The sequence below is a fragment of the Piliocolobus tephrosceles genome, chromosome 13 (genome assembly GCF_002776525.5).
Source record: "Piliocolobus tephrosceles isolate RC106 chromosome 13, ASM277652v3, whole genome shotgun sequence".
Classification (NCBI taxonomy): domain Eukaryota; kingdom Metazoa; phylum Chordata; class Mammalia; order Primates; family Cercopithecidae; genus Piliocolobus; species Piliocolobus tephrosceles.
In genome coordinates this window covers 12,735,565-12,851,674 of record NC_045446.1, presented here as the reverse complement: position 1 = coordinate 12,851,674, position 116,110 = coordinate 12,735,565, and the positions used below count along the sequence as shown (strand labels likewise).

At 49.7% G+C, this 116,110-nt stretch overlaps 6 protein-coding genes and 1 non-coding gene across 9 annotated transcripts in view; 4 read left to right on the top strand and 3 right to left on the bottom strand.

Moving 5' to 3' along the window:
- The window catches only part of ZP1 (zona pellucida glycoprotein 1), a 10,187-nt gene extending 9,211 nt beyond the window's left edge, over window positions 1-976 (top strand). Inside the window, exons 11-13 of the mRNA XM_023215489.2 lie at window positions 224-305; window positions 420-539; window positions 805-976. Of these exons, the coding sequence (XP_023071257.1) occupies window positions 224-305; window positions 420-539; window positions 805-974 (372 nt within the window). The 3' untranslated portion in view covers window positions 975-976. The remainder of the gene's footprint in view (window positions 1-223; window positions 306-419; window positions 540-804) is intronic.
- A 10,501-nt stretch (window positions 977-11,477) lies between these two features.
- Window positions 11,478-27,295, bottom strand: PRPF19 (pre-mRNA processing factor 19). Its single transcript, XM_023215488.3, has 16 exons — window positions 27,052-27,295; window positions 24,444-24,593; window positions 24,191-24,267; window positions 23,472-23,613; window positions 23,315-23,388; window positions 23,135-23,197; window positions 22,238-22,279; window positions 22,034-22,108; window positions 21,594-21,669; window positions 21,322-21,431; window positions 19,909-20,064; window positions 19,599-19,668; window positions 19,281-19,366; window positions 18,842-19,012; window positions 18,585-18,690; window positions 11,478-11,997 (listed from the first exon to the last, which is right to left on the bottom strand). The coding sequence occupies exons 1-16, from the start codon at window positions 27,068-27,070 to the stop codon at window positions 11,900-11,902; spliced, it is 1,515 nt and encodes a 504-aa protein (XP_023071256.1). The 5' UTR covers window positions 27,071-27,295; the 3' UTR covers window positions 11,478-11,899.
- Window positions 27,296-34,620: 7,325 nt separating this feature from the next.
- On the top strand, window positions 34,621-44,512 carry TMEM109 (transmembrane protein 109). The gene is made up of 4 exons (XM_023215487.2): window positions 34,621-35,017; window positions 40,761-41,005; window positions 41,957-42,059; window positions 42,842-44,512. Exons 2-4 carry the CDS (start codon window positions 40,769-40,771, stop codon window positions 43,231-43,233), a joined length of 732 nt encoding a protein of 243 aa, XP_023071255.2. The 5' UTR covers window positions 34,621-35,017; window positions 40,761-40,768; the 3' UTR covers window positions 43,234-44,512.
- A 786-nt stretch (window positions 44,513-45,298) lies between these two features.
- Window positions 45,299-58,305, top strand: TMEM132A (transmembrane protein 132A). The gene is made up of 11 exons (XM_023215485.2): window positions 45,299-45,766; window positions 48,244-48,458; window positions 48,657-48,875; window positions 49,832-50,163; window positions 51,748-51,897; window positions 52,927-53,122; window positions 53,221-53,364; window positions 54,781-54,983; window positions 55,716-55,992; window positions 56,397-56,588; window positions 57,008-58,305. Exons 1-11 carry the CDS (start codon window positions 45,667-45,669, stop codon window positions 58,049-58,051), a joined length of 3,072 nt encoding a protein of 1,023 aa, XP_023071253.2. The 5' UTR covers window positions 45,299-45,666; the 3' UTR covers window positions 58,052-58,305.
- On the bottom strand, window positions 58,230-72,974 carry SLC15A3 (solute carrier family 15 member 3). The gene is made up of 8 exons (XM_023215486.3): window positions 71,835-72,974; window positions 67,885-68,174; window positions 65,068-65,215; window positions 63,151-63,261; window positions 62,255-62,423; window positions 60,610-60,768; window positions 59,014-59,169; window positions 58,230-58,519 (listed from the first exon to the last, which is right to left on the bottom strand). The coding sequence occupies exons 1-8, from the start codon at window positions 72,390-72,392 to the stop codon at window positions 58,365-58,367; spliced, it is 1,746 nt and encodes a 581-aa protein (XP_023071254.1). The 5' UTR covers window positions 72,393-72,974; the 3' UTR covers window positions 58,230-58,364.
- A 19,996-nt stretch (window positions 72,975-92,970) lies between these two features.
- Window positions 92,971-116,110, top strand: part of CD6 (CD6 molecule) — a 49,805-nt gene continuing 26,665 nt past the window's right edge. For all 3 annotated transcript variants that reach the window (XM_023215484.2, XM_023215483.2, XM_023215481.2), the window contains exon 1: window positions 92,971-93,242. In XM_023215484.2, the coding sequence (XP_023071252.1) occupies window positions 93,194-93,242 (49 nt within the window). In that variant the 5' untranslated portion in view covers window positions 92,971-93,193. The remainder of the gene's footprint in view (window positions 93,243-116,110) is intronic.
- On the bottom strand, window positions 106,741-106,845 carry LOC111544994. Its single transcript, XR_002732307.2, has one exon. It is a non-coding gene; the product is annotated as a U6 spliceosomal RNA (small nuclear RNA).

The following is a 116,110-nucleotide window of genomic DNA, read 5'->3' as shown; positions in this document are numbered from 1 at the left end:
AGGCGGAGCTTGCGGTGAGCCGAGATGGGGCCACTACACTCCAGCCTCGGCAACAGAGCAAGACTCTGTCTCGAGAAAAAAAAAAAAAACAGTTCAGATTTTTCCCTGCCTGACCAGCAGCAGCCTAGACTTGGCCCAGCTTGGGGATCCCATGTCCCTGCCTCTGTGCTTCCTGCCCGGTGGCACCAAGCCAGCCACTTTGATGTTCTTCTCTTCCCACTAGGTTTACTTGTTCTGCAGCGCCTCTGCCTGCCACACCTCAGGGCTGGAGACTTGCTCCAGTGCGTGCAGCGCTGGGACTGCAAGTGAGTCTGGGGTGCGAGTGGCATTTGTTCCTTCATACATCTTCAGGCCTGTGCCTGGCTTTTGGGCCACAGGGGCAGGAGACAAGCCCAAGATTTCATTCTTCCCCTGGGCAGGACAGCGACGATCCTCAGGTCCCCGTAATGACACTGCCAGGCCCCAGGACATCGTGAGCTCTCCGGGGCCAGTGGGCTTTGAGGATTCTGATGGGCAGGAGCCCACACTTGGGCCCACAGGTATGAGGGCTTCTGGATGGGCCCCTCAGGCCTTACCCACTCCCAGCCCTCAAGACTGTGCTGACAAAACGGGGATGCTCTGGCCATAGCTGAGGGCAAGAGATGGTGTCACTGCAGTCAGTGGGGAACTAAGTGAAGACGGACATAGTCCACCTCATCTGCAGAAAGGCAGCTTCAGCTCTGCCCAGTGTGATACAAAGTTCTGGGGTGGAGGGGAGGGCTGGAGGGGCCTCACCCAGTCCTGCCAATCCCTTCTCTCTGACAGACTCCAATGGGAACTCCAGCCTGAGGCCTCTCCTTTGGATGGTCCTTTTGCTGCCAGCTGTTGCCCTGGTCCTTGGGTTTGGTGTCTTTGTGGGCCTGAGCCAGACCTGGGTCAAGCAGCTCTGGGAAACAGTGAATGGGTTCAATAAACGATCATTTCAAACCTACTGAAACCAGGTGTGAAGTTATTTGTGACCACTAGAACAGAACGATTTCTTACGTGAGAAACGTCCTCCAAGTCAGCTCTGTCCCTCCAGAACTGTGATGTCAATTACAAATACTTCATATGTGCCACACCCTGCACAGAGGCCAACGTCCCCCAAGGCTTAACTCGGGAGCCTCTCCCTCTTCACAAGGAATGGTGGCATTTCAGGCAGAGCAAACAGGACAAAGATACTGGAGGTTAAGATGTTGGCAGTCAAAGAACAGCAACAGCTAGGACCCGGGCCCCTGGCAGGAATGAATGGCTTGTGAAGGCTTGTCAACTCCTCACAGACACAGGGGTTCTGGCCAGGGCATCCTCAAAGCACCCTGAGCAGCTGCTGTCGTGGATACGGGGAACTCTAGGGCTGAGTTGAAGGAGAACTTCACAGACCCCGAGCCTGCCAGCCTACTGTAAAAGCTGCATTTCTGACCATAGCCTCCCGTACCCTCCCCTGGCCTCCCAAGACTAGTCCATGTGGGAAGGGCTGGTACAGGAGGAATGGCAGCCTGCTGGCCCTGACACTGCCTGCCACGGTGGGCATGGCCACCAGACAGGTCCGTACCAGTGCTGGCTATGCCGCTGAGCCCAGTTTGCCCATACACGGCATGGGCCTTCATCTCTGACTTGGCAGCAAAGCCTTTTCCAGACATGTGGATCCTCTAGGTGGAGAAGGGGGCAGAACGCTAGGGTTTGGCCTCAAGGGGACAGGGAGAGGAATCTGGTAGGGAAGGCTGAACTTGGATTCAGACACCTCTCTGGACTTCAGGTAGAGCACGAGCTTAGAGAGCTGTTACAAGGGAAGCTAACGTGCTCAAGTCATGCCTGTGGTCTTGATACTACATGAACCCTCTACTCACTTGGCTCTGGCCTACTCAGCCTTTCCTGTCTTCAGAATACTGGTCAAGCGTGTGGACCCCAGAGGTGACTTCTTACTAGCTGTGTGATATTCAGTAAGTTACTCAACTTCCCTGGGCCTCAGATTTCTCATCTGTAAAATGAGGTTAATGTCTATTCTAATAGAAGTATTGGATAAAATGAGTTAATAAGAATGCTTAGAATAGTACATAACAGCCAACAGTAACTGGGTGCTATTAACTACTGACTAGAATTTCATTTCCTCTTGCTGCAAGCCTAATGCTTACCTAGTTTTTGTTGTCAATGTTTTGGTTTGGTTTTGTATGTACAAGTTTACAGGCCAGTACGAAGAGGGGCTGGGGAAACTGCTGTCTTTTGACTCTTCTAGCTAGAGGGAGAACATGAGAGGCAGGAAGCCCCAAACATTTGCTATGGAAGCTAAGTGACTTCCCTTCTCTGGGCCTGTCTTCCCATCTATGGCTAGCAACGGCCAGTCTTGCCCTGCCCAGCTTCCTGGCGTGTACAGGGGGACATAGGATATATCCTGCAGGGTCAGTGTGGCATAGGTGAGGATTCTTAGCTTGGCTGGTTGGAGGAGCTAGGCTGACTTGGTCTTAGGGGCCTGGGTTCTGGTTCCTTCCACCATTAACTCTGCCTTCTTCCCCTCCCTCCATCATACAAGCTCATGCAAGGATTTCAAAATTTCAGAGGTACCAATTGGAATAACGCTGTGTAACTGAATTTGCTTTGTTTAACACAAGGGTAGACGTCTTGTATCATTTCCTATCATTTCAAATAGATGTATTTTCTGAACTGTGGTTGAGCTATGACATTTGATCTGTTGATAGAGACCAAGTGGGTTAAGGATGACAAGTGTTGCCGGGCGCAATGGCTCAAGCCTGTAATCCCAGCACTTTGGGAGGCCGAGACGGGTGGATCACGAGGTCAGGAGATCGAGACCATCCTGGCTAACACGGTGAAACCCCGTCTCTACTAAAAAATACAAAAAACTAGCCGGGCGAGGTGGCGGGCGCCTGTAGTCCCAGCTACTCGGGAGGCTGAGGCAGGAGAATGGCATGAACCCGGGAGGCAGAGCTTGCAGTGAGCGGAGATCCGGCCACTGCACTGCACTCCAGCCTGGGCGACAGAGTGAGACTCTGTCTCAAAAAAAAAAAAAAAAAAGGATGACAAGTGTTGAACACAATTACTTAAGCATATAGTTCTTTGCATACTATTTTCTTGAAAGACAGTCTTAGAACTGCTGGGTCAAGACCACACCTCTTATGACCATGGGGCTCGGGACTGTCCGTCTCCCCGCCCAACCCCACTGTGCGGGCTTGCCACCACAGGCCAGTAACACTCTAAATCTTTGCCTATCTGAGCATCATAAGGCAAATGGCATTGGCTGTTTTGAAGGGACTCTCTTTGATTAGAAGTCAAGCATCTTTCTAGCCACTCGTGTCACATAAGTTACCCTTCATGTCTTTATCTACTCTCCACTATTTCTCTCCTCATCTGTAAAGAACTTTCCCAAATCAAGGGAGCGGCATCCTCATTTTATAAATTTTCCATCTAATTGGCCATTGGCTTTTCTCTGCCAGGTTATCTCAGAAAGGATTATGTAACAATGAATTTTTCCCTCTCATATTTGTATTTTTGAGTATAGCAAAGACTTTCCCCTATCCTATATAATCATCGAAGTATCCATTTGCTTTATTGTGATACTCCAGTAACAATGCAATTGTTTATCTCCTACTTCCAAGTGTATATAGGGACATGATTTTGGCAACTGATAAATTGTTCATAGATTTTGTCAACAATTCCATGTCAAAGGAGTCTGTTTACTGAAACAAACATACAAACTATATGAACGATGAAGTTCATTGCAGCACTACCTTTCTCTCGGGGGAAGCAATCTAAACTTTGGCTTTCCTAGATAACAAAATCTAGTCTAAATGTTGCCCAATTTAAAGCTCTCTTCCTCCCTTCTTACTGCCTTCTGATGTGAGCAGGCCCCTGCTGGGCCTTGAGAACAATTCTGCAGACCTGATGGGGACAATAACCACTGTCTCCGACCTGTGGCAAGAAGCAGAGTTGCTCAGGGCCTGTCAGGTTTTGTCTCTTCCTGCCTTTTTGGGGAGGTGGGGACCGGGGCAGAGGCTGTGGCTGTATCTATATAAGACCTAAGGGAATCCCCTGCCTTTCTATTCCCCACGCCCCCACCAGCTCCCACAGATTTATATTACACATTGAGAGCAAATTACCTTCATGCTGCTTTGTTTTTAATAAAGGGAACAGAATACTTCACTGCCTGTTAGTTCAGCTGAATTCAGCTCCCTGTCTGGACCCTTACGTGAGAGTATTTCTTGGAAAAGTGCCACTTCTGTTCCAGCAGTAGCAACACTCGACACTCGGATCAACCTGAAGTAAACAACTAAAATGCCAGATGATAAATATTTTAAAATACCCTTAGACTACTGCTGAATTAATATGGGGAATGAGGCATGCAGATAGGCCAAAAATAAAAAGCAAAAACTCTGGGAAGTAAAATCAGCTTCTATTCTGGGAAGTACTGCAGGACCCTGGAGACCTTGGCCTTCTGCTTTGATGAGTAAAGGGGACTGCAGATCCAGCCTGGAGACTGCAAAGGCAACAAGTCCAGATGCGGGGCCTCCTCTAAAGCTGGAACTCCAGAGGGCCCAGTCCTCAGTGTAATGAAGGAGAAACAAGCCTCTGACATGAGTGAGCAGCAAGGAATCCTGCCTATTTTTATCTTGGGGCTGGATGTATTGAAAAAAAAAAATCACCCTGAAAATGCAAAGTGTAATACCCTCTTCTCTGGGGTGTGCAGTCAAATCCTCAGACTGAAGGAGAGAAGAGAAAGGAGAACCCCTCAGGTTCAATCTAGGAACAAACCTCAAGGGCTGAATTTAATTTAAAGTGATCCCAGGTGGGGCGATAAAGAAAGTGATTCCCAGGCTTCAGGAAGAAGCTAACGCAGGTCCTGTCTGAAAGGTGATTTCAGCCAAAGCCTCAGAGAATTCTGACAGATCAAGTTACAAACAAGATGAGCACCTCACAAGAAGTCACAAGATACAATAAATAGGGAAAAGTCAGCATACAAAGTGAGAAGACAGTTGCAATACATTCTTGACAAAGGATTACTATCCAAAAAAGCAAGTTTAAAACTGCTACGAATCAAGAAAAAGATAACACAAATAGAAAATTAGGCAAAGGACACTAACAGGCATTTCACAAGAGGAAAAACTCAAATGGTCTGTAAGTGGCTGAAAAGATGTTCAACTTCAACAGTCATCATTGGCCGTGCGCGGTGGCTCAAGCCTGTAATCCCAGCACTTTGGGAGGCCGAGACGGGCAGATCACGAGGTCAGGAGATCGAGACCATCCTGGCTAACATGGTGAAACCCTGTCTCTACTAAAAAATACAAAAAAACTAGCTGGGTGAGGTGGAGAGCACCTGTAGTCCCAGCTACTCGGGAGGCTGAGGCAGGAGAATGGCATAAACCCGGGAGGCGGAGCTTGCAGTGAGCTGAGATCCGGCCACTGCACTCCAGCCCGGGCAACAGAGCGAGACTCCGTCTCACAAAAGAAAAAAAAAAAAACAGTAATCATTAATGTGATAATATTATACACCCACTAGAGTGGCAAAAATTAAAAAGCCAGAAAATACTAAGCATTGGTGAGGGTATGAAGACAGGAACATTCTACCAATGTTAATTAGAATATAAACTGGTATACCTATGTTGAAAAATTGTCATTCCCTAATACATAAGTCCTCTCCTAACCTAGAAAAATCCTTGCACCAGAATGTTCACAGAAACACTATAATAGCAAAAGAAAGATAAAAAACTAGAAACAACCCATATGTCCATCATGAACACTGGAACATATACATACATTCTGCAATATTCCTACAATCCTATTCTACAATGAATGAGAAGTAAGAGTTAACCTGTTTGTCCCTTGCAGGCTGGCCTCCCAGGAAAGGAGTTGGCCCCTTACAAGGCTCCATGGAATCTAGCCATTGCTAAGTGCCTAAGACACTGATCAGTTACAAGGTTTGGACCCCAGCCCTTTAATCATGTCAGAGGAAGGGCTGATGCTCCTCTAGCCACAAACACACTGCAGTAAATCCTGCTGCTGGCTGACCACATCAAATAACTGCAACAGCAAAACTCAGACCCTAGAGCCCTGATCACAGCAGGAGGAGGAGCTGAGCTTCCTAATCATGCAGCTTAACAGCTCCATAGCCCAATGGCCAGGATCCCTCTCCTGGCGTGCAGTCCTAGAATGAATGCACCACGCAGGACCGGCATATCTGCAGCTGCTCCTACCTTCAGTAAATGCTGTCACAGTACCCTGGTGTGAGTTCTGCTTGGCTATTTTCCTTTGTTTTCCCAGTAGTGAATGAACTAGAGCTACATGTGTAAATACAGGTAATTCTCAAGGACGATGCTGAGAAGATGAAATCAAATAAACTAGATTGAATGACTTCATTTATGTAAATTTCAAAAATCAGTTCCCAAAACCCCAATGTAGTAGTCAAATTGTATAGAAAACCAAAGGAATGATTAGCACCAATTTCAGGGTAGTGGTTTTCTCTGCAGGGGCAGGGAGGGATGCATTCATTGAGGAACACACCGATGGCCCCTTATGTTTTCTTCAGCTGGCGGGTGGATACAAAGATGTTTACTATTCTTTAAACTGTACAGGTACACTTTTAGACACTTTGGGGTGAATATTTCAGAAAACTTTTAATCTCCTGGCCTACCTTACTACAATCTGCTGGGCCTGTCTCCAACCACGGTGCTGCTCCTCCTTCCCCAGCTGCCTGTTCCCTCAAACCTGCTTTCTCACCGAGGCAGCAGTCAGTAGTCCCAGGTGTCCGAAGGGAAATTGTTTGGTGGTGTAATCAGTGCTTACTGCATCCTTTGTGCACTTGACCCTCTGAGGATCAAACCCTGCCTAGGCGTGGGGGTGGGGTTGCCAGCGCCTTTGCTCACACCAGACACCCCTACTCTGTTCCTCTGTCCTGTGTCCACCTAGGGAACTTCCACTTCAAAATGTGGCTGTGTCACCTCCCCCAGGTCCACCTGACGTCCTAAACTGTTGCACACCCTGTCCTCTGTGCTGGCACCTCTATCAGAACTCTAGCGTCATGTCTGTATTGCTCTGTTGACTCCTGTCTCCGTGCCTGGATTATGTTCCAGCCACTTTGTGTCAACAGAGCCTTAGTTTATTAACGCAGCAGAGAGGGCAGTCAGACCATGCCTTTATACGATAGGTGTCAGGTGTCAAGTGTCAAGGACCACCATGACCTTGGCTATGTGTGTCAATACAGTTAAATCTCAAGGGTAATGCCAGTGCACGCAGAGCAGGGAAAACGTAGTCAACATTTACTGAGCGCCTCGTCTCTACATGAATCAGTTCACTTAATTTTCAAGAGCCCTACGAGGTCTGTCTCTTTCTTGGGTAAGTAAACACAGGGCTTGACAGAATGTTAGTTATAACAGCCAAAATGAATGAGCCCTTTGTAGGGCTCTTAATTCTCAAGAGCCCTACGAAGAACTTATTTTTCAGATGAAGAGCCCGAGACATAAAGATGCACATCACAGAAAGGTGCACAGCTGGGATTCAAACCTGGGCTGCTGGCTCCAGAGCCTGCATTTAACCATGACACTACCTCCTGGAAAGGCGTGCAGTGGGTCATCAGCTGCCTGTGCCTGTCTTCATCAGCTTGGTCTCGGAAATTACATGGCTCAAAAACCCTGGCTGCATTATTTACTGGGTGGCCGAAACAAGGCACTTCTCTGAGCTTGTCTTCTCATCTGTAGAACGGGGGCAGCACCACCTGTCTGGCAGGGTCACTCTGTGGTACTCACTGTGAGGAGCTCCATCACAGCACCAGCGTTACTGGGGAGACGGGTGTGACTACACTGCCCCCAGGTGACCTCCTTGATTAGTGCTCCAAGCTCAGGAACAATACAGATGCTTCCTCACCTTCAACAGTGGAGGCTAGGCAGGGCTTGATCCCCAAAGGCTCAAGCACACAAAGGATGCAGTAAGCGCTGATTACACCACTAAACAATTTCCCCTCAGACACCTGGGACTACTGACTGCTGCTGGGTCCCAAACACAAAACTCACTAGCTAGACAATGTGGGCGGGTCCTTTAGAATCCACCACCCCCCAACCAAGTCTACTTCCAAAAGGTTCACCTACAAGGCAGCTGTGCCAACATCTGGTGAGCTGTGGCAGGAGGTAACAGCTCTTCATTCATTTTGGTTGATAAAACTAACATTGTGTCAAGCCCTCTGTGTTTACTTACCAAAGAAAGAGACAGATGTTGTCTGGGCTTTGGACTGAGCCCCAAAGTTGAACCTCTCAATCTGCTACTTAGCAGCAGTGTGACATGAGCTGAAGAGAGAAATGACAGCAACGGATACATGGTCCTGCCCTTAAGATTAAAATCTAGTTAAGAAAGACAAATGCGCAAACACCTTCCAGGTAACGCAGCACTATGCTAAAGGCATGAACCATGGGCTCCAAGAAAACTTACTCACCTGGCAGGGCAGCAATGGGCTCCAGGGGCTTCCTGAAGGACTTGGCCTGTCTCTGGGGAGGGCAGACTCCAGGGACAGGGAACAGTAGGGTGGTAATAGTAATAGTAGCAGCAGCAAGTTTAAAAACATATATTATTTATGATGTGCAGTCCCTATTCTAAGCACTTGTCACATTCACTTCATCCTTACTATCTCTAGTAAGTACACTACCCCCATCTTCTGGATGAAGAAACTCCAACAGAAAAAAAGTTAAATAATCTGTCCAAGGTCTTGCAGCTACTAAGTGCCAGAACTGGGATTCAAAGCCAGAGAGGCCAGTGCCAGGACTCTGCTCCCACCTTCTGCTCCGTTCTGCAAAGGAAGAGAGGTATGAAGTCCACATGGTATGCAGGGACCAAGAGTCTGCTGAATTGCTGGACAGCAAAGGGCAAGGTGTTTTCTCTTTTTTTGAGATGGAGTCTCGTTCTGTCGCTAGGCTGGAGTGTAGTGGCGCAATCTCAGCTCACGGCAACCTCTGCCTCGTGGGTTCGATTCTCCTGCCTCAGCCTCCTGAGTAGCTGGGACTACAGGCGTGCACCACCACACCCAGCTAATTTTTTGTATTTTTAGTAGAGACGGGATTTCACCATGTTGGCCAGGATGGTCTCCATCTCCTGACCTCAGACAATCCACCCACCTCGACCTCGCAAAGTGCTGGGATTACAGGCATGAGCCACCACACCCGGCCAAGGGCAAGGTTGTTTTAAGAATTAAATGAGTGGTTGGGTGTGGTGGCTCACACCTGTAATCTCAGGACTTTGGGAGGCTGAGGCTGGCAGATCACCTGAGGTCGGGAGTTCGAGACCAGCCTGTAATTCCTGGTGGTGGTGGTACATGCCTGTAATCCGTGCTACTCGGGAGGCTGAGGCAAGAGAATTGCTTGAACCTGGGAGGCAGAGGTTGCAATGAGCCGAGATCGCGCCACTGCACTCCAGCCTGGGCAACGAGAGCAAAACTCAGTCTCAGAAAAAAAAAAAAAAGAATTAAATGAGCAAACGTAGGTAGTGGGCATGGAGCTCTTCTGCTGATGCGACTGCACAGATGGAAGGCCAGATGAGATGCACTGTGGAGCCTTAGGACCCAGACATTAGGCTCCCGGACGCCAGGACAGCACCAGATGTCAGTTCTAGGGCAATGGTTCGGAACTGGTGAGGGACAGATTAGTCTGAGACACATACTAGGGCTCCCCTTCTCTAGAAAAATGTACGTATGCACAGACATGCACCATGCTTCACAAAATTTTAGTGTAACTATAGCGTCCCCCCAACCAACAGATCCCCCAAGAACCTTTGTCCTTCAGTATCTCCTGCTTAGTTTTCCTGGAAAGGCAGGCAGCTCTGAAATATGCACATTATAGTTCCCTTGGCTCAGCCTCTCCTAACCAGAAACTGTTGACTTTAGTGCTGTACCAGCCCTGAGGTCCAACTTAGCCCAGCACGTCCCCCAGTCGTGCCCTCAATCCTCTCCCACTCAAGTAACTCACTCTACCACCTGCAAACCGTAGCTGTTGTTAGCCCACCTTGTACTAGGCAGTTGTCCTAATCTTTTTTTAAGTATGTCCTGCCTTGGAAGAAAAGTATGATTGGTCTTTTTTTCCTCCCACCCTAAGATGGCGTCTTGCTCTATCACCCAGGCAGTACAGTGGCAGAATCTCGGCTCACTGCAACCTCCACTTCCCAGGTTCAAACGATTCTCCTGCCTTAGCAGGAGTAGCTGGGATTACAGGCACCTGCCACCACACTCGGCTAATTTTTGTATTCTTAGTAGAGATGGGGATTTCACCATGTTGGCCAGGCTGGTCTCTCTTGACCTCGTGATCTGCCCACCTTGACCTCCCGAAGTGCTGGGATTACAGGTTTGAGCCACCAGACCTGGCCCAGGTCTTTTCTTAATAATAAACACTTGTGTAAGTTAAGTGGTTTATATTCAACTTGTAAAAGTTAAGTGGTGTCTTTACTGTGGGGTTTTTCAAGTTTCCCTAGCTAGTAGACATCGTGACCCTCCCAGGCAGATACGGCATGCCCAAGCTTCCCTGACAACAGAACACTGCCCCAGCAAAACATGCCCGGAGGTCTCCTGTTACGTCCACAATATGGCCTACCATACTTTGCCCCTAAAGCTCCCCACCTCGTAACACCCCATTTCTCAGCTCCCCTTCTCAGCACTATCTTTTGTCTGTAATCACTGACTCCCACACTTCCTCACCTCATATCCTCTTACCCTACTCCAGGCAGGCGGCCAGCCCCAACCTTCCATTGGGATGGCCCTTGTCAGGGACCTGTCAATCACCCCAGCCTGCACACCATGGTCTCCCCCTCTTAGCCACCATGACCTCCTTCCTGTTCCTTCATATATCTGGTTCAGTCCAGCCCTAAACCTGCTCTCTGCCTGCAACACTCCTCCCCTCTTAGGTCCCTGTCATTCCAGCTTCAGCTTCATCATCACCACTTCAGAGGCCTTTCCTGACCTGCAATCTACAGCAGTCACATGACCCTACAGGAATTTCCTATAAGGCACATTCATTATTGGATCTTTGTCCCGAAACCAGTACTACCTCAGCTTTTCAATCGCCAGTCAATAAAATAAAAAAATCTCCTTTTTGACTTATGCCAGCTGAGGACAGGCTTTCTAGCACCCACAACTAAAGAACCCTGACGGAGATGCTCAGACCTCTCCACCAGCAAGATCCAGCTAACCTTCCCTGCAGGTCTCCCTCCCTTCCAGGCATGTGGAGGAAACCAAGTCCACAAGGCAAGTGGCAGGACTACTGACTTGAGGCCTTGAAACTCAGTCAAGAACCGCAGGGACATGGCAGATTTCAACTGCAGACTTGTTTTTATCTCTGCTGTGCAATTAAAAAAAAAAAAAAGGGTAAGAGCTGTGAAAGGAAAGGAAGATGGGCTTCCCGGAAGGCAGTGCCCCAGTGTGTGCTCCCTCCCCTTGACCTTCCCAGCCCTGGGTGCTCCTGGTGCAGACAGACACAGGGAGGTGGTTATGTTCATTGTTTTCTTTTTTTAATGAAACTAGATCACTGCTTACAAAACCCTGCACAGCCCTCCTGCCCATCCCCTTCACAGTTCCCTTGGCTCAGCCTTTCGTCTCACAGGAACTGCAACAAAATGGGTGTGGAACAGCCACCACCGCGTCCATTGGACGACAGGAAGGGAGAGGCCCTGGGCCTTTAGAGGGTGACAGTACTTCCTTCCACATCCGTTCCCATGGGGCCTGGAGGTGCATGGATGAAGGTGGTCCATGCCACCATGGTTCTCAGGCCACCACTCAGACCAGAGTGAAATGATGTGAATGTCCCACCCCACAGAACCCCCTCCCCCCACAGATTCCCCCCACCCCCCCAACCCCTAATTCTACCCCTCTACTGAGATGAGGCCCAGCTTCCATCAGAAGGGCCAGGGCCTACAGGCTGTAGAACTTGAGGCTTCTGTCCATGCCTGTTGAAGCGATGAACTTGGCGTGATGCCCGAAGGCCACCCCTGTGGTCAGGCCGCTATGCTCTGAGAAGAAAGAAAGAGGCAACTGTGAGAAGGATTTTCCTCCTTTACCCTCCTTAGTCTGAACACTGATCCCTAATAACATGTTCCCAAACAATCAGGCCTTCCCTAACTAGTATTTATCACACCGCAGGCTCCTGTTTGTTTTCCCTAGGCTGACCTGCACACTACTCCCAGTGCCTCCCTCAGGGCCTGTCATTTTTCACCGGTAGGATGAATGAATAAAGTAATGCCAGCCCCCTTCTCACCTGGGCTTTCTGGGCAACTGCAATTCAGCTAGGTTTAGCTGAAAACCTCAGAGCTCAGCTTGTTTATGCCTAGGGCTCACTCCTTGCTCGAAAGTGGAACAGTCCATCGGCATGTTCTAGCTCATGGGGTTCCAACCCCAGGGCGCTCAGGCCCCTAACACAGAGCAGGACCAGATAAGGGGCAGATGGGGCTGGGCAACATTCCTCATGGGACTCAGGAAATTCATGAACATCTGGCCAAATTCCTTCTAGATTTAGGATCACACCTGGAGTCAAAGAACTCCCCATTAAAAAGTTCACGCTGTATTTTCAGCTACCTAACTCAGCTCCAGATCAAAACACCAGGTACAGTACGGGGTGGAAACTGGTGTCATACTGTTAGGATGGACACCTCTGTTACACACACACACCGAGCAGGGCTCGGGAGAATACGGGGCAAGAAGAAGTATCTTGTATCCTGCTCACAACCTGCTACTGAGGACGAGAATGTCATCAACAAACACAGCAGTAGCTCCCATTCACGCAGCATCTTAAGTGAGCATCAGGCACCCTGTTAACCAGCATATTAGCATGCCACCTCCACAACACCAGCTGCCACACTCTAAAAGCTGTGCCAATATTCCCATTTTCTAGATGAAGGAGCTAAAGCTCTGAAAGGGAAAGTCACGTACCCAGGGCCACGTAACTGTTAGGTTAGAAACCCTGTTATCCATTCTCTCACCATCTCATACTTTTCTTCTCTAGCACTTATAATTGCAATTAAATGTGTATGTGTGAAATTAATCTACATTTGCCTTTCTAACCCGACTATAAATTACATCAGTGCCCAAATCGGATCTGTCTTACTCACTGCTCTGTCCCACAACAGACTAAGACCCAATGCTGAGTAAGAACAACTGCAAATCCTGACTATGTGCCAGACACTGTTCTGACCTATGTATTCACAGACAGTCCCCAATTTACCATGGTTCGACTTGCAGTATTTTCAGCTTATGATGGATTTATCAGGATGTGGCTCCATCGTATGTCAAGGAGCACCTGTATGTATTTTCATCTAAACTTTAACAACCCCACTGAGTCTGTACTGTTACCATTCCCACTTTTCGAGGCTCCAGAGAGGTTAAGTAATGTTGGATCTCAGAAAACAATACCCCAAAGTATGGTGGTTTGGCATGCTGAGGGCTTTGAAGCAAGGTCTCTCCGACCACGTCCTGCCCTCCTGTTTCTTGACCCTCTTTCTCTATCCGACTAAGGGCAGATCATCGGAAAGGAACATCATGAATCCCTTCCCTGGGAATCTCAACCCGGGAACATGAACTGGTCTCACAAGAGAGAAGACTAGATGCCAGTCTTTGTCACATACTATCATGCATTATTTATCTAAGGTCTGCTCTGAGACAACTTTTATTACCTGAGAGACTCTGTAGTGCGCTTCCTCCCCATCCCCCTACACAACTTGTGTCACCACCACCCCCTAGAAGCCTTAGGCCCCTACTCCCTTCTGCAGCTCAGGATGCCACAGAGTCATGTGTCACATAATGACATGTTGGCGATGGACCACACAAACAATGGTCCCATAAGATTACAATGGAGCTGAAAAATTCCTATCACCAAGTGATGTCATAAACATCATCATGTCACCGTGTAATGCATTACTCACGTTTGTGGGGATACAGGTCTAAACAAAACTATTACACTTGCAGTTGTATAAAAGTATAACAGCTGGGCGCGGTGGCTCACGCCTGTAATCCCAGCACTTTGGGAGGCCAAGGCAGGCAGATCATGAGGTCAGGAGTTTGAGACCAGCCTGGCCAACATAGAGAAACCTTGTCTCTACTACAAATACAAAAAAAAAAAAAAAATATCAGCCAAATGTGGTGGCACACGCCTGTAGTCCCAGCTACTAGGGAGGCTGAGGCAGGAGAATCACTTGAACCCAGGAGGCGGAGGTTGCAGTGAGCCAAGATCGAGCCATTGCACTCTAGCCTGGGTGACAGAGCAAGACTCAATATCAAAAAAAAAAAAAAAAATTATAACACAATTAGGTACAGTACAAATAACTACGTTACTGGCTTATGTATAGGCATATTTCAGGGATATTGCTGGTTCAGCTCCAGGCCACCAATAAAGCAAATATTGCAATAAGGCAAGGCACACAAAGTTTTTTGGTTTCTCAGTACATAAAAGTTATGTTGGCCAGGCATGGTGGCTCATGCCTATAATCCCAGCACTCTGGGAGGCCGAGGCAGGTGGATCACTTGAGGTCAGGAGTTCAAAACCAGCCTGGCCAACATGGGGAAACCCCGTCTCTACTAAAAATACAAAAATTAGCCAGGTGTGATGGTGCACGCCTGTGCTAGAACCCAGGAGGTGGAGGTTGCAGTGAACTGAGATCGTGCCACTGCACTCCAGCCTGGGCGACAGAGTGAGACTCCATCTAAAAAAAAGTTATGTTTACACTATACTGTAGTCTATTAAGTGTGTAATAACATTATGTCTAATAAACAATGTACATACCTTAATCAAAAATACTTTATTGCTAAAACATGCTAACAACCATCAGACACTTCAGTGAGTTGTAATCTTTTTCCAAGACCCACCAGCGGGGTCTTGCCTTGATGCTCATGGCTGCTAACTGACAAGGGTGGTGTCTGCCGAAGGCTGAAGTGGCTGTGGCAGTTTCTCAAAATAAGACAACAATGAAGTTTGCCACATCATTTCATTCTTCCTTTGACAAAAGATTTCTCTGTGATGGATGCTGTTTGATAGCATTTTACCCACAGCAGAACCTTCAGACTGGAACCAATCCTCTCAAATTCTGCACCTGCTTTATCAATTAAGTTTATGTAATATTCTAAATCGTTCATTACCATTTCACCAATGTTCACGGCATCTTCACCAGGAGTAGATTCCATCAAGAAACCACTTTCTTTGGGCATCCCTAACATCTCCTCATCCATTAAAGTTTTAACATGAGACTGCAGCAATTCAGTCACAGCTGTAGACTCCATTTGGATTCTAGTTCTGTTACCATTTCCTCCACATCTGTAGTTACTGCCTCCGCTGAAGTCTTCAATCCCTCAAAGTCATCCACGAGGGTTGAAGGGTTGGAATCAATTTCTTCCAAACTCCTCTTTATGTTAATAGTTTAACCTCCTCCCATGAATCACAAATGCTCTTAAGGGCATGCAGAATGGTGAACCCTTTCCAGATTTTCAATTTACTTTGTCCGGATCCATCAAAGGAATCACTATCCATGGCAGCTATAGCTTTATAAAACATATTTCATATTTCAAGTCTTATTACTTAAGACTTGAAAGTCAGAATTACTCCTCGATCCATAAGCTGAAGATTGGATGTTAGCAGGCATGAAACATCTCCATCTGAGCTTTAGGGTAATGAGGTGCTTTGTAATATTTTGAAAGGAATCTATTTTTCTGAACAGTACCTCTTAATGGTGGGCTTAAAAAACATTCAGTAAACCATGCTGTAAACAGATGTGTTGTCATCCAGACTTTGTTGTTCTATTTACAGAGCACGGGCAGAGTAGATTTAGCCCTGCATTCTTAAGGGCCCTACAATTTTCAGAATGCTAAATGAGTTTTGGCTTCAATGTAAAATCACCAACTGCATTAGTCCCTAACAAGGGAATCACTCTGATATTTGCGGCCTGGAAACCAGGCACTGACTTCTCTCTAGCTGTGGAAGTTCTAGATATCACCTTCTTCCAACAGAAGGCTATTCCATCTACACTGAAAATCTGTTGAGTGTAGCCACCGTCAATGATCTTAGCTAGGTCTTCTGAATAACTTGCTGCAGCTTCTACATCAGCATCTGCTGCTTTACCGTGTACTTTTCTGTTATGGAGATGGCTTCTTTCCTTAAACCTCAGGAACCAACCTCTCTGCTAGCTTCAGACTTTTCTTTCAGCCTTCATAGAATTCAAGAGTTAGGATCTTGGTCTGGATTACAGTTTGGCTTAAGAGAATGTTGTGGCTGGTTTGATCTTCTATCCAGACCACTGAAACTTTCTCCGTATCAGCAATAAGGTTGTTCTGCTTTCTTATCATTCATGTGTTCACTGGAGTAGCACTCTTAATTTCCTTCAAGAATTTCCCTTTGCTTTCATAACTTGACTAATATTTGGTGTTAAGAGGCCTAGCTTTTGGCCTATTTGGCTTTTTGTATGCCTTCCTCACTAAGCTCAATCATTTCTAGCTTTGAATTTTAAGTAAGCAACATGGGACACTTTCTATCACTTGAACACAGAGAGACCATAATACGGTTATTAACTGGCCTAGTTTCAATACTGTTGTGTCTAAGAGAATAGGGAGGTCTGAGAGGGAGAGAGATGGGGAACGGCTGGTGGGTGGAGTGGTCAGAACACACACACCACTTCATTTATCGATTAAATTTAGTATCTTACACAGGCACATTTCATGGTGCCCCTCCAACAATTACAATAGCGACATCAAAGATCTCTAATCAGAGATCACCATAACAGACACAATAAATCATGAAGTTTGAAATACTGTGAGAATTACCAAAATTTGACACACAGACACAAAGTGAACACATGTTGTTGGAAAAACGGCACTGACAGACTGCTCGGGGCAAGGTTGCCAAAAACCTTCAATTTATAAAAAGCAAAGTATCCACAAAGTACAATAAAGCTAAGGGCAATAAGACGAGGTATGCCTATCCTATACTTTTTTTGGTATTATTTTAAGTATACTCTTTCCACTTATAAAAGAAAGCTAATTGTAAAACAGCACCAAGCAGGCCCTTTCAGGAGGTATCCGAGAAGAAGGCATGATCATCCACAGGAGATGACAGGTTTACGTGTGTTAGTGCCCCTGAAGACCTTCCGGTGGGACAAGATGTGGAGGTAGAAGACAGTGATGTTGGTGCTATCGTTAGGCTTTGTGCCCCCCTCAAATCTCATCTTGAATTGTGGTGCCCATAATCCCCACGTGTTGTGGGAGGGAGCCAGTGGGAAGTAATTGAATCATGGGGGTGGCTACCCCCATGCTGTTCTCATGATAGTGAGTTCTCACGAGATCTGATGGTTTTATGAGGGACTTTACCCCCTTTGCTCAGCATTTGTCTCTCCTGTCACCATGTGAAGAAAGACATGTTTGCTTTTCCTTCTGCTATGACTGTAAGTTTCCTGAGGCCTCCCCAGTCACTGGGAGTCAATAAAACCTCTTTCCCTTATAAATTACCCAGGCAGCTCTTCACAGCAGTGTGAGAACAGACTAACACAGTTGGTGATCCTGATCCTGTGTAGGTCTAGGGTAATGTGTGCTTGTGTCTTAGTTTTTAACAAGAAAAGTTTAAAAAGTAAAAAATAAAAATAAAAAAATTAGAAAACAGAAAAAAGCTTCTAGAATAAGGATGTAAAGAAAGACAATATTTTCGTACAGCTGTACAATGTGTTTTTGTTTTAAGCTAAATGTTATTACAAAATAATCCATTTTTTTAAGTTTATAAAGTAAAAGTCAATTAAGGCTTATGACTGAAGAAAACGCTGTTTATGAATTTAGTAAAACCTAAATGAACTGTGTTTATAAAGTCTACAGCAGTGTACAGTAATGTCCTAGGCCCTCACATTCACTCACAACTCACTCACTGAAAGCAACTTCCAGTCCTGCAAGCTCCATTCATGGCAAGCAATATACCAGTGTACCATTTTAAAAATCTCTTCTACCTTATTTTTACTGAATCTTTTCTATGTTTAGATTTGTTTAGATACACAAATACTCACCACTGCGTTATAACTGTATTCACTACATGTAATATGCTGTAGCGGTTTGCAGCCTAGGAGCAGTAATAGACTACACCAAGGTTATAGCAACAGCCTTGGTGTGTAGCAGGCTACACCATTCAGATACGTGTGAGTTCACCCTACAATGGTCACACATGACGAAATCGCCTAACGAGACATTTCTCAGAACAGACCCCATTATTAAGGGATATACAGACCATATAAGCTTCAATCATCCGACCCTTCTGCAGGTCCGGTGTAACGTGGGCCTCCCGTGCATACGCACGTAATTCAAAGGGCTTTCCTCCTGCCACTCTGGCTAACGTTCATTGATTTTAGATTCAGTTACCAAACCTTCAGAGGGAGGAGTTTTCTCTCCCTTCAGTAACCTGCCTAATGCCACAGGGCATGGAAGTGGCAGAGCGAGTACTAGCATCCACTGCCATGCAGTCTGACTCAGTCTGCTTCCTTAGCCATAAAGCTCTGCCTCAGGTGGTAACCAAATTCCTAACCCAGTGAGGCTTCCCTCCAGGCCTGGGCACTAGAGACCCCAGGAGCCCAGGACCAGCCTCTACCTGTGAAGTGAAGAATCTCCGTCCATTGTTTGCAGATGTAGATCTGGACATCCGTGCCCCCAAGGGCTAGGTAGGTACCACTCTGGTCGAAGATCAGTGACTTTACCTGCCAGAAACAGAAAGAGAGAAGGTCACACAAGGGGAACAGAAACTATGGGGCAATTGCGGATAAGCAGAAGCCATTAGATTAATTCAATAAATAATCGACAAACAAGGAGACACAATGGAAAGCTGGGTGGGGCGGGGGAAGGGCATACCTCGAAGTTGTTATCCAGCTGCAATGTCTTAAAGTTCTTAAGCTTACGCAGATCCCATAGCTTGACAGAGGAGTCATCAGCCGCTGTAGCCAGGTAGTAACCATTCTCAGAGAAGGCGATGCTAGTGATGGGGCCCGAGTGGCCAGGGAAGTTGGCCACATTAGTACGTTCCTACAGTGGCGGTGGGTAGTAAAATACGTCACCCACAGATCATGAGAGGAAGAAAATGGAGCTCACCAAACCCCTACCTGAGATGTCTCTCACTGTCCTTCCAGGAAGGACAGCCAGCGGGACCCCCCAGACCACACCATCATATCACACAGGCACAGCCAGTGATGGCACCTTCAGTGCCAGGTGCCACAAGGGCCTAATCAGCACCACATTGTCACAAACACTCCCTCTGGCCCTGGGCCTCAGATGGAGGCCCACCGTGTCCTACCTTCAAGTCCCAGATCTTGATCTGAGAGTCCATGGTTCCTGTGCCAAAGATGAGTCCATCAGGGTGGAACTGTGCACAGGTGAGAGCTGTGGAGGAGGAAGACGGACCTGTGGTCAGAGCCCACCAGGGAGAGACTAAGAGCAGCAAAGTTAGGTTCCTTGTTCTTCACGGTCCTCAGTGCACCCAGCACAAAGCCTGCACTAGGCAGGTGCTGATGGCAAATGTATCTTTAGAACAAATAAGCAAACAACTAAATAAAATGTAAAAGTAAATAATAAATAGCAAACAAAAAGGCTGAGTGCCTACGAGGCAACTTACAGCAGCCTGAGGTCTCATCTGTGACCTTGGTGAGCACACGCCCTGTCTGGATGTCAGAGAAAGCCCAGTACTGTGGGGCAGGAAAAACGAGAGAGAGAGAGAGACAATGGAGTCAGTGAGAAAGTGGGTCCCAGGCTTTGGTGGCCTTTCAAGTAGACGGAGCCCCTGGTTTGGTAAACCCTGGCAAACCCAGCACCTCCCAGCAGAGAGCAAACATTCTCCTTTGAGGTTCTGGGGAACCAGCTGGGGTGGGAAGATGTTCAAGCTTGGGGACCAGCAGGCCTCTCCAGGGCACTGGCTGGGACCGCACCTGATCATCGGAGGAGCTCAGGAGATAGTCACCAGTGGCGTGGAGGCTGAGGCCTGTCACAGCACTCTCATGGGCCCGAACCACCTGTACACAAGAGGCATTGGGGACCGACCAAATCCTGATAGTGGCATCGGGGGAAGCAGAAAACACCAGGTCCTACAAGGAAAACAAAGACAGAATATCAGAGAAGAGACACAGATCAAAACAATGTTATAAAAGGGGGCAGGGGATGCCCACAACTACCAACAATTGCTTCACTTTTCAGCCCTGCCCTCCCTGGAACCACCTACCCACCCAATGGTGCCCACGACAGCCAATGGTAAACTGCTATTAAAGTCATAACTCATACAGCATCAGGGCTTGGGGAGGCATCCTCGCCATCTAGTGGTAAAAAGGCTAACTGCAACAGAGAGCAATTTTCCCATTTCCAGGACCAAAGGAAGAATGTAGCTAGTACAATTGAGGGACTGAATTTTTCATTCTATTTCATTGAAATTTAAGTAGCCACATGTAGCTAATTGCTACTCTACTGTATGGCACAGGTCTGGGCAGTACTGGGACTGGAAGGGGCTACATGGCTGTATTTCAGTGCATCCCACATTTATGGATTTCCAGGGTAAGTTAGTTTTCCAAAAGATTTGGGGCAGGGAGAGAATATCGTGTCACTCACCAATTTTTTGTTTAGTTAGGATATTAAAAGCCACGAGGCAAAAATAACTACCATCTTTTTTATCAGTACAATTTCATGAGACCTAACTATTAATACCCCATAAGCAAGAAAACAGTGCTCTCGATTTGAGTATTTTAGTCATGAAAAATTCACCATGTCATTCTTGTATTTCTCATTTCCCTAAGGTCCAAGGGAAAGCTTGACTGGGAAGCACTAAACCAACCACTGTCCTGCAGCCCCAAACCCAAACTGTCTTAGGCTTGAAATTCGAATCCCATAATATCATTGATCCAGTCCCATGAGTTACCTTTACCCTGTAAACCAAAGGTTCTGCTTACAACCCACACACTTTCAATAGTCAATATGACTTTTACCCATCTTGGAGGGTCATGGGAAAGAAAATATATCTATCTTCCTCATACCTGTGAGTTGAGATTGAGTTGAGCTTTGTTTTCTGTAGTTTATATGCCGAACACTGTAAGATTTTTTCTTTCCCTAATATAAAACATTTGAATGAATATGCTTGTCAAACTACACATTCCCTTTCTCTCCCTGGCTGGAAGGTCTTTAGAAGGTCTCACGCAGAGTGAAGGGCAATCTCCACAACTTCAAAGTGAAGCCCTTCCAAGTGTCCACTCAGGAGTCAGCGCTCTTTCTCAGCCCCACTTCACAGAGACAGCAGGGTGGTAAGGGACAAACAACAGCCAAGGAAAGAAGAACCAAGGGTGGCAAGAACCCCTTACCTGGGAAGGGTGAAACACCACGCTGGTGACCTTCTTGGTATGGCCTTTGAGGGTAGCCAGGATTTGTTCTGAACTTTTGTCAAACACAACGACATTTTTATCTGCCCCACCTGGAGAAGACCCAAAGAGACCACACAATGAGTCAGGCCCACCCAGGCCCTTTTGCTGAAGGAAATGCTTTTGTCCCCATGCCCATGAAGAGGACAAGGAGCATGCAAATTCCCCGCTGCCCCTCCCCACCTTGGCCTGCTGGGCTAGGCCCAGACTCTCACCAGTGAGGATCTTGTTGGTGTCAGACGGGCAGAGGTCCAGGGCCAGGATCCCAGGAATGCTGGCACTGTGCAACCCCTTTGCAGAGAGACACACCAAACCCCGTCACAGCCAAATCACAGCAGGCCACAAAGCCACAGGTCTCCCCACTGCCATCCCCAGTCACTCATGTTCTCAGGGGAGCAAGAGTTACTTCTACTCCTTATCCATACCTCTTGGCTATCTGCCTGGTGCGGTAACTCCCTCACTGCATCACTGGGAAACCCACAGCTGGGCAGGAAGGGGAGCCCTGACAGCTCAGCAGCCCAGGCAAGAAACAGCGCCAGGAACAGCACCAGGAGCCCGGGACAGCTCTGTACTCAGCACTCCCCATGCTGGCCCGCCCACCCCAGAAACAAAACAGGAGGGCTGTCTCCAAGACAGTGAAGACCCAGACACTCACCACGTGGGACGCCACCTGCCGGTATTTGCTGAGCTCTTCTGGCTTCACCAGCTCCTCAGGCACAGTCTTCCCTCTCTGAGAAAACGAAAAAGCCCCCAAAGTAGAGCAGCAATAAATCCAAGATCAGCCAGCTCCCTTTCTCCTAAGGGGTCAACTGCCTCCCACCAGGCCAGCTCTTTCTCCCAGCTTCAAAAGAGAACTCACCTTCTTGCGCTCCGTGGTTAGCACAGTGGCTTTGTCTTGAAGCTGGGGAAGAATAGGCTCAATGTGAGACAAATTATCTTGCAAGGAAAAAAGCACACTGGATGCTGGTCACATCTGTGCTTTCACAAGCAACACCCAGAACTTGCTATCTGCCAATTTCTACATTACAGGCTTAAAGGCATTCTCTCTTCTTACTTTCATCCCAGCTTTATAAGGGGGGTGTTGATGACCTTATTTTACAGCTGAGGACACTGAGCTTCAGAGAAGTGAAGTCAATTGCCCAAGGTCGCAGAGGTGATAAACAGCAGAGCAAGAACAGAGGCCAGGACTGTAGAGCTCCCATAGGTCTACACGCCACTAAGCCAAGGGCTCAGACACAGGCTGACAATTTGAACTGCTCAGAAAGACACTAAGAAGCCCTGCAAATGAGAATCGAACTGGACTTGCAACCAGGAGCCCAGCTCTGCCTCTCAGATGTGTCTTTCATCTGTAAAGTAAGGATTATAATTCCTGTCCTATTACCCTCACAGAAAAAAAGCAAGAAAACACATAAAAGTAGTTTACTATCTGCAAATAATCCCAAAGACAATAAGAGCTAAAAGGTGCACTTATCAGTAATTAAATCGTTTAGATTCCCACATCAAGCCTATAAAGTGGGTATTATTATATTCTCAGTTTAGAAGCTACAGAAATGAGACTCGGAAATTGGCTAAGGAAGCCAAGGTCATATAGCTTACAAGTCGTGGCATCAAAATACAAACCCAGGCAATCTGGGCCCAGACTCCATGCTCTGCACCACTCAACCCCCAAAAGCATAGCGATTTTAGTCACGATGGACTCCAGACAGATGGTGAAAAGGGCCCATCAGCACTCCCACCGGGTGAGAGCAGGACTTACCTTCTGAATAATCTCTGGGGTCATTCCCACCAGCTCACCCAAATCCATCGGCTCGCCCGCACCCTGAAGAGAAGAAAGGTGAGGGTGAGGGGCGCAGAGCACTAAAGACACCTGCATAAGGACAGCTCTGTGGGCCACTGCACACAAATGGGCTGCTGGTAAGGGAAGGGGGACACTTACTACAACACTTGGTTGGGAACTTGGCACAGCCTGGGGCACAATGAGACCAGCCTGTGGTTTCAGGGTAGCCAGAGCTGAGAGAAAAGATGATGTTAGAAATGGGATATTACAAAGCAGAACCAGCCCAAGGTGGGGGATGGCAGGGGACAGGCTGCACCTTCTCGGGCAGCAGTGACTTCCTTGGTGAGACGGGCAATGACACGGCAGGCGGCATCGTGCTGGTACAGAGCGTGCGACAACTCTTGGCGGGTTGTCTGCAGCTGCTGGCGCAGAGTGAAGCTGTGCAGCATGACTGCATCCTGGGAGAGGCAAATATTACTGTGAGCTGAAGCGGGGGGGCGCAGGGAGCACCCAGTGGAGTCAGCTCTTGGGGAGGGGATGTTGCTTCCTATCCCACAGCCTAGACCAGTATCAGTGACCCAAACAATATCCGAGCACCATGAATGTGCCAGCAGACACTCTTGAGCTCCTACCCCAAGCCGAACACTGGGCACACAGACAGGAGTGGGAGTCAGCTCTTTCCCATCCCCACCTTCCCTAATTTACTGGCAAATTCCAGCTGTCATGCCGTCACCTCTCTAAAAGAGGATAACAACGCTGCTGCTGCTGCTATTTATTGATTGCCCTCTTTGTGTCAGGCACTGTGCCAGACAGTCCTGCAGGATGTATTCACTCATTCAATTCATAATTCTAGAGCACCTACTACGTACCAGGCGCTGCTCTCAGTGCTGGGGATACAACAAAGAATAAAACAAATCCCTGACGTCACAAAGTTTACCCTCTAAATGATGCTCCATCCTTCCCACCCCCAAGTCCTAACTCAGCGATGCACTCTCTTCAAGTGGGGACGATGCTGATTCTCTTGCAGGAACTCACCCACTCATCCTGCAAGGCTTTCAGAATGGCCGGGATGCTGGTGGCTGAGGGAGGCTTGGGCCGGATTGGGTGAGCAACTGCCGAAAGGGAAAGCAGGTATGAAGAGCATAACCCAGGGACCTCCCCTGCCGTCACATCTTTTCCTTTTAGCCATAAACAGCCCACCATCTCCTCCTCCAGTGCATTGGCACCACCTCCCATCCTCTCAGGCTTTGAGCTAAGATGGCCCTAGACTAAGGCAGCCAATAGGCACCTTTGATGTCGATGAGCTGCTCCTCGGAGAGAGGCTGGTTGTTGATGGGGTCGGTACCATTCTCTGCAATGTACTTCTCAATGAGCCGCCGCTCATAAACATGATTAGAGACAGGGGACACACATGGGTGCTCCGGCACTTCATTAGAGACTGTAGAGAAAAGGCCGGCAGTGAGCTTGGAGTGAAGGCAATCTTGAGCCTAGAGGATTCCTCATCTGCTATTAGCCCCAACAAGACTAGGCATCCTCACAATCAACTAGCAGAAAGCAAGACATCTGACCCTAAACCAGTTCTGTACTGGCCTCAGAATGCTTTCCAGCTGTGGAACTAGCTTTTCCTTTACTCTCCTGACAATCAGATAGTCAACGAATAATTATTAATAACTACTATGTGCCAAGTACCTAGAGAACAGCAGTCCATTATCACCACCTCATATCTGAACAATGATTGTGTATTCTATGAATACAGTTTACTCCATGACATGGAGACACACATGAAGCCATTCAAATCCCTTCCTTCCATCTTAGTCTATAGCTCCAGAGGGATTATCAAAGAAATTATAAAGTCTGAGAATACAGGAATAACAAACTCAGTTTCTCCTATTCTCTCAAAAAACAAAATACTTCTGTGACCTCAGATGTGACCATCCGGGTGTCCTCCAATTCAGTTCTGACACCAGGTACCTGGAGATAGGAGTGTCAGATCACACAGGTTGAGGTCTCAGTTCCACCAGACTCCCCTGCCCCTTCAGATGCCAGTAGCAAGCTCCAGGTTGTTTGACCTGTTCTTCTGATCTACCAGCTGTAAATCAGGGTTCCCATGACCCCCTTTTTGGGTTCAATTAATTTGCAACAGTGACTCACAGAATTGTGGGAAACACTTATGTTGACCAATTTATTATAAAGGATATTACAAAGGGTATAGATGAAGAGGTGCATAGGATGAGGTATGGGAGAAGGAGTACAGAGCTTCCCATGCCCTCCCTGGGCACCCCACCCTCCAGGAACGCCCACATGTTCTGCTATACAGAAGCTCTTTGAATCCTGCCCTTTTGTATTTTTATGAAAACTTCATTACAAAGGCATAATTCAATAAATCACTGGTCACTAGTGACAACTTCAGCTCCTTTCGTTCCCCAGGTAAGTGGGGGGTAGGACTGAAAATCCCAACCTTCTAATACCCTTTAGTCTTTCTAGGTGACCAGTCCCCAACTTGAAGCTATTGAGGTCTGCCAGCTACCAGTCAACTGATTAGCATACAGACAGACACTTATCACCTGGAACATTCCAAGGAGCAAAGTGACAATCATTACAATAAAAATATTTACATGGCACATGTCTATGTGCCTAGCACAATTCTAGGCATACAGTACAGTAATTCATCTTCACAACAACCCGCAATAGAGGTATCATTTACACTCTTGCCTGCGTAGACTGTGCGCCCCTTGAGGATAAGGATTACAGCTGGTCTCTCACTTCCAGTACAATGCAGATGCCCCCGGGGCACTCGGTAAACATCTAACGAATGAGTGAACCCTGCCAGGAAAGATGGTGCTGGGGAACGTAAAAGAGAGCTTTCCCAAGACTGGAAGGAAACAATGAATGTGAAGGTACTTTGCGAGCTGTAATTTCTTCAATGTGAGGGATTCCTTTTCCATCATTTCCCTTCCTTCTTCCCCCTCTCTGGATCAATGTACAGGTTCTGAGAAGAGAAGGAGGTGAATAGCAAAAGGGAGGAGAAACGAGTAATCTGATGAAACAACGAAAAGGGAAAGGAAAACGTCTGGACGTCATGATAAAATATCAAAGGGAAAGACAGTGGAAGGTACGGAAAAAGCATGGATTCAGGGTCCAAACTCCGTGTCACCTAACTACGTCACCCAGCTCTGCCACTGACTAGCTACGCATCCTTAGATAAGCCCCGCTCTTCCTGAGCCCTGCATCCTCATTTGCAACACCAGGATCTTTTCTCCTTTAGGGAATTCTTGTGAGGATAAAATGAGATCATAGACTTGGAAGCGCGTTGTAAACCAATAAGGGCTTTACAAACGTGCGCTGTTTTTAATTAGTCATACACTATAAGGCTGGGAGCCATATACCTAGCTGCCAGCCTTGCCTACCTCTAACTCATCATGTGACCTTTGCAAATTGCAAAAGCTGCGACTATCCGGGCGAGGCCTCACAAAATATCCAGTGCAATGCTCTCAATTTTGCAGATGGGGAAACCGAGGCACAGAGCCTTAAGCCAATTCACAAAGCCAATAGGAGGCGGACCCTGGACAAGACCTCGGATTTCCTGACTCTTACATCAAGGCTGTTTCCCCTGCACCAATTCCCTCTGTTCAGGCCTGTTTCCACTCGGTAGAATGAGGCGACCTGCCTCAGTAATGCCTGCGACAATAAACCTCTGGCACTATGTAAACTGCGGAGCACTGCGCAAATGCACCCCGCTCCGAAGGGAGGGCGCCGGGGCTGACAGGCCGCCGCTCAGCCTCTGGAGCGCCCCATTCCCGCCGCCACCCCGGCCCCAGCGCCGCAGTGGCCCGCACACGCTCCCGCGCCGCTCTCCGGCCTCCTGCGACCTGCGCTCGGCCGCAGCCAACACTCACTGGAGCAGATTAGGGACATGGCGCCGTCGCCGCGCTCCGAGGCGCCACACGCCGGACTCTGGGACTAGCTTCTGAGCCTCCGCGAGCCACTTCCGGTCCCCCGCTGCTGCCGGGACTGCTCCGCTGCGAGCTGGAAGCCACCAGTCGAGCGATGCTCGCGCAGCGCTTCACGTGGGAATGCGGACAGCCGCGCGCCACTGCCTCCAGCACCTAACGGAAATAGACCTTTCCCAGAATGCAGCCGGACAGGAAAGGGCCCGCCACGAACACTCGGTTATTTCCGGATTGACTCGGCTCGTTCCGTAAAGCGCCCGGGGATTGGCGGGGGCGTCGGGAGAGAGGAGACTCGAAACTACATTTCCCATGACGCAGTAAGAACTTAAAACCAAAGCAATTGGACAGCACTTGTTTTGACAACTGTGCGGCACTGTGTCACGGGACCCTGGTCTTTGAAACCTTGGTGTGCGCGAGAATTTCCCAATGAGTTTGTTAAAATGCAGATTCCTCGGGTCTGCGTAGACAGAGTGTGCCCCACGCTATTCTAAGTCAGGTGTTTCTCGGGCCACCCTTTAAGAGACACTGCTGGATGGCCTGGTGTTAAAAATACAGAGGCAGATGGGCAGAGGAACTAAGAAAACGGCTAAGACAGCGTTTTGGTCCTGACTACTGCCGTTTCGCTCTGTGATTTGGGGGCAATTCACGTTGGCTTCCCTGCCCTTTCTTCTTTGTCAAAAGACAAAATCACAACAAATTTAGTTTAAAGGTTTTTTTTGTTTGTTTTTGTTTGTCTTTTGTTTTTGTTTTTAAGAGACGGACTCTGGCATTGTTGCCCAGGCTGGAACGCAGTGGCTATTCACAGGTGCAATCGTAGCAATCATGGCTATCACAGGTGCATCCTGGAACTCCTGGGCTCAAGTGATCCTTCTGCCTCAGCCTCCAGAGTAGCTGGGACTTAGGGTGCAATTCTATAAAATTGGGCAGCGCCTCACACTATAAAATATAATGGTTGTTCCAATGAGCTGAACAGGGGAGCTTCGTTTTATAGACAGAAAAGGACTGAGGAAAACAGAAACAGAGAAGAAAAAGGGGATTGGTCATTTGGTAATCTCAAAATTACTTTTCTTGTAAAGGTTAAAGTGGAGGGTACTTCTTTATCATGCCATGTAAAACTTGCCTGTTTGGGAATTTAGCTCTTCCCACCAACACATGCATGCACACACACACACTCTCTCTCTCTCTCTCTCTCAGAAGGTCATAAAGATCTTAGTTTAAGCTCATTGGTGTGGAACTTCAGTAGGACTAACTCTTTTTAGCTTGGTCTAGTAGGCCTAGCGCAAGAGCTCAGTCCAAACCAATGGCCTCCTATAAATTTATTTTGTATTTTCTATTTCTCTTCCAGCTCAGATAGTGTATGATTCTTTGTGGATATCTGTAAGATAAGATACTCTCAGGAATCATGCAAAAGACATGTGGTGTGGACTATAAGGTATCAAGACGAACGGGCAGGATGAACAGGATGTGTGAGTGAGAGGGACTTTGACAGGTGGGCAGTATTCAGAGGAGAAGGAGAACGAAAGGCATTCCAGAAGGAGAAACAATGTAAGCAAAAGCTTGGAGAGAAAAATAAAAGTTACAGGTACAAAAGGTAGTATGGCATAGTGGCCAAGAGCATGGACTCTGAAGTCAGACTGTGTGATCAAATCCTAGCACCACCCAGGTGGTTGACTGTATGAACTTCTCTATGCCTTAGTTTCCTCATCTGTAAAACAGAGGGAGTGATGACGGGGGTAGAACTAACTCACTGAACTCTTATGAGGAGTTAATATGCAAAAGGGCATTTCATCTCTCTCTTGCACCAACAAAGTAGCTTGCCACTTGTTCCTTGCTTCCAGCCTGGACTGCTCCTCCTAATCTACTTTCCACAGAGCAGCCAGTGATCCGCTTTGAACGAAATATTGATTCATGTTATTCCGCAGGCATTTCATTCATCCAACAAATATTGATTGGGGACTTCCTATGTGCCAAGCCCTATTCTAAAAACTGGAGATAGAAAAGGTCAACAAGAAAGACACAGTTTCTGCTCTTTTGGAGCTTACACTGTACTGGGGGTGGTGGGAGCACAGAGACAATCAACACTTAAGAAGAAAATTCCAGAGTAGTAGTGCTATGAATGCAACAAATCAGAGCAAGGTAGACAGAGGTGCTGGGGATTGGAGGAACGGCTACTTTAGACAGGGCACTTAGAGAGTGCATCTCTGAGGAGCTGATTTTTTTTGCTGAGAACTGAATGAGGGTATGGAGCAAAAAAGTTTCTCCTCTGCCCTCTAAAGATTTGCTGAAATTAACTGACAAACGACAGAATAACAGGAGAAACGACATACAAGTGTATTAGTGTGCAAGTGTGCACAGGAGTCATACAAAATATGAGGCTCAAAGAAGGAACAGGTGGCTGATGCTTACTTAAATGGCACCCAGGAAAGAGGGAGATGGGGGCAGTGTAGGCAATTTTGAGGGCTAGCAAATAATTTTTAGGGGAAATGAATGAGCCCCAAGAACAGACAATGCCTTGGGACAAAGTTCTTATGAGCTCTGAAGGAGGTGGCAACAAATTGTGGGAAGGTGAGGGGCAGAACTCCATTGTGAACAAAGGTTGTCTTATGCACATAAAGTCTCCCAGGTAATCTGTTAGAGCTCCCCTCAGAAGAATAGATTAAAAGTCTCTCTAGGTGTAGTGGTGACTTGATGACTTTTAGTTTTTATTCTTCTCCAGTGGTTAATCTTTCTTGGTTATTTGATGAGTTTCCTGTGAAGGCGGATTTGAGACAATTGCATTTCTTTTGAAAGAAATTTTCTGAGATAAGGGAACTTCTAGAGAGAGCTTCTACCTGCACTTAGGGTGGGGGTCAGTGGGCAAGAGAAGGTTAGAAAGTCCTTGGTTCTAAGGCAGCTTCTAAGACCATCCCATTTCCTTTCATTGAAAAGTGCTCAGCATGCTGTAACCTCAGGACCTATCCAAACTGGGCCTACTCTTTTGATAATAGAATGTCATGTTCTCTTGTAGGTATGACAGAGCCAAAACTCCAAGTCATGTCAGCAGGACATGCACAATAGAAAATGCTTTGACATCTAACAACACCCAGAACCAATGATTCCTCCCTGTAGTACCAAGAAGACCTAGACATGACCAGAACCTAAATGCTAGAACTCTTTCAGGAGCAAAGGGTCTGTTGACCAGAAAGATCCAGGGCAAAAATCCACCTCAACATACCTGTGTAGTCAAATTTGAAGCCCTCCAATCACACCCTGCCAAGCAAAAATTCCTAATTCTCTTCCTTGCCCTCTGTATTAGTCTGTTTTCACGCTGCTGATAAAGACATACCTGAGACTGGGCAATTTACAAAAGAAAGAAGTTTAATTGGACTTACAGTTCCACGTGGCTGGGGAAGCCTCACAATCATGGCAGAAGGCAAGGAGGAGCAAATCACGTCTTACATGGATGGCAGCAGGCAAAAACAAAAAGCTTGTACAGGGAAACACCTGTTTCTCAAAACCACCAGATCTCATGAGACTCATTCACTAATACAAGAACAGCACAAGAAAGACCTGCCCCTGTGATTCAGTTACCTCCCTCTGGGTCCCTCCCTTAACATGTAGGAATTCAAGATGAGATTTGGGTTGGGATGCAGCCAAACCATATCACCCTCTGACCCCTTAAAACTTGCCCCAGTTAGGGAAAATTAGGGAGACAGATTTGAGCCATGCCTCCAGTCTCCTTGCTGGGTGGCCTTGCAATAAAGCCTTTCTGTACTCAAAAGCTGGTACCATAGTATTGGCTTCTATGTGCATCAGGCAGTAAGCCTATTTGCTCAGAAACAATACTAAAGCACCATACTTTGGGGTATCATTCTCTGAGCCCCAACCAGGGGTCATTCCTGAGGCCATGAATGAGGGAGAGAGTTTCTGGATGAGGAAACTTGACCCCAAGTCTTGTACCGTCTGGCCCATGCTGACCATCATGGTCTCACTTTATCTTCTCTCCAACCACATTGGCCTTTCAATTCCTCAAACATACCCGCTCTGGCTGGTTTCAGAACTTCTGCCCGGACCACTTTCCTCTCCCCCCTCCCTCTTCCCCCTCCTGTCTCAAACCCTCAAATGTAAACTCTTCCCCCTCCTGTCTCAAACCCTCCAAGGTAAACTTCAGTTTCACCTTAAATGTCACTTCCTCTGGAGCCCTTTTCATGGTCCCTGGTTTAAATTTAGCCCACACAGCAAACTATAATTGTCCTCCAAACCACTTCAAAGAACAGTAATCATTTAATTATCTATTTATAAGTATCTTATGTCTGGGTTCTCCACTAGACTGTAAACTTCATGATGGTAGGAACCATAATTGTTCTCGTTATTTTTGCTCTCAGAGTGTAAGAGTGCCACATTGTGCCTGGCACATAGCAGGAACTTTGATTGTTGGTTGAAAGACAGGTTGCCTGACAGGCCACACATCTCAAGTACTGTACTTGGATATGCGGTAGGAAATAAAATGGATCCGTTTAGGAGAGGCCTTGAACCCAAGGTGGTTAAACTTGGGTGGTGATTGGGCTGGCAGCACAATAGCATGTGTTTACATTTGAACTATAGAGTGATAACCATACTTTTAGAGGTTTCCTCTGGAAGACACTTACTGGATGGGTTGGAGTGGGACAGACTAGAAGGAGGGAGACTCAGTAATTAATTGTTGAACCAGTCTTTATTGAGTACCCATAGTGTGTCAGCCAGGCATGGTACTAGGTGTTGGTAATATCACAATGAGCAAAACCAGAGGTGCCCCTCTACTGGGGAGTTTATGGCTATGACAGCAGGATGCAGGAAAAAGGAAGTCCCTTCAAGGCTTTTCTGTTTCATAAGCCAGTCCACAGGGAATAGAAAAAATTCAGGGCACTTGATTTAGGAGAAACAGGGAGACTTAAGGGAAAAGAGATACATGCATTGGTGCTGGTGGGTCCCTGAGGAAGGAACTCTATGCCTTGTTCCCCCAGACCAACGCTGCTGTTGCTGCCTGGGGAGCATGGGGACACATTGGCCAAAGACCCAGAAGAAGCTCGATTTCCCAGGTATCTTCAGTGGCAATCTGTGTGGACAAGTGACAGAAGATTAGGCAGGGAGAATTTGCCAGCTTAAACGACTGACAGTGATAATTAGATGAATTTTCTTTTTTTCTTTTTCTTTTCTTTTCTTTTTTTTTTTTTTATTTTTAATTTTTTTTTTTTTTTTTTGAGTCTCACTCACTGTCACCCAGGCTGGAGAGCAGTGGTGTGATCTTGGCTCACTGCAACCTCTGCCTTCTGGATTCATGTGATTCTCCTGCCTCAGCCTCCTGAGTAGTTGGGAATACAGCACACACCACCACACCCGGCTAGTTTTGTTTAGTATTTTTAGAGACAGAAGGTTTCATCGTTTTGGCCAGGCTGGACTTGAACTCCTTCACCTCAAGTGATCCATCAGCCTCAGCCTCCCAAAGTGCTGGGATTACAGGCGTGAACCACTGCCCCCGGCCAGGATTAGATAAATGTTCTCTCCCAATTTTGGCCCTATGTTCATTTTCCAAAAGGTGTATACAACCTGAAAATCAAGGATGGGAATAACCCTGAACTGCCTGAGATTGTTTCTGCTACCCACATGGAAAACAGAGTTGAAAAGACATTAATTTGTCATAGAAAAAAAAAGTTTAAATTTCTTTCCCAGGAAAGTCTGTGACCTGAGATTGGTAATCCTGCACATCAGAAAGGACCTAACAAGCAAATGTAAAATTGAAACTGTTGGAAAAGCTGGAAGGTGAGGTTCAGGATGCTACCAGAGCCTGTTCTGGAGAAGGACTCTTAGCTGAGGGGCAGGAAGTGATGAGAGCTCAGATGAAGATGGATGTGTCTGAGGAACATTTGATGGAAAGAAACAACTGGGTGAGGTGACAGATTGGGAGCCTACAGAGTGTGTATTCTGGGAGGAAGGCAGAATTGGAAGGCTGAATGATTGGGGGTGGGAGGGAAGAGTTACGTTTTAGAGGGCTGAGTTTGAGAAACAAGTTTTAACATCAAAAGGAAGCTCTCCTATGACAGCTCTTGATGGTTATAAAAACATTCAGTCAGCAACGTGGATTTTTTTTTTTTTTTAATGTTCATGATTGTTGCTTCCTTGAAACTTCACACCTACTGTGAAGTGGTATTTTTAGGTCCTTTATAGTTCTTGAACGTCAAGCAGTGAAGGCCCAGAGAAATGAAGCTGTGTGCTCAGGATCACACGACAGGCAAGGGATCACCTCATTCGGAAGCCCTGTTCATTCCCCTTCACGGTGCTGCTGAAGCAGGATATTGCCCTGACCCTTTCACAGGACTCACAACAGGGGTGCCCCGTTTACTCAGCCCGCTGCTCTCAACTTCTCGTGGGAGGGAGTACGCAAGTGAAGGAGGCGGGAACTGGAGTGCACAAGCGCTGGAACAAGCCAGCCGTTTTTCGGCACCGGTAGGATCACACTCCATTCACTCAAGATTCACTGCGTTCCATCCCTCATGGGAGGGAGCATGCAGGTGAGTGGGTGCAGGAGCCAGAGTGTGTGCTTTGGGCACCGGCAGGAACGAATTCCGTGCAGGCCCCGTGGCAGCGTCCAGGCAGGGTGCCTGAGGCTCCCGAAACCCCAGAGGGCATGTTACAGTGCTCTTTCGGCTCTGCCGTCCGTGGACAGCTTAAGTGTTAACAGCTCAGTGGGCCCGCGGTTGCCCTCCACCAGCGAGGGCAAAGGGCCAGCGTGACAGCCTTTGTATCCGCACTGGTGGCTCCCGAGCTCTTGTCCAGCATCCAAGAAAAATAAAGTTGCACGAACAAATTAAAGGACAAATGCCTGGGATTTTATTGCTGATGAAAGTGGATTTCAGAGGGAAGGGGAGCTGAAAAGAGGGGGGTGGGACAGGCGGGTATGTAGTCTTCCCTTGAAGTCCAGCTGTCTCCGGCCAGATTCGCCTCCGAAGTTATGCCTCGGGCTGTCCCTCTGAAGACAAGCTGCTTCTCTCTGACATCCAGCCATGGTCGTCCTCTCATCCAGCTGCTTCTCCTCTCTGCCAGATGAGTCTGGGGTCTTTCCAGGCACAGGATGAGGCAGGGCAGAGACATGGGTGGCTTAGGAAAAGAGAACATTCAACTGGGAAAACATGAATAGAAGTTCTCACTGTGGACCACAGTTTCAGGCTTTGCGGGTGGGGTTTCACTAGGGACTCGCCCTTTTCTACCTAGCATTTATCTGCCCCCTGTCCCTATCACTGCCTTTGTGGCAGAAAAAGGAGAGTGGGAGTTGGTTTCTCTCCTCTAAAATTCTGAACTAGCATTTGGGAGCCGTCTACAGTATTCAGGTACGAATTTTCTCTCTGGGGGAGCGCATGCGTTTTCCTAGCGCAGTGTGCCTTTAATTGCTCCTTTAATACCTTTCTCTTTCGTGCCTTTTTAGCGCGAAGCTTCTAGGAAGACCAGGTGCTCGTTAGCGGCCAGGTTAGAACGACATTGCCCACAATGCCCCAGGGAACAGTTGTAGCTCAAGAACTACATTACCCAAAATGCCGAGCGGTGGCAAGCGGGGCATTAGCTTCCACTCCGATTTTAAAGATCCAGTTTACCCACTCTGCAGCCCAGATATAGTCATTTATTTCCCCTTTCTAGCCAGAGACTTCCGTTCTCTGCTGGAACTTCCGATCCCATTCTTCTCTCGGTGGGAACGCTTGTGGGAAAAAAAGAAACGCAATAGATAATGCGGGGCGCATGCGCTCCCGGCGTGGGTTTCCATTGTGAGGAAGGCCGGCTAGTTTCCGGGCTCATCCCGCCTTGCGCATGCGGAGAAGGTAAACCAACGCCCGGAGTTGAGGCGCGGGTTTGGTGGCGCGTTTCACCGAAGTCGCACGTGAAGGATAGCAGTGGCCTGAGAAAGGTGAGTGCGGGCCGAGGCCGGAATGCGGGGCAGCGTACGGGAAGGGGAGACAGCAGCCGCTGCAGGCGGCACCAGGCAGAGCGGCGAGGCCTGGAGAGTCCGAGTCGGGAGGGGTCCACGCGCCCAACGGGCGAAACAAACAGGGGACCCGGATCCTCGTTGCTATGCAACCGGGGGCGTCGTTTCCAGGCAACCCGGGAGGCGCATGTTTCCGGGGAGAAGAGGGTTGCAGCAAGGTACCGAGGTTCCGCGGAGGTGGAGCGGCTCCCGGGCGTGGGGACCAGGCTAGCGCCAAGCCCGACCCCCGAGTCCCGACCCACGGCCCAGCCTCCTGCAGCCTCGGCTCGAGCCCCTCGGGGGCCCCCAACTCATGGGTCGCGCCACGTCCCTTGCCAGCGACGCCACCCCTCAGCGCTTGGCAGGGGACGCGCCGTTCGAAATAGCACATGCCACTGACACCCTGTCTCCGGGAGGCTGGGCCCTGGGGAGGGCGCGGAGCGGCCGGGAAGCTGCCCCTTTGCCGTCGCCCTGCCCCCAAACAGTTGCTGGGCAGCAGCTGTCAGGGTTTTAGTGGGAGCTGCCCCCAACCTGCCAGGGCGCTGACTTCATTCTCTGCAGTGGCGGCTTCGCCCTGTTCAGGACCTTCCTCTAGACTCAGCAGTGCTTTTCGTGTGGCTGCTGTATATTTGGATCTACTATTAAAATAACCTCCCTCTTCACCTCTCCATGGCTTCTCTTTCTACCCTCACGGTTTTTTAGCGGGTTGCTAATATTCATTTAACAAGCATTTATTAGTCATCTTTCCTACTAGGCGCTCTGGATTCCAAGATGTCAAGTCTAACCGGGAGGCGCTTGGTGTAATGGGGAAGGCAGGTTGATAAACTGCTAAATTATGCTACAATATATAGTCAGTGGTAATGTGTGTGCTGCAACATTTCTATAGATGTTTAGTTTACAAAGCGCTTGCTGCAGAAATATCTTAACTCTTTACAGCAACTCTTCACCCGGCTTCACTCACTTTTACGTTTGAGGAGACTGCAACTCAGGCAGGTTAAGTAACAGGTGTAAAGGTAGTGACTTCTAGTCTGTGGCACACTTGAGCCTGGGACGGAAGTCTGGGGTCCTTTGTACACTGCTGCACTTTGGAAGCTTTGCTTAGACTTTTCCCTGAGCTGCTGGCTATGCATCAGAAATTCCTAGGGAGCTTTGCAAAACAAAGGGCTGAGTCCCTCTCTGGAAGAGTCTGAGTGAGTAGCCCTGGGTGGGGCAGACATCCTTGTTTAATAGGCTGCACAGGCAGTTCTGATGGGCAACCAAAGTTGAGAACCGCAGCTCCTTAGGGGCAGCTATGAGCAGCAGCGGGATAGTCAGAGCCGGTAGAGGGCACTTTTTGCCGCCCCTCCTGCCACCTGGTGATTCATAGCATGAAATGAAACTAACAAAAGGAAAGAGAAGAGGAGGAAGGAGCCTTGATTGGGAGGAGGGGTGTGAAATGCCCCATCCTACCCTTGTAGCAAACCACAGCTAAACATAAGCAGTGGCGCCCCCTCACTAACACAGTAAGTAAAGCTGTTTCCCCAGCCCGGCTGGGCTCTCCACACCCACCTGAGCCATATTGCAGCTGCCGAACAGAAGTGGCAGGTTTTGTCCCCCACCTTTTGCTGTCCTCTCATACCTCTTGGTACAAAACCATGGCCTATAAGCCCAGAAGGCAGATGATCTGGTATGTGTTCCCTCGGAGGAGTCTGGATGTCCTTCACTTTGAGCTTGTTGATGAACTTTAGCTCCATAAGGGCAGGGGGTATGTCCTATCAAGGCAGCATGTGGCAGTGGGAGAAGCAAAAAGGCAAGATGGAGATCCTAGGTACTGGAGTCAAGTCCCAGCTCTGCTGTGTGATCTTGGATAAGTCACTCAACCTCTCTAAGCCATACTTTTCTGAGTAAAATGAAGAGGGTAATAATATCTTAAAAGATTGTTGTTAGAGTTGAATGAAGTGATGAAAAAACAAGCACTTTGTGAATTATAAAGCACCGCACAAAAATTATATTATAACATATGTGTACATATAGATATGTATAAACTTTGTATTATTATGAGTTGCTATTGAGTGCCTATTATTTGTCTGACGCCAGGCCTTGCAGAAGGTGAAGAAGTTTTAAGACATGTTTCCTCCTCACAGAGGCTGAGACTGTTTCCACGCCTTTAGTAAAACTATTTGATTAGGCCAAAGTGAGGAGGCCTGATAGCAGTGATCCATACTGCCTGAGATTCACCTGGAAAAAAATGAGGAGTCCTGTTAAAGAAAACAATTTGAAAAAGCAGACCAGCCAGCCAATCTCTGCACTCATTATCTCCGAAGGGTACACTACACAATCCTATTAGATTTGGTTTCTGGTGCACTTCAGAACATCAGCTGGCATGACAATGCCAGCCTCACTGTAGAGGGCTTATTTCAAGGTCTCCTAGCTCCCCTTGACTGGGGCAGATGGCCACTGGAAAGTTGGGGCTGGCACAGAACAAGACAGGCTGCTGTGGGAGGAGCTGCTCATGCCACCCTGACCTCCTAGGGCTGAGGAAACGACATTTGATCCCTCCTGGTGGAGGTCCTTGGATAAAGGATCCAACCCAAGATAGCAACCCTGCTCTTTAAGTCCCCAACATGGTCATGACCTAGATAACTCAGGAACTGACCTGTGCTTTCCTCATCTCTGACCACTGGCAGGCAGGAACCATCTGGTTCTTGATTTGTGCCAAAGAGAGTAGAAGGCTTTCCCAGCTTGAGGGCCTTCTACATGAATTGCGTGTTTTTCAGCCCTGCTTGACCCTCCAGGCTTCAGGAAGGGCTTAGAGCAGCTGTTTCTGGACCAAAAAGTACCCTAAATGTAGTACTTTTAGAACCCTTTCCTAGACTCCTCCTTCCCACTAAGCAAGACTGGGACATCCTTCTCTTCCCTCTCGTCCATCCTCATGGCTCTGGATTTATGGTCAACTCACTGAGTGCCTGCGTAACTGCAAAATCTTCAAAAACCTGACTGCTCCTACCTCAGGGGCATGGATTAGCCTCTGAACATCGGGTCTGAATCATGACAACTCCTGGAGCTACAGGTTCATTTCTGAGCCTGAAGGAGAACAGGGAATTTGCTGGCACTGTCTGACATTTCTCAAGCACAGTGGCAAATAGAAGTTGAACTTGCATACTTTTTTCTTGGCTGATCTTTACCTGCTTCAGTGAGTTGGCACTTGCTGGATCTTAACTTGTCTGTGGCATTCTGTTACAAGACCAGAGCACAAAGCACAAAATTGTTAGGTAATTTTCACCAGTAATTCACTGAGATGATTGGTAGATGCCATGTTCATTTTAACTCATGAATAATCTGTTGTGTGACTTTTTTTTTTTTAAGAGTCTTGCTGTCTCGGCCAGGATAGGGTACAGTGGCATGATCACAGCTCACTGCAGCCGTGACCTCTTGGGCTGAAGTGATCCTCCCCCCTCAGCCTCCCAAATAGCTGGGAATACAGGCATGCACCACCACACCTGACTAATGAATTTATTTATATTTTTGTAGAGACAGGGTCTCCCTATGTTTCCCAGGCTGCTCCCAAACTCCTGGGCTCAAGCAGTCCTCCTACTTTGGCCTCCCAAAGTGTTGGGATTACAGGAGTGAGCCACCGTGCCTAGCCTGTATGACTTTCGAAATCACTTCTGAGACTTAGTTGGAGACAATGCAGCAGAGTTGTTGTGTGTGAGGAGTCCAATGTCAGAAGTACCTGGATTCAAATGCTGCTTTCCCCACTTACTACTTAACCTGCCTCAATTACTTCATCAGTAAAATGGGGGATAATAGCAATACCCAGCTGATGGGCTGTTGTGACAGTTAAATGAGCGAGGTGGTGCATGGCAAGACCTAGCTGAATGTTAGCTTTTGATTAATAGTATCTTTCTTTAAAGGTTGTTTATTATACCCTTGCCCACTGTCCTGGTTCCTTGTCTGCTTGCTATAACAGAATACCACTGACGGCGTAGTTTATAATGAGCAGAAATTCATTAGGGTCACAGTTCCAGAGGCTGGGAAGTCTAAGGGCATGGAGCTGGCATCTGGCAAGGGGCATCCTATGGCAGAAGGCAGAACCCAGCACATGAGACAGAGAGGAAATCAGACCAAAGTCATCCTTTTTATCAGGAGCTCCATTCCTGGGATAACTAATCCACTCCTAAGAAAACGGCATTAATCCATTGGTGAGGGCTGAACCCTCATAACCCAATCACCTCTTAAAGGTCCTGCCTTTTAATACCATCATCATGACAGTTAAATGTCTTTTTTTTTTTTTTTTCATGTTGGAATTCATTTATTTGGAAAGGAAATTCAATTGATATTTAATCGAATTCATAAAATCACAGAAAATGTTTAGACATGAAAAGTGAATCTAGTACAATCTACTTATTTTACAAAATGGAATTTTTTTTCCAAACTATGGAGAGTCTAATATAATTTTTTTTAAATTATACTTTAAGTTCTAGGGTACATGTGCACAACGTGCAGGTTTGTTACATATGTATACATGTGCCATGTTGGTGTGCTGCACCCATTAACTCATCATTTACATTAGGTTTGTCTCCTAATGCTATCCCTCACCCCTAAATTTCTTTTTTTTTTTTTTTTTTTTTTTGGCGGGGAAGAGGTCACACTATTTTACTGAGGGGAATGGGGTGTCAAAAAAGTACTGAGGACCATGAGATCCAACATCCTTGGCTGGGCCGGGAGCTCCCAGGCTCTGCAGGTGGTGCAAGGACAGTTAAATCTCAACATGAGTTTTGCTCTTCAAACCACAGTACCTCCATTGGGGGTGGGGAGGTGAGATCACTCTGTATCAGTGGTTCTCAGCTTCATACAGGGGAACTGCCTAGGGAGCTCTTGCAGGTCTAAGGCTAGGCCACACCCAGACAATGATATCAGAGCCTCTGGGCTTGGGACACAGACATCAGTACTTGTGAAGCTTCCAGGTGATTCCAGTGAGCAGCCATGGTTGAGACCCGGGATATAACTTGACTCCTAATGAAGATGGGTGGAAGCAGAAGCTTGGGTTCAAATCCTGGCCTTTCCGTGTAGCCCCATGACCATGGGAAAATGCTTAACTCCTGAGTCGCAGTTTCTTTCACCTGTACCTGTAGGGGTGAGGAGGATAAAAGCCACCTCACATGATGGTCCTGCAGAGAACTTGACATATGTGCCGTTAATCTTGTTTGAGCACATAACTGAGCACTTTTCTTTATACCATTATATGGCAGTAATCCTACTTGTGTGCTATTTTTAAGTTGTTTTTTATACCAGCTTTATCTTAAGTAGATTATAAGCTCCTTGGGACAGAGCCTGTATAGAATCTTATAATTCTTTTATGCCTATAGCACCTAAGATACAGGGACAGGCCCTCAGATTTTTAGAACTGGCACAAACCTTAGACAGATCTTCTCACCCACTCTAAAGTGTTGAATAATACTTGCTGGTTAATTAACATGCAAGTGGTAAAGAATGTGAAAGAGGAACCTGTGAGTCAGATGGTTGTACCCAGCTCCAGTTGGAAGTCCCAGTCTTTCCTCTCCCAGATAACAGCACTTTGTTTCCAGGGTTAGCTTGGTGCTTGCTGGAGGTAGGGGTGGAGAAGGATGTTGGGATAATGAGAGCTGGGAGGGTGAGTGTGTCTACCATGGCACTCAAAGCTCACGCTTTGCTTCTCTCCTGGCAGACCAAGTCATGGCAGCCTCCAGCATCAGTTCACCATGGGGAAAGCATCTGTTCAAAGCCATCCTGATGGTCCTACTGGCCCTCATCCTTCTCCACTCAGCATTGGCCCAGTCCCATCAAGACTCTGCACCACCAGGCCAGCAGAAGAGAGAGGCCCCAGTTGATCTCTTGACCCAGATAGGTCGATCTGTGCGGGGGACACTGGATGCCTGGATTGGGCCAGAGACCATGCACCTGGTGTCAGAGGTAAGGAAGGTAGTCCCTGTGTGACTACACACATTAAGGAAAAATAAAAGAGAGGTTGGTAATGGCCAACTCATCTTAGTTCCACATCTTCTCTGGTGCAGAGAACCCCAAATTCCACAAAAAGAAGCCACACAGCACTTGTCTTTGAATTCCTCATTATTTGATTCCTGTCCTAGGGCCTTTTAGCTCCACCCCTATCTTTTCCTGGCTCCTGCCCTTTCCTTGCCAGAAAGGCTGGGAAATGAGCCATCTTTATACACCCATGTTACTGGGTGACTGTAGAGTCTCACTTTGGTCTAAATCTGACCTAGAATCTCGAAATGGCAAAATACCAAGCCCTGAATCCATTCCTTCACCTGTAGAAGTGGGTTGGGCTTATTGGGAGCCTAAGGCAGGGTTATCGTTTTTACCTAGTAGCATCCCAAGCGTGGTATCACATAATTTTGATGGGCTGGACTGAAGGGCTAAGACAATCATTTTTTAAATCCATAATATAGTATAGCTGATAGACTCCTTTTTCAATGAAACATCCTATCCCTTTACAGATGTTCTCCACACACCTTCATGACTCCCTGGAAGGCTAGCAGGGCTCCACTTTTATAGGGTGACTACTAAAAGTATTTAATTGTCTCCGTCATTCACACACAAGTACACCTACTACTCCCTCCAGAGTATCCCAGCAAAGCAGTTAAATTATGTCCCAGATGCCCTGGTTTCCGGTTCAGGAAGGAGAGATGGCCTGTTGGCCATCCCTGTACACTAGAACGTGGGTGTGGAAGGGACCCCTTAGCCAGGCCCAAGGTGCCTACCCTCTGACCCAGGCCTGTCACCACTGGGTGAGAAACAGGTCTGAGACATTCCTGCAGTCCTTGCCTGGGCAGTGGTGATCAGGCTTGAAGGCGAGGACCATTGTTATTTATGAACTCATCTCACTCCGTGCTTTTTCCACAGTCTTCGTCCCAAGTGTTGTGGGCCATCTCATCAGCCATTTCTGTGGCCTTCTTTGCTCTGTCTGGGATCTCCGCACAGCTGCTAAATGCCTTGGGGCTGGCTGGTGAGTGTTGGAGCACTGGGTAGTCAGCCAGAGCTTTGCCTGTACTTTCCTACTTGGGGGAGTTCATCTTTGTCAGGGTCTAGCCTTTTCCCCAAGCTGCTTAACCGTTCCCAGGATCCTGCAGAGACACGGCCAAAGAGCAAGCCAAGAACTACCATGGCCGGGTGTGTTGGCTCCCGCCTGTAATCCCAGCACTTTGGGAGGTCAATCAGGAGGGTCACTTGAGGCCAGAAGTTTGAGACCAGCCTGGGCAATATAATGAGACCTCATCTCTATAAAAGATTAGCCAAGCGTGGTGGCGTGTGTCTGTGGTCCCAGCTACTTGGGAGCTGAGGTGGGAGGATCGCTTGAACCGAGGAGGTGGAGGTTGCAGTGAGCCGGAATCATGCCACTGCACTCCAGCCTGGGCATCAGAGCAAAACCCTGTCCCAGCTGGACCCCCTAAAAAATAGCTTCCACCCCCACATGCCAGTTGTTCACTTCCTATCAGGCATCGTGCTGAGCTGTAGTATCTCATTTAATTGCCAGCCACAGTACAGGGAGGCGGTAGAATTGTTCCCATTTAGTAAATGAAACTGCAGCTTAACAGAAGCAAGTAATCTACTCCAGGCCTCACAGCCAGCAAGAAACAGAGCTGAGATTCCAACCCATATCACTCTGAGTCTACGAGAACACCTTATTCCTTTGCAATGTGGCTAGCACCTCTCACCCTTTTAGCTCTTGCCCCGCTCTCCCCTCACCACTTCTCCAGGTTGGCTGACTCTGACTCTTTTGGCTTCCAGGTGATTACCTCACCCAGGGCCTGAAGCTGAGCCCTGGCCAAGTCCAGACCTTCCTGCTGTGGGGAGCAGGGGCCCTGGTCGCCTACTGGCTGCTGTCCTTGCTCCTCGGCTTGGTCTTGGCCTTGCTGGGGCGGATCCTGTGGGGCCTGAAGCTTGTCATCTTCCTGGCCGGCTTTGTGGCCCTGGTGAGGTCGGTGCCCGACCCTTCCACCCGGGCCCTGCTACTCCTGGCCTTGCTGATCCTCTACGCCCTGCTGAGCCGGCTCACTGGCTCCCGAGCCTCTGGGGCCCAACTCGAGGCCAAGGTGCGAGGGCTGGAGCGCCAGGTGGAGGAGCTGCGCTGGCGCCAGAGGCGAGCGGCCAAGGGGGCCCGCAGTGTGGAGGAGGAGTGAGCAGGATGCCCCACGCACCGCCAGTGTCATACCAAAGAGCTGAGCTGCTTCGGGGCAACACAGCCCTCCTGCCAGCCCCCTGCCCTTTTCTTGCCCTGTCTCAGCCTTCAGAACCTTGATCCCTGCCCCAGCCCCACCAGCCAAGAGAAACAGAGAAAGGCCATTCCCCCTGCCAGTCCTTGCGGCCCTGTCTTCTGAGGTTCTCTGTCTGGAGTTGCTCTCTTAACCCTTTCTCTGCTCCCAGCCTGCCTCACCAGGGAAGGTTGGAGGGGCCTCCCTCTGGCTTCTGCATCTGCACCAGCAAACATCACTGCCATTGGTCTTTCATGACTTAACTGGCTTCCCTCTGCTGCTGCCTTGGCTTCCTCCTGATGCTCTTGCTCTTCTGTCCTTCTGAAGTTGCTCCTTGGTGAAAGCTCCAGCTCCCTTCTTGTTTTCCTCATCCTCCTACCCTGTAGTCCCACCAAACCATGGTCCTGTAAGGCACGCTGCTGTCCTCTTCATTGCCCAGCAGTGGGGAGGGGCAGGGGTAATGGGACCTGAGGATAAAGGGTGGGGAAACAGGGTCCCCTGAGGCCTGTGGGGGCTGGAGGAGAGGAGGATGTACCTTGTGTCTGTTTCAAGTGCCTTAATCCGAGCCAGCAGGGCCCTCTGCTTGCCCGCTCCCATACTGTATGTAGGAAAGTGCTCTGTGGCTGCTTTGTGTCAAGAGAAGAGCAGTCACTCTCAGAATCTTGATTCCCCATCAGCCAAAACAAAAGATGGCTGCTGCTTTGTAGGCATGTGCTTGCAAGTGGGACCTTGCTGGGCATTATATGCCCTATGGGGGTTTCAGAGACCCTGAAGGAGGAAGGAGGACCCGCCTCCTTGTTTGCACAACTGCATGCACTTCTGTCCCCATCGCTCCACTCCCTGAAACCAAGAAGGAGTTGCTGACCAGCGTCCACCCCGGCAGCCCGGGAGGAACACAGGCAGCTCCTTTCCCTTCGCGTGGTCTGCGAAGAGCAGGATGAGCTGCCAGCTGCCCCTGTCCACCAGGCTGCCCCATCTTGGTGGTTAGGGGCCACTTTTCCTTTGAGGCTCTGGTGGAGGTGGGTGTCCTTCTCTGCCAGGCCTGGCACATGATGTGAAGAAAAAATGCCCAATTCTTACTGTTCAGGTTTGATGTGGAATCACAGCTGCAGTGATATATATATATTTTTTATCAGCGCTTGGTTGGTTTTAAATAAAATGCACGCTATTTTATTACCTTGTTCTGAATAAAATGTATTTACGCCAAGTCTGGATTGCTTCGATGTCTCCTCTACTGCTAAACCCATTTCTGTAGTGCAGCTCCGCCTCCCGACTTCTCCCTGTGGGGACAGTGTGAAGCTGGCAGAGGGGAGAGCTGAAAAGGCAGGCTGGTACCAGGTACCCTTCCCTCCAAGGGCACGAGGAATGAGGAAGGCGTGCCTCCATTCCAAATGTAGGAACGACCAGCACTGCTGGAAATGTGTGTGCTTGCTGGGTGGAGACCCCTTCCCTGCGGTGTGCTGAGGTGGGTGGGCAGCCTGGAGAAGACTTGCCTGCCCTCCCCTTCACCACCCACCTGAGGACTTTCCTGTGCCAGGGTTTCCAGTTGGCCCACAGGCTGGACCAATTTTGCGGAGGGCCTCAGACATATTTTTCTTTGTCAGCTGCCCAGGACATGAGAGTGTGCAGCTAGGGCTCCTGCTCTGGGCCTCTCCCCAAACTGCCTGGTAGGCAACGCTGGGTCAGGACACTTGAGGCCGGCACTTCCCTCGGGAGTGCTGAGCAACCCTCATCCCTCCTAGGCTCTGCAGGGTGCTCCCCAGGTGGAGCTGGTCAAGAGACTAAAGCTGCCGGCACCTAGAGCCCTTCCCCTACGGCGGTGGCCTAGGGCTGTGTCAGGGCAGGCTCAGGTGGTTGGCATCTGGCCCCGTTTGACTCCCTCACTCTTTTGCTGTCCCTGCAGCTCCCATCCCATATGTCCTGAATTCAGGTGTCAGATGCCTTCACAGGTGAGCTGCTTGTGGGGGTGGGTGAGGCAGAGGAAGTGGCTTTTTCTTCCCTGGTCAGAAGCTTCCGAGAGGGAGAAACACAGAGGCGGCCGTCCTCTGTTGCTCCCTGGGACGTGGCCCTCTTCCCGACCTCGGTCGCCGGAGCGCGCGGGGGTTGGGAATCCGTAGGGCACTAGGACCCGGCGGGGCGGAGGGGGCAGCCCATGTGCTGCGATTCGCTCCCTCCCACCCCACTGCTCCCGCTCCATTGTCTGGGAACTGCAGCCGCGGGGCGGGCGGCGGCGGCGGCGGCGGCGGCGGCGGCGGGGACCCTGAGGGCCAGGTGTGGCCGGCGCGGAGCGGGTGCGGGAGATGCCGGGTGGGACCAGGTCCACCTGAGCCGCCCGCCTGGTCCCCGCCTTCTGTGGGAAGGATGTGCGCGCTGATGGCCGGGCGCGCGGCAGCGGCCCCCCGGGGGCCCTACGGCCCCTTGCTCTGCCTCCTGGTGGCCCTCGCCGTGGACGTCGTGAGAGGTCAGCGGGAGGGGAGGGCCGGGCCGGGGCGAGTGGGAGCGAGTGATGCTCGGGAGCCACGAACCTTCGGGTTCTCGGACTGAACCCTGAGCGGGGTCGCCCCGCAGCGCCCTGAAGGTCGGAGAGGTCTTGCCCTCGGGAACCTTTCCCCAGCCGCTCGCCCCTAAAGTTTCCTTCACCTTGCACGACCCGGCAACTCCTTCCTGACCCGCGGCGACCGGGGCAGCCCGGCGCAGGGGCTTCCCCGTCCCGCACCTTCTGCGAGGGGCCCCTCAGCCCGGGCATCAAACCCAGCGGCCCCGGTCCCGGGCGCACTAACGTCATCCCCACTCCCTCATCTGTGGTGTGTAGCGCTGCACCCTCCTAGCCTCCTTCCGCCAACACCACCCCCCCCCCCCCCCCCCCGCCCCGGGAGTGGAAAGCAGCCCCTTTGCCTGGGACCTGCAACATACGCAAGCCCTCCCTCCACCTTCCTCCAGGGGCTCCCTGACTTTGGCGTCTCCAGGGATGGCCGCATCCTTGCCTTCCAGAGCCCTTGGGAAGATTCCTGTCACTGGAGGAAAGGGCAGCAACTTCCCTGTTCTTCGGGGTGGGGGTCGGACTCCCTTGACCTGAGCTAGCTGGGCTGTGGCTGCAAGGCAAAGGATGCCACAGAAGACAGGGGGACAGTGAAACGTTCTCTGCCCTCCTCCCCACCGAGCAGAGCCCAGCGCTGGGTGATGGGAGTCCGTGGGAGTCAGGCTAAGAGCATCTTGTAATTATGGAGGCAATGGAGTAGGAGGCAAACCTGAAGCCAGTGGCTGCCCCTAGGGAGCAGTAGTCACCTGTTACGCTTGGGGCAGGGGGCAGGGAGAGCCTCTCAGTCATATGCTCCTTGGTGGGGAGGGCCAGGAAGAAGGTTGAAACCAATTCCCCCACCCCCACCCACAGTCCAGCGGTGGGGCTGAGGGAGCTAGCTGTGGGGTTGCTTTCAGCCACCTGCTCCCCAGCCCGAGGGACCCGGTGGGAGTCCTACTAGAGAGAGGAGGAAAACCTTGTCAAATCCATTACGCAGCAGCAATAATGCCTCCCCTCTCCAGACAGCACTCCACAGTTTACACAGCCCTGTCCTGTCCACAGTGTCACCTAATGCATCTGCCCGTTTTACAAGTGAGGAAACAGGCTTCAAAATGTTAATGCCTGACCCAAGGTTCATCAATTTAAGTTCAGGTCTCCAGGCTCCCAGGAAATCCTCTCTAGGGAGAGCTTCCTAGTTTGGGGGAATTCCAGGATGAGCACGACAAGGTCCCTGGTTGATAGGAAGATTACTAATTCAGAGGAGGCACCCAGGGTTGCAAAAGACAGGAGACTGGTGGGAAGGCGAGTAACCAAGGAGGGCTTCCTTCAGAAGGAGGCCGTATTCACTCATGGCCCTGAATGAGGAGGGAGGTGCCACCAGGCAGAGCAGAGGAGAGGAGGTGCGCTCCAGGGCATGAAGCCTGCAGGGTGCACCGTGGCAGTGAAGAGTGGAGAGAGAGGTGGCAGGTGGAGAGGCCGGATGGTCTAGTGGCTAATGCCTGCGATGAACTGCTAGCTCCTTCACTCTCCAGCTGTGGAACCACAGGCAAGTTCCTTAACCTCTCCGCCTCATTTTCTACATCCACAAAATGGGATTCATCATAATAGAACCTGGTTCACAGAATTATTACAAAGACTCAAATAGTTCATACACGTATAGTATTTAAATTCTCACCTGCATATAGCATTCACAAAATGCTAATTATTATTAGTAGTGCTCATAGTTAGGGCAAACCAGTATGGCCTTAGTGGTTCTTTGTCCTTCTGATGATTGACTATTTTGACAGTCGCCCCAGGCTCATGGTCTCCACCCCACCCCCAGGGCAAGCAAGTGCCTTCACAGATCTCTTCAGCACGTTCCGCACCTGCCCAACCCACACTTGCACTCGATACCAGTCGGTTCAGGGAAGAAGGGAGCAAGCTTGGAAAGATGCTTCAGGTTGCCATGGCAATGATGGGGGAGGAGGGGTGGATGCCCAGCAAAGCCTGGCCAAGGATTCAGGGCAGAGAAAGCTCACTTCATTACCATCTTTTACCACACTGGCCCAGTCTGGGGACAGTTGTACCCCGGAAGTGCCTTGGTATCAGAGGCGAGTAGATAGAGGGCAGGAGCTGGAGAAAAGCAGACATTGAGAAGGCTGTTGGAGAGAAGAAAGCCAAGGTCTGTGGAAAGTAGAAGGAATGGCTGGGAAGTGTCCAGTCCTGGACTCAGATTCGAATCCTGGCTTTGCTACATACTACCTGCGTGAGGCTCTTTAAGCCTCAGTGACGTCATCTGTGAAATGGTGATGAGAGGGGAAGGGACATTTACCGCCCTTTTCTCCCTCCCCTGCCCACAACTACTGTGCCCAGCATGGCGCTCAGGTCAGCCCCTGCCAGCTCTGAAGCTGTTGCCATCCCTCCCTCTTATCCCTCTTCAGTGGACTGTGGCCAGGCTCCCCTGGACCCTGTCTACCTGCCGGCAGCCCTGGAGCTCCTAGACGCCCCTGAGTACTTCCGTGTGCAGCAGGTGGGCCACTACCCACCTGCCAACTCCTCTCTGAGCTCCCGATCTGAGACTTTTCTGCTCCTGCAGCCCTGGCCCAGGGCCCAGCCACTTCTCCGGGCCTCCTACCCGCCTTTTGCCACTCAGCAGGTAAGGAGGGGGCACCAGGGACTCTCAGGCTAACAGGACTCAGGGCCTGAGCCTTCCCCAGCCCCTGCTGTGCTCCTCATATTCCAGAGGGGGAAACTGAAGCCCACAAAGGTTCTCTTCTGCCAAGCTGGGATCCCATCTTCCTAGATCTTCCCCCGCAACCTCCTCTTTTGTTAAGCCCTCTCATTCTCCCTCCAGGTGGTCCCTCCTCGAGTCACTGAGCACCATCAACGGCCAGTCCCGTGGGACGTGCGGGCCGTGTCAGTGGAAGCGGCTGTGACTCCAGCGGAGCCCCACGCCCGGGTTCTCTTCCACCTCAAAGGGCAGGATTGGCCACCAGGGTCTGGCAGCCTGCCCTGTGCCCGGCTCCATGCCACACACCCTGCAGGCACTGCTCACCAAGCCTGCCGCTTCCAGGTGAGTAGACAGGCCCCACCTAGGCTGGTCCTGCTGCAGCTGCATCAGCCAGGCGGTGGGCCCACTGCAGAGAGGAAGCCCCCATTCCTGGGAAGCGTGGGGGTCGTGGACCACCCGACTCCATGTCTGCCCCCACTGCTTTCAGTGCTGTGAAAAGGTTATTTAGGGCCCCAGAGGGAGTTCAGTCCTTGGTGTGACTTTGAGCAAGTAACTTAATCTCTCTGAGATTCAGTTTCCTCATCTGAAGAATGGGGTGATAACAATTCCTACCTCATCTGGAGTTAGAGGAAGGAATAAGTGAGATGAATGTAAGGATAGCTTATGGCAGAGTAATCACTCAGCCAGTATGTTTGCGTTATTAGTAGTATTACTTTTATAATTGCTATTTCCGCTATTTTGGAGTCTAGCACAGGACTCCATGGGAGAGGCGTCTCTTGGGCTTTAGGATTCCGAGAAGAAGACTAGATTCTAGGCAGGACAGTCCTGGGCTTGGTTAGGGTGAGGCACTGGGATTGGCTTCCTTTGTAATGAGACCTTTCCCAAGGTAATGGGCTCTTGCTCCAGTGCTCCAGAGAGGGATATTTGCCCCAATCACGTTCACCTACATGCTCTCCCTCCTTGCCACCCTCGCCGTAGGTCCCTAACCTTTGGATGGAGCCCGCTCTTCCCCATAGGAAGGCCCTCATTCTTTGTGTCCTTTTCTGTACTAAGTTCCCGCAAAGGTCTTTCCCAAGGTCTGAAGAGTGGTCTGCGGACATGCTCTGAAACCTAGACCTGGTTTGAAGGCCCAGCCATGTCGCCGGCTTGCTGGGTCACCCAGGCTATGTCTCCGGCCCATGCTGGGCCTCCCTTCCGTGAGCCCCCCCAGCTCTGCGTTGCCTGCCATGGGTGCTGAGAATCCTGTTCCTCGCCCTGCGCCCACCCGCATGCCAATTACTGCTGTCGTGTCTTCACAGCCATCCCTGGGCGCCTGCGTGGTGGAGCTGCAGCTTCCCTCGCACTGGTTCTCCCAGGCCTCCACCACACGGGCCGAGCTGGCCTACACGCTTGAGCCTGCGGCCGAGGGCCCCGGGGGCTGTGGCTCCGGTGAGGAGAACGACCCGGGGGAGCAGGCCCTCCCAGTGGGGGGTGTGGAGCTGCGCCCAGCAGACCCCCCGCAGTACCAGGAGGTACCTCTGGACGAGGCTGTGACTCTGCGGGTGCCTGACGTGCCAGTGCGGCCTGGCCAGCTCTTTAGTGCTACCCTCCTGCTTCGGCACAACTTCACAGCCAGCCTCCTGACCCTGCGGTGAGCACCAGGCCGTGGGGATGGGTGAGGGTGGGAACCTCTGCGGGAAGACTAGGGACAGGTACCTGCTCCTCTTGGGGTCCTTGCTGGAATCCTTGACCTCTGCAAAACATGAGGTCATGTTTTTTACCTGGAAGGAGTTTGCTCCACCAAACTCCTTCCAGGTAAAAAGCCATGATTGTGCTGGTAGGAGCCCACCATGGGCACAACCCTGGAATTAGAGTCAGAAGTAGGAAGCTGCCCCTCTCCCTGGCACCTCCCTGAGATTCCTTTATCCAATGGGGCTAACATGGTCCAGCTTCAGGGCAGCTTCAAGGCTCTAGGGAGGGAAACCCGCAAAGGGCTTAGAGACTGGAAAATGCAGTACCTAAGCGTGGGCTCTTGCTCCAGTGCTCCAGAGAGGGATATTTGCCCCAATCACGTTCACCTACATGCTCTCCCTCCTTGCCACGCTCGCCGTAGGTCCCTAGGCTTTGGACAGAGCCTGCTCTTCCCCATAAGAAGGCCCTCATTCTTTGTGTCCTTTTCTGTAATAAGTTCCCCCAAAGCAGCCCCCACCCACCTACCCAGTTCACCGGGCAAGGGCTTGCAGAGTATGACTCGCTTTTGGAGTCTACTGCAGGAATTCATGGGTGAGACATCTCTTAGGCTTTAGGATTCTGAGAAGCCTGAGTTCTAGGCAGGATAGTCCTGGGCTTGGTTACGGTGAGGCACTGGGACTGGTTCACTTTGTAATGAGACCTTTCCTGAGGATTGAAGAGTGGTCTACAGACATGCTTTGAAACCTAGACCTCGTTTCAAGCCCTGCCTGGGTTTGTGCATGTCCTGTCTCTGTGTCTCCCCGTCTCCTACGCCCTCCTATTCTCACTCTTATTAAGCAGATCTTTCCTAGACACTTGCGGCCTGCCAAGCCCTGTGTCTTCACTCTGCAGATCCAAGCACGAGCAAGGGCCAGTCCCTCCCTGGCAGAAAGGGGCCCCCAGTGGTAGGGAAGGGAGCTGGATGGGCATGAATTGGATTAGGAGGCGTGTGGGTGTGTAAGCACTGAGGGAGGTTCAAAGTGCTGTGGGAGCTTGGGTCACTGGGTGCAGTAAGGGGGAAATTCATCCCACCACTGGAAAAGCGTTCTAAAGGAGATGGTCTGTGAGTTGTTGGTGGCTTGAAGCATCAGCAGGTAAAGTAAGAAAGGGCAGAGCAGACTGAAGGCACAAACTGGGCAGACTTGGAGCCACGAATGGGTGCTGTGTGTGGGGGGAAGAACTTGTGTGTAGCTGAAGCAGAGAGTGCATGGAGAGATGTCACAGCCAAAGGTAAGGCTGAACCAGACCCTGGAAGGCCCCCGAATGCCAGGCTAAGGTTTGACCTTATGGGAAGCGGGGAGGCGTAAGTGGTCTTTGGGTGGGGGAGAGCTGGAAGGTGTGAGCTGCACTGAGGCGGGGTCCTTCTGGGTTGGAAGATGGTGAAGAGGAGATTTAGACTGGAGCCGGGGAGGTCAGAGGGCTTTGGCCCCTTGCCTTTCCCCTTCAATCCAGCCCACACTTCAGCATCCACCTTGCCAAACTGAGCCTATACCCTCTTCCCCAGGATCAAGGTGAAGAAGGGGCTGCATGTGACAGCCGCCCGCCCAGCCCAGCCCACACTGTGGACTGCCAAGCTGGACCGCTTCAAGGGTTCCAAGCACCACACCACCCTCATCACCTGCCACCGTGCTGGGCTCACAGAGCCAGATTCCAGGTGGGCAGTTTCCCTCCACCCAGGGGGCATGGGAGGGAGGGCTGGTTATAGAGTGCAGGTGGGCAGACTTGGGAGCTGCCGTGCTGCCTCTAGATTCCCAGGTCAGCAGACACAAGGACAGACTTTTTCAAGGAGGCAGCACAAAGCAGGCATAATTCATTCATTCGGCCACTATCTTCCCAGCCCCAGCCATGTGCCAGGCATAACAAGTGTCTGTGAGTGTTATTCTAAGTGATGCCAACCAATCCTGTCCCCCAGGTATAGCCCTCATAGCCACTACTCCATCCCTCTGCTGCCACCAAATGGTTCTTTCTCTGGGCCATTCACATTTCCCCAGAAAGCCCAGCTGCAGTTCTGAACTGCAGTTCTGCAGTTGGGCTTTCTGGGGCTTCTTATTCATGCCCTGAGCCTGGGTCAGGGCCATGGACTCGGTAGCCCCAGTTTGAATTCTGGTTCTGATGCTTTTGGGGTGGGCAAAACCTGGGGCAAGCCAGTGAACATTCCCCTAACCAAGCCTCAGTTTCTTCACTTGTGAAATGGGAATAATAATGCATCCCTTAGCATTTTTGAAAATAAAGTACTGCCTATCAAGCACCCAGGACGGTTCCCAGCACATAGATGTTTGTTTGATCAGAGGAAGCTTATCATTCAGAGGGTCAAGTGTCTGGTCCTGGGACCTGGAAGTGAATCTCCCGCATGCCACCTCAGTGGCTGTGGAAAGCAGAAGTCTGGGGGAAGCGGGCCCAGGCAGGCAGGGGAGCAAGCCACCTTGCTGGGTGGAAGGTAGTTAAGTGGCTTCAAGGATCTTAGAGAGGCCAAGAGTGGGTCAGAGTTTGGGCTGGAGCGAGGATGCTTGGGTTTAGATCCCAGCCCTGCTACTTTTTGCTGTGTGGTCTTATGTGAGCTGTATAACCTCTGTGCCTCAGTTTTCTCCTGTGTAAAATTGGGATAATCATGAATGTAGGAACAGCTGAGGTCATACCTGGCAGCTAGCAAGCACTTGGCTTCTCTCTCTCTTTTGGTCGGCAGTCCCCTTGAACTGTTTGAGTTCCTGTGGGTGGACTTCGTGGTGGAGAATAGCACTGGTGGGGGCGTAGCGGTCACTCGCCCCGTCACGTGGCAGCTGGAGTACCCCGGCCAGGCCCCTGAAGCAGAGAAGGACAAAATGGTGTGGGAAATCCTGGTGTCAGAGCGAGACATCAGAGCCCTTATCCCACTGGCCAAGGTAAGGAGACCGCCATCTCTGCCGGGGAAGGCTGGAGGCCAAGTCCCAGGAGCCCATGAGCTGAGGGACCTGGGGCTGAGCCCCTTCTCCACCCCCAGGCTGAGGAGCTGGTGAATACAGCACCACTGACTGGAGTGCCCCAGCATGTCCCCGTGCGCCTTGTCACTGTGGACGGCGGGGGGGCCTTGGTGGAGGTGACAGAGCATGTCGGCTGCGAGTCGGCCAACACGCAGGTCCTGCAGGTGAGTGGCAGGTACCCAGCTCATGTGAGTCTGCATTTGTGTGGGCGCAGTTACACACGCACCCCTTTCCTCCTTCCTCATGTGGGTCCCCAAGAGAACAGCTTCTTCTTGAGACCAGAAACCTCATGGAAGGAACCACAGCTTCAACTTCTTTTGTTCCAGCCACCTCTCTCCCAAATCAAGCGGGAGCCAAGTAACCCGAACAGTCCCCAACCTTAGACACTTTCATGCCCATTATTGCATGGGCAGGTGAGCTGGCCTGAGAGTTGAGAGCACATCCTTTGTGATCAGAAAGTTTTAGTTTGAAACACATCCTTGTTGTCAACCAGCTGTGTGATCATGGGCTGATCTCCTAACCTCTCTGAGCCTCGTTCCCTAAACTTTAAAATGGGAACATATCTTTGGGTTGTTGTAAGAATTAAAAGCACCTTAAGACAGTATTCGGCAGACAGCAGGGGCCGAAACAATGGCGCCTATTGCTGTTATAATATGATGTAATAATTATACAATGGTAAAAATTATTATTGTTATTACTGGTGATTGTGAAGCAAAAAAAAAAGGGGGGTGGGTAGAGCAACTTTCTTACCTTGAAGTTCTAAGAGGGGAAGCATGGAGCCTGCAGGTATGCAAATCGCAGCCACCTGAAGGGAGAAGGTGCCTTTCCCAACTTGTGGCGCCCTTTGCTCAAATGTGTGTGGTTCCTGCTGGAGGGCCTTGGTGGGGAGATCTGCTTTGCCCCACCTCTGCCTGCCTGGCTGTAGCTGGCTGCCAGGTGGCTCCAGGAGCAATGTCAAAGGCCAGCACGAATAAGGAGCCAAAGTTTTGGGTTCACACCCCTGCTCTGCCAGGAGGAAGACTGGTATGCAATGGCCAGTTCCCCTGACTGAGCCCCAGGGAAACACAAGGAATGGCCCCTGCAGTAAAATCTTAAACAAAGAACAGGGCTTAACCAACAATCCTGGTGCAACATGCATTCCCGTGAGAGACAGAGCCAAACTCAGTGGGAACCCATCCTATGGCCTGAGGTCAGGGCTGCTCTTTTTTTTTTTCTTTTTTAATCTATTTATTTATTTATTTGAGACAGAGTCTCACTCTGTCCCCAGACTAGAGTGCAATGATACAGTCCGGCTCATTGTAGTCTCAGCTTCCCAGGCTCAAGGGATCCTCCCACCTCAGCCTCCCCAGTAACTAGGACTATAGGCACGTGCCACCACCCCTGGCTGATGTATTGTATTTTTTGTAGAGAGGGGGTTTTGCCATGTTGCCCAGGCTGGCGTCAAACTCCTGGACTCAAGCAATCCACCCACCTCGGCCTCTCAGAGTGCTGGGACTACAGGCATGAGCCACCCACCGGGCCCAACCTCACACCTATCTTTAGTGGCTTAGCGCGCCCGCCTGCCCTTTGCCCTTCCACAGGTGTCTGAGGCCTGTGATGCCGTGTTCGTGGCTGGCAAGGAGAGCCGGGGCGCTCGGGGGGTGCGGGTGGACTTCTGGTGGCGCCGGCTCCGTGCCTCACTGCGGCTGACAGTGTGGGCCCCACTGCTACCACTGCGCATCGAGCTCACCGACACCACCCTGGAGCAGGTCCGCGGCTGGAGGGTACCTAGCCCTGCCGAAGGGTGAGTGGAGGCCTGAGGAAGCTGCCAGGCCTTGGCGAGTCACACTGGGACGGAGAGGCGCAGGGGACACAGCCATGGGCCCAAGTCGGGGTCTGAAGAACTGCTGCAGTTGCTTGCAGTTCTTTCTGCCCACCTCCACCCTGGACCGCCCAACCAATGACAGCTTTCTGTGAAATTGCTGACGTCGGCATCCCTCTCCTTCCCTGCCTCATTTTTCCCCTAGCACCCTCCACTTCCTAATCTACATCAGTACTGGTTAATGTTGCCTGTCCATCCTTTCCACACTCCTCCCTGGAGAATGTCAGCCCCGTGAAGCCGGGGTCTGTCTATGCTGGTCACTGCTGTACCCTCAGAGCCTAAGATGACACAGAGCTCAGGAAACGAACACCCTTGGAGGGGGCTCCCCAAAACCCAGGGCGAGGTGGGCCACGCCTCTGGAATCTAGCTTCCAGGCCCTTCAGAGAGTGAGCGCCCCCAGGGTCCCCGTAAGAGAGCATCTCCCCTGGGGTCCACTTGGGAGCAAGAGCGGTGATCCAGGCACAGCGCCGGTCCTGAGTGGGCTGGGGGTCGAAGGGCCTGACCCCAAGAGGGGCGGATGTCTTCCTTTGAGAAACAGGAGCCGCTGGCGATTAGGAGCCGCCGGGGAGGAGCTGGGGATCTTCAGCAGCTGGGCTCTGGGCAGGCTGGGGCCGGGCAGCGCTGACAGCCAGTTCCGGCCTCCCCGCCTTGCAGGCCTGCGGAACCCGCCACAGAGGCGGCAGATGAGATCGAGCGGCGCGCCCGTGGCTGCCACCTGCAGTACCAGCGCGCCGGTGTGCGCTTCCTCGCCCCCTTTGCTGCCCACCCGCTGGACGGCGGCCGCCGCCTCACGCACCTGCTCGGCCCCAACTGGCTGCTGGACGTGTCCCACCTTGTGGCGCCACATGCCCGCGTGCTGGACCCGCGTGTAGCCTCGCTGGAGGGCGGCCGCGTCCTGGTGGGCCGGGAGCCCGGTGTCACCTCCATTGAGGTAAGCAGCCGGGGACCAGGAGGGCAGACCCCCTGAGAAGGGTGGAGGGGCCCCCAAAATGCTTGCGGGTGGGAGTGAAGAGTGTGCCAGGAGCCCAGAGTGTGTGGGGGAGTTGAGGTCTAGGTCTGAGAGCAGTGGGATTGGGGATGGGTTCAGAATGGGGTGGCCGCATAAGCGGGGAAGCCCTCTAGCTGTGAAGGGCTGAGGTGTGGGTAATGTGGGGATCAGGTCTTGAGGGAAAAGGGAACTGTCCCCTAGGTGTGGGATTGGGGTCCACGTATGCACTGGGGTGCAAAGAGTAGAGGGAGAGTAGCCAGTGAGGCTGCTGGGAGCTCCTTTTTCCCTCTGGGTGGGGGCTGTCTGTATGGAAGGCTCCCCCACCTCCAGCTCCTTCCCACCCTCAGGTGCGTTCCCCGCTGTCTGACTCCATCCTGGGGGAGCAGGCCCTGGCTGTGACGGACGACAAGGTCTCAGTGCTGGAACTGAGGGTGCAGGCAGTGACGGGCATCTCGCTGACCTTGAGCCGGGGCACTGCCCACCCCGGGGAGGTCACAGCCACATGCTGGGCACAGTCAGCCCTTCCCGCCCCAAAGCAGGTGACAGTTGGGGGGTCAGGGGGATGAGGTCAACATGTCCAGATGGGGGCTCATGGTAGAGGGGGATGGGAGGAAGGGGAACCTGGCACCTTGACCCTTTAGGGTTTTCAGAGTGAGAACTGACTCTGAGGTAGTGAGCTCTCTGCAGCTGGAGGTGATCAAGCAGTGGCTGGAGTATGGCAGTGGGAGGTTGGTTAGATGGCTCTAACTGAGGACCCTCCCAATAACTCAGACCCTAGGACTGAGTGGCAGACAGGTGATTGACACGCGTCCCCTCTCTCCCTGTGTTTTGTCTATCTGCCTGTGTCTCTGTTTTCTCTCTGGTCTCTCTTCCATGTGGCCTGTCTCTGTGGGAGTGGTTTCTCTGTGCATGCGTGCGTGCCCTCGCGTGTCTCTGCCTGTGTCTGTGTGCCCCACAGGAGGTGGCCCTCTCCCTGTGGCTGTCCTTCTCTGATCACACTGTGGCCCCGGCTGAGCTCTATGACCGCCGTGACCTGGGACTGTCCGTCTCAGCCGAGGAGCCTGGTGCCATCCTGCCAGCTGAGGAGCAGGGCGCCCAGCTCGGGGTGGTGGTGAGTGGGGCAGGCGCCGAGGGGCTGCCGCTGCATGTGGCTCTGCACCCGCCCGAGCCCTGCCGCCGGGGCCGCCACCGAGTGCCTCTGGCCTCTGGCACCGCCTGGCTGGGGCTGCCCCCTGCCTCCACTCCAGCCCCTGCCCTCCCATCCAGCCCTGCTTGGAGCCCACCAGCCACAGAAGCCACCATGGGTGGTGAACGGCAGGCGGCAGGCAGTGTCGGGGACAATATTGGTGTGAGGGGCAAGTTTGAGCGGGCAGAGGAGGAGGCCAGGAAGGAGGACACCAAAGCCAGGGAGGAGGAGGAGGAAGAGGAGGAGGAGATGGTCCCTGCCCCTCAGCGTGTCACCGACCTAGAGCTGGGCATGTACGCCCTGCTGGGAATCTTCTGCGTGGCCATCTTCGTCTTCTTGGTCAATGGTGTGGTCTTCGTCCTGCGCTATCAGCGCAAAGAGCCTCCCGACAGTGCCACTGACCCCACCTCCCCCCAGCCCCACAACTGGGTCTGGCTGGGCACTGACCAGGAGGAACTGAGCCGCCAGCTGGACCGGCAGTCCCCTGGCCTGCCCAAGGGGGAGGGGGGCTGCCCCTGTGAGAGTGGGGGAGGAGGGGAGGCCCCTACCCTGGCCCCTGGCCCTCCTGGGGGCACCACCAGCTCCTTAAGCACCCTGGCCCGAAAGGAGGCTGGGGGGCGGCGGAAGCGAGTAGAGTTCGTGACATTTGCGCCAGCCCCTCCAGCCCAGCCACCTGAGGAGCCTGTAGGGGCCCCTGCTGTGCAGTCCATCCTTGTGGCAGGCGAGGAGGACATCCGCTGGGTGTGTGAGGACATGGGGCTGAAGGACCCTGAGGAGCTTCGCAACTACATGGAGAGGATCCGGGGCAGCTCCTGACCCTCCACAGCCACCTGGTCAGCCACCAGCTGGGGCAACAACGGTAGAGGTCCCACCGAGCCTCTCGCCTGCCCCCCCGCCGCTCGTCTGGTGCTTGTTGATCCAAGTCCCCTGCCTGGTCCCCCACAAGGACTCCCACCCAGGCCCCCTCTGCCCTGCCCCTTGTCATGGACCATGGTCATGAGGAAGGGCTCATGCCCGTTATTTATGGGAAGCATTTCATTCTAACAGAATAAACCGAGAAGGAAACCAGAGCTGGGACTGCTGCCGTCTGTCTGGTGGAGTGAAGCAAGGGGGCTGGAATGGGGTGTGTTCAGCCCCTGTCCCTGCTGAAACAGCTGTGGGAGGCTGGGCCCTGGGACACCCTCTCATAGCGTCCAGCGATCCAGACAAATAGGAGAGCCGTGACAGCCTGAATGCCAGCCAGCAGGAAGAAGTAGAGGTCCATCCGGCAATTGTTGATGTTCCCTGGGGAAAGGAGGGGTTAGATTTGGATCAGGACAGGGATCCTCTGACTTGCGCCCTGTGCCTGCAGTGTCCCAGCCCTGGGGCTGGCAGCTGAGGCCATGTGGGCAGTGGCGGGATCTGAAGACACTGGACAGATACCCGCTAATGTCTGGCTTCCTGAAGGTCTCCAGGGGTATCTACAATTCCTCTTCAGCTATTCAGGAGGGGGTATGAAATACAAACACCACGAGAAAGGTAACCTTTCAGCCAGAAATGGCAGAGTTCCAGAAGCAGTAAGGAGCCTTGGAGGTCCACTAAGTTCAACAGTTGGGGAAACAAAGGCCCAAGGAGGGAGGCCATGATGCGGGTGACTGGCCAAGCCCAGACTAGAACCCCATTCTCCAAGTCTAGCCCTCTTGTTGCTTCTGCCCAGAGTCAAAGCACTTAGCAGTTGCCACCTCCTCTCCAAGCCTCCCTCCACCCATGTCCCACTCCTGGGGAGGCCCCATACTCACCGAAGTCCTCAGGGCAGTGCAGCCAGCCCCCAGGCAAGGACAGCAGTGCCACGAGGCTGGAGCCCAACAGTGAGCCCACCCCCGACAGGCAGAAGAAGATGCCCATGATGGCACCTTGCATGGAGCGTGGGGCCTCTGAGTAGGCAAACTCCAGGCCTGCGGAGAGGGAGCAGAGAGGATCTTAGGGGCTGGTGCAGGTGCAGAGAACAGGCTCAGGCCCTGCCTGCTGCCCCCGACCCTGCCCCCACCAAGCCACCCTCCAGGCTTCCCTTGGATGCCTGTCCCCTCAATGGCAGTGACAGCACCTATGCATCAATGCCACCTTTCCCTCTGCCCTGCTTAGCTGCCTCCTGGCTGAACCCCTGCACCGGGGTGCTCCATGCGCTGCCCCAGTAGCTCTGTCTCCCCTCCTCCCCTTCCTGCTAGGTCGCTCATTTCAGTGACAGCACCATCTTTACTTCCTCTCTCTCCCCACCATCTCTGCCCACCTTCAATGTCATCGTCGAATCGTTTTGATACAACCTCTGAAATCTATTCTAAATGTATGTCCTTCTCTCTGTTTCCTCTTCTCTGGGTCCAACCCCAGTCCTGGTCACTTTCTGCAAATGCCTCTTAAACTCCCCTGACTCCTGTCCTCCTCACACAGCCAGGAGCATCTGTCGAAAGCATCTCGGATGGGGTCCTTTCCTGGCCTAAACCCCCTGGAGGGGAGGGGCACTGTTGCCTTCAGGGGAAATCCCAAGGTGCAGGCTCAGCCCACAAATTCGACACCTCCACTGCACTTCCCTTGCCTCTCCAGTCCTATCCCCCACACTTCCCAAAGGCTTGAGTCTTTGCTTATGCTGTTCCCTCTGCCTGTAAGACCCTCCTCCTACCCACTCACCTGCCTGCCCCCCCTCCATGCTTAAGGGCTCCCACCACACTCTGCCCTGACTTCCACAGCACTCCACTGGCTCACTGTTTGCCTGACTCTCCCCATCTGAGTGAGCTCCCAGGGTCAGTTTTTTCTTTACATCTGACCCAGCCTAGCCCTGGGCCTGCAGCTGAGGAAGCCCTTGCTTTTTTGCTGCCTGAAGGGCCTGCCCCAGCCTTGCAGCTCTAGCTCCCAGCCCAGGGAAGGGGGTTGGGAGGGTGGGGAGCGAAGGACATAGAAATCCATTATTATGACCCGGAGTACTGTGTGCTATGATAGAGAGATGAACACGGGGCGGGAAGGAAGGGCCCCTTCCTCCCAAGGACCTTGGTATTTAGGCTCAGAATTGAAGGGGAAATCGGAGTTCACCTTCAATCTCAGGTAGAGGGAACAGCAACTTCAAAGACACAGAGGGTGGAGAACCTGGCACCAGGGGAATACGTGGAGAGCTGGCGTGGGAAGTGCCTTGCTTGCCTCCAAATCCCCAGTGCCTATCACAGTGGCTGACTTGAACCAGGTGCCAATAATAGATCCCAGTTGAGTGAAAGAGCGCTGGTCAGAAAACACTGCCTTTCTCCATGCAGATGGGCCCTGGAGGCTGCAGCCCTGGGGCCCCTGACTTTGAGGTGCCACCGGGCAGAGCCCATCACTGGTGTAGGAGCAGGGGAGGGGATCCAGGGTACCTGGGATGCTGGCAAAAATCTCGCTGATCCCAATGAGCAGGTACTGAGGGATCTGCCACCAGATGGACAGTGGTGCCGCGTTGTACAGGACCTCCCCAATCTGCTGGGACACGGTTTGGTTGTGGTGGATGTAGTGTAAGCGCTCCATCTCCAGGACTCCTGGTGGAGGAGCAGAGGGGGATTATAGTCAGGCCTACCCCAGGCAGCTTAGCCCACAGCAGAGCTTGTACATGGCAGGGGTGGGGTGCTCATGAAGTAGCCAAAGATTAAGCAGCAGGCAAGGAAGAGAATCCTGGACTCGGGGTGGAGGAGGAGGCCAAGATGTGACCAGCTCTCCTCTTTTGGAGTTGGCTGCTAGAAGCTCCGAGCTGAGTTTTGCACTCATTAACAACTCTCATTAATGGAGAACCTGTTATGTGCTAGGCATTTACTATGCATCCTTGCTGGTGAAAAAAGTGAAACAGGTTAAGCAACCAGCCCACAGTCACACAGCTGATAAGTAGTCAGGGCTGGATTTGAGCTCTGGTATGTCTGGTTTCAAAGCTGGCCTACTTTCCACGATATCGCATGACTTCTCTACTGCCACGTCAAGTACTGCTGTAGTGTTTCTAACCTGGCTTTCAAATTTAATTATGTTATCTCCTTCTCCTGCGTTGCTTGGGAGATAGCTGTGCTCTAGTGGAATGAACATTGGACATGGAGTTGGGGGACCTGGGTTCCCAGCCTGGCTAGCTGTGTGACCTTGGGCACATCACTTAACCTCTCTAGACTCAGTTCCCTTATGCAAGAAGCAGGAATAACATTCCCAGGATTATTGTGAGGATAAAATAGGACAAACTGCTTTAAGGATATAGCCGGAATAAAATCTAGTTGGGTTTTCACACTTTCAACACAATACCATTTATGGAGGTTTCATTTCTCCAGCTCACACTTGTGATCCAGGCACACGACTGAGTGCTTTACAGACTTCATCTCCTTTAATCCTCACAACAACCCCCATCAGACTGAGTTCCACGAGGGCAGAGCCCTGCTCAGGGCCTGAATGATGCCTGTCCCCAATTTAGAGACTTGGTCTCTAAAACAGGTGAGTTTAGAGACTCACCTGTTCCCCCTCAGAGACTCTAAGGAACTTCAGGGTTATAAAGTTACTAAGTAAAAAGGGTTCAGGTTTGTGCAACAGTGTGAAAGACTTCTTTAGCTGCCCCCTCACACCCCCACCCTCAACCCCCACGTTGTAACAAATGGCTCCAGATCCTTTTAAAACGAAGAAGGAAGAGAAATTTTTTTTAAGTCTTCTTTTGCCACTAAGTGGAAAATTCATTCAACACATTTATGGAGGGCCCACGTGCATGTCATAGCAGTGAATAAAAAAGAATAACAGTCCCTGCCTTCAAGGAACTTATAATTCACTGGGGAAAATACTTGTTCCTCTCTTGGCCTGAGTTTCCTCTTCTGCCAAAATGAGGGGCAGCTGGACTAGATGGGAGGGTCTCTTTCAGCTTGCTGCACCTCTGGGAAGCCAACACTGACGCCCACTGGGAGAGGCTGAACTTGGCCCAGGCTACCACTTCAGCATCAGCCCATGGTGGAACCAGACTTCCCCAAGCCCAAAGTTCAGCCCCCTGCCCCACACCCCTCTGCACACCTGCCACAATGACGGAGGTAAAACCAAAGAACATCCCCAGAGCCATCTTCTGCAGAGCAGACGGAAGCAGCTTGCACCGCAGCAGTAAAGGGTCGATCAAGCGGTCCTTCAGAGGGACCAGAATCAGCACCACCACGACGTTGGCCAGGAGGAGCCAGGCTTCCGGGATCTGGGCAGGAGGAAGTCAAGAGAGGCAGGCTAGCAGAGTGGAAGGAGCCTGGCTGCAGACTGGCCCTGAGTGACCCAGGGGTCCAGCTCCTTCCCCTCTCTGGAACTCACGTTCCTCAGCTGTGTAGCCAGGGAGTGGGATTATATAGAGATGGCAGATAGGTTCCTCTTGTATTCTAACTTTTATCAGTTGGTAGTGGCTGATTATGGAACATTTATGGGCTCAGCATAAAAAAAGTCATGATTGACTAGTGATGTCTGCCATAGGCAAGGAAATGGAGTACAATTGCAAATTTCTCATTTATCTGCCAGCCCTGTAGATCATTCATTTCTTGAGTCTCTGAAATGCCAAGGAACTGGTTTAGAAAGCTCTGGGAAAGGCAGAGATCTAGGTATCTAAGGGTCCCAGAGAAACAGGGGACAAGGAAGAGTTGAAAAGGGACCTGAGTGTGCTTCATCTGAGGCTGCAGACTCGGCAGCGAGGCCTGCTTCAGAGCGGCAGCGTGGCGGTGTGCAGCCGGCCTGAATTCCTTCAAGCAGGTGAGCATCTTGGCAGGATCCCTGCACTGTGACACAAGTTCTCCCACCCTCCAGGTGCTTTTCCTGTATCCCGAGGTTGCCTTGCAGCCAGGAAAGGGGAGTGTGAAGGCAGTTGCATTTCCTCCTCTTCTCAGAGGAAGCTGCTACCTGGCCTGAACTGGGTGCTGAACACATGCTTTATCTCTCACCGTATAGCTGCTGCCCTGGGCTCTCAGGGCCATGGAGATGTTGGACGGGTTGGCTGGGAAAATGTTTGGGATGTGGAGGTGAAGACCCTGCAGGACATAGGTGGACTGCATCTGCCAAGAGAGACAGGGATGAGCCTGGAACAGAACTGGCCGTGCCCCCTCCCAGCTCCCAGGTGGCATTCCTCAGCCAGAGCACAGGGCAGCTGGGCAGCTGTCCCTTCTCCCAGTCTCAGGGAGATAGTCACCTTCCCACCCTCCTTTCTCCTACATAGCTGGGCTGAGCAGGGAGCTTCCTGTGCTCTGCTCTCAGGCCTGTAGGCGGGCCTTATCCCAGAGCCCAGGCACAGCTGGTCTGACTCGTATTTGTGTCCCCAGGGCCCAGCACAGGGTAAGCATGGATAAATGTTTGTCGAAATGGGAAAGGTAATGGCTGCCCCCACAGGGAGTTCTCATCTCACACTGAAATCAAGCTGAGTCCCACAGGTTGACACAAGCACTGCATAGACATGGACTTGCCGGAATGGCTCTGGACACAGCGGCAGGAGCAGGGCCCAGGGGCCACGTCCCATACCAGGCATTGCCCCTTTAGTTGCTCCATAATGGAGTAGGATCCAGGAGACTCCCACCGGAAGCGCCAGGGCAGGGGAGGGCATGTGGGCTGCTCAGGGCAGCAGCCATTTACCAACTGGTATGGAAAGAAGTCAGTATCTGATTGGTATGACTGAGAATCAGCCGTGGACACCCTCCCACCACATGCCACTGTCTCATCATAGACATACTCTGTGTGCCGCTAAGTAGCAGGCTGGGAGCTCCAACAAATGTTCCTGTGAATGGGATATGAAAGGCAATGATCTTATGGCCTGGGGGCTAGCATTAAGCTGCTAACCTGCTAACAATCACACACACACACAATCACTGACCTCCCCACTGGGAGTAATACGGTGAGTGGGAGGCAATAGTTCTCAACTCTGACTATCAGTATCATCTGAAAAGTTTCTTTTTTTTTTTTTTGAGACGGAGTCTCGCTCTGTCGCCGAGACTGGAGTACAGTGGCCGGATCTCGGCTCACTGCAAGCTCCGCCTCCTGGGTTTACGCCATTCTCCTGCCTCAGCCTCCCGAGTAGCTGGGACTACAGGCACCCGCCACCACGCCCAGCTAGTTTTTTTGTATTTTTTAGTAGAGACGGGGTTTCACTGTGTTAGCCAGGATGGTCTCGATCTCCTGACCTCGTGATCCGCCCGTCTCGGCCTCCCAAAGTGCTGGGATTACAGGCTTGAGCCACTGCACCCGGCCTGAAAAGTTTTTTAAACTAGAGACTTCCCCAGCAATTCTGATTCAATAGCCTAGGGTTGGACTTGGCATCTGTTTTTAAAACCCAGCAATATTTTTAAAAGCTCTGCCTGTGATTGTGAAGCACAGCCAGGTTGGGGAACCACTGTTGCAAAGTACCCACTTTTGTGAGCTTGCCCCTGTCCTGCCTGCCGTGGGGTCTTGGGCAACTGACACACCCTCCCTAGGCCTCAGCTACCAAGTCGGACAATCTGAATGCGGCAGAGCTGGAAAAGCCTCTCGTTTAAGCCACCCGTTGTACATGTGAGGAAACACGCCCAGAGAGATGAGGTGGCTTATTCAAGGACCTAGCCTGGCACAAAGCCATCCCAGTAATTCAATTCCCGCAGGTGGTATCTCAGGAGGAAGCCGTCTCCAGCGTTCCTCTTGCCACACCACCCGAGGGAGTTGGATTGCTGAGATGGCTTTGTGCCAGGCCCCATGCTAGCTGGTACGGGGCAGCACCTCACTTTGTTCCCAGACTTTCCCGCTTTCCACACGCCCTGGGCCTCTATGATGAGAACGGAAGCCATTCAGGTGGTGAGTGGGGAGCCAGGCCCCCAGAGAAAAAGGGGAGGGGTGCTCACCTGGAAGTAGACCATCCAGTAGGGCACCAGGGTCACCATGACGGGCAAGATCTTCACCAGCACCTGGAAGTTGGCGATGTCCTCTTGTGGGGAAGCCCCAGGCTGGGGAGACCTCTGGTCAGGCAGCAGGCGGGCACCTTGATGGTCTCTGTGGGACCCCAGGGGCAGCAGATAAAACAGTAGTCAAGGCTTGGCTTGGTGGCTTATGCCTGTACTCCCAGCACTTTGGGAGGCTAAGGCGGGTGGATGACCTGAGGTCAGGAGTTCAAGACCAGTCTGGCCAACATGGTGAAACCCTGTCTCTACTAAAAATACAAAAAGTAGCCAGGCTGTTTTGGTGTGCACCTGTAGTCCCAGCTACTTGGGAGGCTGAGACAGGAGAATTTCTTGAACCTGGGAGATGGACATTGCAGTGAGCCAAGATTGTGCCACCGCGCTCCAGCCTGGGCAACAGAGCCAGACTCCCTCTCAAAAAACAAACAAGCAAACAAACAAACACAGCAGCCATAAACTTCCCCACCACCTCGGCCACTGTTTTCACTCCCACCATCACCCCCTAATTTAATCCCCCTCTCAGTATCAGCATGTCTCTGAAATCAGTACCCTCATCTCCTCCACCCCACCTTCGCCATCATCACCACCATTGCCAAAGCCAGCATCCTTACTATCATCACCTTTAGTAAGGTGGCTGCTGTCAGCAGAATCATCCTCTCCACAGAGTTTCCATTCCCATCACCATCACTCTTTTTCAGTGTTGGCACCACCACTGCCAATATTATTCTATCCTCTCTTTTGTTGCAAAGGTGCCTAGCCAAGACTCATTCCGCTCTAGAGCTGTGGCCCCTCCGGGTCCTGAGGGAAGTAAGACCAGAGACTGTGGAAAACAGTCTGAAGGGATTTTTTGGCTTGTAGCACCAATATGCCACAGGAACCAGGGGAGTCCCAGTCCAAGCCTGACTGAGAGAGAGAGAGACGCTGTTACAGATTTGATACACCAAAATTCCCCCCACTTGCTGTCCCAAGTCCATCCTCCTCAACAGTCAACATGACAACCCTCTCCTTCCACGACAAGGCATACAGAGTGGAGAGGTGGGGGTAGAGGAAACATCAGTAGGTGACGGGATTGATCAATCACTGCTGCAACCTTTACCCTTTGCCCTTTGTCCTGAGAGCTTTCTGACCTCTTTTTGTCCAAGAGCCTTGCATCGTTCTTTGAGATTCCAAAAGGGACAATACCAGTGTGGTCATCTCCAAAGACAGTCACTGTCAACTCCACCCTTCCCAGTGTGTGCTGCCATTTTGCCACCAACAGGCAGAGTTTACTTTTCCTGCCATTGTTTCCCTGCTGGCCCTGTGATGGCTTTCACCTGTTAGAATGAAGCAGAAGTGGTGGTCTGGGACTTCAACGCCTCTTAAGGGCATTAAGAAGACCCATAACTTCTGCTTTCTTCCCTCTTCTGCATTCTTGGAATGCTCCCTCCTCTTGCAACCCTCATAAGATGCTGTGAGAAGTTCAAGCCACAAGGTAAGACCACATGAAGGGGAAATCTAGGTGCTCTGGTCCACATAGTCCCAGCTGAGTTCCCAGCCAACAGCCCACATTGACTGCCAGCCATGTAAGTGAGCAGACGCAGATGTTCCAGCCCTTTCCAAGTTCCAAATGACTGCAACCCCAGTGCCATCATGAGAAACAGAACTGCCCTACTGAGCCCAGTCACTCAGAACTGGGAGAGGAGATAACAAGGTCATTTAAATCAGTAAGATCTGGTGTGGTTTGTTAGGCAGCGATAGATAATGAAAACCACCACACTTCTTGGCTCCCGACAACTTACAAACCTCTAGCAATATGCCAGATTGGGGAAAGCATGTTCTTCACCTATTTCATCTAGATCCTATTGACAGGAGCTGTAACTGGTTGCAAGGTCTGGAGACAGATTTGCTTAGCGTAAATAGACAGTTAATTTAGGAAGGCGAGGAGCAAAAGGAAGCCATGGGACCTAAGGTCATTCAGAAACTTCCTCCCTTGGATGTCAGCTAATGGGGAGGGAGCAAGTTTGGTCGATTTCCTAAGATGCTGTGATGGTTAGTAATAGGGTAATGTGGAATTATTCACATTATATCCCAACAGCCTTCACTGGAACCACCATCCCTCATCCCCTCCTTTAATGCCATTGTCATTCCCATTGCCAATGTTTGTGTCTTCAGTGTAGATACCAATGCCATCATCCTTATCCTTACTACCATCTTCACTGTCGAGACCCTGATCATCCTCACACTTCCTTTTTTTTCTTTTTTCTTTCTTTCTTTTTTTTTTCTGTTCTGTCACCCAGGCTGGAGTGCAGTGGCACCATCATGGCTCACTCCAGCCTCAACCTCCTGGACTCGATTGATCCTTCTATGTCAGCCTCCCAAGTAGCTGAGACCACAGGCACACGCCACCACACCCCACTCATTTTTGTACTTTTTTTTTGTAGAGATGAGTTTTCACCATGTTGCCCAGGCTGGCCTCAAATTCCCAGGCTCAAGAGAGCCGCCAACTTCAGCTTCCCAAAGTGCTTAGAGAGATAGCCACTGCCCCCCAGCCCCATCCTCACACTTTCTATATGTAGATGGCCACCAATAATACCACCACCACCACTACCTTGACCTCCATCCTCAGTCACAGTGGGCAGCTCTGGCCCACTGGAGAGCAGATCATCATAAAAAGCTATCACTGTAGCTGAACCAGAACATCTGCAATCCAGACCATCCCTCCCCAGAAGCAGTCTAGCGCTTCTCCAAGCTTGGAGGCTCCTGGCACCCAGAGCCCCTCCTTACCTGGCCAAGTGCCGTTGCCACAGCTGGGGGCAGCAGTTTTGGAGAGCGAGCTTAAGCATAGAGGACACTTGGCTGCCCATGGGGGGCTTGGTGACGAAGACGGGGGTGGCAAAGAGGAAGATGAAAAATGCCAGGCCCACACAGCCCACAGGGATGCTGTAGCCCAGCAGGAAACTGATGTTCTGCTGAATAAAAGCCACCACCAGCAGCGACAGCACAGCACCCAGGTTAATGCTCCAGTAAAACCAGTTGAAGAAGCGGCGGGTGGCGTCGCGGCCGAGATCCATCACCTGCCATTCAGGAAGGGTTGAGAGAGTGAGGGCCAAAGGGGTTCGGGGCACTCTCTGTACCCTAACCCTCCCTCCTACAGAGATACTTCTTGGGGTCAGTGGGTGGTGGGCGTTCCGACACTTTCCTAGTCTCTGATCACTAAACAGACACTCAGTAAATATTTGCTGAATGAATGAATCCTCTTGGGAGTCACTTGGTAAAGATCAGGACATTTGGCCCAGCTGCTTTTGCATACCCATGACACACATTGCTTTTTTATTGTTGCAGAGGAACACATACAACAGATGTCTCGGATGCCAGTTGTTCATTTCTGGTTGATTTATCCCTTTGTCTTTGACTGAGCAACCTACACTATTCATTACTTCTATAATCAGAAAAAAGCCAATAAAGATCTCAGTTTTGTTGCACATTATTAAAAATGTTGTATGCATATTACTGGAAGAACAGAAGTCTGAGTGAGAATTTCCTCTGCAATTCAGAGAGGCAAGCAGAGAAACCTATTGTGACCCATCCTTTCACCCAATTTTTGTCCCTCTGATATGTGGCAGAGGTAGTCCCAGGCACAGCCCCAAGAGTGAGTTCTGGCCTGGTGAAAAAAGCATCTTTTTTCAGGCCTCCCAGCAAGGGTAGATGGGCTGAAAATCTTTACCCAGGATTTGGATCAATCAGCAACAGCCAGGCCCCAGGCCCCTTCTGGTCTGTTGGCTCCAGTCAGCTGCACTGGCTGCTCCCAAATCTCTCAGACCCAGGTCCCAGATTCTGACTCAGCAGGTCTGGGACAGGACCTGGGTATCTGCATTTTTAAAAAAAGCAGTGAGGACTAGGGGCCATTTCAATGGAGAGAATACATGCTTCTCTACATTGCTAAACCAGTCACCCTTTTGATACCCCTGCAAATCTCAGGATCCATTACTGCCTTTCACCTAGAGATTTATATTTCCACTAGCTGGGGCGATTTTGTCAAACTTTACTTTCTGTAGTTGCACTGAGGAAAATATAAGTATTTATTTTTCCTTTTTCAAAAGTAAAATTATAGTCCACACGGATGCACTTCAAACCACATTCCATTGGAGATTCTGGGGGTCCTCTTGGCAATGGGGAGGGAGGGGCATGCCAGCTCCCTGATAATTCTCGCTCTAGACTTTCAAGTAGAATATTGAATAGGTCCCATTAGAAGCAGCCACTTCCATTTATTAATTGGAAGTAAATGAATATGACTATTGTAACTCTAAGGGGGAAGACCAGGCAGCCCATTCAGGATATAAATGAGTTCTTTTAGAATGAGCAGACACTTTGTCTAGAGTGATGGATGGCCCTTTCTGAAATCAGCAAGTGTGTGAAACACGCAGCTCCTGGGGTATAGCTATTGCCAGATGGTGCCAGTCCCACCCACCCCCACATCCCCCATCTGACTGCCCCCCTGAATTCTGCAGCAGCTTCCTGCCTGTTGTGAAGTACCCACTCTTGTTAACCCATACGCTGTCTACAGTGCAGCCAGAGCCATTTTTGAAGACCTCAAATCCAGTGATGTGCATTCCTGCCTCAAACCATTTCGGTGTTTCTGCACTGTCCTAGGGATCAGGTCCCGACTTCCTGAGGCAGCCTTGCAGCCTGCCTTTGCTCCACCCAAAGTTCATGCCCAGCCAGGGGGAGAATGTACAGGAGCTTCTATCACTGTTGGTGCCACGGGAGGCTCTGCTCAGTGGCCTGGTCTCCAGAAGATCAATTCTGCCACAGGAGGTACTGGATGGGTGAGGCTCTCTGGAGGTCGACAGGGTCAAGGACACAGGTTAAGGGTACTGGGTTGGGGGTGCTAGTGGGATATCAATGAAATAACAGGATTAAAGGAAGATGAGAGATTCCCATTGACAAATATTGGGGGTCTCTAAGTCTGAAGGAATGTCAACAACAAGTAAGAAATGGCCACGGTTGGCCGGTCGCAGTGGCTCACGCCTGTAATCTCAGCACTTTGAGAGGCTGAGGCAGGTGGATCACCTGAGGTCAGGAGTCAAGACCAGCCTGGCCAACATGGCAAAACCACATCTCTACTAAAAAAATACAAAAATTAGCCAGTGTGGTGGTGGGCATCTATAATCCCAGCTACTTGGGAGGCTGAGGCAGGGAGAATTGCTTGACCCCGGGAGGCGGAGGTTGCAGTGAGCTGAGATCGCACCACTGCACTCCAGCCTGGGCAACAGAGCGAGACTTCATCTCAAAAAAAAAAAAATAGAAAGAAAAAGAAATGGCCAGGGTTGTCCTGGGGGCACGAAGTCATCATCAAAGGATCCTAAACAAGCTGGACAAGTGACTCCTTGCCAAGGACACTGGAAACTGCTTAGGTGCTGAATTGTGGGTGCCAACTGGATGAAATGATCCTTTTGAAAAATGTCCCCTTTATGAGTATAATATATGAAATCAAAGAACATTTGAAAAACTGAGACAATTAAGAAGAAAGTGCAATTAGTCCAGTGGCCCGATCATACTACTGTGACAATGTTTCTCTCGTTTCCTTTCGTTGACACCTCGTCTTTCCACATGGCTGCAGTCCTATCTGTATGCAGTCCTGCATCTGGCTTTTGCTCATATACACCATATGTAGTTATTTTAATAATATTACATTTTAGTCTAAAGTATTGTCTAATGTCACACTGGGAACAGCTATCAAAATATAGCCGTGTTGTTGGGCATTTACTCATTCATTTAGCAAATAATTATTAAATATCTTCTACGTGCCATGCTCTGTCCACGGGGGAATGGAGAAAGGCTCAGAGGTTGAGCTAAGGGAGAAGACCAGGCAGCCCATTCCGGATATAAATGAGTTCTTGCCCATGTGCCTTCAGCTAGTGAAGGGCAGAGCTGGGATCTGAGCAAGTCGGCCTGACGACCTCCAGCACTGCTGGTAGGAAGAGGCTGGTTCCATCCTGCCCTGCCTGCACATCCCCACAACACACAGAGGAGGCTCATGGTGGGACCTGGAGTCCAGCTGCCCTTACTCGGCTGCTTGACCCTCCATGTCACCTTGGACGAGTTGATTAATGCCATGAAACCTCTCAGTGTCCTTCTCTGTAAAATGGGCATAATAATTCCTACCTCCTGGGTGGTGAAGAGTATTAAATCAGTTAAACAGTGAAAGTGCTTAGCATAGGGCCTACAAGTAGCTCAAAAAAGACCAACCCTTCCGGCGTGGTGGCTCACACCTGTAATCCCAGTGCTTTGGGAGGCGGAGGCAGGTGGATCATCTGAGGTCAGGAGTTTGAGACCAACATGGTGAAACTCCATCTCTACTTAAAAAAAAAAAAATTAGCTGGGCATGGTGGCAGGCCCCTGTAATCCCAGCTACTTTGGAGGCTAAGGCGGGAGAATCGCTTGAACCCGGGAGGCTGAGGTTGCAGTGAGCTGAGATCGCGCCACTGCACTGCAGCCTGGGCAACAGAGTGAAACTCCGTCTCAAAAAATAAAACCAACCAACAAACAAAAATAACCACGGTTATTCCCACTGCGGTTGCCATCGGTTCTGCAAGGGCTAGCACCCCTCTTCTTTCAAATCAGGAAACTAGGCGCAGGCAGGGGACGTGGTTTGTCCCAGGTCACGCTGGGGGTCAGCCCTCCTTCCCTCCACACCCGCCGGAATCGGCCGGGGCAGGCCTCCTGCCACTCACCTGGTCGGCACCGAAGGAGGTGAGGTTGCTCCGGACCGAGCTGGCCGCCAGGGCGAGGAGCAGCAGGCCCGCGTAGAGGACGGGCGCGCAGTAGGGGCTGGGCGAGGCTCGCCGGCAGTCGGACGAGGGGCAGGCGGGTCCCAGCGGCGACTCGGGCATCTCTCCGCAGAAGGAGCTGCGGCCGTCGGGGAAGGCGGTGGCGGGCAGCAGGCCCGAGGCGACCAGATAGAGCAGCAGGCTGAGCGCGACCGCGCGGTAGCGGCCCAGGTACACGTCGGCCAGCCAGCCGCCCACGGGCGCCAACAGGTAGGAGGCGCCCAGGAATACCAGCGCGGCGCGCGACGCCTGCTCGCCCGCCCAGTTGAAGTTGGTGCTGTTTAGGTAGAGCACGAGGTTGGCAGTGATGCCGAAGAAGGCGGCGCGCTCCAGCATCTCCACTAGCAGCACCGCCGCGCCCGCCGCCCGCCGCCACCGTCGAGGGCCCCGCACGCCGCCAGGCAGCAGCGGCCGGCGCTCCCCGGGCACGCGGGGCTGCTCCCGGGCGCGCGGCGCGGGCATCCTGGCTCTGGGCTGGGCCCCCCTCGGCTCTCCTCTCCCCGCCTCAGAGCCCTGCACTCCTGCCCGCGGGCCTCGGCCGTCTCCCCCACCCAACTGGCTGGCCCTCCTTTCTCACCGCTTTGGCCCGCCCTTCCCTCCTGTCCCCTCTCCCTTTCTTGGCCTACCCTTCCTGCTCCTCCGCTCACTACCCGGACCTACCACCTCCTCCCTAATTTTCAACTCCCCTCTCCCTTCTCCTACCCCTAAGCCTTCCTCCCCGTGCTTCCCCTGCAGCTGTTTCTCCCTAACTCTCCCCTCTCCTGCCTCCACCTTGACCCTTCCTCCCCCTCCTCTTGTTCACACTGTGACCCTCCCTGCTCCACTTCGCTGCCCCTCCGCCTCCCTTTTCCCCTCCCCGTTTGTCGCCCCTTCCTGTTTTCCCCTCTCCTTATGACTCCCGGCCTGCCCTGGGGTGGGTTGGGGGCTCCTTCTGCCCCAGTTACCCTGTTGCCCCTGCTGTCTTCTCCACCTCCTCCCTGTTCCCCTCACCCCCACTGCCTCCCCTCCCCTCCCCTCCCCTGCAGCTCTCCCCCCAGGCTCAGCTTGAGAAACTCTGGGCTCCCCTCGCTTCCCCTTTCACTCGCCCTGTCCGCAGTGGCCTGCCTGCATCACATGGCACAACTGGGTGTTTAGGAGAAGTGAAAGCCAAGCCTGGGTCACAGGGCTCCTGCCCTGTCAGCTTTCTAAAAACCTCCCTCCTCCTCTACCTCTGCCTGCTACCCCCAACCCCCTCTGCTGGCCTCCCTAGAGCCAGGAGGAATTTTTTCTTTCAGTTTCATTTCTCGCCAGGATCCCACTTTTGCTTTATCCTCTTCCAATCAAACTCCAAGGCACCACGGGTAGAAAGAAGCGGAAAGGCTGCCTGCATCATTTGGTCACACTCAGTCACTTCACAGATGCACAGACTGAGACCCAGTGGGGCTAGGGCAGAAAGGTGGAGAAAGACTGGTTCCTGGTGACTGCACTAGGGGTGAAGCCCTGCCCGCGCTCCTGAGTGGCGGGGAAATTCACAGTGCAATTCGGATTGCACAGAGGCTGCTGTAAGGAAGGAAGTGGGGCACTTTCCACAAGCCTGCGGCCCATAGAGGACCACAAGTGAGTCGGGATTGAGAGGGACACTGACCTCAGACTAAATCAGAGCCAGCCTCAGCACTGCTAAGAACCAGCCCCACCCTGACCAAGGAGCCCGGGGGATCTGGCCTCTGCGCTCCTCTGACCTCATCTTAGCCCCATGTTCACTCAAGCCCAGCCAGCTGGCCTCCCAGGTTCCCCTCCCATGCTAAGCTCCTCCCTGCCTCAGGACCTTTGTCTTTGCTGACCCCTCTGCCATAACTGCTCCCCTCCAGATCCTTGCATGCCTGGCTGCTTCTCTTTATTGAGGTTTCAGCAGATATGTCTCCTTTGTAGGGACCTTCCCTGACTTTCCCATCTAAGTAGTTGCCTACTGGATTCTCAGCGTCCTCCATCACATTGTCTTGTTTTAATGTCTTCAGAGCACATACTGCTTATTCAGTTACCACCAGTAGAATAGGCCCTCCATCAGATCAGAGACCTTTTCTAACTTTTCACTGTTTTATTCTCAATGGCTGCCCAGTACTTGGCAAATAGTAGGTGCTCAATAAGTATTGGCTGAATCAATGAATGGAAAGAGTGTCCCAAGGCAAAATTCGTAAGAATGATATCAGGAAGGCTAAAAGCTAAATAAACTGAGTCTCACAAAAGCTATAGATACGAGCAAAAAAAAAAAAAAAAAAAAAGCGCAATAGATACTAGCAAAAAAGTGAGGTTTTTGTTGTTGTTGTTGTTTGTTTGTTTTGAGACGAAGTCTTGCTCTGTTGCCCAGGCTGCAGTGCAGTGGCACAATCTTGGCTCACTGCAACCCCTGCTTCCCGAGTTCAAGCAATTCTCCTGCCTCAGCCTCCTGAGTAGCTGGGATTACAAGTGCGTGCCGTCATGCCCGGCTAATTTTTGTATTTTCAGTAGAGATGGGATTTCACCACATTGGTCAGGCTGGTCTCAAATCCCTGACCTCATGATCCACCCGCTTTGGCCTCCCAAAATCCTGGCATTACAGGCGTGAGCCACCGTAAGTTTTTAACATGTTAGAGAAGCCAGGCCGAGAGGATTGTGAGAAAACAGAGCTCTCCACCCCAGGTCTTCCTTCAGTCACTGTGGTCAGGACCAGGTGCTCTCGTGAGGTGGGCAGAGCCTGGAGGTGAGAAGAGGAGGCTTCAGTGGAGCTGCACCACCCCTCGACTTGGAGGAAGCTTAGGTCACCAGCTGTGATGGTATGGTGACGAAGTTCGGATCACGTCAGATCCAGTTCCTTCCTCTCTTGGCAAGATCACTAGGCTGGCAGATGAGCTCAGACTCAGCCCAGAGAGCTGAGTCTTACCCAGAGAGCTAAGAGAGTGCTGGCCTGCTGTCAGTGATGTTCAGCGGGTGGTAGATGAAGGGAAAGCCTTCTAAAAGCAGTGTGGCCTGCAGAGAAAAACCCAGGAGAGGAAAGCAGCAAAGAAAAGAGAAGTACAGCATCTTTTTTTTTTTTTTTTTTTTTTTTTCTGAGACAGAGTCACACTCTGTCGGCCAGCCTGAAGTGCAGTGGCATGATCTCAGCTCACTACAACCTCTGCCTCCCAAGCCCAAGCAGTTCTCCTGCCTCAGCCTCCTGAGTAGCTGGAATTACAGGCATGTGCCACCACACCCAGCTAATTTTTGTATTTTTTAGTAGATACGGGGTTTCACCATGTTGGCCGTGCTGGTCTTGAATGCCTGACCTCAGATAATCTGCCCGCTTCAACCTCCCAAAGTGCTGGGATTACAGGGTGAGCTACTGCACCCTGCCCAGCATCTTTCTTACTGCCCAGCCTCCATCTCCAAGGTACAAGGGGGCCAGGGCCTGGGCCAGTTCACGGGAGAAAGTCCCAGGGACATGTTTAGCTGGGGAGAAGGTAGGGGTGACTTGCCTCTTGCAGATAGGGGAAGTAATGTTCCAAAAGTAGACATGAGTGTCACCCAGGGCACGAGTCACAACACTGATGACCAGTGGGAGGGAGCTGGAGAGCAGAATCTTAGAATTGAGGAGCCCCAGAGCTGGTGGGCCATGGCCGTGACCCACAGACCTATGCAGTTTGGCTCTGATAGTGTTTAGTCACATGATGTTGAGTTTTTATTGTAGCCTTTGTTATTGTTTCTCTCTCTCTCTTTTTTTTTTTTTTTTTGAAATAGAGTCTCACTCTGTCACCCAGACTGGAGGCTGGAATGCGGTGGGGTGAGCTCGGCTCACTGCAACCTCCGCATCCTGGGTCCAGGTGATTCTCGTGCCTCAGACTCCCAAGTAGCTGGGACTACAGGTGCCAGCCACCACACCCAGCTAATTTTTTGTATTTTTAGTAAAGACGGGGTTTCACCATGGTGGCCAGGCTGGTCTCAAACTCCTGACCTCAAGTGATCCACCTACCTCGGCCTCCCAGAGTGCTGGGATTACAGTCATGAGCCACCGTGCCCGGCCATATTGTTTTTAATTTAAAAACATTTTTGAAGTTTTAGTTATCTCCTTAAAAATTCAGAAGTATTGGCCGGGTGTGGTGGCTCATGCCTGTAATCCCAGCACTTTGGGAGGCCCAGGCGGGTGGATCGCCTGAGGTCAGGAATTCGAGACCAGCCTGACCAACATGGAGAAAGCCTATCTCTTCTAAAAATACCAAATTAGCCGAGCATGGTGGCGCATGCCTGCAATCCCAGCTACTCGGGAGGCTGAGCAAGAGAATCGCTTGAACCCAGGAAGCGGAGGTTGCAGTGAGCTGAGATTGCGCCATTGCACTCCAGCCTGGGCGACAAGAGCGAAATTCTATCTCAAAAAATAAATAAATAAGTAAATAAATCAGAAGTATTGGCATGACGATCCAGACTTTTGGCTACTCCTGAAACTGCAGAGGGTCTGGCATCTCTGGGCCTGCATGCCCGCCGAAAGCCAAGGGCAGCAACGCTGTCTGGTGTGGTGGCATGCTGAAGTGCCCCTGCAGATGCCTTGGTTGGAGGCTGGTGAAAATGAGCCTTTTTACCTGTGCATCTAACACAGCTATTGCTGAGTGTGAGAAGCACAGGTGCTGCGTCGTCAGTGAGCGTTCTTAGATCACAATGAGGATGTCAGGTGAAGTGGCTTCTCGAGTCTCCTAGATTCTCCTGGCACTCTACCAGGGCAGGGTGAGAGACGTTGGATTTTAGGAAGTTCAAAAGTAGGACTTGACTAACCTCTGAGGCCCCCAGCTCTACCTTTTAAAACCCAGCACAATTACTTTATGTGGTTGAAAAAAATGAAGCAATGAAACTTTGATCCAACTTTCACTTTCCAGGTACAATGTCTTAGTGATGCACTGGCACCATCCTGCTACACTGCCCACAGGTTTTATAGTCACAGGTGAGCATCAAATACACACAGCCTCATCAGGACTCTGCAAGGAGGACCGAGAGGTGGCCCCTGCATTTGAGGCAAGGTTATCCCCCAGATCTAGCCAAGGTCTGCCTCACACCTGCAGAACAATTTGGATTTCTCTTATACCTGGCCAACATACTCTCTACACCTATAAGGTGATCCTGGGCTTGACAATAGGTGGAAATTAAACAATTGAGCCATCTGGATAAAAGCATAACAGCCACAGAATGAGGAGAGGTAAAGCAGAGGGAAGGACCGTGACAGTCTGGGGAATTTTTGGACTGCTATGCAGGCATTCATCCACAGCAGCTTCTTGTGCTGCAGTGGCCAATCCCGACATCCTGCTCACTCCAGGGTGGTCAGTCCCAGCATGCCCCGGTGTGTAGCAGGTGCACCAGGAATTGCAGGTAACCTACCGCTGAATTGTCCACACATCATTCCCATTTCCGATGGAGACACGTGGCTGCCCATGGAATATCATTTACTTGTGGTGCAGCAGGACAAGGTTGAGAACTGCTGTTTGGCTCCATGCCCATGACTACCAGGACAGCTAGGTGCCTTGAAAGGAGTTGGACAAAGCAGACACCTTTCCAAGCCTATGGGGCCAGAATGAATCAGCAGGACATTCCCAGGGCCACAGCTGGGGATGAGACACAGACTGTGGACTGGCCTGTGGAAGGCCATGGGCCCCAGTGGGGAGGATGACAGTAGAGGATGCATCCTCATATTGTCTTCCCTGTCCCTTAGCATCCGGGAGGAGTGAGGCCATCCACAGACTGAGATCTGGAGGGGGAGGTAACATTTTGCCGAAGATAGCTTTTTCTTCTTATATCATTTTGTTAAGTCTTCATTCTCACCAACCTTTTAGAAAATTGACTGTGGCCATGCCTGCCCCCCGTAGCAGATATCCCCAAGGGTCCTGCCCCTAAGTTCCATTGATGTTGCCTGGCAACTGTCTTTTGTGTCCACCCTTCTCTGTCTCATCCCCACAATACTGCTGCTGTTTGGGCAGCCAGCATTGCCTTCCTGGACCACTGCAGAAAGACCTTTCAGTTCACGTTCAGCACTGAAGCCAGCGTGCTTGAAACCCTGCAAGGGCACCCTCCTGGTTCTGGATTTTCCGGGACAAAGTCTCAACATCTTTGTCCAACTTTGCAAGCCCTTCAGGATTAACCTTTTCCAGACCAACTGCCAAGTTCATCTCTGACCGCTCTCTCTCCATGTCTTCTGCTCCCACCCTGCCTTCAGCCACAGTTGGCTTCCAGCTGCCTTTCCTCTGGAACTTGGCACGAGTTGCTCCTCCAGCCTAGAACTTTCCATGACTCATGAATACTGATCCCTCAGGACTTGACCCAGATGTCACCTCTTCTGAGTAGTCTCCCCTGATTTCTCAAGGCTGGGATCCTGTGTTAGTCTGTTCTTGCATGGCTATAAAGAAACACCTGAGGCTGAGTAATTATAAAGAAAAGAGGTGCTGGGCGTGGTGGCTCATGCCTGTGATATCAGCATTTTGGGAAGCCAAAGCGGGTAGATCACAAGGTCAGGAGTTCACAGCCAGCCTGGCCAACATAGTGAAACTCCATCTCTACTAAAAATACAAAAACTAGCCGGGTGTGGTGGCGGGCACCTGTAATCCCACCTACTCAGGAGGCTGAGGCAGGAGAATTGCTTGAACCTGGGAGGTGGAGGTAAGAGTGAGCCAAGATTGCACTACTGTGCTCCAGCCTGGGAGACAGAGCAAGACTCTGCTAAAAAAAAAAAGAAGAAGAAGAAAAAGAAGAAGAGTTTAATTGGCTCATGGTTCTGCAGGCTGCACAAGAAGCATAGTGCCAGCATCTGCTTTTGGTGAGGCCTCAGGAAGCTTGCAATCATGATAGAAGGCAAAGGAGGGGAGCCAGCATGTCACATGGCAAGAAAGAGAGCAAGAGAGATAAGGGGGAGGCCCTGGAGTCTTTCAAACAACCAGATCTCCCATAAACTAACAGGGCAAGAACTCCCTATTACCATAAGGGATGGGGATGGTGATAAGCCATTCATAAGGATCTGCCACAGTGGTCCAGTCACCTCCTGTCAGACCCGCCTCCAAAACTGGGGATTACATTTCAGCATGAGATTAGGAGGGACAAACATCCAGACTGTCTCAGTTCTCCCTCATCATCCCTCATGGAGACTCATGTCACACGGGCCTGCTTACTTGCCTGTTTCTCCCATTGGACTAGTGACTTTTTGAGGACAGGCTCTTGTTTTCTTCTTCTCTGTTTCCTGGCACCATGCCTGGTACATAGAGGTCACATGCTCTGCAAGGGAATACTCTGGAGTTAGGTCACCAGAGGAAGGACCTTGGCTTGACCTCTTAAGAGCTGTATGATCTTCAGCAATTACTTAACTTCTTCAGTTTCTTTATCTGAGAAATGGAGGAGAAAAATTACATTTAACTTAGAGGGGTTTTGTTGAGTATCAAAAAGAGACAACCCAGCACGGTGGCTGGCGTAGGGTAAAGGCTCAAGAAATGTCTGTACCTGCCAGGCGTGGTGGCTCATGCCTATAACCCCAGAGCTTTGGGAGACCAGGGTGGGAGGATCGCTTGAGCCCAGGAGATTGAGATCAGCCTGGGCAACGTGGCAAATCTCCATCTCAGGCCTGGCATGGTGGCTCATGCCTGTAATCCCAGCACTTTGGGAGGCCAGGGAGGGTGGATCACCTGAGGTCAGGAGTTCGAGATCAGTCTGACCAATATGGTGAAACCCCGTCTCTACTAAATACAAAAATTAGCTGGGAGTGGTAGCGTGCGCCTGTAATCCCAGCTACTCAGGAGGCTGAGACAGGAGAATTGCTTGAACTCAGGAGGCGGAGGTTGCAGTGAGCTGAGACACGCCGCTGCACTCCAGCCTGGGCGACAGAACAAGACTCCATCTCAAAAAATAAGATAAAATTAAAAATGCATCTCTACAAAAAATTTAAAAATTAGCCAGGCAGGAGGCTGAGGTAGGGGGATCGCTTGAGCCCAGGTGGTCAAGGCTGCATTGAGCCATGATTGTGCCATTGCATTTCAGCCTGGGTGACAAAGCAAGACCCTGGAGGCAGACAGAGAGAGAGAGAGAGAGAAAGGAAATAACTGCACCATTATTAATTAATAAATAAATTGAGAATGCTCACGATGTGCTGAGTGCTGTTCAAGGTGCTGAGGACACAAGTGAATGAAACAGACAAAAATCTCTGCCCTTGTGGTTATGGGAAAGAGAAAACAAGCAAGTAAGTATAGGATAGAATAGATTTAATGTCACATGTAATAAAGGTGATCATGAAAAAGAGTTAGAGACAGGGATGACAGCAGTTGCTTTTCAGATAGAATATACTATAATGCTAATTTACTGTAAGTCAGGATTTCTCAGCATCGACACCATTGGCACTCTGGACTAGATACTTCTTTGCTGTGGGGAGCTGTCCTGTGAGCCGCAGGGTATTCAACAGTGCTCCTGGCCTCTATTCACAGATGCTTGCTGCATTCCATCTCCTATAGTTGTGACAACTGAAAAATGTCTTAGACATTACCAAACATCCCCTGGGGGCAAAATTACTCCTGTCTGAAAGCTGCTGCTACAAATAAATGTCTGCTGAATGTGTATGTCCCCACAAATTGTATGTCCACATCCTAATCCCTGAAACCTGTGAATATTACTTCGTAGGGTGAACTATTTGTTTAAAGATCTAGAAGAAGGGCGCTTTTTCTTGATTATCGGGATGGACCCTAACAGCTGTCAGAAATGCCCTATGAAGTGACACAAGAGGTTTGGGAAGAAGTTAAAATATCAAGTGCCAGAACAAGAGAAAGGCAGAGTGAGACTGGACAGACCCTCACAGAAGAGAGGCCACAAGCCAAGAGATACCAAGGAACTCCCAGTGCCAGCAGGAGGTAAAAGAGGCCAGGAACAGATTCTCCCCTAGCGACTCTTGAGGGAAGGCAGCCCTGTTAGCACCTTCATTTCAGACTTCCAGCCTCCAGAACTGTGAGAGAAGACATTTCTGATGTTTTAAACCACCGTGTTTGTCGTAATTTGTTACAGCAGCCTAGAAAACGAATACAGAAGGGATGCATCATCAATGCAGGTGGTTTCACCATCAAGAGCTGTCATCTAAGATTCCCACTGGGTGTGGGGGCACCAAGGGGAAACTTCCCTTTTGCCCTCTGAAGGTTCATTGAAAAATCTCGGAGAAGAGGCAGATAAATAGGAGAAAAGGCATACAGATGTATTTAATGTGTATACACGGGAGCCTACAGAGTGAAGACCCAAAGAGACGAGGGAACTTGTCCACTTTGATGCTTAGGTTCAACAAAGTATGGACAGCCGTGTAGGTACAGAATTGAACAAAAAGGGTATGATCTAACGCTCTACTGACTGAGCTATCCAGGCTCCCTAAGGGAATGATCTAATGCTAACGGACGGAGTGTGGAAACCCAGCAAGGCCTGTTTGTCTAGATTCTTCTTGGCCTCTCTGTGCTGCATTCCTTCCTTCTGGGTCTAGGACGGAGCTCTCTCTGCAATGGCAGTCTTATGACCTACATACAATCAAACAAGGCCTGTCTGGCTAGATTCTTCTAGGTATCCTGGGTTCTAGATTCTTCTTGGTATCCTGGGTTCTAGATTCTTCTTGGCCTCTCTGTGCTGCATTCCTTCCTTCTGGGTGTAGGACGGGGCTGTCTCTGGTCTTACGACCTACATACAGTCAAACAAAGTCAAACCAAGATAATTTCTTTATGGCCAGGTTTTATACAGAAAGGTGGAGGGAAACTTAGAGTAATATAATTAGGCTTTATGGATGACTTTGGGGGAAAAGGGTTCTGTTTCTATGATCTGCCTTGGGGAAGAGGGATTCTAGTTTCTATGGCGAATCTTGGGGGAGAGTGGGACTGAGAGACAGGAGGGCAGAAGGTTAGAGAAAAGCGGTTGCTTCTGAGGCTACTGTGGAGGACTTTATTTGGGGTATCGTTTTCTAAGCCCCAACAGGGAATTTAGGAAAGAGCCATTGACATGGAAGTATTCTATGTGCAGATCACATGAAGCTAGAAGCATTAGTCCATTTGGACAATGGATTCTGGACCACTGACAGGGGAGCTCTGTATGAATGAAGTGGACAGATCTGAATTATCAGGTCCCCCTCTTGGGAACCTAAGACCCAACTGGAAAGGGACAGAACGATGTGGCTTAGCAGCATCAAGACAAAAAAATAGCCTTGGGATTTTTTCAACAACAGTAAGTTCAGGAAGAGTCAACCTTTAGGCCACCCTAGGCTACAGCATGATAGTCGTTGTCAAGGTAATGTGACTATAGGTGACTTTTTTCTTTTCCTAATTTTCCAGAGTTCCTCTAATGTAGTTCGGAGGCTTTGATTGTTATATAAAGGTTAAATTTGGTATCAAGGACCTCACTCTGCTAGACCCCAGGCTGATTAGTTCCTTCCTAGACTGTTCAGTGGACAACACACTTCAATGGAAACTAATTAGACACCATGGAATCCTATACATAAGGGGGAACAGACAGCTGGGCTGCCCCTTGAAGAGAGCATACATGTCTCAGGTAATGCTTAGGAGAGGAACTAGGTCGGATGTTCAAGATGCTAAGTTTCAGCTCTGAGCACCATGGTTCTTCTCGTGAGATTCATGAGATTCTTGGCCTCTCTGTGCTGCATTCCTTCCTTCTGGGTGTAGGACGCTGAGATTCTTCTTCTCACACTGAGATTCGTGAACCCCTAAGGATCCCTGAAACCCTTTCAGTGGTCCATGAGTTCAAAATTATTTGCATATAAGCTTAAAGATACAATATGCCTTTTTCACTGACATAATTTGCCTGGAGCAAAAGCAATGATGAGTAAAACCACTTGTGCCTTCACATGAATCAAAGCCGTGGTGCCAGGCTGGGCGCAGTGGCTCACGCCTGTAATCACAACACTTTGGGAGGCTGTGGCAGGCGGATCACTTGAGGCCAGGAGTTCGAGATCAGTCTGGCCAACATGGCTAAACCCTAAAAATACAAAAATTAGCCAGGCATGGTGGCACGTGCCTGTAGTCCCAGCTTCTCAGAAGGCTGAGGCAGGAGAATCATTAAAACCTGGGAGGTGGAAGTTTCAGTGAGGCAAGATCATGCCACTGCACTCCAGACTGGGCTACAGAGTGACACCTTGCCAAAAAAAAAAAAAAAAAAAAAAAAAAAAGCAGTGGCATCAAGCTGCAGTAGTAGCTGTTGGATTTTTTCATCCTCATGCATCCAGAGGATGTGTTCTTTTACTTAAGAATGTCCTCAATGAAGCAGTTAAAATTATTAATATTATTAAAGCACAATCTTTATTCTATGTGACAAATGAGAAGTAAGCAAAAAACACTCCTGCTGAATACTACAGTATGAAGGTTGCTCTGGGAAAAAAAAGCACTTGTGCTATTTTTGGATTTGCCAGTTGAACTAGATTTCTTCCCCCCGGAACACCATTTTTACTTGAAACTATGATTATTCAGACTTAAAAGTTTGACTGACAATTGTTTGAAAATGAACACAGTGAGCCTGTCACTTGAAAGACAACGACAGTATTTGTTGCCAATGATGAAATCAGAGCTTTTAAGTAAAAATTCAAATGTTAGAAAACCCGTGTCATGATCTTGACATCTTCCCTATACTCAACGTTTTCTGATGGGATCAGAGATGATATCGACGAATGTGATTTCCGATACTGTGTAAGGAAATAGTTCAACATGTTATTACAAAATCATGCCTGGATAAGAGATCCATTCAAAGTACAAGATAGAACTATGCACTTTAAAAATGGAATGTCGAACAGTATATTCTACAATGACTGAGGCACGTTATTACAAAATCATACATGGATAAGAAATCCATTCAAAGAACAAGATAGAACAATAGACTTTAAAAATATATGAAAGGTCATTGATATGATTTCAGATTTCATATTGGAGCTAACCTTTAGAAACTATCACTTGTGAACTTTTCTTGTAGTATCAGAGAAGAATATCTACAATTATTTTTAAAAGCTTATTAAAATGCTCCTCCTTCGGGGTCTCACCATGTTGGCCAGACTGGTCTTGAACTCCTGGCCTCAAGTGATCCCCCCGCCTCGGTCTCCCAAAGTGTTGGGATTACAGGCATGAGCTACCACACCTGGCCTTGCTCCCACTTATAAGTGAAAATATGCAGTATTTGGTTTTCTGTTCCTGTGTTAGTTTGCTAAGGATAATGGCCTCCAGGTGCAGCCATGTCCCTGCATAGGATATATTTTTTACTAAGTCATCAGCGTTTTTTCAAAGAAGCTAAGAGGTTTTAATTCACTCTAAATGATTACTGGAGATAAAATGTAAACAAAATCTCTAATTTGCTCATTTTTTTTTCTGCGATGCCTATTTGCCTTTCCTTATTCCTTAGCTGTAATGTGAGGTTTTAGTAATGTTCATAAGTTAGTGTTTTTCAAGATAGCAAATCATCAGACTATGTCTGCATTACCATTTCTGTTATCTGGCTAGATGGCCTGTTACCTTTATCAGGAGGCTCAATATGCCAGTGTTGACTAAATTTAGCAGTAATAAATCACGCTTATGTTTACTCTTTGAAAAAAGTAAAAATAAAAATAAATGCTCCTCCTTTTATCTACTCCATATTGTGAGATCAGATTTTTTCCCATATACTTCAACTTAAATAACATATCTCCACAAATTAAATGAAGAAATAGATATGAAAATCCAGGTGGCTTCCACAAAGCTGGATGTTCAAGACATTTTCAAAAATATAAAATAATCATATCCCAATAATTTTTTTTTTTTGAGACGGAGTCTCGTTCTGTCATGCAGGCTAGAATGGTTGACATCTGCCTCCATCTTGGCTCACTGCAACCTCCACAGCCTGGGTTCAAGCCTTTCTCCTGCCTCAGCCTCCCAAGTAAGTGGGATTACAGGCAACCACCACCACACCTGACTAATTTTTGTATTTTTAGTAGGGACGGGGTTTCACCATCTTGGTCAGGCTGGTCTTGAACTCCTGACCTCAGGTGATCTGTTCCCCTCGACCTTCCAAAGTGCTGGGATTACAAGAGTGAGCCACCATGCCCGGCCCCCAATACTTTTGTGGGGCTTGAGATATACAGTAATTTTTCACAGAAAGTGTTATTTATATTGACATGTAATGAGTTTGTTGTTTATATTTTAATATGTATTAAATTGTATTAAATAAATATTTTAAATATCTTAGTTTTTTGTTTAAATATTTTTAATTTTTAATTTTTGTGGGTACATAGTAGGCATGTGTATGCATATATATATGTTTATGGAGTACATTAAATTTTTTTTTTTGAGACAGCCTCACTGTCACCCAGGCTGGAGTGCAGTGGCACTATCTCAGCTCGCTGCAACCTCCACCTCCCAGGTTCAAGTGATTCTTCTGCCTCAGCCTCCCAAGTAGCTGGAATTATAGGTGTGCACTACCATGCCTGGCTAATTTTTTTGTGTTTTTAGTAGAGATGGTCATGTTGGTCAGGCTTGTCTCGAGCCCCTGAGCTCAGGCAATCCACCCGCCTCGGCCTCCCAAAGTGCTGGGATTATGGGCATGAGCCACCGCGCCTGGCCTACATGAGATATTTTGATACAGGTATATAATGTGTAATAATCACATCAGGGTAAATGGGGTGTCCATCACCTCAAGCATTTATCCTTTCTTTGTGTTAGAAACAATCCAATTATATGCTTTTAGTTATTTTTAAATGTACAATAAATTATTGTAGACTGTAGTTATCCTGTTGTGCTATGAAATACTAGATCTTATTCATTCTATATATTTTTGTACCCATTAACCATCCCCCCTCCCCCACCCCCACTACCCTTCCCAGTCTCTGGTACCCCTGATTGTACTCTCCAACTTCTGGAGTTCTCAGTTTTAATTTTTAATACGATAAATATCAGTCGATATGACCCACATGAACAAAAGTTCTTTGGGGTCTTCTATAATTTTTAGGAATATAAAGGGGACTTCCGATCAAAAAATTAGAGGACTGCTGCCCTTTGTATGCTAAAAGGTGATAAATAAGCTCCAAAAATGTTTTGGTGGCTGCCCCATTGGGAGAGATTTTAAGGGCCCCAAGGTCTGGGGCATGTTGGGACATTATCTCTAGGGTAAAGAACAAACTCTCATAACTCGCATCCCCCATCAGTAAAAACAAGGCACAGCACAGGGTAGGTCCTTCTGGATTTTAAAGCATCCTGGGGAATTCTGTCGGACCATTTATCATGTGACTTCGGGGGCTCCTAGTGCTGAGGGGGGCCCAGCACAAGAGAAGGCTCTGTGGCAGGTCCAGGCAATGGTGCAAGCTGCTGTGCCACCCTAGTACAATCGTGTTTAGTCATACCTGAGAGACCACATGGATAAGGGTGCCATATGGAGTCTCTGGAAGGCTCCAAAAATGAGAATTTTGCAGCACAAACCTCTAGGGTGTCGAACCAAAGCCATGGCTCCTGCAGCAGAAAAATGCTTGTCACTTGAAAATCATATCCTGGGGTGCTACTGGGCCCTGAGAGAGGCTTGTGCCTGATGATGGGTCACCAACAACTAGGGGACCACAAGACCCCATCACAAGCTGGGTATTGCCATACACACCAGGCTATAGGATCTGGGGAGGGGGCAGCAGCTGTACAATAGCTTCAAACCCAAACAGAACCAGAAGGTACAAGTAAGTTACACGGACAGATGGCACCTGCCTGTTTTACATCCGTATTTCTCTCTCTCTCTCTCTTTTTTTTTTTTTTTCCAAGACAGAGTCTCGCTCTTGCAGTGCTACGGTCTCAGCTCACTGCAACCTCTGCCTCCCGGGTTCAAGCAATTCTCTGCCTCAGCCTCCCAAGTAGCTGGGATTACAGGTGCCAGCCACCACGTCTGGATACTTTTTTTTTGTATTTTTAGTAGAGATGGGGTTTCTCCATCTTGCCTAGGTTGGTCTCGAACTCCCGACCTCGTGATCCACCCGCCTCGGCCTCCCAAAGTGCTGGCATGACAGGTGTGAGCCCCCATGCCCAGCCCCATATTTCTCTTTTAACTCACATCTATGGCCTTGAGAAAGCTCCTTCTGATAGAATTGGAAAACTTCAGACCTGGTTCACAAATGGGGTGACACAATAGGTTGTTACTAACCAGAAATGGAGAGAAGCTATACTATAGTCTCACTCAGAGGTGGCTCTGAAGGACAATGGTAAAGGGAAATAGTGGCAGTGGGCAGAGATGAGATAGTAACTTTGTTCATTCACTGTACATGGAAACGTGTAGAGATATGGATATCCATGGACTCCTGGGCAGAGGCCTGGAAGGAACAAGACTGGAAAATCAGAAGCAAGGATATCCCCTGTGCCACATGGTGGGGTAGAGGCATGTGGATGGACACGATGTATGTTAACGCCCAGTAGAGAAGCTCTACCACAGGGAGGCCTACGACTCTCAAGAGGATATTAGCGGTTTCTCTCCATTTGCCACATCAGTGCTGGTGCAGTGGGTGGTGGGAATGGAGACCACGTATGGGCAGACAGTTACGAGAACCATTTCAGAAGTCTGAGATGGAGTACTAGTTGTCCACAGTGTGGCCAACTCAATGAGACATCCTTTTATTGACTTTCCTTCTTTTCCTATTTCCCTTCTCTTTGTTCCTCAGCCTGTTCCCTTGGATCACATTCACAAATAACCTGTCGCAAACAAGCCCTTGTTCTAGGCTCCATTTGAGGGGGAAGAGGCTAAGCTAAGCTATACTCATTTACAATAGTAACCTCTGTTCAGCACTCCTAGCCTCTCTTAAATGGCTGTTTCTTTTTATCCATATAATCTATTTATTGTGTCTATTGTTTATTATGTTTCTCTCCCACTAAAATGTAAACTCTCCTACTAAAATGTAAGACAGGGATATTTGCCTGTTTTGGTCCGCATAGTGTCCCTGGCACCTAGAACACATGATAAAGTTGTGTTGAATGAGTGACTAAATGATTACAGTTAATGTATGTACATTTAGATGCTAAACATTTGGAACACGGTAGAAAATTCTGGGCCTCAGGAAACACAAGGTTTGACTGAAGCTGGTTTGGAAACTGTGGTCAGGACTGAGAAATTTCAGGATTCAAGAGACTAAGGAGTGGGTTTGGCTTGGCCCAGGAGCAGGGCTGGTCCAGAATTTAGAGTCTGATGGAACCAGAGCCTTTCCTGCCCATGGTGCCATGTTTCAGCCAAAGTCTTTATGTTTGTACCACAATCCACCCCCATGGTTAAGAGCCCAGGGTCTTCATCCAAACAGATCTGAGTTCATAGCCTAGCCCTACTACTTCTTAGTTGTGGGATCTTGAGCAAACTACCTCTCTAACTTCAGTGTCATTATCTGCAAGGCTGTGCTAAGGACACAATGTACTTGGCTGAGTTGTAGTGAGAATTGAGGGTTAAGATTCCATGTAAAGTGTCTGGCACAACAGGAAGTGCTCACTAAGTACCCATCAGCTTTAAACTTTCCCCTGTGCCATATGGTGGGGGTGGCGGCCTTTCAGTTCTAGTTCTTCTCTTCCTTCTGGTGGGAGAGTCGGGCTTCCCTCAATAATGTTGCTTATTCCAATTTGCTGGGTCAAGGTCAGGAGAGAGATACAGTCTGGATGAAAAACTCCTGAGCTCTCCACAGGATGCAGAGCCATTGGGTCTCCCTTGCAAATTGAGTTCACGAGGTCCTGCTCCAAGAGTTCTAAATAAAAATGAGCTCATTGATTTGCACACCCAGCTGGGTGCACTTTTCAGCTTCATTTTTGAAGCTTCAAGTCTGTGAAACGTGGGCTGCTTGGGGTGTATCACGTCAATCCAGTCCCAGCAACGCCCACATTATGCTGTCTTGCCTCTACTTACCCTGTGCCCTGCCAGGAGCACCCTTCCTTCCAGCCTACACCTGAGCTACCCACTGAAACCTACCAACCCTTCAGTTTATCCTATTCTCCCTTTCATTTCTTTCTTTTCCTTTCCTGCCCTCTTTGGCTTTATAGCAGGCTTCTCTCCCCAACGGTTTCCATTTTATTGTTCAGCTAGTTTAACATGCACGTTTAATTGAACAAGCTCAAACGCTAGTCAATATTTTGCCCTCCCACCAAGTAATAGACCTTTCCCACTCTGATCACTCCTCATCAATTTGTTATTGTTTTATGGTTCTTTAGTTTTATCTCATTTTTTTCTTTTTTCTTTTTTTCTCTCTCTCTCTCTCTCTTTCTTTCTTTCTTTCTTTCTTTCGGGGGGGGACAGACTCTTGCTCTGTTACTCAGACTGGAGTGCAGTGGTGGGGTCTCAGCTGGCTGCAACCTCCACCTCCCAGATTCAAGCGATTCTCCTGCCTCAGCCTCCTGAGTAGCTGGGACTATAGGCACGAGCCACCATGCTTGGCTAATTTTTGTATTTTTAGTAGAGACGGGGTTTAGCCATGTTGGCCAAGCTGTTCTCAAACTCATGAGCTCAAGTGATCCAACCATCTCAGCCTCCCAAAGTGCTGGGATTACAAGCATGAGCCACCAAGTTCAGACTATTTCATTTTTTCTCTAACTCCACAAATTGGAAATTTTTATAATTATTTTATGCAATCAGTGCTTATTTAATCCACTTCTGTGTTTACATATTTCTTTGCTCACCATTCTTACTTGAACCTAAGACCTTTTCTTCTGAGATTATTTTTCTTGTTTTTGAAGAACATCCTTTAGGATGTTCTTTAGGTTAAGAGTCTGTTAGCTATAAATGTCTCCAGTCTTCATCTGAAAATGTGTCTTTTAAACCTTATACTTGAAAGACAGTCAGGGTTGACAGTTATTTTTTATTAGTACTTTGAGATGTTGTTCCATTGCCTTCTGGCTTTAATTGTTGGTATTGAGATATTAGCTGCCCATCTACTTCATAGTTCATCCATCTTCTGTCTAGTGATCAGCAGTTTCGCTACCAAAAGTGTTTGGTGTAGATTTCTTTTTATGTATCATGCTTGGGTTGGGGGAGCTTCCAGAATCTGAGGATTGTGTCTTTCATCAATTCTAGAAATTTTCCATTTTCTTCTAGATCGCTAATTAGACATATTTAAATCCTTGTTCCTTGTCTACGTCTCTTAGCCCTTTCATCTTTTCCATCACTTTGTCCTCCTGTGCTCCATCCTGGGTAAATTCTTCAAATCTATTGTTCACCCCACTAGTTGTCTCTTCAGCCATATTAATCTGCTGTTTATTTTTATGTATTTATTTATTTATTTGAGACAGAGTCTCACTCTCTCATCCAGGCTGGAGTCACACAATCTCGGCTCACTGCAATCTCTGCCTCCTGGATTTAAGCAATTCTCGCACCACAGCCTCCCGAGTAGCTGGGATTACAGGCGTGTGCCACCCCGCCTGCCTAATTGTTGTATTTTTAGTAGAGATGGGGTTTCACTGTGTTGGCCAGGCTTGTCTTGAACTCCTGGCCTCAAGTCATCAGCCTGCCTCGGCCTCCCAAAGTGCTGGGCCTTAATTTACTGTTTCATCTGTACACTGGACTTCTATTTTCAAAAATTATGTTCTCACATAACTGCTTGCTTTTTTCCCCTCAATCTTCCTGGTCACTTTTAATAGTCTCTTGTTCCGTATCTATACTTTCAATTACCAACTTTTAATTCTTGAAGCATATGAAACATTCTGATTCTACATTATATATACCATAATTCCAACATCTAAGATGTGTTTGAAGTTCTGCATTTTTAGTTTATTGCTTGGTGTCCCTGTCACCTAAAGCACCTCGTGTCCTGTGTTTTACGATTTTTCTGTTTTACAAACATGTGAACTCATGTTCCATGGAAGTTTCTCTGTGGGACTTCTTTGAGTCATGAATATAGGATGAGTTGCTCCAGAGTGGATTTTCACCATATGTTTCTGCCAAGTACCTAAGGAGCTATTGTTTACCTCACTTTAAATTCTTATGTAATCTTTTGTTTATTTTTTGTGTGGTTGTTTTTGCCACACAGGCACCATGAGTTTCACCTCCAGGCCTATCAGTGGGTAGACTTGTGGTGAGGGGCATTCAGGGTTGACATTTTTCTCCCACTCAGAGTCCATGCTGAGTTGGGCAAGCTCTGTGTCAGCTCGCTTTAAGGAATTTTTCTCTCCGAGTTCTCCACTGTGGATGTTGTATTTCAGGGATCTTTGTTTAAGGCAGAGATTTTGGATTTTGTTGTTCACTCGATTTTGTTTTTCAGCTTTAACTTTTGTCCATGTTCATAAGACTGAAGCTCTTGGTCAACTGGATCAACAGATACTTCTCTGCTGGCTGTGATCTCTTTGGATTTTTGTTGTCTTTATATATTAACATGTACAGCTTCTCACTCTGTCACCCAGGCTGGAGTGCAGAGGCACAATCTTGGCTCATTGCAGCCTTGACCTCCCAGGCTCAAGCAGTCCTCCCACCTCAGCCTCCTAAGTAGCTGAGACCACAGGTGTGCGCCACCACACCTGGCTAATTTTTTGCACCTTTTGCAGAGAGAGAGTTTCACCATGTTGCCCAGACTTAATGTAGTTTTTGATCTCTGATGATTTTCTTCATTTCTCACCACCTCAGCTACACATTTTAAAAGATGATTTACAACATTTTTGTGGTGTTTTATATTACAGGAATTCTTCAGCATCTGCTGTCTACCATATTGTCAGAAACGGAGTCTAGCCATCCTTCCCGGCCCCATTTCAAATGGGTTTCTCTTCGGACCAGGAGACCTCACATTATGTGTGTCCTACCCTGGCCTGTGGTTTGGTCACGTGTGTGTGAACTCCATGCTCCTTGAGGGCAGGGATATGGTTTCCTCTCTTTCACTTCCACAGAGTCCTGTCCAGAGTTCTGCACACCAAGTCTCTGTAAATGAATGGAATTACATCTGGGAGCTTGAGGCACCCATGCAAACCTGTGCTGCCAGTGACTTCCACCAGAGGGCAGTGGCAGCAGGTGCCAGCACTGGGGCAGGACTGGGCGGGGTCTAACTCTGGGGGCGCCTGGCTCCCCGTGGCTCCAATACTTGCCGCATCAAATGCATACACCCACCTTTAGGACAGAACCCAATGGAGGAGGACCCCTCCCATTCCACATGTTGGGATGTTGGGGAAATGAAGACAAGCAAGGATGCAGGAAGTGGAGGGCCAGGAGAGGTGGACCTGGGATGGGACCAACTGGGGCAGGGCCAGGATTTGGAACCAAACCTCTTCTGGATTTGACCACTTGCTTGGACAACCGAATTATCTATTCCTTTGTCATTCGAGAAACATTTATTCGCCTCCTACCATATGCTCCACAGGGAGTACCGTGGTGAATTAAACACACTTGGTCCCTGCCTGCTTCCTATAGCATCAGTCTGCTGCACTGCAATGGGGCAACTTGGGGTTTCTCAGCAGCCCTGGGCTTCCTTCCTCCAGCCCTTCGCTCCTGCTGTTCCTTCTGACCCAGAGGCCTCCCATCACTGCTGCTTATCAAAAGCCTGCTCAGCCTTGTAGACCCAGCTCCCATGCCTGACTCCCACAGAGGCATGCCCAGTCTGGTACCTGGAGATGGGATAGCTGGCCCCACTGTGCCGTCTGAGGGGGCGGCTCCCACAGGGCCTTGGCACCCTTCCCTGTAGAAGGACTTGTGGGATGGTCATCTCTCAGGCCCTTCCCAATTTATGTTTCTCGGAGGGGAGACTTAGGCTCTTATCTCCAAAAGTGCATCAAGACCACACCCTCCTTCCCAACCACCATTGCCTCTAAGGTTAAGATAAAACTCGGGATTTAATCCATGAGAGCCAAATCGCACAGACTGGGACAGGCAATGTGTCATTCCCCCCTCTTCCAATAGGTACTGATTGAGCAGCTACTACATTATCAATTTTTTCTTCTGGGCCACCAGAAATGAGGCATGGCCCCTCCACTTGCCTTCTTAGAAGACCCTTGGGGAAGCGTGTCTCCATGGATGCGTGTGCATGCGTGTGTCTGGCTCTGTGACTTTTGGGGTGCAGCCTGGATGGGTGGGCTCCCAGCACAGGCAGCTGGGGCTCTCCCCACCAGCCCCTGTAACAGCAGCCCAGCTTCCTGCAGACCAAAACCACAAGCAGAACAGGGAGGCGTGAGACACTCACAGGTTGGGTTTGATTGCATGCGTGTCAGAGGGGAGAGAGCAGAGAGACACAGGAACAGGAACAGCGAAGGGCAGAGCAGACCTGCGCCAGGGGCGCACAACGGCCGTGTCCACCTCCCGGCCCCAAAATGGTGCTTCCCACAGGCAGCCACGTGTAGCAGCCAGAGATAGCTCCAGACATGTGGCTCTTCTTCGGGATCGCTGGATTGCTGACAGCAGCCCTCTCAGGTAGGCCCCCTTCCCTCATCTCCTGCCACTAGTGCAGATCCAGCCCTCTCAGTCCCCTTTCTGGTTGTTTGCCTGTGGTCACCTTTCTGGGATCTTTTAGCCAAGACTATACTCAGGTACCAGGGAGCTCCAGCATGTGGGGCTAGGATAGGACACAGGAGCCCTTCAAGGGGATGGGGCTGTGCCTGGGTAAGGTGCCCATCCTGAGAAGCCTCCTGGAGTGAGAGAATGAGGGAAGCATGCTTTGTGCCTTACCAACGGGTCCCCAGGGTGTGAGGAGGGAGGTGCCCCTCCCACCCTTAAGCTCAGGAACTCCCCCATTTCCTATGTCTTGCCAACTCTTAAGAAGGAACCATTCACCTTCCAGAGAGGCAGGACCACTGATGATGGTACTTTCCATGCTGGGGTCCAGCAGGCTTAGGCCAATCACAGGACAGCACCCCCCGAAACAGGACTCACGGAAGCCAGAGAGAGTTCTGGACAGCCAGGCGCTGAAGGCTTCGGCACAACCAGTTGGGGTAGTCTAGGGTGTAAGTGAGCATGAAGGCCACCCCCACGTCTCAAGCTGTCCCCAAGTGGCAAGGCACCTGGCCACCTGGGCCAGGAAATCAGATGACCAGAAGGTTTGGGGCACTAGACTGTGCTCCCCAGATACTTGCTGGCCCCTGTTGAATGCAGGGTCCAAGCTGGCCAGAGCTGGGCAGGGGCCTGGAGATGCAAGAGGTCCTGACCCCATTGAGCTCTCACATTTTGGGGTTTGGGGAGACTGGTGTGGAAACAGAATTCTGGGCCAGGGGAATCTGGGTCCACCCTGCAGCCAGGGAGCCAGGTACTTTCATTTTGTGATGGGGGGAGACCCAGGAAGACCCAGTCAGGAGGGGGCATCGAGCTGGCTTGGAGGACTGGGTATATGTCGGGAGACTCTGGGCAGGGGGTGCTCTCCTCTCTGCCTTGATCTCCAGGCATGTATTCCAAGCCCGTGGCCTCATACTGGTTCAGCAAAAGCCATTCGGCTCTGGGAGCTGGAGTTTGTGTGCTTCAGCTCTGTGCATGTAGCTTTCCCCTGCTAACTCTACCAGGAGTTTCCAGAGCAACAGCTCTGGAATTTCGGCTGCCTTCTGCCCCTGAGCTGAAACAGCCTGTCCGAAAGCGGCCCCCTTTCCTCTTCCCCATGAAGCTCAGTCACAGGCTCAGGAGTAAAGTCGGGTCCAAGAGATTTTCCCTGACCCAGGGCTTCAGACCAGCTCCTTCTCAGCTTCCCCTTGGGAATGAGGGCCAGGGGCTGAGCTAGGCATTGGTGCTCTTGGCGTCCGAGCCGTGGCAGCTGGCCCAGCAGCCAGCCAGGAGACTGGCTTTGAATGGTGCCCACAGGAGAGGCAGGAACCCAGAGACCTGGGCAGAGCTCAGGGAGGTCAAGCAAAGTAGTCCTGGAGCCTCCAAGCTCCCTCGTTCAGTCTGTCCCACCCTGGCAGCTCTCGCCCGACCTGCTCCTTCCCAGTACTGTCATCCACTTTATGTTTTTGCAACTGTGTTGATATTTACTTGACTCACTTGTTGTTATCAATGCAAGCTCAGTTTTGAAAGGAAACTTTACATCACTGTTATAAGTGGAAAATCAGTATCACTTGCCATAGGTGAAAGGTAAAGAGAAACATAAAAACAAATGGTGGCAAAACCCAATTTCTATTAGGCTTTAGCAAAAAGGGAAAAGATGGTGAAGACGCAGAGCTCGTCCTCTCCGTGAAAGGGGTGACGAGGGAGAGGAGAGGAGATGGCCTCCTGGCTCTAGTAGCTATTTTCTTCTTGACTTTGCGGAAGCACTGAAACCTCCGTGGGCAGGGAATAATTTCCTCGCTCTGTGATTTCAGAGCACTAAACGCGGCTTCTGTAAACCCTCCCGAGGGTTGCTAGGGGTGTATGTCCTACTGCTGAAAAATACGGCCTCTCCAGGCAGGAGGAAGACTGCACCTTCGAGCAGCCCCCTTGTCTCTCTCCAGGGCTGATGCAAGGGACACTGAGCTGCTGCACCCCAGGCCCGCCTGAGCTTTTCTTCCCCTGTGTCTGGCTCAGCAGGCCCAAACCCTAGCAGAACCCAACCTCAGAGGGCAAGGCTGACCCACATCTGCTTGTGGGGAGTTTGTGTTCGGCATAACATATTGGGGAAAGGAGACTAGGACCTCCAAGGAGAAAAAGAAGGAGAAAGAAAAATGATGGCAAAGAGGGAGGAAAGGGAGCTGGGAGAATGAAGTGCGTATGAAGTTCCAGGCCTTTACCCCAAGAACTGTTTTGGGGTGGGGCTCCCTGGCTCTGCCCTGGGACCACAGGCGGGTGGAATCCTGCCCTCCTTTGCACTGGCAGACCTGGCCGAGGACTTGCTGTGCTCGGGCAGACCTCCCCTCTCCTTCTTCTTCTTCTTTTTCTTTCCTTTTTTTTTTTTTGACAGAGTCTTGCTCTGTTGCCAGGCTGGAGTGCAGTGACCCAATCTCGGCTTACTGCAACCTCCGCCTCCCAGGTTCAAGCGATTCTCCTGCCTCAGCATCCCAAGTAGCTGGGATGACAGGCACCCACCACCATGCCCAGCTACTTTTTGTATTTTTAGTAGAGGCCTTCACCATGTTGGCCAGGATGGTCTCAATCTCCCGACCTCGTGAGTCGCCCACCTCAGCCTCCCAAAGTGCTGGGATTACAGGCGTGATCCACCGTGCCCAGCCTCCTTCTTCCCTTTCTAACCCTAGCACAAGGCCCTATCTCCTGGGCCTCTGCCCAGGCGGCCCGGGTTCTGGGCCTGGACTTGATTTGTGTTGTTGGTTTCTGTTGCTTAGAGATGCAAGCCTCCAGTTCTTTGCCTCAGTTTCTTGATCAGACAACTCAGGATGAAGGAACAGAGAGAATGAATTAGAAGCCCTTGACAGGGGAGGTTGGGGTGGCATTATGAGACCCCAGGTTCTGCCCTGGTCCTGCCTCTAATTCACCATGTGACTGTGCTGCTTTTCTTCACCAGCCATGTTTTCTTATCAGTGGAAGGGGGGTGCTTTGTTCAGACAATCTACAAGAAAGCTTTTGGCCAGATCTGACACTATGACGCAGTAACAAAGACCCAGGCCCTTCCCGCCAGTGCAGTGCTGAGCTCCGTGACTCTAACTCCATCTGCGCTCTGGCTGGCGAGGTCCTCGAGGGCTGCTTTTGTGTATGAAAAGGCTGTTTGTGGCTACTTTTTTAAAAAAAATAGTCATTCTTTAATTAACAATTTTTTAAGAACTTTTTTCTTAACTTGTGAGTTCAACATACTAATCATATTTTATTTTATAAGCCCTGTCATTTTGATCAATGATTTTCAATGGTCCTTTAATATTTGAGCAAATGAAGTTGAACAGACATAACACCCTTAAATAATAAATACCCTCACAAATGTAGCTAATCAAACTCCCTTAGTTCTGTGCTGTTCCATAGGGTAACCACTACAATCATGCATTTAAAATGTGATAGTCCAAATTGAGATGTGCGAAGTATAAAATATTCAACAGGTTTTGAAGATGAGTTTCAAGAAAGAATGTAAAATATTTCAACAAATTTTATGTGATTTATATGTCGAAATGATAATATTTTTGATATGATGGGCGAAATGAATTTTATTATCACAATTAAGTTTACATATTTCTTTTTACTTTTTAAAAATGGGGTTCCTGGTCTGTTGTGGTAGTTCACGCCTATAATCCCAGCACTTTGGGAGGCCAAGGCAGGAAGATCACTTGAACCCAGGAGTTCAAGATCAGCTGAGGAAACATGGCAAAACTCTGTATTTCCAAAAAATACAAAAATTAGCCTGGAGTGGTGGTGCAAGCCTGTAGTCCCAGCTACTCGGGAGGCTGAGGTGGGAGGATGGTTTGAGCCCGGGAGTTTGAGGCTGCCATGAGCCATTACCGTGCCACTGCACTCCAGTCTGGTCAATGAAGGAGACCCTGTCTCAATAAAAAAAAAGCAGGGGGAGGGTTGTCTTGGAATATTTAAAATTACATATGTTACTTGCATTATATTTATATTGGATAGCACTGCCTTTGATATTCTAAACCACATTTACAAATATAATGAATTCCATATTTTATAGAGCAAGAAACAAAATGTTCCCAAGAATTTTAGAAAATGCTTTCAGAACTAAAAAACTAGCATAAGCGAAGTGAATATTAAGTTATTTTTTAAGTTTTTATAGATATGGGGGTAGAAGTGCAGTTTTGTTACATGGCTATATTACGTAGAGATGAAGTCTGGGATTGGAGTGTACCCAGGACTGGAATATGGTACATTGTACCCAATAAGTAATTTTAATTCCTCACTCCCCTCCCACCCACCTTTTGGAGACTCTGATGTCTGTCACTCCATTCTGTACGTCCGTGAGTACACGTTGTTTGGCTCCTACTTGTAAGTGAGAACGTGGTGTTTGACTTTCTGTTTCTGAGTTATTAAAGCGAATATCAACTTCTCTTAAATATTCTAATGTTTACAGACATTGTCGAATTCTCTTGAATTTTCTACTCAAAATTGAACCGAAGTCAATTACCCGCTCACATTCATGAGGAACTCAATGGCCAAATGTTTTTAAATATCACAAATATAGGATTTTCTACAACAACTCACGGAACTTGACCCAACTTACATTTGACACCAATGGATACATACTATGAGTGTTTGTTTATTTAATCATCTCTATTTTCTAAATTCTAATCTTCCTGGGTTTAAAAGCCACTTACTAAGGAGAAAACAATGGCGCCATTGCAGGTAACTTGGGTTATGCTAAGCAGGTTGAAGTTTTTGCATCTCAGTGGACTGAGTTGAGGTCGGCGTTTTTGTTGTTTTGCCAAAACATAAGATACGGTTCTCCTGTGTTGCTGATGGATGCGCTTCTGCCCTTTTTGATAGTCCGTGCCCTCCAACTGGGCTGGCTTCTTGACCTATGACCTCCGAATCCAAGTTCTACAAACCTAATCCCCTACATCCGCCCCACATCTGGCCTTATCACTTGATTGGACTGAATTAAACACACATGTTTACTTTTCTATGCTGACCTCTTTTCACATTCTTCCTGCCTGGCAACACTTCATCTCACAGATACACAAATAATGTATGACAGGCTTCTGCATCTTTCTCCCAGCTCAGCTTGGCTCTCTGGCCACAGGTCAATGACTGATGAGGACAGTTAGCGTGGCCTTCACTGTACTGGGGCCATGGAACGGGGTAGCTCCTAGGGTGCTGAAGCTCGGACTTTACCGAGGGATCTAGAATGAGTGAGAAACACTGCCCACGGCCCTCCTCATTCAGACCACATGAAGGCCTTATTTATTATATTTATAGAACACTCAAGAATTAAAGTTGGCCCCCAGCTGTTAGATTCTGAGTTAAGGAATCAGCCTTCTCCCTGGGGCAAGGAGGAATAAACAGATGGCCCCAACTGTCCTTTGGGACAGGAGCTTGAAGGGTAGACCTCCCAGGTGCGTGGCCACCCTCTCCTTACCTGGACCACAGATGGGACACCACGAGCTTTAACATCCATGCCATGTGCTCAGGCCTGCCCTGAGCAGACCCTGGTGGGGCTGGGATCCCCAGGCTGCATCTGCTGCCTCAGCCACCATGGCCTCCAGGCCCTCCATCCTGTCCTCAGCACTGGCCCCTCTCCAGACTCATGGTAAGTTATCCAGAGTAGCTCTTCCCAGAGCACTTTATTCCAGTCCACCTTCCCAGTGTTGTGTTGGCCAACGCATCATCCACCGGGCAATTTGCTTAACGCAATTTCCTTCCCTTTTTTTTTCTTTTTTTTGAGATAGAGTCTCTCTGTTGACCAGGCTGGAGTACAGTGATGCGATCTCGGCTCACTGCAACCTCCACCTCCCAGGTTCAAGTGATTCTACTGCTTCAGCCTCTTGAGTAGCTGGGACTACAGGCGCATGCCACCACATCCAGCTAACTTTTTGTATTTTTAATAGAGATAGGGTTTCACCATGTTAGCCAGGATGGTCTCTATCTCCTGATCTCATGATCTGCCTGTCTCGGCCTCCCAAAGTGCTGGATTACAGGTGTGAACCACTGCACCCATTTCTTTTCCCTTTCTTCCTTCTCTTCTATTTTCTTTTCTTTTCTCTTTCTTTCTTTCTTTTTGATGGGATCTCACTCTGTTGCTGAGGGTGGAGTGCAGTGGCAAGACCATAGCTCACTGCAGCTTCAAACTCCTGGGTTCAAGGGATCCTCCCACCTCAGCCTCCCAAATAGCTGGGATTACAGGCACCTGACACCATGCCTGGTTACTCTTTCTTAATTGATGTTTTAAAATGTAAATACATTTATTTTGAGAAGAAACTTTGTATCACTCCCTTAAATGGAAAGCCATTCATTATAAATCACCATCATGATTATAATTTTGAAAATAAACATAATGGAAATAAAACAATGTCATTAAATGCTAGCCAGATGCATTTGCTGCTTTCCCAAGAAGGGAGGGTTGTAGATGTCAGAGAGACTTGAACGACTAAGCCCAGGGGAGATTTCCTCCTCCAAGTCTGTAATTAGAAAGGCTGAAAGGGAAATAAAGAGCGTGCATAACTTCCTCACCATGTAGGATAGCGGTATATAATGCCAAGTCAATCACCACCCAAATCATTTTGCATAGTTTCGTGTATGTGCCCTACACTTTGGAAACACTGATCCAGAGAAAGGACAAACAGGGTGGGCACTGTGTCCCCTGACAAGACTGAGCCTGGGGACGCTGACTGCTCAGCAGCCTGGGGTTACATCCTAGACACGAGACCCCCATTTCAGGGGCTCCCCAGCACCCTGGGAAGTCCCTGGATTTTCCCAGTGAGCCTTGAGGTTGGGGGGCACCCAAGCTCACGTCCCTTGATTCAGCTCTGGGAAACTGGGCCCCTGCAGCCTGGGGAGGAGAAGGAACCTTGAGGAGGGGTAAGGTGGGTGTGGACTTTGAGAACTAGCTCTGGTCCTAACTTGCTGGGGAATCTTGGGCAAGTTCCTTCCTTTCTCTGGCCCTAGTTTCCTTCCTGGAAAACTGGGTAAACTGAACACTAAGGACCCAGCCTAAACATGCTTGTACTTTATGTACGTTCCTTGAGGCTTTACAGGTTATGGAGCAGGGCACCTGGCTATATGGAGCAGAGATCCAGCCACTAGACACTTAGCCCTAGGAAGGGCACAGTATCAACCCCAGCCGGCATCCTGTCGTATAGAATCATGGACCCTGGAGTCAGGCAGACGTGGATTCCGAATTCCATCTCTGCATGGCCCCAGGGTGGTTTCTTTGCCTGCATGCTAGAGATAAAAATCTCCAGCTCACCAAAGTGTACGAGTTAATGTAGATGATGTATCTGAAAACAGCCGAACAAAATGCAGTGCTCAGAAATGTTAGCTTATAAATGCTCTACAGCAAGACCAAAGATAATCCCTTGCCTATATGAATACAGGACTTGGTGGTTAACATAGTGCTGTTTGCACAATGAGCTCTGTCACCCACATGGCGACCTCATTTTATAGATGAGGAAACTGAGGTTTAGCGAGGCTAAGAGACTTGTTAGGACTTGAGCTTGGGTCTCCCAGCCAGCAGGCCGGTGCTTTTTCCATTGTGTGGGAGTTGCCTGGCTTGTTTCTAGCCAGCTGCCCTGTGGGCTCTATTCTAGTATAGGGTTTCTTCCCTAGATGCCAACTCCTAGCCTTGCAGCCTCACCACTGAGTCTAGAAACAGCCCTGAAGGACCTCTGAGGTCCTAGGGCCCCCTGGAAGTCTTAGCAACAGATGAGATCAAGTGTGGCTGCCTCCCTCATCATGGCATGCCCTCACGGGGTTTGCCTGGGGGTTGCCATGCACCTTGGGGCCAGGAGGAAGGCAAATTAAAGAGGCACCATGAGCCAGGGGAGAACTTGCTGGGCAGGAGCCTTCATATTTTGTTTTGTTTTGTTTTCTTTTTTCTTTTTTTCTTTTTGAGATGGATTCTCGCTCTGTTACCCAAGCTGGAGTGCAATGGCACGATCTTGGTTCACTGCAACCTCCACCTCCCAGGTTCAAGTGATTCTCCTGTCTCAGCCTCCCGAGTAAGGGGACCACAGGCACCCACCACCATGCCCAGCTAATTTTTTGTATTTTTAGTAGATACAGGGTTTCACCATTTTGGCTAGGCCGGTCTTGAACTCCTAACCTCAGGTGATCCACCCACCCGCCTTAGCCTTCCAAAGGGCTTGGATTACAGGCGTGAGCCACTAAGCCCGGCCCAGGCTCCATATTTTCTTATTCATTCAGTATCTGCTGAGTACCAGGCCCTGTGCTGGCACTGCCATGGGACATGAAGGTTTGCCCTTGAACAGTTTATAGTGTCGTGCTAAGACACACCAGCACCAACCTGGGATGGGTGTGGCAACAGGTGCAATCTAGTGACAGCTGCAACCACCACCCTTAATGGTGGTGGTTAATTACCCTTAATTGGGGACTTAATGTTCTCCAAGCACCAGCTATGCGTATGCTGTTCCACACGGACAACATGAGGACAATCACCCCTTTTTTATGAGTGGGGAAACTGAGGCTCGAAAAGTTATGTATTTTGTCCCAGGCTGGTGGCTAATGTTGAACTGAAATCCATGTCATGGTATGTCACCACTGGGGGAAGCTGGCTGATGGGTACCCAGGATTTCTCTTGGCTATTTTGGCAACTTCTTGTGAGTCCATAGTTTGAAAATAAGAAGTTAAGGGAGAATAAAGGATTTCAGCCCTTTTTGGTGGCTCACACCTGTAATCCCAGCATGTTGGGAGGCCAAAGTGGGAGGATCACTTGAGTCTAAGAGTTCCAGACCAGCCTAGGCGACATAGTGTGACCCCCATGTTTACAAAAAATTAAAAAGTTAGCCAGGTGTGAGATTCATGCCTGTAGTCCCAGCTACTCTGGAGGCTGAGGCAGAGAATCACTTGAGCCCAGGAGGTTGAGGCTGCAGTGAACCATGATCTCACCACTGCACTCCAGCCTGCACAACAGAGCAAGACCTTATCTCAAAAAAAAAAAAAAGTATTTCAGAAAAACGCCATTTGAAGGCCGGGCGCAGTGGCTCAAGCCTGTAATCCCAACACTTTGGGAGGTCAAGGAGGGCGGATCACTTGAGGAAACCCCATCTCTAGTTAAGAAATACAAAAATTACCTGGGTGTGGTTAGGAGGATGCAGGGCACCTGTAATCCCAGCTACTTGGAAGGCTGAGGGAAGAGAATTGCTTGAACCTGGGAGGCAGAGGTTACAGCGAACCAAGATTGCACCACTGCACTTCAGCCTGGGCAACAGAGACTCTGTTTCAAATCATTAACCAATTTAATTAAAAGAAAGAGAGACCCATTTAAGCAGCAACCTGGAGGTGGGACAGCCCGTAAGGGGCTGGCTGAGGGGAGCTGCTGACGAGCCAGCCCTGCTGGTCCTGTTGGGTGGGCAGGACCGAAATTCCCAAAGGAGCTGAGGTCCAGGCTCTTTTCTGCCTCCTGACCCAGACTGGTGTGCCATGAGGATTCGATGAACGCCAAGCACGGGGACTGGCCCATGGAAGGTGAGCCACAAAATGTACATTTACAAGTGTTAGGCAGGCAGTACGAGGTTCACGTCGTCCAGTGCAGCACTCTGCAAATACGTAAACCTGCCTTCCCCTCGTCACAGCCCTAGGGAGGTATGCGCTACTGTTTAATACTTCCATTTTACTGAGTAAGCGGCAGGCTCGGAGAGATAGACTGACTTTTCCTAGATTGCACCACTAATAGATGACAGATACTTGGTTTGATCTCATGACTCCAAACTCAGTGCTTTCTCCCAGCCCGGGAATTGGGTTGGGTTTGGGCGGGGGACCCCTCCCCACCTCAAGACCCCTGCAGGAAAGGTCCGCCCTTTCCCCCAGGGGCTTTTCACCTCACCCACCGAGAGCTGGGCTGTCCTGGAACTATGTGGAGCCTGGGCTCTCCTCCTTCGGGCTGAGTGGCCATGCCCAGCCTTCGTTTCCCGGCCGTAAAGCAGGGCTAATGGGAGCTCAGGGCTGTGTGGGGCTCTCTAGATGTTGGCGGTGACATGCTTGGAGAAATGCCAGGCTTCATAGGGTGTTAGGAGAGAGCTGTGGCCACCGCTGCTACTCCAGCTGGGGCCGGGTAGGCGCTCTCAGGAACAACAGAGGGAGGCAGAGGTAAGCCCAGCTTCCCACCCTCCATTTTGTAGGCTCCTGCAGCCCGACCGCCTGAAAATGGCGGCTGAGAGAGGCCGGGAGGCAGGAGGCAGGATGCAGGGCTGAGGAGGAAGCTCCGGGGCTGCGTCTCTGGTCCCAGGGAGATGCTGAGAGATAGGGAGATGGTCCTATCATAGGAATGTAGTCCCGTTTTCACTTGTATGGGAGGGTCTCCCACGTGGGTCTTCACTGTGTGCTGGGGGTCGGGGCACACTCAAAAGTCCATTCAATACGTGTCGAGGCCGCCCCCAGTCTCCATGAAGACCCTGAGCTGGGCTGAGGTCTCCAGGAGGTGCCGGCAGATGCCCGGGTGGGCGGGGGGCGTCTGTGCCTGGGGCTAGGGACTAGGGTCTTGTGGGGACACGGGCTGTAAGAATGACAAGGGGTGTCAGGGCTAGGGGCTTCTTGGGGTGTCTTGGGAGTCCCATCTGAGGACCCCACTTCTGACTTGGAGTCATGTACTGAGCGATGTGGCAGAGAGAAGGCAGAGATGAAGTCACTGTGTCCTCAGAGTCAGATGCAAAGCCAAGCATGACTTTGTTCATTCTATAGAAGAACAGACCGACGCCCAGTGAGCTTAAGTAATGCCGCCAGTTGCTGACAGAGCTGGGAGCAGAGTCACTTCCGGTCACTGGGGTTTGGAGGGAGGATTTTTATCGGCACTTCAGTACCCTTTTTGCTAGGGTGTTCACCTCTTTCAGGAGGGGTGCCTGGGAGCAGGCGGGGGCGGAGACAGAGCTGAGGAAGCCCCCCAGGCCTGGAGGAGGCCCGTTCCCCACTCCGCCTGGTGTGCTCTCATTTTCCCTCCCTCCTTCAGCCAAACTAAAAGATGCACAGTTGCCAAGTGGATTCAGCTACTTGAAGAAATGTGTTGTTTTGCCGGGATGGGATTCTAGAAATATCATGACAGTGTCTGAGCTGGAAGAAACCCCAGCGAGCTGCCAGCCGTCTCCTATTTGTCAGAGGAGAAAAGTGAGGTGCAAAGTGGGGAACGATATGCCTTAGAGTCTTGGAGCAGGGCTGAGAAGCCCAGTCCACAGGCCCTCTTCCCAGGGCCTCTTCCCACACTGCCCTCCCAGCAGGGCCTGGCGGGGCCTGTGTGAACCAGGCATAGGCTTAACTCCCCACCCCCACCCCCCACCCCTAGAGAGATTGCAGGGGACTGCTATGGCCCAGTGTGGCCTGATGTGGTCTGACATGAACACAGGTGACCCTGGGCAGTGACGAGCTGGCTTCATGCAGCTACTCTGCCCAGCCCCTCCAGCGGCTCCTCCAGTCCTCAGGCTCTGCTTTCTCTTTGTTTTTTACTTAACTTGCATACTTGTTGACGCCGAGTGGAGACAGAGCCTCCCTCTTGTTGCCCAGGCTGGAGTGCAGTGGTGTGACCTCGGCTCACTGCAACCTCCACCTCCCAGGTTCAAGCAGTTCTCGTGCCTCAGCCTCCCAAGTAGCTGGGATTATAGTCCTGCACCACCACACCCAGCTAGTTTTTGTATTTTTAGTAGAGACGGGGTTTCACCATGTTGGTCAGGCTGACCTTGAATTCCTGACCTCAGGTGAGCCTCCCTCAGCCTCCCAAAGTGCTGGGATTACAGACGTGAGCCACTGCACCTGGCCTGATTTTTCACTTAACGTTTAATTTCAGCCTAATTTCAGACTTATTGAGAAGCTGCACGAACAATACAAAGAATTTCCACCTGCTCTTTCCCCAGACTCTCCAACTGCTAACAATTTTCCACATTTGCTTTATTATGTCCTCTCAATGTGTCTGTTTTTCTATTGCTTTCCCCGCAAACTGAGAGAAATTGTAATGTCCCTGTCTCCTAGATACCCTCATGTGTTTTTTTTTTTTTACATAAGGACATTTTCTTACATAACCACAGTACACTTATCAAAACCAGACAATTACTATTGATACAATTCTATTGGATAATCGACAGAATTTATTCAGATTTTGCCAGTGGTTCCAACAATATCTTCTAAGACAAAAGAAAATTTTGTTCAATATGCTGCGTTTAATTCTCATCTCTTTATTCTCCTTGAATCTGGAGTGATTTCTCAGATTTTCTTTCTCTTTCATGACATTGATTTTTTGAAGCATAGAAGCAGTTATGCTGTAAAACGGCCCTTATCTGGATCGTCTGATGGTTCTTCATGGTTCAATTTAAGTCATGCCTCTTTGGCAGGAATATCACAGAAGCAAGTTTTGTCCTTCCCAGTGAATCGTATCAGGAGGCACATAGGCTTGCCCTGTTCCCTCTCTGGTGGTCTAACTTGCTTGGCTAAGGTGTTGTCTGCTAGATTTCTCTGCTGTAAAGATAATTTCCCCCTTTGTAATCAACATGCATCTTGTGGGTAGATTCTTTGAGAATATGTAAATACCTTGATCTTCCTCAAACCTTTGCCCACTAGTTGTAACATTATTGTTGATTTTTGCCGGAATCAGTTATTATAAGGATGGTCACCCGGTGGTGATGTTATAATTCCACGATTCCTTCTGCATTAATAGTTGCTGACTCGGTTCTCTTTGCTGCCTCAGTGGGAGGGAGGCAGGTGGCTCAGTGCATGGCAGGCTAGTGCTAATGAGGCCAAGGTTTGAGCTCCCCTTTCACTGAGCCTCTGGTGGCTGCTGTCTTGCCCCACCTTGGATATTGGAGTCTGGGTCAGCACATCTCCACCTTAGAGCCAGTTCTCCCTCCATCTTTACAATTTTGCCATTCATTTGTTGAGCTACATTATGTGTTGGGCACCTTTTTTCAACCACCGAGGATATGGGACAAAGTCCCAGTCTTCAAGAAGTTTCTATTCTAATGGGAAAAATAGATCAATAAAGTGAACACATTTTTAAAATAGTGTCATTTCAGAGAGGGCTATGTGCACCAAGGGCAATCAGGCAAAGTAAGGGGACTGAGAGCGGTTGCAATGGAGACCCAGGCAGAGCCTCGGAGGGGATATAGACCTGAGTGATGAGATGAGCTGGGAATGCTGAGATGAGGGAGAGGACATTCCCGGCAGCGGGAGGAGCAGGGGCTGAGGCCCTGAGGCAGGAATGAGATTGATTTCAGACGGATGGAGGAGTGAAGGAGATGGAGTTGGAGAGGCTAGCAGGGTTTGAGGGCATAGATCATAGAGTTTGGAATTAATCCAAGTTCAATGGGCGCTCGTCAGAGAGTTTTAGGTGTGGAAGGATGTGATTTAATTTGCCCTTTACACATATACCATTACTTAACAATTCTTTACATCAACTCCTTTTTTTATTTTTTTAAACAAAGATATGCAATGCTTCACGAATTCACGTGTCATACCTGTACAGGGATCATGCCAATCTTCTCTGTACCATTCCAGCTTCAGTATATGTACTGCCAAAGCCTACACCCACTCCTTTTTTTTTCCTTTTTCTTTTTCTTTTTTTTGAGACTGAGTTTTGCTCTTGTCGCTCGGGCTGGAGTGCAATGGTGCCATCTTGGCTCACTGCAACCTCTGCCTCCTGGGTTCAAGTGATTCTCCTGCCTCAGTCTCCCAAGTAGCTGGGACTACAGGCAGGCACCACCATGCTTGGCGAATTATTGTATTTTTAGTAGAGACAGGGTTTTACCATGTTAGCCAGGCTGGTCTCAAACTCCTGACCTCAAGTGATCTGTCTGCCTCAGCCTCCCAAAGTGCTGGGATTACAGGTGTGGGCCACCGTACCCAGCCACCCACTCCTTTTTTAAAACTAAGTTTATCTGAACTTAGAAATCTTCTATGACTACCATGTATCTCAAACCAGTACTACTTAAGTAAATAGAATATATCTGTGTAAACAAAACTCTGAAAACAAAAGTGTCATTAAATAAATAGCCTGCCATCCAAGCCCGAGCTGTCTCTCCATTCGTTACAAAGTGTCAGATGGCCAGGCGCAGTGGCTGATGCCTGTCCTGTCAGCACTTTGGGAGGCCAAGGCAGGCAGGTTGCTTGAGCCCAGGAGTTCAAGAGCATCCTGGGCAACACCGCAAGTCCCCATTTCTGCAAAAATAAAATTTAAAAAAAAGTGTTAGGTGTTAAAGACTGAGTAGCGCCACAATGAGACTTTCTCCTTAAGGCAGACAGGACAGAAAAAATGGATTTACTGCGTGATTCAATTCCATTTAATCTTATGTCTTAAATTGTCTTTCTGACTGAGACCTGATTTGAGAAGCATTTTGCCAACTGGTGGAAGGATTTGGTAGGCCCAGCCCACCCATTTAACCATGGAGAAGCTGAGGCCTTGGAACAGTCCTTAGGTGAGGACTTACCCAAGGTCCTGATAATGGCTGCCCTCCCCATTCGGCTCACCCTCAGTATCACTCCCACCCAATGCGAGCTGAAAATTCAGATGTGATGTAAACATTAGTCATCCTTATTGTCAAAACGTTATAACAACCACATTAGAAGGAACGCAAAGAGAGAGAAGTCTCAGCCAGCACCTTCACACAACACGGCTGTTCGTTCTTGAAGGAGGAAGTTTTTGCGTCTGTGGAGCGTCACGGGCCTTCAGTTTCACCAGCAGGAAGGTGGGTGTGCTAATGGGCGCCGGGCTGGTGTTGATCCACACTTGGCAGGTGGCTCTGAGACCTGCCTCTGACTCCAGGCTCCACCACTTCCGCCATGACCTTGGGCAAGTTCCCAAACCTCTCTGAGGTAAAATGGGTGTGGCCATGTCACGCTTCAGCTTTTGTGCTCTAGGTAGACGCTAAAGCCTTCCCTGAAGATCTCTATGGAACTTTTCGTCACCCGCGTCTGTGGGGGCTGCCTCAGCCCTAACCATGTCAACATAACATTGAAATTCAGTTCCGAGAAACACTTGTGGGTTTGTAGACTCTACGGCATCTGGAAGTGAAAGAGGGATGCATTTCTCCCTCTTACGGGTTCCTTACCCCGCTCTCAACACCCCTAATCCAGAATGCCCTAGAAGCTCTTCTCAGCTCCCAGCTCCTGCCCTGGAGGCAGCTTTTGTTGCAGGTACACCTGTGGTTTAGTTTACTAGAATTGCTGCAACAAACTGAGTGGCCAGGGCAACAGAAATGTATTGTCTCTGCCGGGCACGGTGGCGCACACCTGTAATTCCTGCACTTTGGGAGGCTGAGGCGGGCAGATCACCTGAGGTCAGGAGTTCAAGACTAGCCAGGCCAACATGGTGAAACCCTGTCTCTACTAAAAATACAAAAATTAGTCGGGTGAGGTGGCAAGTGCCTGTCATCCCAGCTACTCAGGAGCCTCAGGCAGGAGAATTGCTTGAACCTGGGAGGCAGAGGTTGTGGTGAGCCGAGATGGTGCCACTGCACTCCAACCTGGGCATCAGAGCAAGATTCTGTCTCAAAAACAAACAAACAAACAAAAAACAGAAATGTATTGTCTCACAGTTCTGGAGGCTCAAAGTTCAAGATCAAGGAGTCAGTGGGACTGGTTCCTCCTGAGGGCTGGGAGAGAGAAGCTGTTCTCTTGTGAGCTTCTGGTGGCTTACTGGCAATCCTGGGCATTTCTTGACTTGTAGAAACATCATCCCAATCTCCGCCTTATCTTAAAATGGCATTCTCCTTTTGTGCATGTGCCTGTGTCCACATGGCCTCCTTCTGTGAGGACAACAGTCATGTTGAATTGGGGCCTGCCCTGATGGCCTCATGCTGACTTGATTACCTCTATAAAGACCCTATTTCCAAATAAGGTCACATTCTGGGGTACTGGAAATTAGGACTGTTTTAAGAGGAGGGGAGCAATTCAGCTACTCATAGCAATATATGTAGTGTGTGTATGGCATGTGTGTACATGTATGTATGTGTGTGTGGTGTGTGTGTGTGGTGGGGGGGGTAATGGAGAAAGAGGTGGGTCACTGCCCTACTTAATCTCTCCTCCTAGCCCACTCATCGTCTGGCGAGATGCAAGTTAGATCTCTCAGGTCATTTGGCAAAGGCCTGGAAAGAGGCATCTTTCTGTCGATTTCTTACCCCTAAGAACTCCTACTCATCCTCTAAAACCCTTCCCAATTGTCCCCTGTTCTCTGGAGTGAGTGATTGCCTCCTAACTCTGTTTTTTCCAGAGTACTTTGTTCCAAGCCGGAGGATAGCACTTATAACTGCTCATAATCAACTAGGAGTGCATCTGTATCCTCTACCAGGGCATGGGGCCTGGCCCAAAGCCTAGCTGAAAGAATGGAGTGAATGAGTGGCATCTCTCTGACTAAGGATTAAGATAGATGGGAACTCGAAAGGACTTTGAGCCACCTCAGAAGCATCCTATATGCCTTGTGGAGAGGAGTAGGGGACAGTCATCTGGGCTGATAGCTGAGAATATGAGATCAAATGTAGAGAGACTGGAAGTCTCGCTCCACCTCTTAGTAACTGTGGCCTTGGGCAAGTCATTTCATGCTGCGGAGCCTCAGTTTTCTCATCCGGAAAACTAAGCCTTCACAGGCTCCTCTTAGAGATGAATAAGAGAGTGTGTGCTGTTTACATAAAGCTGGAGCACCTGGTGGCATTCAGATGTTACCTTCCTTCCAGGGAACCCATATTTTTTTCCTGAATTTGAATTCCTGAATCCAGTGGGACTCTGAGCCACATGGATCCATGTGCCCTGTGGCCACTGTCAGACCACAGCTGTTAAGGACACAAGGTGGCCATGAAGCATCAGTCTGAACATCCCCGGTGCCTCCCCCAGCTTCTCTTTGAATCTGAATTTATTTAAAGAGAGGAGGTGAGTGGTAGGTGAGGAGGGGGCTGTTCTTAGGATATGGATGGGCATAGGACATGTGTCTGGTGAGCCTAGCCGGTCCCTGATACCCCAAGGAGACTTTCTGGTCCCAGCCCAGCCCATACTCCCACCTGCTTGGGAGAGGCTGCGTTTCCTTCCAAGGATGGATGCTGATGATGTCTGATGGCTGCTGGATGTCTGATCTCAAGGGGGCTTTCTCTTAGGGGACTTTAGGCCACCCTGGAAAGGTCTCAGCATCACTCCCTGGAAAGGGCAGGATTTTCACCCCTTGCCCACACACAAGCTTTATTCACCCTAAAACTGCTGCTGCTGCAGCTCTGGAAGACCTCGAACCAGGGCCCCTCCTGAGAGCCAGTGGGTGGGGGCAGGCCCCCTGGAAAATCGCTGAGAGCTCAGCAGTTTCAGCCTTCACTCCTCCTCCCAGCCTGCAGAAACGCAGCCCAGCCTTTGCACAGAGGGCCATGCTCTGGGGAATTCTGTTCTTGAATTTCATACCTTGAGTGTCTTAAGCCTGGCCCACCAGCTTCTGTCCCACCTCCAGGTGTTTGCTCGAGCTGTGCCCTCTCCCTAGAATGCGTTGTTAACTCTACACTTGCTGAGGACGCCTGAAGGGTAGAAGGAGTGAATCTGGGGAACAAACTCAAATTTGGATTTGAATTCTGCCTCTGTCAATGCCAGTCTATGTGAACGTGGGCTAGGAACTTAATTTCTCTGAGCCTCTTTGTCTGTAAAATGGATTTCATAATAGCACCTCCTCACAAGGTAGCCAGCCATGAGGCAACGTCTGCAAAGCACTGGGCACAGAGGAAGTCCTCGGGAAATGTGGATCTGCTCCCCTTGCCTCAGCGAAATGCTCCTTGACCTTCAAGTCCTGGCCCAAAGGGCACCTCCCCCGCAATACCTTCCTGGACTCACTTACCAGCCTCACAACTTGCAGAGCAGCCCTGTCCCTCCTCCAAGTTCCTCAAGCATGTCTCCTGCCTCGGCACCTACCTCGGAGAGACGGGATTCGAGTCAGCTCTTAACGCCTGACCTCCAGGCTGGACCACGGGCTTTATTATCTTTACTTTCCACGGCAGAGTCCAGCGTGGGCCTGGCCCTGGGCATGGCTCAAGAAATGCTGGGGGAGGTAAAGTGAGCTCTAGGGGCTTCCATTAATAATAAGAGTAACTAGAATTTGTTGAGCATTCACAGCACATGCTGAGGTGTTTATCAGAGCCCAGGAGACCCTCTTTCTGGGTTCAAATCCCTGCTCTGTCTCTTAGGGACTCTGTGGTCCAAGAAAGTTCCTTGTCTCTTGAATCCTACATTTCCCCACCTGCACGGTGGTGATAATAACAGTGCCTACTTCTGAGCATTGTTAAGGAGATTCAAGAATTTAAAACTATAAAAACCCATGGCTTTCTTACTTAGAGAAGGGCACAAGAATCATTGGCAGGGTGCATTGATATGACTCAGACAATCTACAAAGGTTTTTCATATATGCTTTTATTTAAAATTTTTTTTGTTTTTATTTTGTTTTATTTTATTTTACTAAAATTGTATTTAGTAAAAATAGTACAGAATTTAGAAAATACAAAAAAAAAAAAAAAACACTTTAAAAATTTACCAATAGCTACCTTCAAAGATAACTGTTGTTACTAGCCTCTTGTAGAATCTTCCAGACATTTTGTTAGACAGGAATATTGCAAACACATAGAAATGCACTAGGATGGGGTTTGTTTGTTTGTTTGTTTTTGAGATGGAGTCTCACTCTGTCACCCAGGCTGGAGTACAGTCGTGCGATCTCGGCTTATTGTAGCCTCCACCTCCTGGGTTCAAGTGATTCTCCTGCCTCCTCCCGAGTAGCTGGGACTACGGGCACACACCACCACACCCGGCTAATTTTTGTATTTTCAGTAGAGATGGGGTTTCACTATGTTGGCCACGCTGGTCTTGAACTCCTGACCTCAAGTGATCCACTTGCCTCGGCCTTCCAAAGTGCTGGGATTACAGGCATGAGCCGCCGCACCTGGCCTGAGAATGTTTTAATGAACCCAATGCGTCCTCACCACCCCGACTTAGAAAATGTTTACACTTTTGCCGTATTTGCTCAGATCTATATTAATAAGAAAGAAAACCATACATATACTGTTACTGTTGAAATAATTCTTATCCTTTCCTCCCAAGAACACACACTCCAAAGTGTGGTGTGTGTACCCTTTTCTCTCACATTTTTATACTCCTATTACACAAATGTCTCCATGCACAATGGATGGTGTTGAGACATGTGCTATATTTTATATAAATTGTACCCTACTGGTCATATTGTTCTGCAACTTATTATACTTTTCTCATTGTTTTCAAAATCTAACCAAGTGGATAGATATGCATCTAGTTCATTCCTTCATCGGAATAATCCAGCCTATGATACAATATAGTCTGTTTATTTCCAGCTGATGGACGGTTAGATTACTTCTACTTTTCTTCTGTTACAAACAGTTCTGCAGAAAATATCCCTGCACACATCTGCATGTGAATATTGTTTTCTGTGATTTATACAAAAGGGTATAGGTTTCAGATCAAAGTATGAGCCTCCTGAAATCTATGAAATATCATCAGCCACCCCTCCCTCCCTCCCTTCCTTCCTTCCTTTCTTTTTATTTGAGATGAAGTTTCGCTCTTGTTGCCCAGGCTGGAATGCAATGGCTCAATCTCGGCTCACTGCAACCTCCACCTCCTGGGTTCAAGTGATTCTCCTGCCTCAGCCTCTTGAGTAGCTGGGATTACAGGCATGCGCCACCATGCCTGGCTAATTGTTTTGTATTCTTAGTAGAGACAGGGTTTCTCCATGTTGGTCAGGCTGGTCTTGAACTCCCGACCTCAGGTTATGTGCCCGCCTCGGCCTCTGAAAGTGCTGGGATTATAGGCGTGAGCCCCGCGTTTGGCCTCATCAGCCCTTTTTCTATGCACTATATCTAGAAGGCTATGATCATCTGAATATGTTGTTTTTCATCTGTTTTTTCCATCTACGATGCATATATGCACACATATTCATCTTTCACATATTTGCAGATATAGTCATTGATTCCACAGGATCTTGGGCATTTGCTGTGGGCCAGGTATTGGGGTTGTTTTTGGTAATCTTACCTTAGCCCTGTGAGGTTTTTGTTTCGTTTTGTTTTCGTTTTAGAGGCAGAATCTCACCCTGTTGCCCAGGCTGGAGTGCAGTGACGATCATAGCTCACTGCAACCTCAAACTCCTGGGCTAAATTGATCCTCCTGCCTCAGCCTCCTCAGTAGCTAGAACTACAAATACGTATCCGGCTTATTTATTTATTTATTTATTCATATATATTCATATATATAGAGAGAGAGAGAGAAAGAGAGAGACAGGGTCTCACTCTGTCACCCAGGCTGGAGTGCAGTGGCATGATCTTGGCTCACTGCAGCCTCAAACTCCTCAGCCCAAGTGATCCTCCAACCTCAGCCTCTCGAGTAGCTGGGACCACAGGTGTGCACCACCATGCCCAGCTAATTTTTTGCATTTTTGGTAGAGACAGGGTTTTGCCATGTTGCCCGAGCTGGTCTCGAATTCCTGTGCTCAAGCAATCCACCCACCTTGGCCTCCCAAAGTGCTGGGATTACAGCGTGAGCCACAGCACCCAGCCTCATTTTTTAATTTTTAAATTTGTTTTGTAGAGATAGGGTCTCACTAAGTTGTCCAGGCTGTTCTCAAACTCCTGGCCTCAAGCGATCCTCCTGCCTCAGCCACTGAAAGTGCTGGGATTACAAACGTGAACCACTATGCCCAGCTTGTGAGGCTTTTTAAAATATATGTAACTGTGAGGTGAGGAAGGCAAGTTGGGCATATGAAGAGATTTGCCCAAGGTCACACTATAGTAAGGAAGAAGCTGGGTTTCTAACCCAGGCATGTTTAATTTCAACCCAGTGTTCTTTCTGATGCCTATGATATGGTAGACGGGTTTTTCCCCATCCGAGACCTACTGAACAGGAATTCTAAAAGAGGGACCTGAGGGCCAGGCACCATGGCTCACACCTGTAATCCCAGCACTTTGGGAGGCCAAGGTGAGCAGGCCACCTGAGGTCAGGAGTTCACCACCAGCCTGGCCAACATGGTGAAACCCCATCTTTACTAAAAATGCAAAAATTAGCCGAGCATGGTGGCATGCACCTGTAATCCCAGCTATTGGGGTACTGAGGCAGGAGAATTACTGGAACTTGGGAGTCAGAGGTTGCAGTGAACCAAGATCACACCACTACACTCCAGCCTTGGCGACAGAGTGAAACTCTGTCTCCAAAAATAAAAACATTTTTAAAAATTAAAATAAAAATAAATAAATAAATAAGGTACCTGGACATTCTTCTCCTCCTCTCAGTGGTCTAAAGTCTGGCGGGGGATCAAGAAGATGGGGCTGGTGACATGCCAGTGTTTCTGGCCTGCTGTGCTCTCTTGGAGCCAAATCCCTACTCTTATCACTTGGGATTTTATTGAGTTGCTTGCAACCCTCCATGAGACCTTCTCATTTTACCGCCTGGTGGCTGGAAAGAAGGCACGGTCTGGCACGGGAGCCTGAGCCAGCCTTGGAGCCAGGACCCCAGGAGCCTTTTCTTTTAGAGGAACTCCTGTTACCACAGCAACTACAGCCCACATCTCCTCTCTAGGAACATTCGGTATTTGCAGAGCTGGGGAAAGGATGCAGCCAAGTTGTGAGCCTGCAGCAGCTCTGATAAGGTTCACAAGAAAGGCGAGGAGTGAGGAGGAGAGAATGCAGCCTTCAGAGAACCAGAGTCACCCCTTTGCAGAAAAGAAGGCTAAGGAGCTGTCAGCATCATCTTTCTGCCTGGGATGGAATGTAGAATCAATAGCCAGCTGCCATCCCACAGCCACCAAAGACCAAATGAGGGAAAAAAGATAAAAGCCTCAGGTTGGAGGAAAATAACAACAGCTGCCATATACCGTGTCCTAAGCTTCTTACATAGATCACCCACCTGTGCACTCTTCTTCAGTTCGCTTCATTTATCATGCCCAGTGCCAGGTTAGAGATGAAGCCTAGCTGGGCTCGGTGGCTTTTCCTAGGTCACACAGCCAGTGATCAGCAGAGATGGGTTTAGATCACTGTTCTCTCTGTCCCCAGAGTCCCTGTCTAAATCATGAAAGGTGAATTTCCTGAGAATGGAGGCTGTTACACAGATGAATTGGCACCGGGGATCTCCTGCTCCCTCGATCATCCTGCTCGCACTCATCTCCCTCATATCATACCTGCCCCAGTTCCCAGCATACTCGACAAGTTCAGCAGATGTTCATGGAACTGAATGCAGGCCGACAACAGACTCATTTCTCAGCTTTCAGGAGAAGGTGGCTCACGCCCTCTCACTTTCTTGGGAGGGAAGGAGGAGGAGTCCCAGCAACTGAACATACCTCAAAGCCTACTAAGTCATGTTGATCTTATCTTTAAGTTTTTTATAGAGGAGAGTAGAAAACGTTATCTTTTACTTTCCCTTGGATTTGCTGACAGGAGGGGAGATGAAACCTGGGCATGCATGGAAGATATCATGCAGGTGAACATCGTCTGTCCTGTGACATGGGGGCAAAAGAGTTAAAAAGGCTGAATTTCGGGCGCGGTGGCTCAAGCCTGTAATCCCAGCACTTTGGGAGGCCGAGACGGGCGGATCACGAGGTCAGGAGATCGAGACCATCCTGGCTAACACGGTGAAACCCCGTCTCTACTAAAAATACAAAAACTAGCCGGGCGAGGTGGCGGGCGCCTGTAGTCCCAGCTACTGGGAGGCTGAGGCAGGAGAATGGCGTGAACCCGGGAGGCGGAGCTTGCAGTGAGCTGAGATCCGGCCACTGCACTCCAGCCCGGGCGACAGAGCGAGACTCCGTCTCAAAAAAAAAAAAAAAAAAA

Excerpts from the sequence above, each read along its gene's own strand:
- TMEM132A (XM_023215485.2), top strand. The coding sequence starts at position 45,667 with ATGTGCGCGCTGATGGCCGGGCGCGCGGCAGCGGCCCCCCGGGGGCCC. Across the intron at positions 48,876-49,831 it reads ACCAAGCCTGCCGCTTCCAG|CCATCCCTGGGCGCCTGCGT; the intron begins GTGAGTAGACAG and ends GTGTCTTCACAG. Across the intron at positions 56,589-57,007 it reads CCCTTCCCGCCCCAAAGCAG|GAGGTGGCCCTCTCCCTGTG; the intron begins GTGACAGTTGGG and ends TGTGCCCCACAG.
- TMEM109 (XM_023215487.2), top strand. The coding sequence starts at position 40,769 with ATGGCAGCCTCCAGCATCAGTTCACCATGGGGAAAGCATCTGTTCAAA. Across the intron at positions 41,006-41,956 it reads CCATGCACCTGGTGTCAGAG|TCTTCGTCCCAAGTGTTGTG; the intron begins GTAAGGAAGGTA and ends CTTTTTCCACAG. Across the intron at positions 42,060-42,841 it reads AAATGCCTTGGGGCTGGCTG|GTGATTACCTCACCCAGGGC; the intron begins GTGAGTGTTGGA and ends TTTGGCTTCCAG.
- SLC15A3 (XM_023215486.3), bottom strand. The coding sequence starts at position 72,392 with ATGCCCGCGCCGCGCGCCCGGGAGCAGCCCCGCGTGCCCGGGGAGCGC. Across the intron at positions 68,175-71,834 it reads CCTCCTTCGGTGCCGACCAG|GTGATGGATCTCGGCCGCGA; the intron begins GTGAGTGGCAGG and ends CCTGAATGGCAG. Across the intron at positions 65,216-67,884 it reads TGGCAACGGCACTTGGCCAG|AGACCATCAAGGTGCCCGCC; the intron begins GTAAGGAGGGGC and ends GGGGTCCCACAG.
- PRPF19 (XM_023215488.3), bottom strand. Across the intron at positions 19,367-19,598 it reads AGATGAGACCTCAGGCTGCT|CTCTCACCTGTGCACAGTTC; the intron begins GTAAGTTGCCTC and ends CCTCCTCCACAG. Across the intron at positions 19,013-19,280 it reads TCAAGATCTGGGACTTGAAG|GAACGTACTAATGTGGCCAA; the intron begins GTAGGACACGGT and ends CCGCCACTGTAG.